Source organism: Peromyscus californicus, unplaced genomic scaffold (genome assembly GCF_007827085.1).
Source record: "Peromyscus californicus insignis strain IS unplaced genomic scaffold, ASM782708v3 Scaffold_6__1_contigs__length_162567912, whole genome shotgun sequence".
NCBI classification, from domain to species: domain Eukaryota; kingdom Metazoa; phylum Chordata; class Mammalia; order Rodentia; family Cricetidae; genus Peromyscus; species Peromyscus californicus.
In genome coordinates this window covers 86,420,632-86,564,245 of record NW_026294584.1, presented here as the reverse complement: position 1 = coordinate 86,564,245, position 143,614 = coordinate 86,420,632, and the positions used below count along the sequence as shown (strand labels likewise).

Genomic DNA, 143,614 nt, shown 5'->3' with positions numbered 1-143,614 from the left:
CTCTGGCTCTCAATTTATTCTTTTGAAGTCATTCTTTTGGTGGCTCGTGATATTTTGGGGTCTACCTAGCCAATGTTTATTTGGTGATTCCCTCTTGATGAATTTATTACTAGTTATTTTGCACCGCCCCCCAGAACGATAGTAGGGTGATACTCCGTGTTTCTTCTTATGGAATGATGCTCCTCCTGTACCGGGGCTTCCTTCCCAGGACACCTGGGTTAGAGCATGCCATTCACTTGACTTTAGATGGTGTTACCAAGCTCTTTTCCACACGGCGGATGCACCATCAGCAATACCTCAGTCACAGGCTCCCCAGGAAGCAGCTTTTGAGACAGGGTCTCTTGTCACTTGTCTCCAGTTCAATATGTAGTTGAGGCTGACCTTGAACTTCTGATCCTCCTGCCTCCACCTCCTAAATGCTGGGATTACAGGCACACAGCACGACACCCGGCTGGTTTTACTCTTTTAACATTTCACCTACCCAGTGACATGTGTATGCAAGTGACAGTTTTCATTTGTCTCCAAAATTTGTTTGAGAAAAAGCATCACTATGTTAACTAGGCTGTCCTGGAACTTGCCGTGTGGCCCAGGCTGACTTCTAATTCATGATCCTCCTGCCTCCAAGTCCTGAGTGCTAGGATGACAGGTGTGTATCTCTATGCCCGGCTAGAAAAGGTATTCGTTTGTTTTGTTTTGATATTTGCTTTTCTAAGACAGCATTTCTCTGTGTAGCCCTGGCTGTCCTGGAACTTGCTCTGTAGACCAGGCTAGCCTCTCAGTGATCCACCTGCCTCTGCCTCCTGGATGCTGGGATTAAAGGCATGTGCCACCACCACTGGGCTTAGAAAAGGTCCAGGTCGCAACTCATGCTTTGAAAATGAGCTCTGCAGGATGGGTGTGGTGGTGCCTCCAGTACTCAGGAGGCAGAAGGCAGAATAATCACCAGTTTGATGCTAACCTGGGCTACACAGTCTCAAAACAAAACAAATAAACTGAAAAGAGATTTGGAGTAGACAGAGGTCACAGCAGGGAAAATGAGGATCTGTGAGTCAGCCTTCCTCCCTTAGACACAGACACGCACGGGGTCTTAATGGAGACTGGATACTAAAAGGAGAGGAGAGTGTTTGGAATTAACATCCAGCAAGACTGACCAGGATGAAATTGAGTTGTTCACTGAGGAGCCAGTGTTCAGGATAATCAGGAATAGTTACAGGAAAACCTTCCCTGGATCCACTCTTCCCTCGCTTGCCTCTCTCAGAGGGCGCACAGACATGCTCACTCTCAAACTCTGTAGCTAAAAGTCAGACAAGCTTATTGCCCCTCCCATGACAACTCGGTTGTGTACTGGGGAAGTTGTCAGGCTCCCTGGCCCAGGAGAGCCTGGCTCTTCCCAAAGCCAGCAAGCCTCTCGTCTCTGTTGCCTCCTAGAGCACAAGGCAGACCACCAGGTATAGGATGGAGAACCCACAAAAGGCTTTCCACGTAGGCCTGCTTGCCTACGGAAACCATCCGACTTCCGCATGTATGAACTTCAGCGGCAGTGTGCCTTTGGGGTGAATGCTGGATGAAGGAGGGGTCAGCTCAGACTCCCCTCTTCTTGTCCAGCCTCGAAGGCAGGTAGAGCTTTGTGATGGCTGAGTTTCCTATTGTGGTCCCCTCTACATGTTCCCTGAGGGTGGCCGAAGCCCGTGGTAAGAATGAGGTGGAGCACAGGGGTCACGGCCTGTCTGGAGCCTGGCTTGGTCTAGCCAGCCCCGCAGCCCGCTTCAGGCTTACAGGATGCTGGAGGTGCTGGGGAGGGGAGTGTTGGGGAAGGTGGGCCTCCACCCCCAACCCACACCAACTCAATTCTTCCCTTCATATTTTTACCCCCACCCAACCACAGAGATCTTCACAAAATCTCCCGTGAGAGGCTGCTGAGACTTCTTGAAGCCAGTTTATGCCTCCTGCCTCAGGCCATCCCGTCCGGGCACTTTTCTGTTTGTTTGTCCAGGGCTGGAACTAAGGGGTAGACAGTGACCTACCCATGCAGGTTATTCTCAAATGCTGGCCTGGAGTCAAAGTCGTCCATGAATGTCAGTCCCTGGGTTGGTGGACGTGTCTGTGCCGAATCTTCATGGCTGGGACACATCTGAGTGATAGCCCTGTTGATAGCTGCGTCTCTGAGCTTGTGTGTGTTCTTCCTATGTCACTAAGCTTGTGTCACTTATGCTGGGTAGACTAGGCATACCTTCGGGAGTGTGGAAAGCACGTGGGCGGGGTGCTGCCGGAGGGGCAGCCACAGGAGGGGCATGCTCTCTCAGTTCAGTAGAATCTGTTGTTGGGGTCATGAAGACCTCTAAACAGCATCTTACTCAGTTTCTTTGCTTAGCTTCCTGCATCAAGGCTTAGGGACACTGGCCATGTGAACAGATGACAGGAAAAGCCAGTGGCTTCTAGAGGCCGTGGCTGGTGAAAAGGACGCTAGGAAGTCTTTTTGCTGAGTGCCTGTGAGCAAGACCACGTGCCCTAGCTAGGTTCGTCTTGCCCATGGTGTACCCCTGAGCCATGCACAGGGAGAGTTGGACATGCGGAAGGTGACCCAAATAAGTATATTTGAGCTAGTATGAAGATTCCCAAGGAGGAGGGCTCAGTCCCCCACAAGGAATAGGCTATCTCAAACCAAAACAGCCAGGCACAGTGGCATGCTCCTTTAAATAGCGCTTGGTAGGAGGAGGAAGGAAGATGGAGGATTCAACAGTTCAATGACATTCAAGACTACATAACAAGTCGTCGGCCAGGACTACGTGAGACCCAGTCTCCGAAAGACAACAAAAACCAAAAACCGAAAACACACAACAACCTCCCCCAAACAACAGCAAAAACACGAAACAACAACAGAAACAGAGGTGTTGTGTGTATATGTCCATTCCCCCAGATTTTGAGACTATGGATTCAGACGTGAGTCCCTGCGCCATGTTATGGGAAGACTCCAGGAAACAGTGACTCATGTCGTCGGTGACGAGCTGAGGAGGTTTCCCAAGAAATGACAGAGGAAATCTCCTTGTCCTTTACCGCCTGGAGAGGCCTGTGAACCCAGGGCTGTTTCTCTCTTTCTCTTTGACTGGGTGGTAGATTCGGATCTGCTTCTCAGCCCGCAAGAGCTGGGGGATCTCTTTCTGAAAACAAGTCGCCCACTTCCTATGGTGCAGATGAGCTGCTGTGGTGGGGAGCACGATGAGTAAGGATGAAAGACGGGGCTGGTGTCGGAGCCCCCTTGCCTCCTGTGGATGGGCCTGGTGGGCAGCACACCTGCAGCTGCTTTTCTCTGAAGGAGACAGAGGAGGACACCAGTGCCGTTTCCAGGCGCTTCTTGCTCTTGTCAATCCAGACCCACCACAGGGCAGAGAGGGAGACACTGCTAACACTGGAGATCCCAGCTCACAGCCAAGGCCATTCGGACTGCAAGGAAGGGGACGCACTACATTAATTTTCATGCTACATTTATGGAAGAGTTGTTTGGATATTCTAATATTTTTTTAACAAGTGCAATAGGCCTTTTCCAAAATTTTGTCTCCATCGTCATAAAATTAATATATGAAAGCACAGATCCATACAAAATCAGCTCAAATACTAATCTTACTCATTTTTGCAATGCTCTATACTTGGAGTTTTATTTTTATTGCTTTATTTTGAGATGAGGTCTCAAAAGTATTATGTAGCTAAAGGTGGCCTTAAACGTCCGATCCACCTTGTCTCTACCTCCTGAGTACTGAGGTTACAGGCACGCACCCCACCGCACTGGGTCTGTAAGGTGGTAGGGATTGGACCCAGAGCTTTGTGCACACCAGATAAGCACTCTACCCTTGAGCTACATACATCCTCAGTCCCCGGATGATGGTTTTATAAAGCAGAAATGGAAAGTCTCCAAAGTTACTGCCAGTAACAGCTTAAAGTAAATTCCTTTTTTAAAATTATTTTTATGGCCGGGCAGTGGTGGTGCATGCCTTTAATCCCAGCACTCAGGAGGCAGAGGCAGGTGGATCTCTGTAAGTTCGAGGCCAGCCTGGTCTACAGAATGAGTTCCAGAACAGCCAGGACTGTTTCACAGAGAAACCCAGTCTCGAAAAATAAAAAATAAATAAAAAATTATGTATATGTATATGGTCTTTTGCCTGCATGAATGTCTGTGAATTCCTTTCACACCTGGCGTTCGTGGAGGCCAGAAGAGGGCATTGGGTCCACCCGGAACTTGTTACAGATGGTTATGCACTGCCATGCAGATGCTGGGAATTGAAACTGGGTCCTCTGGAAGAGCAGTCAGTGCTCTTAATCACTGAGTCATCTCTTGGAGTAAATTCTTACAGACCCTTTCCTATGCATATAAAACATATACTTGGAGGCTCTGTAGATCATTAGACAAAAATCCAGTTTGCAGAACAGTGGGGTGACATTGTCTCTTTCTTTCTTCCTTTCTTCTTTCCTTTCTCTTTCTCTCTCTCTCTTTCTTTCTTTCTTCCTTCCTTCCTTCCTTCTTTTCTTCTCCCGCCCCCTTTTGTTTTTTGAGGTAGGGTTTCTCTGTCCTGGAACTCACTCTGTAGACTGCCGCTGGCCTCGAACTCACAGAGATCTGCCTGCTTCTGCCTCCCGAGTACTGCTGGGATTAAAGGCGTGCACCACCACTTTCTTTTTCTTATGTATTTTATATTATAAATATATAATAAATATACTTTGAGACAAGGTCTCACCATGTAGCCCTAGCTGGCCCTGAACTCACAGAAATCCACCTGTCTCTTGAGTGCTAGGATTAAAGGCGCCTAGATAACACATTTCTTAACAGCAGTATAAGTTCATTTATAAAGCTGAACCATAATTTATCTAACCGGTTCCTCATCACCCCTACCCTTTCGTTTTTCCTTAACATGCTGGGTATTGAACCCAGGGTTTTGAGATCATTTTTTTCTGGACCTTTGAGTGTTTCCAATTCTAGGCTACCAAGCAAGCAAAACCACAAGGAACAATTCAATGAGTTTTTCTTTGTGCACGGCATGTGACCTATTTAAAATGAAGGCCAGGCCCAACATGGCAGCCGAATGTATCTATTAAAGACTTATAGGCAGTAGTTCAGCTCAGTTCCCTCTTCTGTACAATAGTCAGGTGCTGAGTGCAGACCTCATCACAGCCCCCCACCCTTGGCAGCCACGCTTGATCCAGCCCAGCACACAGTCAACCACCTCTTGCCAGCCCAGCCCCACCTGAACTTGTAAACAAGCAAATGTAATTGCAGAGACGGAGGCAGGGAGATGCTCACCTATCACAGCATGGGGTGGCCTGAGCGACCTTGAGGCGTGCTCTTCCTTCCGCTGCGGACAGGGTATGAGCCTTCAGGAAGCAGAAGCTACACGCTGCCTGGGTCTCAGACTTACCATTGACACAGTGTGGCCAGGGCAAGAGACCGCCTTGACCCTTTTCTGTTCTCCCATCAGTCTTGGGAGACTTGGGAGACTTGCAGAAGGCATTTGCTTCACTTGAGGACCTCGTGCACCTACACTGTCTGACTGACTCTCAGCCACCACACCCAGTTCTGCCTCAGTTGCGCCTCGGAGGCGGTGGGGGGTTTGTGTTGCCCTTCCTCTGGAGCCATCTCTGCTTCTGTGACTCTCAGAGACCTCGGAACACAGCCCAGTGTGCCTGGCCCTTCTCTGAAGTGAAGAGCAGGCAGGATGGACCCTGTCACGATGCTTCTGGAAGTTCTGCATGTTCCAGTTGCAACGGCTTTTGCCTCGCACGTCCTAAACTGCCAGAGGCCATGGTGGAGTCAAACGGAGAGTCTTTTAAAATTTGGGGTTCTTCCTCTCCGCCCTGACTCCAGTTCAGTGGTTGCTCCTTGGTCAATCCCTCTTTGGCCACAGAGGCTAAAACATGATTAGCAAGTGAATCGATCATAACTCTGGTTTTAACACCTTTGCTTTGGTACAAGGTTGTCTTGATGCAGAAGTCTCCGGGGCTGAACCTTCCTGAGCAAGTGCTAAATATAGGGAGGGACACATGGGGACATGAGGTGATAGGTTCTTATGGCTCTAATCTGTAAAACCCGTTACCTACCAAAAGTTCCTCTCTGTAATTGTCAGCAGCGTATGAAGTATACCTGTTCTTTTCCCCCTTACCTTATTACAAAAGAAAAAAACAGAAAAAAAAATTTACCTGAATATCTCCAGAAACATAATGGCTACTGATCTGTGAAACCTCGTTACACCACAAGAAAGCTCATTCTTCAAAAAAAAAGTTGGCCAGGATCGTCTGGTCAGATGCCTCAGTGGGTAAAGGTGCAAGCCCCACGACCTGAGTTCTATGCCTGGAATCACAGTGCAAGGAGAGAACCAACCTCTAAAAGTTCTTCTCTGACCTACCTACCTACCTACACACACACACACACACACACACACACACACACACACACACACACACATTTTTAAAATTGCACCTTTATTCCCACACTTGGGTGCCAGAGGCCAGTAGATTTCTGCAAGTTTGAGGCTAGCCTCATCTACATATTGAGTTCTGTGCACGCCATAGCTACATAGTGAGACCCTGTCTCAAAAATAAATAAATAAATAAAGCACTCTCTTTTTTTGCTAACAGACTTCAAAGCCCTCCAATGGCTGGAACAAACACCTGTTCTTTCCTATCAAAAGAACTCGTATCACTGCCGGTGAAAGCACTTTTATGTGTGTGTGTGTGTGTGTGTGTGTGTGTGTGTGTGTGTGTGTGTGTAGTGGCCCCGAAGCCACATGGCCTGGCTTCAGGAGTCCTGGGTACTTCCTAACGTCTTCATCCACAATTCCAGTTATGTGACCAAATGAGGGCCTTAGATGTAAGATGAACCCCCCCACCCTTGGGCTGGGGACTGAACCCAGGACCTTGTGCGTTTAGACTAGTCTTCTACACTCCCAAGCCTTGTTACTTCTTTTTGACTAAAGTCGACACCTTTGCTGTAGAGGGGCTGTCCTTGTATGTCACAGGAACCACTTGTATCTTTAACACGGGACTTTATTGTTAGAGCCACGACATCTTCATAAAAACGCCAGAGAGCGAGAGAAGAAATATCCAAGCCGTGAGAGAGAAGAAGTGAAACTTAAGAGTTTCCTGCTATGAGATGAAGTAGAAGTGTGTCTCCTGACCCCCGGGAAGCCCTGAGAGACCAAGATGGCTGCCGAGAGCCCAGCAGCTGTTTGCAGGAAGCCTCGTTCACAAGCTGGCTTCTCCCTATGAAGATGGGCCGTCTTCTCTGGGAAGACCCAGGGTGGGTCCCCAGCTCTCTCCCACGAGAAGCAAAGAGCCCAAAATGCTGCCCTACCAAGCAACTTACAAAGATGGTGGCTGAAAGGCCACCATCCAAGTCCAAGAAGGGTACAAGAACCACAGGGGTGTCCCGGTGGGAGTTCTTGGTTCCTCGGCACACTCTGTGAGTGACTCTGCTGGGGCCGTCTCTGTGAGACTCCAGGTGAACCACCAAGCGGTTCCAATGCATGCGGTCCATAGACAGAGCTTGCGGTAGTTCAAGGCGGGAGGCTTCCGCAAGGCAGTGGAGTCTCCACCGTTGAATGAACCCTTCCCTTATTTGTCCAGATCTTGCTTTTGACTGAGCACTGTCACGATCCTTTGGTGGCAGGATATCAGTGTTGTGGGCACCGATCATTTGTGAAACCTGGGAAGCAACAGCAGATGGTAAGACTCCTTTTCAGGCTCATGACACTGCATTTCTGTGCAAATGGCAGATGCAGGAGGGAGCAGGTGTGCCTGGGGCTGAGAGCTTTATGTTAGGATGGGTTTTTTAGGGCTCATCTCTGTCATTAAAAGGATTAAAAGGTTAAAAAAAAATGCCAGGCGGTGGTGGCGCACGCCTTTAATCTCAGCACTCCCGGAGGCAGAGCCAGGTGGATCTCTGTGAGTTCGAGGCCAGCCTGGTCTACAGAGTGAGATCCAGGACAGGCACCAAAGTGACACAGAGAAACCCTGTCTCAAAAAAACAAACAAACAAAAACAAAAAAAAAAGGCAAAACAAAACAACAACAAAGAAAACCAAACTACAACAAAATAACACACACAAATATAGCTCAAAACCACTCTAGCTTTGGGGCCAGTAGGATAGCTCAGTGGTTAAGGTGCTTGCTTCCAAGTCTGATGATCTGAGTTCAATATCCAGTACCAGTCGTTCTGACCTGCCAGAGCGCACATGTACAAACATAATAAAGAAACGTTTTTAAAAAATGTTAAAACCCCCTGGCTTTGAATGATGTTGCTTCTTGAAGCCCTTTCTAAGATGAGCTGATTTACAAGTGCGCACAGGAAGCCAGAGGCGACGGGCCGTTGGTGTGAGGATGCGCTATGGCAATAGAAGGTTGGGAATACCTGCCTCAAATTGCAACTTGAGTTTGCTAATAGGTGATCTGTGAGGCCCAGGGGCTGTTGTGTCCATACCTGGACCATAACAGCAAAACTAGACGGGGTTTTTTTTTTTTTTTTTTTTGGTTTTTCGAGACAGGGTTTCTCTGTGTAGCTTTGCGCCTCTCCTGGAACTCACTTGGTAGCCCAGGCTGGCCTCGAACTCACAGAGATCCACCTGGCTCTGCCTCCCGAGTGCTGGGATTAAAGGCGTGCGCCACCACTGCCCGGCTAGACGGGGTTTTTAAAGGCTTGGAAGTCACAACACAACTTTACAGGATCAGGAGTTTACGATGAGCTCAAGGCCAGCTTTTGAGATCCTGTCTCAACACACACACACACACACACACACACACACACACACACACACACACACCCTCAAGTAAATAATCTGCAAACATTTTTGTTCACTTTCTTTTTGGTGTTTTGAAACAGGGTCTCTTTACATATTCTTGGATCTCCATATGTGGACCAGGCTGGTCTCAGACTCACAGAGGTCTGCCTGCCTCTGCCTCTGTCCCCCAAGTGTCAAGATTAAAGGTATGCACTGCCAAGCCTGGCTAAATTACTTTTTTTTCTTTTTTGAGACAAACTGGCTGCGATCTTGGACTCCTGATCCTTTTGCTTCACTCAAGTGCCGGCATTACAGGTGTTGGCAACCTTCCCAATCAGCACATCTTATAAGCAAATGTAAAAACAAATCACAGATGTGAGCAGAGCTGCCCCAAGCAAGGAGGGGGGCTCAGGACCCCCCAAACACACATACACACACTCACACACACACACACACACACACACACACACACACACACACACACACACACACATGCTGTGCACGCTCTCTGCCTCACTGGTCCACAGAACTCCTTGTTGTCAAATCTCAGCATCCCATCACCAGCTTCTTCAAAAATGGCATTGTCAGGTGACTGGGGAGCGGGTGAAAATGAAAAGATATGTTGGGACAAACATAGGGAGCGCCAGGATTAGGCTGGCTCTCTACAAAGGCCAAAAGGGGAGACTTTTGGCCCAGAACTCTCTGGAGTCCTAGAAGCTCTCAAGTTATGATTCTCGTCTGTTAGGCGAAGGTGGTTTCTAATTCCAGCCCAGAACTTGCAGAACCATCTCACCATCAGAACTTGTTCACCATCTAAACTATAATTACAAATGGCCTATAAAATATATCAGGCAGGGCCGGAGAGATTGTTCAGTGGGTAAAGATGCTTACTGCCAATTCAGATGTACGCCTGTCTCTCCCTTGAGCACAAGGCTCTATTGCCCTCTTCCATTTGGAGACATGGTCCTTTCTTTCTTCAAACCTGTGTGTGTGTGTGTGTGTGTGTGTGTGTGTGTGTGTGTGTGTGTGTGTGTATGTGTGTTTAGATGTTCTGAGGATCAAACTGATATGTACGGCTGGCAGATGTGAAACAGCTTCTGTGCTGGAGGAAAACATCAAATCCAAGGGATGTGGGCTGGGGCTCAATTGGTAGAGCATTTCCCTGTGTGTGCCAATCCCTGAGTTTGATCTTCAGCATGGTGGTATGTGTACCGTCCCAGTGCTCAGGAGGTGGAGGTAGGAAGATCAGGAGTTAAAGGTCAGCCTTAGCAAATAGCAAGTTCAGGACCAGCATGGAATAGGGGAGACCCTGTCTCAAAACAACAACAAATCAAATCCAAGAACACTGTCTGAGCCTGAGGACGGGATCCTAGACCTGACGTTGGGGAGCAACCACAGCCTCTGTCTTGTACAAGTCTCCGGCTCCTGCTAAAGGTTGACAGGTAAAAATATATGACTTTTTTTTCATGTATTTTTAAATTTATGTAGCTGGTTAATTATTTCTGAGATAGGATTTGTAGCCCCAGGCTGGTCTGGTACTATACAGCTGGGAATGACTTTGACCTTCTTCCTGGTTTTTTTTTTTTTTTTCTTTTCAAGACAGGGTTTTTCTGCGTAACTCTGGCTGTCCTGGAACTCACTCTGTAGACCAGGCTGGCCTCAAACTCACAGAAATCAGCCTTCCTCTGCCTCCCGAGTGCTGGGATAAAGGCGTGCTCTACCACACCCGGTGACTTTGAACTTGTAATCCACCTCCTAGTGCTGGGAGTAAAGCACTATGCTTGGTTCACATGGTGCCGGGGACTGAACCCAGGGCTTTGAGCATGCTAGGCAAGCACTCTGCCAAGTCATCCACACCCTCAGGACGCCGCCGCCCCCCCCCCCCCCCGCCCCCATTCCTGGCTTTTTTGGAGAACAGCACTTACTGTTTCATGAAGCGAATTTGGGCTTTCCTGCGCAGGCCTGGAAGAGCAGAGAAAGGCAAGTCAGTGCTGGTTTGGCTGGTCACTGGCATCAAGCCTCGGAGCCCGAGAGGAAGATGGCAGGGTTAACCAACACCCACGGCTTCATCTGGGGTGCTAGGGTGGGCCCCAAATTCTTCATATTTCACACTTCGGTTGCTGTTTGCTTATATAGGTTTAAAATATTTAAAATCATTCATTCATTCATTCATTCATTCCACATTTTTAACAGCCTTCACGCATGCTACTAGATCCTACTACCACTATATCCATCTTACGTGTGTGGAAACGGAGGCACGGAGCATATGAAATTGTCAAATAACTTGCCTAAAAGCCATATAGCTAGTGCCAGAGTTTTAATGAAGTTCATCTACTCCAGTTCTCCCTTAAATAAGCTTTCTTGGGGACTGGAGGGCGGGCAGCACAGTGGTGAGACACAAGGCCTTAGGTTCAAATCTCAATAATCACACAATAAATGTCATTGCCTTTTGCAGCCGGCCAGGCGCCAGAGCTCAGAGGCATCCGAAGCAGCTCGTGCTTGCTCCCACCGGGATGCAGGACGGAAAGAGAAGTGTGTTGTGTTTGCTTCCACAGAATGCTTTTGTTTTTGAGACAGGATCTTAGGTGGCCCAGGCTGGCCTCAAATCTCAAATTCACTATGTAGCCAAGGCTGGCCTTGAACTCCTAATCCTTCTGCCTTTACATCCCAAGTACTGGGATTACAGGCATGTGAACCAGGCTCAGCCTGACCACTGGGGTTCTTAGAATGGGGTACACACAGACTTGTGTGTGAAGATAGCAGTATACCAAAGTACTCAGGCCCTCAGCTGCAGTTCTCTGGGGATGGGGCCCACGACCTGTCAGAAATTCACAGGGATCTGTGACCTTGGAAAAGTTAAGAGCCTCTGATCAGGCTGGTGTCCCTGACACTTCCCTCTTCCCGTCATAGATGCCCAGGGAGGAGAAGTGATGTGTTCACAGTGGCAGAGGTGAACAAACAGAGGGACCATGGGTAGTCTGGCCTCTCCTCTGCTTTCCTGTCCATTTTATGAGGCCAGTGCCTGCAGGGCCTGGGGGACAGAGGAGCTGAGTGCAGCAGCCACTGAGCAGAAGTGTGGGGACACACACTTCTAGGAACACCATTCAAAGGCCACAGGTGAGCTCTTTTGGGCACTGGGCTTTCATTTCTACTGCCCACAGGTCGTCGTCGTGTGCCCCCCCCCCCCCCCCCCCCCCCCGTCTACCCAGCACATGAGCCATGAGGACATCACAGATGAAGCCCTGGTAGGTAGGCAGTGGTCTATGCTTGGGTGCAGCACTTGAACCCCACTGATGCCAACATCGGTGGGCTCAAACCTAGGGTTTATCTGACTACAGACACAGCCTGAGTCTCACATTGGCCCCCTGGGTCTGTGGGGTGGTGTGTCTCTGTGGTACAGAGCATCACCATGCCCTGGGTTCAAGTCCCTGCACCCCCCCCCAAAGTCCCTCAGAGACAGAAAGGGCCACTTGCAGAGACATAAGGTTTGTTGGGGCAAATTGACCGTCTACTCTGCTGCCCTAGTGAAGAAAGTATGGCTAGCTGCACTTTAGGTAGCAAAATGGGGGCCCCCACAATGTCCTGTAAGCATCAACTCACAGTGAAAATGGATGGCCACACTCAGGGATACCAGCAGAACCAGGATGGAGGCCACCAGCAGGCTGAGGGTGATGAGACCACACGTCAGGCCTGAAAAAGACACATGTGACACATGACATGTATTCAGCACTGATTCAGACACAGGCAGGGAGCAGCCCCTCCTCCCAGGCTGTCACACTGGTCGGCTTCTTGTTGTTGGTTTTTGACACAGCATCTCACTATGCAGCCCTCAGTTTGTAGCCCTGGCTGGCCTGGAACTCACGGAGCTCTGTCTGACTCCCCTTCCAGGAGCCAGCACCACTGGGTGTATTTTTAGCATACTTCCTTCTGGTTGATTTTAAAATTCACTTTAAATATCACAGGTAATTTCATCCGGAAAATGTCAAGTTACATCTACATTTTTAAAGTGTTAATAAAACTCGGGAGTTGTTTATGTTTAAAGGAAATAGATACATCTCATGCCTAGTAATAAAATGTTACTATTCGTTTAAAAAAAACCTATTTGAATTTCACAAAAAAATAGATGGCTATATTTTCACTGTAGTTTACACCTGGTTAGAATGCTCACAGACCAAAACTGATAATTTTGTAATCCTCCCCTCTGCATTTAAATACACAGTTTTCACAGGTACGTGCAATTTTCATTGTTTGTTCATATACGTGTATGCGAATGTGAATACAGGCTGTGTGTCCATGTGTGGGTGTGGAGACCAGAGGAGGATGGCAGGTGTCCGGCTCTATCATTTTCTACCTCTTTCCCCTGAGACAGTCTCTTACTAAGCCTGGCACTAGACTGGGCACTAGACAGGGGTTCAGCAAGCCCCAGAGGTTCTCCTGTCTCTGCGTCCCCCAGCTTTTTATGTGGGTGCTCATGATCTAAACCCAGAGCCTCATGCTTTCACAGCAAGCACTCTAACCCAAAAGTCCTCTCCCTAGCTGCTGTCTTCGTGTTTTTATTTTCAAGATAAGATTTCCTGTATCCCAGGCTGGTCTCTAATTCACTGTGGCCAAGGATGATCTTGAACTTCTGGTTCTCCTGTCTCCATCTCTCAAGTGCTGGGATTACACTTATGAGCCATTATGGCCGGGCTAGGGATTGAACCCAGGGCTTCGTGCATGCTAGGCAAGCACTCTACCAACTGAGCCACATCCTCGGCCCCTTAGCTTTCTCCCTTTCAGCACAGTGGGTTGTACCGTGTTCATTGTTTCCCCGTGAATGCATCCCTCCCCATCCTTTCCGGCCCATGCTCTGCCCCAGCAGAGTCACAGGTGGTCCTGTGGGCACACCATTGTTTGCGTAGCCACCAGCGGGAATCTTAGCTGTTTCCTGTGCTTTACTCTCATAAACAGCCTCGCAGAGAACATTCTGGCGCGTTTGTGTGTGCAGGTGCCTTCCTGAGGCAGAAGTTGAAAATGGGGACTACTAAACCACAGACTCTGTCCATTTGGGTTGTAGTAGACTGTCAGGTGCCTTCGTTTTCACACCCACCCAGCGGGTGCACCTTCTGGCCCTTGTGGATGGCGCTTTAGCTTTTGACAGTCCAGTGTGTCTTCGTGGGAGAGAGGGAGAATGACTGATTTTACTTCAATCCCCATTCTGTGTGGGTTTCAGCCTATTTGCTTGCATCAGCCACTTGCATGACTGTTCTTCTGTGATTCGGACATCTGTTCACTTGTCTAGCTTTTGCACGCTAGCTAAGCTGCAGGGCTTGTATCCTTAATGTTCTAGATCGTTCTTCAACACTTTCTGGTCTCAGATCAGCCCCATAGTTGATCTCCCTGAAGGGCTGAGGTGCAGAGCCAAGCCCCATGGGTGAAAGGACAAAGTGCAGACTTGGGCTCTTGGTGGAGAAGTCTAGAAAGCCCTCCGCATGAGGGAGGAAGAGAATTTCGGCTAGGTGCGCCAGGGAGAGCGCTAACTGGAAGCTTCAGCTTTTGAGGTCGGAAGGCAAGGAGTTGTTTTTTCATTCCCTCGTTCCCTCTCACTTCGTGGTTTTGAGAAACCAAGGTCTGGGCTGGGGATCTAGCTCAGCTGGCAGAGTTCTGGTGGAGAGACTTGCACAGCTTGATGAATCGGTTATGGCTCACCCGGTTGGTGAGGTTCAAGGGAGGGAAGCTGATGGACAGACAGCACGCGAGTTATATGCCCGATTTCCCAGGGGGGCGGGGCAAAGGAGGCTCCCGCGGAGTGACCACACTAAAGTGGAAGCCAGGGATGCTGCTGCGGTTGGGGAGCATGGTTATTTATTCCAACTGATTGCTGCCTCTCTCTATAAAAGGTCTCTCTCTCTCTCTCTCTCTCTCTCTCTCTCTCTCTCTCTCTCTCTCTCTCTCTCTCTCTCTTTCTCTCTCTCTCCTTTCTTTTTCCCTCCTTCCTTCCCTGCCTCTCACTCTTCTTTCCTCCCTCTCTCCTTTCCCTCTTCCCATTTCTGTGTATATATGTATGCATGTGTGTGTGTGGTTTTTTAAAATTTATTTATAAACAGGATCTCATTCTGTAGATCAGCCTGGCTTAGAATTTACTATGTAGTCCAGGCTAGCCTCTGACTTACACTGATCCTCCTGCCTCATTCTCTTGAGTACTGAGATCACAGGTAAAAAGCCATCATGCCTGACTTATTCATTTTTGAGACAGTATCTCACTACGTTGCTCAGACTATTACTACTACTACTACTACTACTACTACGGAGTTCAACTGATCCCCCTGCCTCAACCTTCTGAAAAACTAGGCCAACAGGGACTGTATTTTGTGGGGTTTGTATTTTTGTTGCTTGACTCTCAATCCTTTTAGTCAAGTTTTCAGGGCATTAGATGTCATAAAAATGAAGTCACTCTATCTTCCCTTTCGTATTCATATTCATAACAGAAAGGCTTTCTGTTCAAAAATTTGGGTTCTCTTTTTTGATTAGTGTTTGAGACAGGGTCTCATATAGCCCAGACTGGTCTCAAACTTGCGCTGTAGCTGAGGCTGGTCTCAAACTCCTGATTGCTGGCCTCACCCTTCCCGGTGCTGGGATTACAGGCAGACGGCACCAAACCTCCACGGTGACCTCAGGAGGCAGCCCCCTCCCTGTCTCCCACCCTGCACGGAGCATCTCCTCTGGGGCCTTTGTGTGTTGCAGTGAAGCAACTCAGTCTGCACCCAGCAGTCCTGGGCTGTGGTTTGCTCTCTGGGCAGCGCAGCGGCAGATGGAACTCTGTCTGCACCCAGCAGCCTGGGCTGTGGTTTGCTCTCCGGGCAGCGCAGCGGCAGATGGAACTCCGTTTGTCACCAGAAACTTTTGGGGGTGGAAGTCAGTATGTTTCCAGAAACACATTTGAGCCTAAGGCTTCAAGGGTGCGCATGCGCCTACTCCAGCCGAGACGCCTGGCGTTCACTCATCACTTGTCGGAACCCTACCCTTTGTGTTAGGTCCTCTGTTAGCCTGGAAAGGAGTGAAGCGCTGGCCCTTGGCCTGGGAGTATTTGTTTGTTGACAGCTTGATTGTGATATGGTTTGCAAACCAGAAACTCCACCTGTTTAAAGTATGTAATTTTGAGCAGGTGTACATGTCTACAATCCCAAAACCTGTGAGCCTAAGGCAGAAGGATTGTGAATTTGAGGTCAGTCTAGATTAAAGTTAGTTCCAGGAAACCTTGGCTATGTAAGATTCTAAAAACTCAATGCTTTTTAGAATCTTCCTAGAGATGTGAAGTTATCACATCGTCTAACTTTGGGACATTTTAAGAGTTCCAGAAAGACAAAACCAAACCAAACCCCTCTGTACTGGTTAAGACTTCTCATTGCTCCGCAGTGCCCACCTGCAGGCTGCCTTTCCTCTACTTCTGTCTCTGCGACCCTCAGAGCCATGGACATTTCATGTCTGTGGAGCCACACAATACAGGGTGTGCGTTGTTGTCAGGACAGGGTTCACTACGTAGCCCTGACTGACCTGGAACTTGCTTTGTAGACCAGGCTGGCCTTGAACTCATAGAGATCCACCTGCCTCTGCCTCTGAGTGCTGGGATTAGAGGCGTGAGCCACCCCACCTGGCTAAAATGTGTGGGTTTTTTGTTTTTGCTTTTTGTTTTTTTTTCCGTTTTTCGAGACAGGGTTTCTCTGTGCAGCTTTGCGCCTTTCCTGGGACTCTCTTGGTAGCCCAGGCTGGCCTCGAACTCACAGAGATCCGCCTGGCTCTGCCTCCCGAGTGCTGGGATTAAAGGCGTGCGCCACCCCCCCCCCCCCCCGGCCACTTTTTGGTTTTTTTTATAACCGACCTTTCACTGTTCATTTTCAAGATTCACCCTAACTTCAGCATGTAACAGTACATTATTTGGGCGAGGGGCATTGAGACAGGGTCTTACATAGCCCAGGCTAGCCTCAAATGTGACAAGTAGTTGAGGATAACTTTAAACTCTTGATCTTTTTGCTTCTACCTCCTGAGTGCTGGGATTACAGATGTGTACCACCACATCTGGGCTCTTTCTTTCTTTCTTTCTTTCTCTCTCTCTCTCTCTCTCTCTCTCTCTCTCTCTCTCTCTCTCTCTCTCTCTCTTTCTTTATCAGGGCTTCTCTACATAGCTCAGGCTGATCTTGAACTTGTTTTTTTGCCTCAGTCTCCTGAGTGTTAGGACTATAGGCATGGACTGCCATACCCAGACAGTACTTAATTCTTTTTTTTTTAATTACATTTATTTATTGATTAGTATATGGTGTGGGTATTTGAGTGCTGTAGCACACATGTGGAAGGTAAAGGATGCCTTCCTTGCGGGAGTCCGTTTTCTCTTTGTACCGTGTGGGTCTCGTGTCCTGAGCACAGTCAGGCTTGGCAGCAAGTGCCGCTACTTCCTGAGCCCAGCACCGCATTTTTACATGCCCTTGCATTGCCTGTATCCTGTTTGGTTAGCCTATGCATTAGGTGAGGAACACCTGGGGGGTGCCCACTTCTCTGGCTATGGTGAGTTGTGCTGCTGTGAGCACCTGTTTGTGGGGTTTGGGGGGCTGTATCTTCCTTAACGTCTTGTTCTGTGATGATTTGTGGGTGTGGCCTCACTGGACTGTGACCTGCTGTCATACCCAGTGTCCCTTCTGTTGGCACCAGCTTGGGGCTAGAGAAATAGACTACAGGTCAAAGACTCAGACAGTGTTTGTACCAGGGAGGAAGGACAAGTAAGGAGTTGCGGTTTTTTCTGTGGGTGCAACGATGGGAAACTCACCCTTCTGGGCCTTTGGGTTGGGGGATGGGCACTGTTTCTTCTTCTTGAGGATGGTCTTCTTGGTGGTCGGGGCAGTGGTAGGAAAGGCCTCAACTACAGAAAGAAGAAAGATCCATATCTCAGGCAGGTAAGCAGCAAGACTCACAGGCGGACTGTGCACCTTTCTTCCAGGCACTGAGTTCTCAGTTCTCAGATGAACGTAGAGCCAGTGGGTGAGGATAGCCTGGTGTACTGGAGAGAGGCTATGGAGCTACCGGACACGAACAGAGCCTTGTGCCATAATTAGCAACTGTGTAGCCTGGGCTAAGTCGTCTGTTCCTCAGCTTCCCATCCGCAGTAAGAAGATGACTTCTGCTAGGAGGTGGTAGCCCACGCCTTTACCCCCAAAACTAGAAAGGCAAAGGCAGGCAGATCTCTCTGAGTTTGAGGCCAGCCTGGTCTACAAAGTGAGTTCCAGGACAGCCAGAGCTACACAGAGAACCCCTGTCATGAAAAACAAAAAGGATGATGACTTCTACTTTGTCGTGAGAATCAAGAGCACGGCATACCCAGCAAAGGATGCAGTAGGCAGGACTATGCTTGGCGGAAGACCTTGGGTTGAGGGCCTTGGTTCAGCCAGGCATGGTGAAACACGCCTTTAATCCTAACACTTAAGAAACAGAAGCAGGTAGATCTCTGTGAGTCCGAGGAGCCTCACCCAGTCTACATGAATACCTGGACAGCCAGGGCTATGTGAAAAGATCCTGTTGCAAAAACAGAACAAAACCAAGAAGACCCCTTGATCCTTTGGCATGACCAATCTCTGAGCCTCCTTGCCAGTCCCCAAGCTGGTGGAAAGGAGATGGCTGTCCCTCCCTACAGGAACATCACCAGTTGGGAGAGGTGGCTAAGCTGCAAGCTGGGACTCCAGACCCTCCTCCCTTTCCTGGATGGTGCCTCCTCTCCTCAGTTTTGATTCAGTGTCTCACGCTGAGGGGTTGGGAGAGAGGTAGGAGAGGACAGTGGGACCGACGCACTGAGCAGGGAGACCAGGAGGTTCTGAGGTGTGGAGTGCTGGACCAGCCACCCTTAGGATTTGCTAGCCAAGAAAACTGATCTCCTGCATTCTACATTCAGCAAAGTAGTAGGAGACGGGCTAGGAAAAACCCAAAAGGCCATTTCCGGTACCATCTCTGACAAAAGATAGCCACATTAGGTCACTGCAAGGCTTTTGATCATTGGAGCCAAGGAGCTGTTGTAAAGTGACAGCCGTTAGCGGTGACAAGGTCCGAGAGTCTAGACCTGCTGGGTGTGAAGTCCTTTAGCGCTCATGACTCCGAAACTAGGTCCGTTTGCCTCAGCTCACACTGAAAAAATCAGGAGTCTCCCAGGTGCTCAGTGGTGAGCCTGGGAGGGAGCTAGCTGTAGCCTCCAGGGCCTTGGCTGGCACAGCAGCCTGGGTCTGAGGGGAGGGGATGGGGACACGAGGAGGTTGCTCTGTTTTCATTTCGTCTCACTCGGCGTCAGGTCTCCTCAATTCCTCCTGGTCCATGGGTTTGACCTCTCTGTCTCTGCCTTTTTTTTAGAGGGACAGACAGGTCCTTGGAACCCATCGTGTGCTTGAGGGCCTGTTTTCCCCAACCCTCTCTATACTACCCACACTTCTCCTCCAAAACATTTGGACCCTCCAGCCCGGCAGGTCGGCTCAGGCTCCGGGTGTCCTTGTCCCTGGGAAGACATTGTGGACCCTGGGTTGCTGGGCAGCACACAGGACTTGGAAAAATGGAAAGCCAGGATAGGTAAAGATGGAAAAATCACCTGCTCTAATTGCTCAGCCACCTTTCTCAGACCCCGAGGCACTGGGAAGGCATGGGGCTCATAGAAACCAAAGTAGTAAAACAAATACAACCCCACCTTACTCTTCCCCCCTCCCCGCCACCATGTTAGACTGGAGACTAGAGAGGCCATGGGGACCTCGCTCTGTTGTTATTGTCCTTGCTGGTTTTCGTTGTAACTCTGGCCTTGTCCCCAACTGTCTCTGTGCCTCCTTAGGCCAAGTGGCCTAACTTCTGGGGGTGGCTGGGGTGCCCTTGTGACTCACAGCCCCCAGGTGAGTGGGAAGCAAACCAGTGAGAAGCCCAGTCCTGGCTTGAGCTGGAGAAAGAACTACAGCCAACCACAGGCCTGAGAGAATCTCCAAGGATTGCTTTCCACCCCAAGGGATGAATCCTTACTGTCCAGGGTGGCTAGTCTGCACAGAGATCCGCTGCACACATAAAATATGTACCAAACGCCATGTATGAAAAATAAATTACCTGTTTTGCTAAATTGGGTTCAATAAAATGCATTGTGAAACTCATTTCACTTCTTTCTTCCTACTTAGGTGCCTCTTAGAAAACGGAAGATCATGTCTATGATTTGCAAGGTGCTTCTGCATATTAATGAAACTGCAGCTTCCGAGAACTAGAGGCGGGCCAGCAGCTGCCTTGTCCAGGTATGGGAACTGAGGCTGGGGGAGGGGAAAGGCGTGTGATGGATTGGTAGCCTGGCTAGGCCGGAGGTCCAGTTTCTTTATCCCCTGAAGCCCCAAGTGTGGATTTGAGCCATAGAACCCTCCCAAGAATGCTGAGGACACCTGCTTCTCTGCCACTTCAGGAATGCTCTGCGTGAGCGTGTGTGTGTGTGTGTGTGTGTGTGTGTGTGTGTGTGTGTGTGTGTGTGTGTGTGTGTACCCAGGCAGTGAGAGTCTGTAGGTACACTCAGGGTTCCTGAGATTGCAGTCAGGGCAGGGATACTGCTGTGTTGAATCACAAGTGCCCACCTTTGACTGACCTATCTGTTTTCACCTCATCGACTTCCCATCCAAAGCGGGAGTAGAATACACTGTCTGCTGGGTGGGTGGCCGCATTAAGGGACACAGCTACATGCAATTCTCAAAGGTCCTTGGCCTGGATAACTTTCAATGTGTATTTCTATTAGTTTTAGAGGTGGCTTGATTAGTCATGGGTGCAGAGTGGGGCTCACTGAGAGCAGGCAGCTCCTGTAGTGTGTGTGTGGTGTGTGTGGTGTGTGGTGTGTGTGTGTGTGTGTGTGTGTGCATGCATGCGCACCACTGCTCCATAGCCTTGAAACCATGCTTACCCACATTCAGCTCCGTCCCTGTCCCAAAGATCAGGTTGGGGCTCCCGATCATCATGCAGAAGTAGGTGCCGTTGTCCTCCAGCTTCACACTCTTGAGCTCGAGTATGTACCGGGTTATATCCGAAAACATGATTATGTCCTCCTTCTTCACCCCTTCACCGTACACAGAGGTTCCTTTGGAAGGGTTCCACGAGGCCAGGAACTCAAAGCGCCTCTCCTTGGTGGGCCCCTGGCGCTGTCTCAGCCAGTGGATGAGTGTGGTCTTAGGGAAAGTTTTAGTTTTCACAGAACACCTTTTGCCGATCGATTGGTTAGAACTGTCAGGGACCTAGGAGTCTGAAGGAGGGCAGAGCTGCTCCAGAGAGCTACAAGGAAGCCAGAAGACGTAAATCAGGCTGTTGCTATACACATGTAATCTCCGGCTCTCTGTGGGTTGCAGCAGGAGGATCAGAACTTCAAGTTTGGTTACATAGTGAGTTCAAGGCTAGCCTGGGCTACATTGAGAACTTGTCTTTAAAGAGAGAGAGAGAGAGAGAGAGAGAGAGAGAGAGAGAGAGAGAGAGGAGAGAGAGAGAGAGAGTAGAGGGAGGGCTTGTGAGATAGCTCAGCAGCTAAAGATGTGTACCACCAAACCTGACCTCCTGAGTTCAACTTCTAGAAACTAGAAGGAGCAGAAACCATCATACACACACACACACACACACACACACACACACACACACACACACACACTCTCCTCTCTCATTCTGCACACAGCGGGGGACCTCAGACTCACAGTGAGTTTGTCCTGGGAGTCAAACTGAGGGGAGAGTCTGTCTGGAGAAGGAGCCAGGGTGTTAACAGCAGTCGGTGTCTTTGAACTCACAAACATTGACTGCAGGGCAGGGTTCCCTGTGCTCGCCTTTACTGAGGCACTGGCCGACAATCTACTCCTGGACAATCTTCCACCTGTGGTCCTTGGCATAAGGTCATCTTAACCAAGCCTCCCCCTGACTCCAGGATGTTTATCCCCCTTCCCCCGATGAGTAAACACCGGCAATAAATTAGCTTGTTGGGAGTCTCACGGAATTCAAATGCAAAGAGCCAATGTGGAAAGCCAAAGCTCCTTGCCCGCCTCACCTGGCTGTGGCTCTGCAGAGACAGGCCTGTGGTAGGGCTAAGCAGCTGAAAGAGACCTGGAGCAAACTGGGAGGGGAATTTGGAGTCTTAGGCCCAGGGCAAGGCTCCTTTGGGCAGTGTGAGATTTCTGGACCCTGTTCAAGGAGCTGAGCCTGTAGGTCGTTGTTACTCCCCAATCCCGCAATGGACCTGTCACGGACTTCTTGCCCCTCAGCGCAGAGCAGTCATTACAGAAGCAAGGTTGAGAGTTCATTTGTCTCAGATGGGGAAGAACGGGCAGGCAGAAGGGGTCGCAGCCGTGGCCACGCACACCGCCTTTGCCCTGTACCAGCTGTGGAACCTCAGAAGTCACCAAGGTCGTGGTCTCCTGTGAAAGAAGGGCAGCTTGGCCTGGCACTATTGTCCTGCTTGCTGCGGAGGGTTGGAAAGAAAGGAAGGCAGGTGTGGTAGTGCACACTTAGAATCCTAACACTTGAGAAGCTGAGGCAGAAGGATTGCTTTGAGTGTGAGGCCAGCCTGAGCCACATTGTGAGTTTCAGGGAGAAAAAGAGAAGTGAAATCATATGTGAACAGTAAAGCGACCGTACAGGTCATCCATCATCTGCGGACAGCGAGGTAGGTACCCGTGTGAAACACTCCCCACAGGTCATCATCTGCGGACAGCGAGGGTACCCGTGTGAAACACTCCCACAGGTCATCATCTGCGGACAGTGAGGTAGGTTACCTGTCTGTGTGAAACCCTCACACAGGTCCATCATCTGCTGGCAGGTCTATGGTCTCAGGGGATGTTCTAGGCACCAAGTGAAGTCTCAGTGAGGGATCAGACAAAGTCTCTTTCATATCCAGGACCAACGAGGGTTCTAACAAATCCAGTTTGACCCAGAAAGCCTTTTTCTTTGGCTCAGAGCAGAGGGCCATGGGCAAGATATAACACAGAGGACAGGGCTAGCTGAGCAGAGACCGGAGGGTGTGTGAGCCTGGGAGAACCAGCTGCTTGAGTTAATGGTGAGATCACTGCCCATAATAGTGGCTCAGGTCTTAAGGCCCCCATCACGGCCTTGCCTAGGACTGATGTGATGAACTAAACCCAGAGTCCACCCTCAGACCACTCTGAGCTTCCACTCGTGGAGAGAACGAATATTTCCCTGGGGCTCAGTGGCCACTACATCTCCCTTCCCCTGAGTATCAGGCTACCACTTCTGGGCCGTGGCAAGCCATTTTTATTGCTTTGGGTCACTGGCCTCTTTGGGGAAGTTAATGTGAAGTGATTATGTCAGGTCTATATTAGCAGTGTATCAGGCGCAGTGCGTGTGTGTTGTCTGATTTGATCCTCACTAAATCCTGTGGGGGGAGAGACTCATTTTACCCGGGAGCAAACAGCTCAAAGGAAAGGTATACTCAGGGTCACGCAGCCTGTGTGGAGTGGGACTCACACTCAAACCGAGGTCACAGGACTTGGGCGAATGAACTCAGAGCCTTGGAATTGAAAACCTGCGACACAAAAATGGGGCCACAACTCCACAGACGGCAGGAGACCCTCCAAAGAGCCCAGGGGACACGTACAGCCAGACTTCAAGTCACACATGGTCTCATTTGATCTGTTTGGTGGCCCCGGATTCCATTTTCAGAGGGACCTGGTATTTCTAGAGTGATCAGCAGTAGCTTTAGTGGCTTGGAATAGCCTTGCCTCCATTCCCCTTGTGATGTAGTCGAGCTAACCTGGTCAGAGGCAGGGGCTGCCATGCCCTGTCTCCCTCAACTCTGTAATCGGTTTTGGGCTTCAGGTGGTGCCAGACCAGTGCAGATTCGAGGAGTCTCCCTCTAAAAAGCACACTTGCTGGGTCTGATCACAATGACAGACTTTAGGCCACCCGTCTGTGCCAGCCCCAACATCCCATCTGCCGTGCCTAGTGCTGCTTCTTGGGGGAGTCGTGCTGCGCAGGACCCTGACCCAGAGGACACTGGAGGGTGAGGGGGTCACAGTGAGCACCCCACCATAGTTGTCCCTGAGCCAGGTACAGCGGTGTTTGTCCAGTTTACTAGAAGCCCTTCCCCAGACGTACTAAGAGTGTGTCTACAGACCCTGGCCTGGGCTGGCCTGGGCCTCTGAGAACTGCATGGGGCACATCCCTGTGTGCGCCCTAAGCAACTCCGTTTCCCCTTCGGTTTCTCTCTCCTCTTTTATTTCTTCTTCCTTTCCTCTCTCCCCTTCCAGTTCAGGCTGTGGGGCCGTGGTGGCTTCTGCCCTAGGCTTCTGGAAAATGAGCTCCTGGGCGGAATCTTGTTCCTCCCACCAGCCTGCCCTGTTCCCTCAGCCTGGCTCCTGTCTGTTCCTCCGGTTGCGGAGTCTGCCCGGTCTACGTTCTCTGCTCTGGTGCAGGCTTGTGCTAGCCCACTCTGGGTCTTACCTGCCAGCTTCACACTGAAGACCAGCCAGAGCCATGGCTGCATCTTGGCGCTCGCTCGTGAGGACACCTGCTCCCTCAGGGCTCCGTCAGCTGAAGGGTGGGTTAGGAGCCAGGGCGGGCGGGTGGGGCACCCTGAGTGTGAGGGAGGTGGGGTGCTGATGAAGTAAGAGGGCGGGGCTGCCAGGGAGGAGCGGAGTCATGGTGTGTGTGGTGTGTGTGTGTGTGTGTGTGTGTGTGTGTGTGTGTGTGTGTGTGTGTACCCTATGGCCTTCGTCTTCATCCTCGACAGCATCAAAGGCTTTAACTTGTCAAAGAGGCCACCAGGACTCTGCTTTCTGGTCAGGAAGTGACAGCTCTCAGTCAGGCCAAGCAGCTGAACCTGTGTAATGCCTCCTGCCCCCGAGAAAGGCTCAAGACAGAACCCCAATACCCTGTGACAACTGGGATAACTGAGTCACAGAGTCCCAGGTCTCACAGCTTTGTGCAGCTGGGCCCTAATGTGGACACTTCTCCATTTCTTTCTGAGCAGGCTGGAGGAGGGGCTCATCTTGGTTTGAGGACAGTCCACTGTGGTTGGCAAGAGACTGAGGCTTTCCATCTGTGTGGCTCAGGAAAGGAGAACAGCTGTGGAGGACCAGCGTTCAGCTGGCCCCTGGAGTGATCGAGACACCCTTCGGGAGGGGAAGGAAAGCTAACCGACACACAGAGAAATGAGGCCGAGAGGCGAGCTGGAGTGCTGCTGAGGGGCCCCCCGACCTTGCCCCAAAAGCGAGGCAACATCAAACCTAGACCTGGGGTGTGTGAGTGTCGGGTGTCTCCCCTCCTGTCCTGCCTTACAGCGCTGTATGCCTCGGGCTTCTTTACTAGTTTTGAGATCAAAGCCCCATCAAGAACCTGTGAAGTGACCGGGTTTGGCCTGTGGAGGTTGGCAGAGGTGAGTTGGAGGAGGGTTGCAGGGGGAAGCTGGATCCTTGGTGATCTGTCTGCTGGGAAGAGGGAGGATGGAGCCAGGCTGGGAGAAGACAGGCGGCAGAGGGTTGCAGGTGTCCGCGAGCACCAGCCAGGCAGGCCCTGCACACGCTCGAGTTTCAGAAGAGGGGACGGGACATCACTGGCGGCTAAAGCTGGCAGTGGGGCAGAGACACTGTCACCTCAGTGTCTAAACGCACTGTTCTTTCCCACTCCCTCGGGTTCCTGGTGACAGGTATGGAAGAACCGAAGCAGGAGTTCAAGAGGAGAGGAAGAGGGAGTGACCATGTCCTGACTTCAGCTCTCTGTCAGCCCGGCTAGTCTCCACCATATTGTCCCGTTGTTACTGTTCCCAGGAGGACCTGCTAAGGCCCGGATGTACACAGCGTAGACAGTCCTAGGACACCCACACACTAGGAGTTCTTCAAATCCAGCTAAAACTCACTGATCACAGAGTGAACCGTGTGAAGGGACACAGAGTGTCACCTGATAAATGAGTGATCCGTTCACTCCCCAGTGGCTCCTTGTTCCAGAATCTGGTGACTGCTCATCTTCAGACTGCTTCTCTGAATTTACTTCTTCCTCATGGACCTGTACAACAGTCGTACTTAGTAAACGGCCTCTGGTTTTTGGAGAAGGGGTTTCAGGCCCAGGGATGATTTTGAACTCTTGATCCTCCAGCATTCACCTCCTTAAATTCTTTCTGATTGTGACCCCCCCTTTTTTTTTTTGTTTTTTTGAGACAGAGTTTCTCTGTGTAGCTTTGTGCCTTTCCTGGATCTCGCTCTGTAGACCAGGCTGGCCTCAAACTCACAAAGATCCGCCTGCCTCTGCCTCCCAGGTGCTGGGATTAAAGGCGTGCGCCACCACCGCCTGGCCGTGACCCCTTTCTGATCCCCAAATTTTTCCATGTCCCCAGGTATAGGTCTATGAAACATACATACAAAGCAACCATTTGCTGATAACTAATCATAAATGAATTTGTTTTATTCTACTTTTTTTAAAAAAAAATTGTATTTTTGTGTGGGAGTGTGAGAATGTGTGTGTTTCCTCAGCGGCTAGAAGAGTGTATCAAATATGCTGGAGCTGGAGTTATAGGACTTTATGAGCCTAACTCTGGTCCTTGGGAAGAGCAGTGAGTACCCTTAACCACTGAACTATCTCTCCAGGTCCCAATAAAATTATTTTAAATAATTTCTTTGCTATGCATATAATGCTACCATTTATTAATGATGGAAGCAAATTTGCACACTACAGAGATGGATGTGCTTGTTGATTTTTCCATGAAGAATTAAATCAGGCCTGAATATTTTGATACTGCAGGACACAGAACATCAGAGTTGAATGACATTTTGATTTTATAATCGTCAGTGCAGAGAAAGCTGCTTTATATTAATACAGCACAGAATGGCAGAAGTATGTTTGGGGACACTTCAGAAACTGTTGGCCTAATACCAAGCCCAAATCCATTTAATGATTTAAAACATTTAATTAAATGTATTTATTTTATTTTATGTGTATGAGTGTTTTGCCTGCATGTGTATCATATACATGCCTGGTACCTGTGGCAGTTAAAAGACAGTGTTGGACCCCCTGGCACTGGAGGAACAGATAGATGGTTGTGGCTGCCACATGGGTGCTGGGGACCAAATCTGGGTCCTCTGTAAGAGCAGCAAGTGCTCTTAACCATGGAGTCATCTCTCCAGCATCATGGTGTTTTTTGTTTGTTTGTTTGTTTGTTTGTTTTACTTTGTTTTGTTTTGTTGTTTTAAATAAAACCCAAGTCAGCAACTCAAACATCAATTTTTTAAAAAAGTCAAACATTCTAGCCGGGTGGTGGTGGTGCACACCTTTAATCCTAACACCTAGGAGGCAGAGGCAGGTAGATCTCTGAGTTCGAGGCCATCCTGGTCACAGAGCAAGTTCCAGGACAGTATGGCTACACAGAGAAACCCTGTCTTGAAAAAAACCAAAAGCACAAACAAAACAAATAAGCATTCTAACACAATACAATATATATATATATATATATATATATATATATATACTGACTCAATATTTAAGTGATGATGATGGGAAAATGCTGAAAGTCCTTGTTTCTGTGATTAAACCATGGTGTTTCTGTAAGAGCAGAGAGCTTACTTAGGACATCCAGTACAAACCCACAATTCACAACATGCAATTGTCTCAAGTCAGACTTCAGATGCTAACGTTTTGTAGCGTGATGGCGTGCGCAGGGCTAAGAGCCCGCTCCGTGTGTTCAGAACCCAGGCTGCAGTGCTGTGGGATGCCGTGGGAGGGAGGGCTGGATTCATCATACATTTGATTTTGAATTAATTTTTGGTCAGTGCACAATCAGAAACCCTTTCTCACAGGCAAATTTTGTGCAACCACTACATTCAATTTCATGATCACTTCCGGGGTTGGGACCCACAACTGAAAAAAAGCTGGAATTGCCCCAGTCCTGGGATGACAGGTGTGTGCCACTATGCCTGTCACAAGCATGTGTTTGCATCCCTGTTTTTTTTTTTTTTTAGTTTTTCGAAACAGGGTTTCTCTGTGTAGCTTTGCGCCTTTCCTGGAACTCACTTGGTAGCCCAGGCTGGACTCGAACTCACAGAGATCCGCCTGGCTCTGCCTCCCGAGTGCTAGGATTAAAGGCGTGTGCCACCACCGTCCGGCCATCCCTGTTTTTAATCCTTTGGGGTATATAATCAGGAGTAAAACAGCTGAGTCCTTCGGTCAATCTGTTTGGGGACTGTCTATCTGTTATCCACAGCGGTGACATCAACCTACAAGACCACCAGTGATGAAAAGAGTTCCAACTTCCCCACACCCCTCTGGGGCCTGTTGCTTGTGGTTTTTGATTTTGCATCTAGCCTAGTGTTTGGAAAAGCTATCTCATGGGGATTTGTGTTTGCGTTCTTACTGACTAAAGATGTTAAGCCTCTTCTCATTGCTAATTGGCCATTTTGAATGTCTTTGTATGTCTGTTTAAAATATTTTTGAGGGTTGGGGAATTTAGCTCAGTGGTAGAGCTCTTGCCTAGCAAGCACAAGGCCCTGGGTTCGGTCCTCAGCTCTGGGGAAAAAAAAAAAATTTTTTTTTGAGAGCCACGTGGTGGTGTCGAAAACCTTTAATCCCAGTACTTGGAAGGCAGAGGCAGGTGGATCTCTGTGAGTTCAAGGCCAATCTGGTCTGCAAAGTGAGTTCCAGGACAGCCAGGACTACACAGAGAAACCCTGTCTTTTTTTTTTTTTTTTTTTTTTTTTTGATTTAGAAAACACATTCTACCTCTTGAACATCTATGCTGTGAACCCGGCTTCCTTGGTCACTCACTACCACTCACAAAGAATTGTCTCAAAGCAGGTCAGCGTGTCATAAAATGCCTCACCTCAGTCAGTATGACCGCCCCTGTGTGCCCAGTGTCTTTCCACTCTTTCATGGATACCCATCTGTGCTCTGTACTGGTTAGTTTTAACTGTTCACTGGACACAGCCTAGAACTACCTCAGAAGAGCTTCAGTTGAGGCATTATCTAGACCAGGTTGGCCTGTGGGCAGTCTGTGGGAGACTGTCTTGACTGTTAAAAATGGAGGAAGGCCCAGACTGCTGTGGGCAGCAGGGCTCTCTAGGCTGGGCCCTGAAGTGTGTCAAAGAAAGCTAACCAGAGACCAAGCAAGCAGAGGTGAATTTCTTCTTTCTGCTCTTGACTATGGGTGTTACGTGACTAGCTGCTTCGAGCGTCTGCCTCGATGTCCCCCCAGTGATGGACATAACCTGGAGCTTTACACTGATGTAAACCCCTTCCCCCCTCAGGTTGCTTTTGAGCAAGGTGTCTGGTCACAGCCACCTAAGTGAAACCAGAACACCAAGGTTGACAAGGAAGCAGCTCTCCCAGGGAGTGATTCAAAGTAACTGTTTCATCGGGGTGTTACTTAAAACCACAGAGAGGGAATTCCTGCACACATTAGTGGGAAACTCTCACTCTTGCGATACATTAACCTCCAAATACTGGTGATTGAACTCAGTAGGAAGCCACTGAGTCATCCGGTGTCGTTCAAATGCGATGTGTCCAGCTGGGGAGTATGTGCTCCACTCGGGCTGCATGGGCCCATGGTCCTTCTGTCTTGTGAATGCCCATCTTCAGTTCACGGCTCCAGGAATCTCTGAGCAAAGTGAAGCCAACAAACGACTTCGTGGAGACCAAGGCCTAAATCCTACGGACCATACCCAAATGCAAGCATGCTAAAAAAAAATGGAGTCCAGCTGGTAACCTAGAGGAAAGGGAAATGGAGTCAGTAAATACATGGCCAGCATCCACCATGCTTGGTACGGCACAGAGGGTCCTGGTAGCTTTGATCCTCTGTTACTTACTGGTCCTCGGGCCTCAATAACCAGGCAAAGCACCCTGGACGTTTCTCACCGTGATTTACATGCTGGTTGAGTATCAAGGCGCTGCAATCAAAGGCATTCATCCTTCCTTCTCCCCCGCCCCCCTTCTCCTTCCTACCACTAGACAGTATTTCACTTTTTTTTTTACTTACATTTGATTTATTTATTGGGAATGGGCATGTGCACAGCATGTGTGTGGAGGTCAGAGGTCAACTTTCAGGAGTTTTCTCATTGTACCATGCGGTTCCTGGGGATTGAACTCATGACCTCAGGCTTGGAGGCAGGTGACTTTATCTGAGCCATCATCTCACCAGACTGTGGTCACATGATGTTGCTCACACTGGCCTTAAACTCACGGTCATTCCTGCCTTAGCCCCATCTTTCTGGGTAGCAGCACATACTTGGCAGTGTCACTTGCTTATGAGAGTGCTCTGGAAGGACACCAAGGATGCTCTGACAGTCACGTTGACAGGATGTGCTATGGGCAGTTAGTAGGGTTAAAGGAAGCCAGGTGCACAGTGTGGACCTTTCCTGTGACTTTGCGGCATACGGCTGGAGCTTCAGTCGTCATTTATAATGGACTGAACTGAGTTTCGTATTAATCTCGGGTACATCTTTCTCCCTTCAGGTTCAGTAAAAGCCACCCTTGTACCTCTGTTCTCCCACATCCTTGCTCTTTGCTAGCGATCATCCTATGCTCTGGTTGACCCACAGTCAGCATCTGCTGAGCACAAGTCAGTGTGAGTATCTGGGGACCTCATTCGATGGTAATTGCCTCGGAGGGATGCCTGTGCGAAATATTCATCGGTGTATCGATCTTGTTGTTGTTTTGAAGTAGGGTCTTGTAACATACCCCTGGATGTTCTCCCACTAGAGAAAATCCTACTCCCAGACCTGGCTGGGTTTGTTTTGGATCTGCATGAGTGGATATGTAGGGCTTCTCATTTGTGAATTATGTTTCAAGACGGTAAACATGTCATCACATAGAGTTGTTAAAAAGCAACGACAACCAAATAAAACATTTTTACTATTGCTATTATTATTGTTGTTGTTGTTGTGTTTTGGAGACAGGGTCTTTCTACATAGCCATGGCTATCCTGGAACTCGCTATGTAGACCAGGCTGTCCTTGAATTCACAGAGATCTGCTTGCCTCTGCCTTCACCTCCCAAATGCCGGGATCAAAGGTGTGTGACACCATGCCCAGGAAAACATTTTAATTCATGGTGGATCAAACCTGTAAGTCTGGTACTTGGAAGCAAGAGGATCAGGAGTTCAAGGCCATCCCTGCTACACCCCAATACACACTGAGTTAGAGGCCAGCCTGGGCTTCCTCATCCCTGTTTCAAAACCAAACAAACGAAACGAAGCAAGAATAAATAGTTCAGTAAAGGGTGCTGGTCTGACGGGGTTGGGTCTGCTCCAGCCTGTGTGACCTGCTGCAGTTGGGTGAGAAGATGAGTGTAGATATTAGCACTGAGGATGTTCAGTGGTTGAGCATGAACTTGTATAAGGTCCTGGGTTCGAGCCCCACAGCAAACCAAACAGTTGTTAAAATACTGCAAGCAGAAACTCTCCAGGTGATGGTACCTCCGCCTGTCAGAGAACACTTTGGACTATGTGAGTGGGGGTGGGGGGGTGGGGAGATTATTGGGTTGGTGTTAATGTTCCGTTTGGAAATCTCACACTTAGGTCTAAACCAAATGAAAGAAAAACAGTCTAGATTGCTTTTTCTAGTCCTTAGGAAAAAGTTGTAAAGGCCACCACCAAGAGGAAATGAAAGAACCGAGTAAATGTCTTCAGGAAAAGGGTTAATGATACACTGATAGCATAAGAGAAATGAAACTCAGGGTGGGGGTGACAGCCTGAGGCAGGAGGAGGAAAGTTCCAGCTGAGCCAGGACCACAGAGAGTTAACGTAGTGAGAGCCTGTGGCTGGAGACATGAGCAGGCCTCAGAGAGTACTCACCATCCCGCAGAGGACCGGGGTTTGGTTCCCAGCGCCCACAAGAGGCTGCTCAGGGCTGCCTGTGACTCCAGCTCCAGGGGACCTGCAGCCCTCTGGCCTCCATGGGCATCTATCTGCACGGCACGTGGTGCTTGCCAGAGGCAGAGGGGGCCGGATCTCTGGGCTCCAGCCCACCCACATGCACAAAACCTCCCCCAATTTAATTTTCTTAGTGTGTTTATTTCAAAACTGTTAGAAACATCTAAAATATTTTAAAATTGGAAACAAAAAAGAATATACAGGAGACCAGACTACTCAAGGGGAGAGTACAGCGGAGAAAGAACTGGGGGCAGGGCAGGGGTGCGGGGACGGGGGCAAGGCAGGGGTGCGGGGACAGGGGGGAGGGCAGGGGTGCGGGGATGGGGGCAGGGCAGGGGTGCGGGGACGGGGGCAGGGCAGGGGTGCGGGGACAGGAGGGAGGGCAGGGGTGCGGGGACAGGAGGGAGGGCAGGGGTGCGGGGACGGGGGGAGGGCAGGGGTGCGGGGACAGGGGGGAGGGCAGGGGTGCGGGGACGGGGGGAGGGTAGGGGTGCGGGGACAGGAGGGAGGGCAGGGGTGCGGGGACAGGGGGGAGGGCAGGGGTGCGGGGACAGGGGGGAGGGCAGGGGTGCGGGACAGGGGGAGGGCAGGGGTGCGGGGACAAGAGGGAGGGCAGGGGTGCGGGGACAGGGGGCAGTGCAGGGGTGCGGGGACAGGGGGAGGGCAGGGGTGCGGGGACAGGAGGGAGGGCAGGGGTGCGGGGACAGGAGGGAGGGCAGGGGTGCGGGGACAGGGGGCAGTGAAGGGGTGCGGGGACAGGGGGCAGTGCAGGGGTGCGGGGACAGGAGGGAGGGCAGGGGTGCGGGGACAGGGGGCAGGGCAGCTCCTAAACGCATCCTAAGGTCGTTTCCTGAACTTGTGCTGGTCTGACGGCTTCTGTGCCTCCAGCAACTCCGAGGCTGCGTTCTGGGATCCGGTGGCCTCTGCTGACGACTTGGGCTCCAGGACATCATCAAGCCCTTCTTAGCTCTCTTCCTCACTCACTTGACCCTTTCTGGGTTGGGTCACTGTCTGAGGTAGCCTGAGATACAACTATCTTTTTTGATGTGAGGTGAGTTGTTTGTTTTGTTTTTGAGACAAGAGTCCACATAGCCCAGATTAGCCCGGCACTCAATGTAACTGAGGGTGACCTTGAACTTCTCACCCTCCCGTCCCCACCTCCTGAACTCTGCAGTTGCCACCACATCGTGTTTGTTCGGTGAGGGGGACTGAAGCCGAAGTTTCCCAAATGCTGGCAAGCACTAGACCAACGGAGCTCCGCGACAGCCATGGCTTTATTTCGTTTTCCCCAACCTTTCTCCAGTAACTAGATTATTGCAGCAACTTCAAGTGAACTCGGCCTCTGCCTCTTCTTGCATGCAAAACCAGATTTATCTTTCTGAAAGGGAGCCTTCACCACGACCTGCAGCAACCTGTCTCACACTCTGTGGATGGGACTCAGACCAGAGTCAGCAAAGCCAGTCTTTGCTCAGGTCTTGACTTCAAGATGAATTTGCCTGTCTGTGTGTGTGGTGGCAATGGCAGAGGGTGGGGTGGTGTTGGATTCTCAAGACAGTGTTTCATGTAGCCCAGGCTGGCCTGGAACTCTATATACAGGAGAGGATGACCTTGAGTTTCTGCTCTTCCTCCCTCTACCTCCCAGCTCTGGGATCATAGGTGATGGATGATGTTCTTCTGTATGCTGTGAATATGTGTTGCTCTGATTGGTTGATAAATAAAATGCTAATTGGCCAGTAGCCAGGCAGGAAGTATAGGCAGGATAAGCAGACAAGGAGAATTCTGGGAAGAGGAAGGCTGAGTCAGGAGTTGCCAGGCAGACACAGAGGAAGCAAGATGTGAAGGCAGACTGAGAAAAGGTATCAAGCCACATAGCTAAACATAGATAAGAATTATGGGTTAATTTAAGTGTAAGAGCTAATCAGTAATAAGCCTGAGCACATGGCCAAGCAGTTATAATTAATATAAGTTTCTGAGTGATTATTTTATAAGCAGCTGTAGGACTGCGGGTGAGAGAGATTTGTCCTGAATGCAGGCCAGGCAGGACACAAGAAAACTTCGAGTTACAAATGGTGCCCAACATGGAGCAAGAGTTTCCACCTAAAACCTGAGAAAGCTTAAAAAAAAAAAAAGATTCTAAAATGGAGCTAAAAACAGCTTCCTAGTTGTGTCTCTCAGGCCAGCCACAGCCTGTGGACTTGAGCTACTCTATGGCAGGTTTGTGGCGTGCGGGCTTTACCTGCAGCATGGCAGATTCCTGCCACCATACACAGAGGCATCTCCAAGCTACACAGTATGCTGCGTGGTGGATATAGCTTTTGCTAGTACAGACAAAAAAAAAAAAAAAAGGTTTCTGGAATACACGCTGTTTTGATACACAGACCCACTGCCTCCCGGAGTCCAGTGGTGAGCATGGTTCCCCCAAAGCTGGCAGTAAGCGTAGTTCTGCCATGTTGGGAAGCTGAGGTGGGTGGAGCCAGCAGCCAAAGCTGCTATTTTAGTCCTAGTAATGCTGCAGTTTAAAGCAATAGATTCGCAATAAAACAGACTCAGATAAAATAAACCTCTAAATGGTTTACAATATGTGTAAAATTATACATAGGCTTGAAAGAGAGAAGAAAAGGAATATAGACAGTTATATAAAGAAATAGAAAGTTTAAAAAAATAAAATCTTTAAAGAGAAAGAAAAGGTAATATAAAAAAATAAGCCACATAAAAGTGAAAATCACACAGAGAGCCTGGATTATATTGTCTTTGGGATTTTTAACTGCAGAGAGACATTTGATTGTAAAAACTGCTGAGTTAAATCACTATGTATATTTTAAAGATATCTTGATTTCAAAATTTATGTATAAGGATACATTGCTTTGGAAAAGAGGTTCTGCTTTTGTTTCCACAGAAGATGAGAACCTGTGGATTGCTTCCAGGCTAATATGGTTTGACCAGCCAAGACCCCCTGAAAGGTCTCCAATGACACCATGGCCCAGATGATCCAACATCCAAAAAAAGCTTCAAGGCAACTGGCTCAGAAAATACAGCATCACAGACTACTCCAGTCAGGACTTGACCATAACTCTTAATTTTCTCAGGATTCCCATAAGACCAGCACCCTCTATCAGCAGGAAGTAGCCTAGAAAACTATACCCACATTCCAAAAAAATGGATTATGGATGTTTGTCTTTTTTAGATTGTTGGTTACAAATTGTTATTGGTCATAGTCAATATCTTTCTAAAAGAAGAAAGGGGGATATGATATGGAAATATAAGATATAGATATGATAGGATAAAAGGGTGGATTGTTGAACCTACTTTTAAAGAGCAACTTATTTAAAATATTTTACATTGTTATAGATTTTAGTTTATTGATACAAATTTGAAGTTAACTTTGTTATACTGTATGTATATTTCTACTCTTGTTTAAGGTATTATGTTTATGTAACTCATTTAAATTGTAATAGATAATTAAGAAATTAATTAATTAAGACAGATTAATAATTAATCTTCTAAGATAGTCAAACTTATAGTCATGTTAAGTTTTCTAGATATACATAGATATAATTTAATTAGGTAGGTAATCTTCAAACACTTAAAAGACCTACAGAATATGGCATTGAAAATGTTTTAAAAAACTTAGATTTTTCTGGACAATGAGACACATCTGCTCCTGGCAGCACCAACTACTTCAAAGAAGATAATGGGCATTGAAGAAACTCATTATGGAGTTTACTTTCTTTGTGGTAAAAGTTAGCCACTGGGCAAAAAAGTGCCCTTGCGATGACTACTTGATAATATGTTGTCTAAACTGGACGTTCAGGGCTCATAGGAAGGTGACTACTGAACTTTGCAAGGTGAGATGGTCCTTCAGGTTCCTGCTTCATTCCTGCTTCACAGAAGAAATTGCCAGACATTCTACAGTACACAGAAAGAAGCAACTGAGAGACTCTAGGCCTATAGGTTGAAGAATGGATACCCCAACATTGCAGAAGAACTGTGGGTAACTGTCCAGGTAGCCAGCTGTCTCTGTCATTCTAGATTTTTGGAAGTTGCTTACAATGCTCTTCCTGTTTACTTAGATAGTATTATGTCCTTCTGGGGTCTTTGATGTAGTTGAAGACCAGATAGTTATAATTATGGTTTTCCTTGTTTATGATAAGGGATAAGGTAGATATGAAACCTTAGACTCACAAATACAGGATAGATAGGATATCTTCTTTAATTTTGCCAAATACAGATAGACTAGATATTATAAGTCTTGCTTGATAACTATTTTGTTATATGAAATTTTACTATGTTGAAGTTAAAACCTTCCTTTTGAATAGCAAGAAAAGGGGAAATGATGGATGATGTCATTCTGTTGCTGTGAATATGTGTTGCTCCAATTAGTTGATAAATAAAATGCTGATTGGCCAGTAGCCAGGCAGGAAGTATAGGCAGGATAAGCAGACAAGGAGAATTCCGGGAAGAGGAAGGCTGAGTCAGGAGTTGCCAGGCAGACACAGAGGAAGCAAGATGTGAAGGCAGACTGAGAAAAGGTATCAAGCCACATAGCTAAACATAGATAAGAATTATGGGGTAATTTAAGTGTAAGAGCTAGTCAATAATAAGCCTGAGCACATGGCCAAGCAGTTATAATTAATATAAGTTTCTGAGTGATTATTGTATAAGCAGCTGTAGGACTGCAGGTGAGAGAGATTTGTCCTGAATGCAGGTCAGGCAGAACACAGGAAAACTTCAAGCTACACATAGGTGTATACTACTCTGGCTAGGCTATATTGTCTTCTTGTTAGTATTTAATTCTTAATTGTTCTGTAAGATTCAAAAGCAGTAAGTAGTACAACACTATCCTCTATAGAGCACCCACAAATCCAGAATAACATCAGCCTTTTTCTTCAAGTTTTATAAATCCCTGCCTAACTTTGATACATTATTTTGGTTATTCTATTACAAAGTGTACCATTGTCCAAGGCATATATTCCAGTTTGTTCCAAAAGCCAGAGGCTGATACAGAATCTCCCATAATTCCTAGGAGTAAAATATTCAAGCAGAAAGGCTGCTCTTATCTCTAGCCACATGCTCACTATAGCCTTTACCCCTCTGTGTGTCTCAGTTGGCAACCTCATCAAATGTACATAAGATTCCTTTACATCATTTTAGCTTCTTCTTCTTTTTTTTGGTTTTTTTTTTTTTTTTTTTTTTTGGTTTTTCGAGACAGGGTTTCTCTGTGTAGCTTTGTGCCTTTCCTGGATCTTGCTCTCTAGCCCAGGCTGGCCTTGAACTCACAGAGATCTGCCTGCCTCTGCCTCCCAAGTGCTGGGATTAAAGGCGTGCGCCACCACCGCCCGGCCTGATTACATTTATTTATGTGTGTGTCTTCAGGTCAAAGCACAGCTTGTGTGAGTCAGTTCTCTCATTTCAATAGGGGGTCTGAGGGATCCAATTCATCTTACTAGCCTCAGTCTCATGTTAACTTGTGAAATGAACACGATCACTACCCCAGAAAAAAGGACCCCCAATAGGTAAATACCAAAAAGCAGGGTTTTTAAAATGACTTGAGTCTGGGTATGGTGGCACATGTCTGTGACTCAAGCGCTTAGAAAACCAAGGCAGGAGAATCTTCTGTTTAAGGCCAGCCGGGACTACATATTGAGAGCCTGCCTCAATAATTTTAAGGTTTTTTTTTAAATTTTCTTTCTTTATTTTTATTTTATGTGCATTGCTGTTTTCCCCTGTATGTTTGTCTGTGTGAGGGTGTCAAATCCTAGAGTGACAGACAGTTGTTAGCTGCCATGTGGGTGCTGGGAATTGAACCCGGGTCCTCTGGAAGAGCAGCCAGTGTTCTTAACTGCTGAACCATCTCCAGCCCCTAATTTTAAGTTTTATACTAGGAAACCTAAGTCCTTTTATTAGCTCACACCATGACCCTATGTAGAGTAAGCCTTTTATTAAAAAGAAATTATTCAGCTAGACACTATAACTTTTGCCTGTAATCCCAACATTCAGGAGGCAGAGGCAGGGATTTCCATAAGTTTGAAGCCAGCCTGAGCCACGCAGTGGGACCCTGTTGAAGGAGGAGAAGAGAGAGAAATCCAGCAAGGATCAGTAGGTAAAGGTGCTATTAAGCTGGATGGTCTCAGTTTGATTCCTAGAACCCACAAACTGGAAGTTGTCTTCTGACCCTGACACGTGCCACACAGGAACTCACGCAAATATACAGATAAATGGAATAAAAATAAGTAAGAAAGAGAAAGAAAATGTTCAAATAAAATCCTGTGTGGGGTGTGTGTGTGTGTGTGTGTGTGTGTGTGTGTGTGTGTGTGTGTGTGATATGTGTCTCCAGGCTCGCAGAGGTCACCAGCCTTCACAGTAGGTGGTAAGGGTCTTCACCTGTTGAACTAGCTCACCCACCCCTTTCAGTCAGGCTGGAGCATTCTAACTGTCCTGGCCTGGGCTGGGAGCATAGCTAAATAGTAGAGCTTATACAAGAATACACACACACACACACACACACACACACACACACACACACACACACACACACACACACAGAGTCAATCATGATGGCTGGCTGGAAGGATGATTACTTATAGACCAGAGTTTTCTACTACACTTGAGCTTAGCCAGAAGAGATGTACCTAAAGTTTGAGAACCACTTGTGCAACATGGTAATATCCTTGTCTCAAAAGAAAATATGAAAAAAATATCCTACATGCAATGAATGAACACATGAACACCATGCTCACTCCCTCTTCCTCGTTCAGTCCAGGGCCCAGCCCATGAAATGGCACTGCCCACATTCAGGGTGGGTCTTTCTATCTCACCCCAATTAAGACAATCCCTCATGCCCAAGGCCAACCTATCTAAACAATCCCTCATGCCCAAGGTCAACCTATCTAGACAATCCCTCATGCCCAAGGTCAACCTATCTAGACAATCCCTCATGCCCAAGGTCAACCTATCTAGACAATCCCTCATGCCCAAGGCCAACCTATCTAGACAATCCCTCGTGCCCAAGGTCAACCTATCTAGACAATCCCTTGTAGACACTCACTTTCCTGGTGATTCTACATTGTGTAACTTGAGCACAGGTTTGCTGACCTCCTGTATCCAGGGGGGGAGATATTATTTTATTTATGTTTACTGTTTAGGTCCAGGTTCTCTGACTTCAACTTTTAGAAGGTTAAATACCTAGGCTGGTCAATACAACTCATACCTGTAATCCCAGAATTTGGGAGATGGAGACAGGAGGACCAAGGGTTCAAGGCTAGCCTCGGATACATAGTGAATTTGATGCCAGCCTGGGATACATGACACTCTTGTCTCCAAAACCCAAGCAATAAAACCAAAACTAAATAACTATGTTACAAGTTATCTTTGGAAGAGATGCAAAGATTTTGATGGAGTAGAAATGTTGACCTCAAAGCTATGGTGTGGCTCATAGTACAGCAGCAGCTATTTTTTCACGTATGTGGATGTTTGCCTGAACGTATGCATGGGTGTGCAGTGTCCTCTGAGGTCAGAAGCAGGCATTAGATCCCTTGGAACTGGAGTTGCAAAGGGTTGTGAGTTACCGTGTGGGTTCTGGGAAACAGCCAGAGTCCTCTGAAACCTCAGGCAGTGTTCTCAGCGGCTGAGCCATCTCTCCAACTGCGTTCAGCAACCACCTTTGTGTCTAAATCAGCACACACATTCCCGCACGAATACTTCTCACAGTAGCTCTGGCATCCAGTCTGATCTCTCATCTCTGCACACATGCAGGGACAGAAGGAAGGAGATGTGGCAGTGTGTGCTGCAGGTGAAGATAATGTCCTTGATGTTTCCTAAAGGATCAGGTTGTGCTCAGAGCCTCAGCTGGTGGGAGATGTGTCTATCTCTATTACATCATCTCTGTTTATCTCCCTATCTGTACCAATGTCACCTCCATCCCTAGCTACATCATCTCTATCTATAGCAAGACATCTATAGTAATAATACATATGTATGTGCGTATGAGGTTCTGTTATTTTACATAGCTCAAAATACTCTCTGAGAGGCTGGTCTAAAATCAACTCATGTTCTGGAAGACTTTGTACTGCAGCTCTATGTCTTCAGCTCTGCTTCACAGGCAGTCTTAGCTCTTTGCTCTAACCTAGTGAGCAGAGAGGAGGCTAGCCACCAACCACCATCCACCCCCTTGTTCGAGCAGCTGTGCCGTGCCCTGCGCCTGTGTGCAAGACGGAAATCTGCACCTGCTCCAGACACTGGCTCATTGTGTAAGGCTCTGTTTTCTACTCTGTGGCAGCACATGTGGTTACAGCATATGTGTCCTTGACTGCCCTGTAACTGTTCCAGGCCCCAGACATTCCAGGCAGTGGCAGGTATTCAGGAGCTAGGCAGACGGAACTTCTGTCTGCAGGAAGTACACAGTCTTCGTGGGATAGACAAATAATAAAGAGACACTATGAAAAATTGGGCAATTTGGACCAAATTACAGTAATTTAAATAACGTTTGGTAGGGACTAAGGAGATGTCTCAGTCTTTAAAGCACTTGCCTCTCAAGTGTGAGGAGGACCAGAGTGCAGATCCCCAGATATGTGTAATGCCCAGTGGGTGTGGCTGCCCACCTCTATTGCCGGATGAGACATGGAGACATGGGATCCCCAGAGCAAGCTGCCTAACAAGACTAGCCATATCAGTGAGCTCTGGGTTTGATTGAGAGACCCTGACTCCATGAATAATGTGCACAAGTAATTCAAGGTGATTCCTGACATCAGTCTCAGGCTTCCACGTGCACATGCCCCCGCCTATGCCCAAACACACGTGTGTGCCAGCAGACGTGAATACATGCACAGACATACACATACAGATACACACACATGTACATACACCACATACACAAAAATAGGAAAAGGAAAATAATAAATTAAGATTCTTATTTCTTTTCAGATAATCTCATGCATCCTAGGCTGGCCTCGAACTCACCACACAGCTGAGGATGACTTTGACCTCCGGATCCTCCTATCTGTTCCTGCCAAGTGCTAGGATTACAGATGTGCATCACTATGCCAGGCATTAGTTTAAAGGTCTTAGTTGGTTTATTTTCTATTCTAGAATGGAGCAAAACTTCAGTTCATAAAACAGAATTAGAGTTCCTAAGGACTGAGCTGATGAGGCCAATTTTCTAGACAGAGAAGAACCAAAGCCATCAAGAAACTGAACCAAGTCGGGCCCAGGCCATTCCAAGGCACTTGCCTTCTAAGGTGGGGATAGAATAACGGAAAACTGACTGACTAACATTTGATCATTTCAGGGGCTTTTGTTTGGTAGGTTGGTTGGTTTTTTTTCTTTTTCTTTTTTTTTTTTTTGGAGGGGGTTGGGTTCTGTTTTTTGTTTTTGTTTTTTGTTTTTGTAATGATTAAAGAATGCAAGAGATAAGGTAGTGGAACCATCATTACCATGAACTGAAGTTAGCTCTGGGGGAATCTGGAAGTCACCTCTCGTTTCTTTGGCTTCTTGAAAGGTCAAATAAATGGCTTAGGATTGGTTTGATGATGTGGAACTTTAGCATGGTGACTTTCCTTTGATGGTGTGTATGTGTGTATGTGTGTGTTCCTCTGCATGTATGTTGTGGGATGTTCTGTACGGCAAATGTGTTGCTCTGATTGGTCAATAAATAAATCACTGATTGGCCAGTGGCTAGGCAGGAAGTATAGGCGGGACAAGGAGGAGAATAAAGCTGGGAAGTGGAAGGCTGAGTCAGAGAGACACTGCTAGCTGCCATGATGACAAGCAGCATGTGAAGATGCTGGTAAGCCACAAGCCACGTGGCAAGGTATAGATTAATGGAAATGGATTAATTTAAGCTGGAAGAACAGTTAGCAAGAAGCCTGCCACGGCCATACAGTTTGTAATCAATATAAGTCTCTGTGTTTACTTGGTTGGGTTTGAGCGGCTGTGGGACTGGCGGGTGACAGAGATTTGTCCTGACTGTGGGCCAGGCAGGAAAACTCTAGCTACACATGTATGCATGTGTGCAGGTACACATAGGAGTCAGAGGTCATAACTGGGTGTGTTCCTCAACCAATTTCCACCTTACCTTTTGAGACAGGGTCTCTCACTGAACCTGGAGTTTTCAGATTTGTCTAGACTGGCTGGTCAGTAAGCCCCAAGGATTCTCCTGCCCCCACTTCCTCAGCTTTTCAGGCGCGAGTCCACACTCAGTTTTCTATGTGGGGGCTGGAACTGAACTCAGGTCCTCAGGCTTGTGTGGCAAGCTCTTCCTGACTGAGCCATCTCCCCACACGCCCTCTTTTAGACTTTTAGTCTGATGGAGAGCACACAGTACAAAAGCATAGTCTAGAACGATGACCTCCTATGATTTTTATTTAACAAATTAATGAGCTGATGAGGAAACAGACTCATTGTATTCAAGGCCACAGTGTTTGTGCACGTGCATTCATGATTGTGTTCATCACTGTGATTACACATGAAGATATGTGTGGTTGCATACACACTTTAGCATGTCTCACTATTGCTGTGGGATGGTCTGTATGTCAAGTGTGTTGCTGATTGGTCAGTAAATAAATCACTGATTGGCCAGTGGCTAGGCAGGAAGTATAGGCAGGACAAGGAGGAGAATAAAGCTGCGAAGTGGAAGGCTGAGTCAGAGACACTGCCAGCTGCCACGATGACAAACAGCATGTGAAGATGCCGGTAAGCCACGAGCCACGTGGCAAGGTATAGATGTATAGAAATGGATTAATTTAAGCTGTAAGAACAGTTAGTAAGAAGCCTACCACGGCCATACAGTTTGTAAGCAATATAAGTCTCTGTGTTTACTTGGTCGGGTCTGAGCGGCCATGGGACTGGCAGGTGAGAGAGATTTGTCCTGACTGTGGGCCAGGCAGGAAAACTCTAGCTACATACTATTTAATGTTCTGCATATTGATACCTGATCAATACTCATGACTCAGCATTCTGTTAGATAAGTTGAAAGCAGGTCATTGGTTTATGCTCAAGCAAATCATGCTGAAGTTCTAAACCAAGTTACCCTAGGAGAGAAAAGAGGCTAATTCCCAACCCAGGCAGCTGCAGTTGTCATGATAAAGAAGCCTCCTGCACGGTAGCCTTTTGGTTTTGGCTTTCCTCAGCCCCTTTCTGCTGTTTATCTGTGTTTCAGTCTTTCGTCTGAGCCTTCTCACTCCTGCCTGGAGGATACCCCAAAAGGGCATCTGTAGTTAGCCTCTCTGTTTGGCAACTTCATACCATTTTATACAGATATTTAGGCTTGCTTGTCTGTGAATCTGGGAACCCCATCTGAATTAGAACCAGGCAAAAAAAAATCTGCTAGAAATTCCTCAGCAGGTCCTGTAGCCTAAGCCACCTATGAGGTAGAAAAGCCGGAGTGGGACCTAGGACACATGTCTCCCCAAAGCACCCAGGCATGTGTCCACTCAAGGCACCCAGGCATGTGTCTACCCAAAGCATGCAGGCATTCATGTGTCTACCCAAGGCATGCAGCATGTGTCTCCCCAAAGAATGCAAGCATGTTTCTCCCCAGAGAAGGCAGGCATGTGTCTCCCCAGAGAATGCAGGCATGTGTCTCCCCAAAACATATAGGCATGTGTCTCCTTAGAGAATGCAGGCATGTGTCCCCCCAAAGAATGCAGGCAAGTGTATCGCCAGAGAATGCAGGCATGTATCCCCCCAGAGAAAGCAGGCATATATCTCCCCAAAACATGCAGGCATGTGTCTCCCCAAAACATGCAGGCAAGGTCTACCTGAAGCACACAGGCATGTGTCTACTCAAAGCATGCAGCCATGTGTCTATCCAAGGTATGAAGGCATGGGCAGCCACAGGAACCAGCCCCCACTTCGTCCTAGATCCTGTTTCTCCACCCCTGCTTACTTTCTGCCTCTCCACCTTGGCTACAATTCTGGATAAAGACAAAATTTTTAGTCCTGGTTCTTTTGATCCCTAGGAGGATAAGGATGAGCTCATCTCTAGAAGTTTCCTTTTCAGCCACCTTGAGGCCCCACTGCCACAGTCTCGTGTGGTCTCAGCCCTCAGTCTGGGGAAGCCAGCAAACTCTACCCTCTGTTCTCAGTTCCTGCTGTGGACACTACTCCGCATGTCCCTCCAGACCCAGGTGTGGTGCTTAGGGATGCTCTGCAGGATATCCTGATAGTGATGTGGAAACCCTCTGGATAAGTTGGGCAGCTCAGATCATATGAGACACAGCTAAAAACAGCTACCCTCACACCAAGTGCTTCTTGATTAGACAAGGCTAGCCTGGACCTTTCTGGAAAGCTCCTAAGCACCTCAACCTTCATATCCAGCTGTGGATGTAATCACTCCAACAGTTTCCAGATTTCCCGCTCAATTACTTTCTAATCTGTATACTCCAAGCTCTGGCATTTTAGCTTGTGTTTGATACAGGAAGAGGAAAGGCCTGGTATGTTAGGTGGTGTTTATGGGCCTCTGGCCATTCACTGTCATTTTGACTTTCACAGAGCTGCGTTCTAAGAGGACATTTGACTCTTGTCTTACTTTTGTTGTTGGAACCAACATCTGGGAAGCGGAATATTCATTCTTGTTGTTTTGCATTTGTCTAGTTTGGAGGTCAAAGGATAACTTGCAGGAGTTAGTTCTCTCCTTCCACTTTGTGACCCCGGGGATCGAGTTCAACTAGTCAGGTTTGTCGGCAAGCACCTTTACCTGCCAAGCCATCTCACTGGTCCAGGAGGAATCGTTTATGGTTTGAGAAGTCTCGGTCCATTGCGGTGGAGTGGAACAGCTCACATCGTGGAAGGCCAGAAGCATAGTGGGGCAGTTGATAGGAGGGACCAGAGCGGGATGGAGCCCACAAGGGTGCATTCTCAGCCGCCTTAATCCACCGATGGATGGAACCATCTGTTAGGTCAGAGTCCTCATGAGACAAGCCTCTCCAGGAACTGTTGACGGACACTCCGAGCTGTGCTTTACTGAAGAAGCACCTCTCACTCCAGTCAAGCTGTCAAAGAAGATTAACCATGATAACTCTTGGAAAAGAAAAAAAAACTTAAATAATAAAGACATAAGCAAATTCATCTCAGAAAGAAATGGAGTGTTTTCTGGGTGGTGGTGGCACACATCTTTATTTCCAGCACTTGGGAGGCAAAGGCAGGTGGATCTCTGTGAGATGGAGGCCAGTCTGGTCTACAGAGTGAGTTCCAGGGCAGTCAAAGCTACACAGGGAAACCTTGTCTCAAAAAACAACAAATAAAACCAAAAACAAATTAAGAAGTGTAACGCTTACCATAGTAGAAAGTAACTGTTAATTCGGATATAAGGGAGATCTAAGCTTAAATCAGAGGCGCTGCAGAAAGTTCTAGAGTGGATGAAGGCCGTAGCAGCATCAAAGAGACTTTCCCTTTGGAGCAGAGGAGGGTACTGCCGGCCGGTGAGCAACCTTCTCCTTCGCCATTTAGAGTGGCTGACCCTGCACCTCGCCGAAGGGACGTTTGTGAGGAGCAGTGGGTTCTGCCTCAAAAGATGTCACTTAAGAGTCATGACCTGAGTCAGGCGGTGGTGGCACACGCCTTTAATCCCAGCACTCGGGAGGCAGAGGCAGGCGAATCTCTGTGAGTTCAAGGCCAGCCTGGGCTACAGAGTGAGTTTCAGGACAGGCTCCAAAGCTACACAGAAAAACCCTGTCTCAAAAAAAAGTCATGACCTGTTTCTCCCAGACACCCAGGCTTCATACACGGGGGTGTGATTGACAGTCTTGCCATCATGCTGGGGTGTCCACAGGGACACAATGTGGAAGTGTTTCTTCATGCCAGGTGGAGTTGGCACACATCTCTAATCCCAGGACTCAGGATTTAAAAGTATTCAATTTTTTCTCATGTTCCCCTTTTTCATTTTACCTACACACAGAAATATCCCAAACCTTTGGGTATTTTCAGTTCTTAACCAGAGTCATTTGGAAAATTGTCAAGTTTTTCTTTAAGGAATTTAGAAAAGATATCGGGCGGTGGTGGCACACGTGAATTGAAGGATTGAGTCTGGAACTTCGGGTGTGAGCTGGACTCCATGGAGGATGCATGTTCTATATTATGATGGACTGCGTTGATTGTCTTATTGTGGAAGCAGAGAGGGATACCGGCATTTAGTAGATGGGTCCAGGGGTGACAGATATTACCTGTTCCTTCCAATAGATGTCCAGAATCAAGTTCCAACTTATAAGTCTCCCTCCATATTTCTTCTTTCTTCCCTCCTTTTTAATATTTGTGTTTATTTCATTCACTGTCATATCTCAGTGGCTACACCTATGACTAGAATTCAATAGCTTAAAATTTGTGTGTGTAAGGATCTCCCTGGGAAAGGGGAAATAGAATAGATTTCTCTGGTGGACTGGAAGTGGGTGGGGTTGGGAACAGGAGGGATCAGATGTGTGTGTGTTGGGGGCAGGGAGAAAATACTGGGAGAAACACCTGGAATTGGGGGCATTTCGGGGGCGAGGCAGAAATCTAGTGCAAAGAAAACTCCATGGAATCTGAAAGAGTAACTTTAGCAAAGATTCCTAGTAATGGGGGACACGGAGTCTGAACTGGTCATCTTTTGTAACCAGGCAAGGCCTCAAGTGGCGGGATTAGGACCAACCCAGCCACCAAACCTTCAGCCTGGGACCAGAGTCTAGCAGAATCCTCTTCAGAGACCAGAGAGACTTCATCCAGCAATTGATGAGAGCAGATGCAAAGTCCCCTAGCCAAATATTAGGCAGAGCTCGGGGAATCCTGCGGAGGAGGGGGAGGAAGGACCAGAGGAATAAGATGGATCAGAGACACCAGGAGAACATGGTTCACAGAATCAATTGACCAGGACTCATGGGGGCTTGCAGATATCAGGGAGCCTGTAGGGGTCCGACCTAGGTCCTCTGCACATGTGTCATAGCTGAGCAGCTTGGTGTTCTTATGCGACTCTCACAGTGGGAGCAGCGGCTGTCTCTGACGCTTGCCTGTCTGTGGGACTCACACTGTGCTGCCTCTTACAGCCTTGATGAGATGGTACGTGTCTGGTCTATTGTAGCTTGTCATGACTGTTTGGTTGACATCCCTGGGAGGCCTGCTCTTTTCTGAGAGGAGGCCGAGGAAGGGTGGACCTGGGGGAGAAGGGAGGTAGAGGGAGGGAAACTGCAGTCAGGATGTAATAAATGAGAGACTAAAACATTTCACTTTACATTAAAAATTTGTGTGTCATGTGTAGTAGCCCAAATCACAACTGTATGGCTCAAGAGATTTTCAGCAAATAACTGCAAGGCCACTATTCAGATAAAACAACAACAAAAAAACCCGTGTTTATACAACGTGTGGGAGGGCATGTGTGTGTCACAGGAGTATGTGGAGGTCAGAGGACCATCTCAGGCATCCATCTTCACCTTGAGAGAGGGTCTCTCTGGTTCACTGCTGCATGTGCCAGCCTAGCTAGCCTTTCTTAAAATTCTGTCTCTGCCTCCTGCCTCATAGGAGTTCTGGGGTCACAGGCACATGCTTCTGCACCGACTTTATGTGGGATCTGGGGACTTGAAATCAGGTCCTCACTCTGGGGTCACAGGTACATGTTACTGCACCAACTTTATGTGGGATCTGGGGACTTGAACTCAGGGCCTCACTCTTGCACAGTGAGAGTTTTGCCTGCCAAGTCACCTTGCCAGCACTTACTGTCTAAATTAACAGGTGCAATCCTTACTCTCCTATTTGGTTTATGACTTCTTAACTGGTAGAAATGGTTTGTGTAGTAGGACTTTATCAGTGAGGGCCAAATCAAAGCCACAGCAGTAATTTAAGCAGAGAAAATTAAATAAAAAAAAAAACTAACTAATAAAAAATGGGTAATTACCCAATGAGTACAAGAGGACTCTAAGGCCTTCTGTAAAGGGCCACGTCGTATTTTGGGCTTTGTGGGCAAGAGTCATGGCCAAGGATATCACAGACTACAACACAAACATCCACAACATTTTATTGATGAAATCCAAGATAAAATGAATGCATGTTTCTAAAAACTGTATTATGCTTATCTATTGTGTTGAGGGTACAGGGTGTAGGTGCATGTCACATGTGGAGGTCAGAGAACAACTTGGGGGACCTGGTTCTCATCCACCCACCAATGCGGGACCCAGGGATTGACCTCAGGTCCTCAGGCTTGGCACCAAATGCTTTCACCCACTGAGCCATCCGCCAGGCCCACAAGCACATGCTTTGAAATACATTTCAATGACGACATCTCCACTTTGTATCGTTGAGATTCAAATACAAGAACCATTGCCAGCTCAAGAGTCACAAGCAGGTGGCTGGCTGTGACCTGCAGGGTGGCGGTTGGCTGGCCTGGGGCTCCACGGGTGGGGCTGAGGGGGTACAACGGGTGGGGGAGGCTGAGGGTCCTCTCCACAACCGCTGAGATTTATTAGACTCTGCAGCTAGAACTGAGCCAGAGTCCACCAACAAAGACATTTGCCGAGGCCCACAGGCTACAGGTAGGACACGCCCCAACACCTCCCCATCTTTGTTACCAAGAAAAGGGCAAGCCAGGGAAAGGGGAAGAAAGCCCCTGGTCCTGCCTCTACTATACAATGACCTTCTAGTGCCATCTGCTGGAGGAGACTAAAAGGCCAAGTAGTGAAACCAGACTAGTGTGGAAGTCCTGTTTTAACAGGTAATAATTGGATAACTCCGGTAGGGACGCTAACAGTGATAAAGGTGGTTTTCCCACTCTGCTTCTTGCCTTTACAAATATCTCCTGGAAAAGGCTCATATGAAACAACATTCTGAATAAAAATAAAATAATAAAAACAGCACATTGCAGGAGCTGGCTCTCTCCTTTTACAGTGTGGGTCCCAGGGTTCAAACTCAGGTAAGCCAGGCTTAGTGGCAAGCCCCTTTACCCTCTCACTCGCCCCGTGAAGGTTAGTCGACTCCTCACTGTCCTCTACCCACCCAGTACTTGTGTCCTGAGCCCATCCTACCAGATACTCTGTGTCTTTCTGTGTGTGTGTGTGTGTGTGTGTGTGTGTGTCTAATGCTTACTGTCAAGATTCTAATTTTTGTAGATTTTAGAGCAAAATCTTCTGCTTCACACAAATTCAAAATGTTTTGGCAAGTACATCTATTACCTTTTCTTGTTTAATAGCATCTGGCGAATGTATCTTGAACAAAAAAAACCAGTTCTCTCTTGGCTGGGCCTGGCTGTGAATGCCTTCAATCCCAGATATTCTTGCCATGACTGCTTCACACAGCACATGCAGATCTCTGCTCACCATATACCTTGGTGAATGCTAGGTAACCCTGCAGCCAATTTGACTCCGCCTATGGGTGGCAGGGCACTTCCCTTGGTGGCCTGTCAGAAGAAGGCTTGTGATTGGGGATGAGATGTAGCTCAGCGAGAGAACTCTTGCCTAGCATGCCCAAGACTGCGGGGTGGGGGTAGGGGGTGGAGGGGTGGGGGGTGTGTGTATGCGACTTGACTGGTGTAGATCACAACCCTCTCGTCTTCTTTTGCTCTCTATCACTAGCAGAGGGGCTGAGTGGTGACGAGAAGAGGGAGTGGATGACAGGAGTAGCTTCTAAATGGTGGCAATGGCGAAGGTGGCAGCAGGTATTGCCCCCGTGGTTTCCATGGTAGCAACAATGGTAAGAAAATGGCTGAATTTTCCAGAGTGTCCAGGGGCAGAAACAATAGGGAGTAGAGGTACTGGAGACAACAACGAGCCACAGAACGGAAAGTGAGCCCTGGTCAGGGAGATGTCAGCCATCTGAACGCTCCACACCAGTAGAGTAAATGGACCATGGCAGAAGACTGACATCTAATTGCTTTGAGGTATTTGATCCACCCTTACCAATAGAACCAAGTTGTTGACTTTTGGGACCCCAAATGCCCAAACATCAGTCGCAACTGCCCAAGATGGCTTCATCCCACAAATCCCTCTCCTCTGGCTCCTTCTTCTCTCTGTGGGACTGGCGCCTGCTTCTGGTGGGGTCTCTTCCATCGTGGCGGGTCCTCTTTCTGGGCTTGGACTTCTCAGTTCCCGCTGGCTCTGGGGAGGCCTTCCTTCTGCTGGGGCCTCTGTCTTCTTTGTGGGAAGCCCTCTCTCTGTGGTGTTTCCTCTTGGGCGTCCTTTGCTCCACACTGGTGGCTCCTTCCCACTCTTGGTGACGGGGCCTTTCCTTTCCATCTTGACTGACTGGCTGGTTTTTCTGATGATGTTTTAGAGATTCCAGTCTTCGTCTGCAGTGAGGTACCAGGTTTTCCACTGTCGGCCTTTCATAGGAAGTAGAGGATCTGGGGTGTTTTCTGGATGAGAGAGGTGGCCCCAGCATCGGAGCTCCCGGGCTGACACAGTCTCTTTCTTGGTGAAAAGATTCCTCTGCCGTATTTCTGAAATAGATCCTTGGATGTAATCCTCTGGCTCTCTGCTTTCTAATGAAATCTTCAAGCTCATGTTGAAAAGAGTCATTGGTCTGACGCTTTTCCATTGCACTGACCATGAATGGATTTCTCTAGAAAAAAATGGGAGAAGACCTTCTGTTAATGAATCATATTGCTGAAGATATTTTCTCTGTCCTAAGAGAGTGTTATGCTATATATTGTACAGTAAATAGTAAGTAGTCACTGATGTTGGACATGAGTACTTCTGACATACTGGGGATGGGAAAGTATAATGGGGGAGGAAAATGATTGCTCATTTGTCTTGTTTTAAAAAATTTGACTATGTGTATGTGAGTATGGGTTTGTACACAGTGCCCACAAGGCCAATGGTGTCAGATGCTCCTGGGGCTGACAGGTGGTTGTGAGCTACCTTATGTATGTTGGGAACCAAACTCTCCTCAAGCAGTACATCCTCTTAACTGCTGAGCCATTTCTTAAGCCTGCTTTTTTTCGTTTTTGACATGGTGACTTGGTCCTACTAAGTAGCCTTAGCTGGCCTAGAACTCACTCTGTAGAACAAGCTGGCTTCAAACTTGTGTTCCTATGTCTCTGCCTCCGGAGAGCTGGGATTATAAGTATCTTTCAAAGCTGGTGGGAAATGAGTCTTAAATCACTGCAAATGTTCGGATCTATATGTAATCCATAGCGAGTATTGTAATGTAATACATAGTGTGTGTGTGTGTGTGTGTGTGTGTGTCCACTTGACTGTGCATTCATTTGTGTGAACTGCATATGTATGTGCAGGCTAGAAGCTAAGCTCAGTATTATTATTATTATTATTATTATTATTATTATTATTATTATTATTATTTGGTTTTTTGTTTTTTTTTTTTTGGTTTTTCGAGACAGGGTTTCTCTGTGTAGCTTTGTGCCTCTCCTGGAACTCACTTGGTAGCCCAGACTGGCCTCGAACTCACAGAGATCCGCCTGGCTCTGCCTCCCGAGTGCTGGGATTAAAGGCGTGCACCACCACCGCCCGGCCTATTTTTTGGTTTTTTGAGACAGGGTTTCTTTGTGCAGTTTTGTGCCTTTCCTGGAACTTGCTTTGTAGACCAGGCTGGCCTCGCACTCACAGAGATCCGCCTGCCTCTGCCTCCTGAGTGCTGGGATTAAAGACGTGCACCACCACCGCCCGGCTGCTCAGTATTATTCTTCAGAAGCCTGGTTTTTTGAGACAGGGTCTCTCGTTGGGACCCAGGGCCTGCCCATTAGGGTAGGATGACTGGCGAGTGACACCCTGGGATCTCCTGTCTCCTCTTCAGCACTGGGGTTACACATTCGCCACAATGTCTCCCGAGGGTGCCTGAGATCAAACTTGGTCCTCTGCATGTTTGCCCTGCAAGTATTCTTTGGACTGAGCCACCACCGTGCTCAAGGGTAGCATACACTAATGGGTAGAAGATTTATCAGTGGTTGAGACAGGTTTAAAAATCAGATAATTTGGGCTGGAGAGATGGTTCAGCAGTTGAAATCACTGGCTGCTTTTACAGAGGATTGTTGGGAACCCAGCACCCACATGGTAGCTCACACCATCTGTAACTCTAGTTCCAGGAAACTTCTAGTTCCTGTGACCCTTCCTGGCCTCTGTAGGCGCTGCATGCAGACGGTACAGAGACAGGCACTCCAGCACACACATATACACAAAATAAAAATAATTCTTTTAAAAAATCAGGTAATTTTAGACCTTTTCTCTACCATAAATACTATTCCATGTATAAGACTAAGACATTTAAAGAAGAAAACAAAAAGAGAAAACCATGTAATTAAAGGAAGCTGAAATTAAGCTGGGCATGTGGTTGCAGACCGTTAGTCCCAGCACTTGAGAGGCAGAGGCAAGTGATCTTCATAAATTTGAGGCCAACCTGGTCTACACAGCAAATTCCAGACCAGCCAATGCTACATAATGAGATCCTGTTTTAAAACAAACAAACAAACAAACAAAAGTGCTAGCATGAGGACAGCTACATTCAATGGGCCACTGGGGGCCTGCTCTGAAAACCTGACTTCATTTCACTGTATGGCTTTCCTTCCGTTTAGCTAAGGTAACTGTTAGTTCTAACAAAAAGCCTGCTGTTGTGACGGTACCTATCACACAATCCAGTCCCTGCTATTCTACCCTCTGGGCTAATTGTTGCTCTATTATAAATAGAATTATAAATGCAACTAAGTGTGAAGTCAGATTTGTCATGCTGGCTTCTTTCTTCATATATATATATATATATATATATATATATATATATATATATATATAGTCACGTGCTACATACCATTTTAGTCAAGGACAGAATCACATACAATGGTGGTCCCGTAAGACGGTGAGCTGGCTCAGCAGGCCAAGGCACTTGTGGACCGGTCTGATGACAGCAGTTCAGTACCTGGGACCTACCAACTGTCCCCTGACCGTCACATGCCTTGTGGCATCTGTGCAAGCACACACACACAAGTGTCTTAGCTGGAGCACAAGCACTCTGGTCACATAGCATTTCTCGATATATCGTCCTCATTGATAAGCAATGCACACCTATGCTGAGAACCGTTTCCTATTTCTACTTCATAATGGATGTATATAACTAAGGGAGCTGCCTGGCATGCTGGAACAGCTTTGGAATGTGGTTTTATTTTTAACCAAATCTCTACGTTTAGGTTATTTGTGGTTTTTAGGTCTCACTAATGCAGTGTTCTGGATACACAGTGTGCCATGGATATAGCCAGGCTCTGGGGCCACGGCCCCCATACTTGGGAAGGCCCGACAGCCTAATTCTAAAGCAGATAAAGCTGAAGTTCCCACCAGGGACTTAAGTCTTTCTCCCTTCCCACTGCTTTTCCCTGCCCTCCCTCCCTTCTCTGTGAGAAAGGGTCTCATGTAGACCAGGCTGGCCTGGAACACTCTGTACTCAAACCCTAGCCTCTGCCTCTCAAGTCCTAAAGGTATGTGCCACCACCCGGTCCGGTTTATGTGGTGCTGGAGGGCAAACCAGGGTTTCCTGCTCACTACCAACTGAGCTACATCCCCAGCCTTGGGTTTTCTTTTTCCTGTGGAGAGATTTAAATTGAGTTCAGGTTCTGTTGAGGTGAAATGATTTTCACCCGTCTCAAGTTGTTTCTTCAATATGGAAAGACGAAGAGCAAACTTCTGGCAGAAAAATCCTTTGTCAGTAATGGAAAGGTAGTTAACACCCTGGTCTATAGTAAGAAAAGTGCCAGGGAGAAAAGACTGTCCACCCACAGGGAGGTGCTCCGAAAGCCCGGGTGTGGCTGGGTTTCACTTCCTGATCCTAGCTCAGCCTCTTGGAACAGGCCACACTCCTTCAAGATGTGACTTGTGCTCTTGTGTCACATACTCATGTGTCAACCTGCTTGACAGTCTTGTTTGTAGTACCTCAGCTCCTGACGTGGGAGGGCCCCGTGGTGAGTCAAGCAGGCATTTTATGGTGTGTTTCTGCATGGAGTTCCTCCGAGCCAGGGACGAGGCTTGGCCCTGAGCACACACCAGAGCTTCCAGTTTTGTATGATGATATGGACAATAAATAATCTTTGACCCCACCCCAAAATGCCAAACAAGGGCTGGGGGTGCAGCTCAGTAGGATGTAGGAGGGTCATATTGAATCTCCAGAACTGTTGTAGCAATTTAGCAGAGTCACTGTATCCGGAGTAGATACTACAAGGAACAACCGTTTTTCTAGAAGTGCTTTGACTTTGAAGAATCCTTGTGGAAAATGGTGATTGTTTTGCTGAAGGGGCTTTGCAGCCATTCCATGACTTTGGTCACAAGCCACCTGAGGCACACCTGAGGCTCTTGTATTGTTGTGTACTGCAAACGACACATAATAAAGGACTAGAGCCATGGGGGCGTGGGAGGCTCTCCTTTAGTGAGACCTGTAAATTAGATTACGGACCTTGATATGAGGAAATACTTTGTGTAACTCTCAATAAATATGCCTTTGTATGGCTATTTGGGGTTCAGTCCATCAGACGAGGCTGGACCTTCCTGCTGCCACACGGGCCTTACGATTTCATCTTGGAGTCCCTTCTTTCTTCAACCGACCCAGGCTATACTGTGCTCCTGGACACGGCACTCCCTCCCCAGGTGAAGCAATCCCGATAACAGGAAAGGCCCCAGGCTGCTTTACTGGGAAGAGGAGAGGAGATAAGGGACAGCAGACACTGGATAGAGTGACTGTGCCCACTTCTTTCCCTACTAATGACCTTCTTTAAAAACGGCTTAGACATTGGCAGAAAATAAAGACACCTCAGCTTCACCAAGTCTGGCCTGTCTACCTACTCAGCATCCAGTAGTTTACCTGCTGCCCTCCATTTTGTAAATCTGTAATTCAACCCCCGCCCCCAATTTGTTTTATTGCATCCATTCGTATTTTGTGTGGGTATGTATATACAGGGGAGGCATACATACGCTATGGCACATGAGTGATCAGAGGGACTGTGGGGAGTTGGTTCTTTCCTTCTACCGCGTAGGACCAAACTCAGGTCACCAGCCTCGGCAGTGAGAGCCTTTACTCTCTGAGCCACCGGCACACCCCTTTAAAATCGGGCTTGGGCAGGGCAGTGGTGGCGCACACCTTTAATCCCAGCACTTGGGAGGCAGAGGCAGGCGGATCTCTGTGAGTTCGAGGCCAGCCTGGTCTACAGAGGGAGTTCAGAACAGGCTCCAAAGCTACACAGAGAAACCCTGTCTCAAGAAAATAAAAGAAAAAAGAAAATTGGGCTTGGACTGGATCACTTTACCTCCACTGGGCTTACGGGATTCCAGGCTCATGTAACCACACCCTTAGTGGTCCTTCTACTTTGACCCATCTAGAAGCCAATTTTCCAAGAAGAAAACAGAAAAGATTTGAGATTCATCTGATCATGTCATCACCAGCCAAAACCCCCGTGTTTCTCTTTGGTTTAAGTGATACTTAAAGTCGAGGGGCCATCCACTTTGAGTCTCTACTTATCCACAGTATTTATCATTTTCACCCTATTTATGATCCAGGCTTCTTCTTACTGACCATAAAACATGAACTGGGGTTGTCAGGAATTCCTATCCCAAGTGCTTGCCTAGTCAACATGAGCTGGGCTGCCTTCCTTCTGCTTCCTAGTCTTGTACTATATCAGAGGGAATACTGCTAAATGTCAATAGAAAGAAAAAATGTCAAGGAAGAAAGCCCAAGAAATACTTAGTTGAGAAAACGCCGAGGAGGGCTAAGAAGAAAACGCAGTGTTGAGACCAAATGTTTCCCTCTGCTCAGAGTTTTCCCCGAGGCGGGAAACCCAGGCTGTGCTCACCACAAGGGAATCTCATTAGTCAGGTGCTCCCTCTCCACCAACGCCCACCTGTCCTCAGGCAGTGAGAGCTGTCTGAGGCTCTTTGCTGCTTCCCTACCTTGAGGCAGCACCATCAAGGTTTGATCTTTCCAAAGCTGGCTTTGAACTCACTGGTGACCTTTCCTGCCTCTACCCCAAAGCACTGGGATCATAGGCATGCACCACCACACCCGGTTTTACGTAGGGCTAGGGCTCTGTGCACGCCAGACAAACGCACTATCTATCAACTGTGCTACACCCCTAGCCCCAACGCCATTTCCAGTCTCCAAAATCCCGGTCAAACTGCCATATCACTGGTGGGCTGGGGACACTCCCTCTTTTCTTGGGCTCCCCGCTCCAGCTCATTGAGTCTGTTTCCAAACCCACGCTCAGAACACTCTTTCTAGTTTCCTCTTTTTTGCTCACAGGTTTCCCTCCTTCAGAGAGAAGCTCAGTTGTCTACTGGTTGCCCACAGCCCTGGGGTCTCTGCGTCCTCAAGACAATTTTCCTCTTGTTCTGGTCTTCCAAACACACTGCTTCTGGGCACACACAGGCACACTGGTCTCTGAGCCTTTGTGCTCTGAGTCTCTAAGCAAGCACACCAAAGATTAATCATCACCCAGGGCTGGGCTGGAAAGCTACCTCAGCTCTGACGACCTCCACAACACCCCTCTGCGATCCCCTGCGTTATCACGCCTTAGGCTTCCCACGTGCAATGGGAATGTCACACGTGATGGCACATGCCTGTAACCCAGCACCAGGGAGGCTGAAGCAGGATTTTGAGTTTAAGTCTAGCCTGGCCAGTGAGTCCTTGGCTATAATCACAAACAGCTGATTCCAGCTCTTCCTTTCTACCCGGCTCCCTGCTGCTGACAGCATTTCTGTCACCTAGACAACACAGAGCAGCAAGAACTAACACTTTTTCATGTCAGGTATGTTCTAACTTCCCACCCGTGCCTGCAGGGTCCTCATGAGCAGAGAGTCTCTGTTTACCCCTGTTTCCTCACCATATCAATCGTGCCTGCCATCAACTAGGTGCTTCACAAAGAAACCAGTGAAGAAAGGTCCTGACCTCTCCCTACGTGTCAAGGTCCACTAGGAACCCCAGATCCGAGGAGCCCACCCTTCCAGTGCCAGCGTCCCTTGCTGTACCTGGGCCATGGTTCTTACTAGTGCTCCAAAACGCCGCCAAACATCAGCGTGAATGAGAAACGCGCGTTTGGGTCAGCTCTGATCTGGAACCATCACCTTGATAGTTTACTGAGAAAAACGGCCACACACAGATGGATTCCTGGCCTTTGCAAGCTTAAGAGCCTTAGGGGTCATTGACGCCGAAGACCTGTGGGTACCACAAAGCACCAATGTCTACCTGGCTAGAATCTTCAGTAAGGGCCTCACAGGAGTGGCGAATTACAGTGAGCTCCGAAGAATCCCAGGTTCCCAGCTCCTCTGCTAATGCTCTTCTGGGCTGGATGCCTGGGAGCCGGAAGGAGGAGGCCACGCCCCTTCCTTTGTCTGGTGCTTCGGCCTTCTCAACCTGTAGTTCTAGCTCACCGAGGAAATAAACTCAATCTTTTTTTTTTTAAAATATAAAAACAGGTTATAATTCCAAAGTCCAGGGTTATTTGAAACTGGAAAATATTTTCTCTGTAGAAAATAGTAGAAATAACATTTCCCAATAAGCCCTTTTAAGCCAAATGATAGCTGAATTACACATATAAATATTGATTAGATTCTGGGATACAGAAGAAACCTATCTTCATCTGTTCAGAGAGCTGCTTTACTTAAGTTGTGTGAGATTCCTATTTATCCTCCCCTGCACTGTTTGGTTACAGCAGACATTTTTCTATAGGCTAATCTATAATCTAAAAAGATTTTAGCCTCCCCTCCTAAAAGTACAGCCAGCATATTCTTTCATCACCTTGATATGGTACAAATTCTATTCCTGATAGTGAAATGAATAAACACAATCTTACACCTGAAAGAGATTGAGGAACACCCTCAGGTCACTGCCTGAGAACAAAAAAAAAAAAAAAAAAACCAAAAAAACCAGAATGTAACCAGATCAACACTAGTCAATCCGGTCTGGAGTTTATCTTGAAAAAGTAAATAAAATATCCAATTTTTAGCATACCTCACCCCCACCCCCACCAAGTACCTCCCCTCCCCCCTCATCTTTCTCCTTTTTGAGACAGTCTCATAGCCTTAGTTGGCTTCAAATTCTTTTTGCTGTTGTTGTTGTTGTTTTGTTTTTTTTGTTTTGTTTTTTGAGACAGGGTTTCTCTGTGAAAGTGTCCTGGCACTCACAGAGATCTGCCTGCCTCTGCCGCCCGCCTCCCCGACCCACCCAGTGCTGGTATTAAAGGTGTATACCACCACCGCCCTGCTGACTTCAAATTCTTTACAGAGGATGACCCTGAACTCCTGAACCTTTCTAGCTCCACTTCTTGGGTGTTGGGATCACTGGCCTGAGTCAACAATTGGATTTATGTGGCACTGGGGATTGAACCCAGAGCTTCTAGCATGCCAGCTAGGTAAGCGCTCTTACCAACTGAGCTACAATCCATCATGCTGTACTTTAAAAAATATTGCCAAATTTGGCAACCAATCTTACAGGGTTAATTTTTTCCTGTTCATCTTTTGAATTATAATTACTAACAATTATAAAATCCAGTGGCTTTCATGGTGACATTGTCATGTATACATCATAATCTGATTCAGTCCTGTCTGTAGATGTCATACTGGGGGTGGCTGTGCTGAACACTCTGACCTCAGAACAAGGCTATGTTCAGGGCAGTCATCACTGTCTTCAGGCAGGATCATTACCTAGTCAAAAGAGTTAATCTTAAACCCTAGTTACAAGATGCAGATGCCAGTGGAGGATGGGTGGGTGGTCATGCTCAGCATTTCTGACACAGGGCAAGACTGTCACTGCCTCGGGGCCAGACTACTTACTGCTAGCCACAGGAAATCCCAACTGCAACTATTCCAGAACACCTTGACACTGAAACTTGAACTTCCAGCTCAGAGTTCCCTTCCCAGCCCAACAAAAGCAGCTCTCTTGGCCTCTTGTACCACAGTGTAGCTAATGAACTCTACTTGGTCTTCCACAAATTCACTTGTAGTCCGTGTCTCTGGTCTCTGCATGGCAGTATCCCCCTCAGAACTCCACACTTTTGCTCTCTACCCATTCCTTTCCTTACTTGCTGTAATAGTCCTTGGATTTTCAGGTTTTCCTTCTTTTGTTTTCTTAAAAAAAAAAAAAAATTGGCCAGGCAGTGGTGTCGCACACCTTTGATCCCAGTACTTGGGAGGCAGAGACAGGTGGATCTCTGTGAGTTTGAGGCCAGCCTGGGCTACTGAGTGAGTTCAAGGACAGCCAGGGCTACACAGAGAAGCCCTGTCTTGAAAACAACAACAAAAACAAACAAACAAACAAACAAACAAACAAACAAAAACCGAATTCAAGTATTAAACACAAGTTCCACAAAGAAGATATAAGGGTGATTGCTTTTCTAGTTCTAACTCCGCTGTGGTGGTGGTTGTTCTCATTTTGGGTGGTGGATGATTGTATAAAAACATATTTGAGCCGGGCGGTGGTGGCACACGCCTTTAATCCCAGCACTCGGGAGGCAGAGCCAGGCGGATCTCTGTGAGTTCGAGGCCAGCCTGGGCTACCAAGTGAGTCCCAGGAAAGGCGCAAAACTACACAGAGAAACCCTGTCTCGAAAAACCAAAAAAAAAAAAACATATTTGATAGTGAAGTGTAAAATCTAATGTGAAGCTCCACGGCTTCTCTTCAAAATGTCTGCTCCAGTTGTATAGAAGTTCACTGAGTTGTATAGTCTCTGTGTCTGGTTAAGTTTGGTGTGTGATTTTTTTTCAACTATTTTTTATAATAAAGTTTCAGAAATTAAAAATAAAATTGAAAGTGTATTCTATTTGCTTATTTGTGTGTGAATGTGAGTGCACACGTACCATTGTATGCTTGTGGAAGTCAGGGAACTTGAGGGGAAGTCAGGAAACTGGCGGGGGTCACGTTTCTCCTTCCACCATGTGGGTGCTTGGGATTGAACTCAGGTTTTCAGGCTTGGTGGTCAGGGCTTTCATCAACTAAGCCACTTCCCCAGCACCTGGTTTCTGAAACAGGTCTTATTCAGAAGCCTGGAATGGTCTAGAACTCATTATGACGCACAGCTGATCTTGGTATTGCAGCAATCCTCCTGCCTCAAACCTCTTAAATGTAGAGTTTAGAAAAACATAATCGCCGGGGCAGTGGTGGCGCACACCTTTAATCCCAGCACTCGGGAGGCAGAGACAGGCGGATCTTTGTGAGTTCGAGGCCAGCCTGGTATACAGAGTGAGATCCAGGAAAGGCACAAAGCTACACAGAGAAACCCTGTCTCGAGAAAAAGAAAAAAAAAGAAAAACATAATCAAGTACATTCCCTCCATCTCTCCCCACCCGTAGCCATCCTGAACGAAGTTAGATGGAATCTCACTGTCACTTGGATTTGCATTTCCCTGATGGCTAAAGATATCGAATATTTTTTATTACATATTATTGTCTGTTTGGATTCCTTTTGAAAAGTGCTTCTCAAATCATTTGCCTATTGGTTAAATCACTCATTGTTTTGTTGTTAAAAACAATTTTATTTGAGAACAGTCTTACTCTGTAGTCCAGGATGGCCCTTAGATACAGAAACTTCCTGCCTTAGCCTTATAAGCACTGGGGTTATAGGCATGTGCCACCATGCCTGACTTAGAATTCTTTTAATATTCTGGTCATTTCATTAAGCATCTATGGGATAAACAGCTGGCAAAGATTTTCTTAGTCTGAAGGTTTTGTCTTCTTTGTGCTGATTCTTTAAATTTTGATGATATGTTTCTCTTTGCCTATTCTAGCTTTTATCTCCTAAACTAATGGAGTCCTAGTCGGAAATCATTTCCCCTGCTGAGATCTTGGAGTGTTTTCCCTATGCTTTCCTTTAACACTTTCAAAGTGTCTGGTTTTATATTAAGGCCTTTGATCTGACTTTTTCTACAGAGTGCACAATAAGGATCTAGCTTCTGCTTTTTTATACAGATATGCAGTTTTAACTAGCACCCTGTGTTAAGGAGGCTGTGTTCTTCAGTGTGTTTTTGGCAGCTTTGTAAGAATCAGGGGGCTGTAGATGTACAGGTGTAGTTCTGGCCCCTCTAGGCTGTTTTATTGGACTCTGCTTCCATCTCGGTGACAGTAGCATGCTATTTCTATTACTATGACTCTGTATGAAATGAGGTATTGTGATGTCTCAGACTGCACTTTTTGTTTTGTTTTTCTGAAAACAAAGTCTGTCTACATAGCCCTGGTTGTCCTAGAATTCACTATGTAGACCAGGCTGGCCTTGAACTCATAAAGATCTGCCTGTCTCTTCCTCCCAAGTGCTGAGGTTAAAGGCATGTGCTACCAAGCCCAGTAGCATTGTATTTTTGTCTCAGAGTCCTTTGGCCATTGGGGTCTTCTGTGCCTGCATGTAATTTTTAGGATTGTCTTTTCTAGTTCTGTGAAGAATACCATTGAAACTTTGGTAGGGATTGCACTCAATCTGTAGATCTTTCAGCAGTATGACCATTTTACAAAATTAATTCTCCCGATTTATAAACACACAAGGCCTTCCTGTAGTGGGTGGATAGCCATTCCAGCTTTGACCTGGAAATACCACCCCCTTTGAGGCTTAGGTAACTACAAGGCCTTAGGTAACTTAGGCCTACAAGGTGGAGCTGAGAGAGGACCCTGAAGACCCGGGATCCGGATTGGGGAGCTCGCTTGGTTCCTGGACCCTGGACGCTGGAGGTAGACCGAGCAGAATTCTCCAGAGAACACCACCGGACTGTGCTACACCTTTCCCAGACCCTGTTACCTATCCCTTCACTTGTGAGTTACCCCACAAAATAAACCTCCCTTTTAACTACGTGGAGTTGCTTTAATATTTAAACCAATACCTTCCCATTATCTAGTTTCTTTCTTTCTCTTTTTCTTCCTTCCTTCCTTCCTTCCTTCCTTCCTTCCTTCCTTCCTTCCTTCCTTCCTTCCTTCCTTCCTTCTTTCCTTCCTTCCTCTCTCTCTCTTTTTTTTGAGACAGAGTTTCTCTGTGTTGTTTTTGTGCCTGTCCTGGATCTCTCTGTAGACCGGGCTGGCCTCGAACTCACAGAGATCTGCCTGGCTCTGCCTCCTGAGTGCTGGGATTAAAGGCGTGCGCCACCACTGCTTCTTTGGCTTTCTTTCTTTTTTTTTTTTTTTTTTTGCGGCGGGGGGGGGGGGGGGGGGGGGGGGGGGGCAGGGTTTCTCTATGAAACAGTCCTGGCTATCCTAGAACTCACTCTGTACGCCAGGCTGGCCTCGAACTCACAGAGATCCGCCTGCCTCTGCCTCCTGAGTGCTGGGATTAAAGGCGTGCGCTACTACTGCCTGGCATTGTCTAGTTTCTTAATTTAAAAAAGTCTACATTTAGTTCTGTGTATGTGTCTGTGCACGTGAGTGCATGTCTGAGGAGGCCAGAGGCATCTGGACCCCCTTGTGCTGCACTTAGGGGAGATTGTGAGTTGCCCTGTATAGGAGCTGGGACCTGAACACCGGTCCTCTTCAAGAGCAGTGTGGACACACTTTAACTGCTGAGTCAACTTCTCAGCCCCTTTCAATTTCTTTCTTCAGTGTTTTATCATTGTATTAAAATGCATCTTTACATCTGTGTGTGTGTGCATGTGAGTGCTCTAGAGAGCATGGGAGGTCAGAAGACAACTTGTGGAGTCTGTTCTCTTCTACCTATGGGCTCAGAGGATCGAACTCGGGTTGTCAGGCAGAGAGGCAAGTGCCCTTACCTTCCAGGCCATATCACCAGCCCTCTTTTACAGTTTTTATTGTAAAAGTCTTCACTTTTTTGAAATGTATTCCTATTTTTAAAGGACATGTTGAATAGGATTATTTTCCTGACTTCTTTCTTACATTACTGATGTATAAAAAACAGGGCTTAGCCAGGTGTGCGCCGATTCCCAGCACTTGGGAAGCAGGGGCAGGTGGATTTCTGTGAGTTCGAGGCCAGCCTGGTCTACAGTGTGAGTTCCAAGACAGCCAGGGCAGTTACACAGAGAAACCCTGTCTCAAAAAACCAAACCAAACCAAACCAAACCAACCAACCAAACAAACAAAAAAGGACTTATTTTTAAGTACTGTTTCTCTTTTTGATATGACATTTTTTTTTTAGATGTATTTATTTATTTATTATGTGTACAGTGTTCTGCCTGCATGTGTGCCTGCAAGCCCGAAGAGGGCACCAGATCTCATTGTAGATGGTTGTGAGCCACCATGTGGTTGCTATGCATTCTAGGTTAGAGTTGAACTCACAATCCTCCTGCCTCAGCCTCCCAAGTACTAAGATAATAAGCATACACCACCACACCTAACAACTATTTGCTCATTTTTTTGAGATGTCTCATGTAGCCCAGGCTGGCCTGGAACTCACTATGTACCCAAGGCTGGCATTGGCCTCCTGACCCTCCTGTCTTCATTCCTCAGGTGACAGAATTGCATACCTACCTAACCCCTTGGTCTTCATGTTTCACCCACTCAGACTCACCTAGAACCATTCTCCAGGAAGCAGACAGAGAAACTTCAGAGTCCTGATCCTCTGCTTCCACCTCCCAAGTTCTGGGGTTAGCACCATCATGCCCAGACAATCATGAACTCTTTTTTTATTACTGTTTATATACTGCATTATGCTTAAATTTGTGTATATTGAGCCATCCTTGCACTTCTAAAACAAAACCAACTTGATCATGGTGGATTTTTTAAATATGCTTTTGAACTTAATTTGCAATCATTTTAATTATTTTTTGCATTTATGTTCATCAGCAATACTGATCTATAGCTTTTTTCCTTTTCCTTTTTTTTTTTTTTTTTTTTTTTTTTGTCCAGACAGGATTTCTCTACATAGTCTTGAGTATCCCAGAACTCATGGCATAGACCAAACTGGCCTTGAGATCATAGGGATCTACCTGACTCTGCTTACTGTGTGCTGGGATCAAAGGCAAACACCACCATACCCAGTCTATAGCCTTCTTTTTGTGTGTATCATTTATGTGTTTTGATAGGTATAATACTGCACAGACATAATTTGTCTCCTAACAAAGAAAGTTTGGGACCAGATGGATTCAGTTAAATTTTACCAGGCCTTTGAAGAATCACTATCAATGCTTCTCCAACTATTCTATGAAAGACAGGGAAGGAACTCCCCCCAGATTAATTCTACAAAACCTATACTAAACTTACCAAAACCCGAGAAAGACACATGATCAGCGGGACATGGTGAAGCATGCCTGTAATTTTAGAACTTGGGAAGTGGAGGCAGAAGATTAGGTGTTCAAAGTCTTCCTTAGTGATGTAGGCAACCTCAACTACCGGAGACCCTTTAATCTGTTTTTTTTTAAAAATCCTGTATCATCTATATCTATCTATCTCATCTATATCTATCTATCTATCTATCTATCTATCTATCTATCTATCTATCTATCTATCTATCATCACGTGTAGGGACAGAAAGAATATGAGCAACCTGTGAAGATTCTGATAGGTATAGGTGTCCACACCATTTACTACGACATTCTGTCGATGCTAAGGATATGTCTGGTGTGGACCTTCAGGTTATGCTTGTTTGGGGCTGGGTCATCAGCTGTAGGCTTTTGTCTTATGAATGTTTTGCCTGTGAACTACATGTATTCCTGGTACCTGCAGAGGTCAGAAGAGGGTGTTGAATCCCCTGGGGACTAGAGTTATAGACTGCTGTGAGTCCCCATGTGGGTACTGGAAATTGAACCCAGGTTTTCTTCAAGAACCAAGTGCTCTTAACTGCTGAGCCACACCTTTAATCCCAGCACTTAGGAAGCAGAGGCAGGCGGATCTCTGTGAGTTTGAGGCCAGTCTGGGTTAGAGTGAGTTCCAGGAAAGGCTCCAAAGCTACAGAGAGAACCTGTCTCAAAAAAAAAGAGGAGGAAGAGGAGAAAGAAGAATTAGAAAAGAAGAAGAAGAAGAAGAAGAAGAAGAAGAAGAAGAAGAAGAAGAAGAAGAAGAAGAAGAAGAAGAAGAAGGAGAAGGAGAAGGAGAAGGAGAAGGAGAAGGAGAAGGAGAAGGAGAAGGAGAAGGAAGAAGAAGAAGAAGAAGAAGAGAAGAAGAAGAAGAAGAAGAAGAAGAAGAAGAAGAAGAAGAAGAAGAAGAAGAAGAAGAAGAAGAAGAAGAAGAAGAAGAAGAAGGCTATATTTGCTTCTGGAAGCTGTAAGTCTGTATACTTGGAGGCAGTGTGAAAGCAGGCGCTATCTCACTGCCCAGAACAAGGTTTGTTAGCATGTGTATCAGTCAACAGGGTACATACTCACTCTGGTGGCCTGCAGTCTGTGTATCTAGATGTGGCATTACACAAACTGGTGGTGTATCCCTGGAATGTCTCAGAGGAAGTAATCAAACCATCTTATTTGATGGAGGGAGTTCATGGGAGCCAAGCCTGTTGTGGGATAATCCATTTGTACACTATGAAGATGTGTCTCTGCCAAGGCACCTTCTGATTGGTTTAATAAGGAGCTGAGTGACCAGTAGCTAAGCAGGAGAGGATAGGTGGGACTTCTGGAAAGAGATAGGAACCCTGGGAAAAGAGGCAGAATTTGCCAGCAGGACACAGGGAAATCAGACGTATAGTATGGAGGAGAGGTAAAGAGCCGTGTGGCATAATGTAGATGAACATAAACGGGTTGTTGTAAGAGCTAGTTGGGAACAAGCCTAAGCTAAGGCCAAGATCTCATAATTAATAAGTCTTTGTGTCATTATTTGGGAGCTGGCAGTCCAAAATAGTCTATACAAGTCCTTTGGCAACCTGGTCTTAGTCTTTCAGACCTAGCCCCTGTGTGAAACCATGTGACTAGTCTTGATTCTTGTCAGGACCACTGATGACCATGTCCCTTGCTCACTTCCTCCCCACAACCCAAATTCCCCATTGGACTTGTGAGAGACATTCCTCCTTATTTGTATTTGTCCCTCGGGGGCCTTCTCCCACCTTGTCACTGAAGCAATGTATCTACAGGGACCTTGAATTGTGATTATTCACTATTTTCTGGTCCTCTGAGCAGCCAGTCCGGGATGAAGCACTTATGATGAGCACTTCTCAAGACAGTGCATAGCACTCTGAGGTTTTGCTGGGCGATGTAATGGACTTCTCCAAAGATGGCTTGTCTGGAGGACAGTTTCAGGCTAATCCTCCTGGATTTAAAAATTTCTAAGGGCCAGTTTTTTCCTGCGGTTAGGACTGTAGTTTGATGTTACTGTGAGTGGCTGGCACTCTCTGGCTTACCTTACACTTGTGGTCTTTGGTCCTTCTTTCTTCCTGGCTTGGGGAGCAGGGACAACTAAATTGCAAATTGCTTTGTATATCTTTGCATTTCTCTGTGGTATTTAGGCTTCTTCTCTTTTGATTTCCATACCTCTTTCTGTCCTCTTCATTGCTCTGATTCTTCTCACTTGCAGAGTTTGAAGAATACTACTATTCCCCATCTTGTACTTCGGATTAGCTTTTTGTTTTGTTTTTTTAACGTGATACTTAAGACATCTTCCTAACTTTTGACCAGGGTTTCTCCACCTCTTCTATTTTGGTTCCAAGTTTCTTTGTAGTGGAGACTGTCCTTTGCACGGTCGATGTGTGACAGCAGTGTCAATGAAGGCTCAGCTTCAATCAGTTTTACATACTTTGTGTTTCAATATTGAATGGGGTTGGAGAACAGGACATTTTAGGACAAAAGCCTTCTGTCCTAATTTTTTAAAAAAAATTGTGCTAGCCAGAGTGGCTTCCTCAATATGATCAATACTACATATTTATAGTCTTCTCTTGCTCAATACCTATGATTTTAATTAAAATGTTTTAAAGGAACTGCATGACTTATTTAGTGTCATTTAATGTTCAATTGTATGATGCTAACTGTTGACCTTGAGTCATTTTGAAGAAATTACAGAACCTTGTTGTCTTGGTATTTGTACAGCATTGCCAAGGATAGAATAACATATTCTTTTTCATAAATTCCTCTCATTATTTTCAATTATTTGGAAAAATTATGGTGAGCCACAGATTTTTATCATAAAATGAGTAAGCCTGATACAGTAGGTAACGGATTTTCCCAACTTTTTAGTGTGTTCTACCTCCAAAATCTTTCCTCTTTATTATAGTGTGGTTATTGCTTTTCCCCTTCCAAAGGAAAATCACTAGAACAGAGCCACTGACACAAAACAACATCCAGAAGTTAAAATACTTTATTATTATAAACATTTTCAGAATATAAACTGATTTTGTGTGAAGACTCTGAAACTTTTAAAACTATATGTAAGATAAGATTATTATAATGTATTTCACTTTCCAACCCAGAAAATACTGCAAGTTAGATCTACAAAAGGATATCTAAATTGTTTCATAGAGAAAGCCAGTGAGCATAAAAATATGTGACTCAAAACTAAAACAAACCCAACCAAGAAACAGATTCCACAAAGTCTGTTAATCCTCCAATTTTAAATAAATGATCTCCCAAGGTAAAATAATTCCACTACCACAGCAATTTGGTGAATCAAAGCAGAGCCACTCTTTTCTTAAAGGGAAATTCTATCATATGTAAGAAAAATTAATAAAGCTTTTAGAAAATAGGAAAGTAATCTCCATGTTGGAAAGCAAGCATACTAAATTCTTCATGTTCACTTTGTTAGAAGTTGAAACTTCTGTCCACATAGGAAAGTGACATGAACATGAATGCCTAGAACCAAGCTCCTCAGATGTTATTTCAGTTGAGCCTCAGGAGACCTGACTTAGGAGCTTCAAAATCCAAGGATAGACTGGTCCCAAAGCATCTCCTCCTCTGTCCTTTCTTCGCCTTGTTCCTTTTTCTCCTTTCTACGCTTACGGTCCTCTTTCTTAGAGGATACATCTCGGCCTTTTCTCTCTTTTCGGTTCTTAAGCTTTTCTGTACCGTCCTGTACAGTTTCTGTTTCTGCCTTTGTTTTCTTTCTTTGGATGCTCCTGTGTTTGTTTAAATCCATTTCCTCTGAACTCCTTTTCCTCTCGTGTTTGGGCCGCTCTTCCTCCTTTTCTCTGCTCTCCTCTAGATGTCTTTTCCTCTTCTGGTGCATTTGTCTATGACTGGCTTGAGGGTCAATGGTGCTGTGTCCTGAGCTGAGGTGCTTGTGAACTACAGATTCTACACTATATGAGCCACAGTTGTATTCTTGCTGACTAAGGTCGAAGGGGGCTGGTTTTTCTGAGAAGCCGTCTCTGGTAAATTGACAGTAGCTCAGAGAGTCTAATCTCAGCTTTCCATGAGCTGGTAACCACTGGGGCAAGCGGTCTTCTGTCTGTGAACTACTGCATGATCTTGGGTAGGTATGGTTGGTTCCAGATGGGAGTCTTTGATCAAACATGGGATACCTGGGCCTGGAATCAAACTCTTCTCTGTACCCACAGCTTTCAAAATAGTCCCCTCTCATCCTTCTGAAACACGTCTTTGGCTCTAAGCCTCTGGCTTTCTGTACTTTAATATAATCTTCAAGTTCATCTTGAAAAGAGTCATATGACTTGTTTGAATGCTTCATTAGGTTGACAAAAAGGGATTCTCTATAGAAAAGATGGGAGGAAAAAAAAACCTTACTAGATTATTTTGTTCTGAAAGCTTCATTGTTCTTAGAAAGGTTAAAACAACAAAAGGAAGACCAAATTAAAATCTACTTCAGCAAGTGCTAAATATTTTGGTACTATATATCAAAGAGTAGTATCAAAATGGTCAAATATCTCACAAACCATTCACAGATAACTTCACTATTCTTCTACATTGAGAGAAAAAGTATAAAAAGGGAGTCGACACATGGGATATTTTCATACAGCTGAAAATGTAAGGCAACAGGGATGTGTGAATCATAGGTCTGTGGCAGTGGCCTGATCTCAATGTTAGATAATTTCCAAAGCTGTGATGACTCAGTTTCCTGTATTGTTTTCTAAGACAAGTAACAGAACCACAATAAAGTAATTTAATCTTTAAAATCCTGTTAACTCAAATAAATGTATATACTTACCTGACTACAGTACTCTAAGGCTTACTAATAAAAGAATGTGATGTTTGTAAAGTGATTTGGGAATGCTGAAGACGATAAAATCAGTTACAAGATGAGAACTACTCTTAGGGATAGGGTGTGAGGGAGGATGAAGGAACAGAATAGAGTTCTGTGGCATCTGTATAGCACTTGGATTCCCCTCTATTACTTCTGACTGGTATAAAGGCATTCTAGAATGCCTTTTGGTTTGTTCTCTCCAAGAACAGTAAGTATGAGGTGGAAACAGAGGAGGAAAGTGGAGATGGACACAACAGGGACAGAACTCATGTAGAAACATTTCAGAAAAAACACACATTACAGAATTTTTATTTGATTTTTTTTCTTGCTAGGAGGAACAGCAACTATTCCTGATTCTTTTTCTTTCCCCCACATCAAAATACATTTCTGGGGATTTATTTTCTCTATAAAATTAGGAGGCAGCAGCAAAACCCTATGCACAATTGAATATTTCTTCCCTTTAAAAAGTACAGTCCAACAAAGCACTCCAGAGTCACAAATGAGCAGTGATTATTCTGAAAACAGGAAAATGGTCTAACTGAAACCTATTTTGGTGAATTAGAAAAATTAGGTGCCATTTGAATTTGAAAAACATAAAAGCTCTAACTAGGATAGCAACAATAAAGGCACACTATGTTGACACTTCAGAAGAGCATGTATACAAACGGTCAATAAACACAGGAAAAGATGTTGCAGATCATTAGATATAAAATAAGTGTGAATTCAAACCACAGTGAAGGACTGCTTCACATTCACTGGAATGACTGAAAGACTGACAGGGCTGGTGGGGAACAACTGCAACCCTGACCTCTCAGGCAGGAATGGTAAAGGAGACAATCACTCGGAAAACAGTTCAGCAGCTACTTAAGGAAGTTACATACACACCTATGTAATGACCTAGTCGAGCACTCAGAGGCATTTACCCCAAAGAGAAGGATATGTCTATACAAGACTTAAACATGAGTGTTCATAGTGGTTTTATTTTTAATAGCCCCAGAAAGGGAAAAAGCAAAAACCACCTAAATGTAAACCAATAGGTAAAGCAACTGATAGTCTAACTACCTAATGGAAAAAACATCAGTGATAAAAAGTAGAAACGGTCCCAGCATCCACCCACTGACAACTGGACAAAGCAGATGAACCTTGGAGAGATACTATTCCAAGTAAAACCTTGTGAGTGAAACCTTACCGTTATCAGGCTGAGAACTTGATGGTGAAATGTGATCATATTCAACCATTAACTGCTTCAGTATTTCAGCACGAATGCTCCACAAAGTGAAGACTACAACAATCAGGGAACTAAATCTTGGAGTAGAGAATACATCTACTTTTTCTAATATTCAACACTCATTCACCTGAAACCAAGCACAATAGATTAACGTTCATACCCAGGCAACCAACACAGATCATCAACAAAATACATCTTTATTGTTTTGCTGTCAGTCTGAAACTTTTTTTTAAACATTTTGTGTGTGTGTGTGTGTGTGTGTGTGTGTGTGTGTGTGTGTGTGCGCGCGCGCGCACAGAGGTGTATACACGTATAGAGGTCACAAGACAACTTGCATAAACCAGTTCTCCTTCCACCATGTTGGTTCTAGGAATCAAACTCAGGCTACCAGGCTCCAGAGGCAAGATTCTTTCTTTACCCACTGAACCATCTTGCCAACTACTAAAAACTTAGCTTTTGTTTTTTTGTTTCATTTTTGAGACAGGGCCTCTCTATATAGCCCTGTTTGTCCTGGAACTTACTATGTAGACCAAGCTGGCCTCAAACTCATAAAGATCCATCTGTCTCTGCCTCCCAGGTGCTGGGATTAAAGGTGTGTATCATCTTGCCCAGTGAGCATTTTTTTTTTAAGCCCTGAAAAAAACATTTTGATTAAGAAGGTATTGTATCTAGTATCATCCTTCTTGTCCTCCATTCTCGTTTCTCCAGACTTCCTTAGTCCTGCAGGAGCTCCTCTTTCTAGTAACCTTAATCCCCTAGGGACCTCTTAGTGCTGACCCAGTGTCTACCTAATTCTTCTCTACCACCTACCCATTTCAGCTATTCCTTCCAGTGCATCTCCATTCCTTCATGACACTCACTGACTTACAGACTCATTCTCTACTAGGGAGCCCTAGTGGCCACACTAGGCTGGATTCTCAGATCAGAGCACTGCTTTGAGCATTCCTCTCATCAGAGAAGCTTCTTCTTGCAGGAGATGAGAATCAGCACAGAGAAGTACAACTGGACAATGTGTGGAAAGTGACACTCTGGAGAACTCAGTCCTAAACAGGATGTCTTCATTAAACTCCCATCTTTAAGGTTCAGGGATCAACGTGGAAGAGAAGCCAGAAAGACTGTAAGAGTCAGGGGTGAAGGAAGACTCCAGGGTAACTCCTTCTAGACAACAGCAGGACTGATGCACATAGGAATGCAGACTGTGGTAGCATGCACAGGATCTGCACAGGTTCAAGCCAGATGGGATCTCAGCCCTGAAAAGGGAAAGTGGACATAAAGTTCCACCCCTAACCAAGAAGCTAAATGTAACTGACACCTGCTTGGAAGGGGAAAATTAGTCTTCCCAATGGAGTGTGACTAGGTGTACCAACCACACTCCAGAGCATGTCCCATGCCCAGGAGTACTTGGCCAACACACAAAAAAAAAATCCATGTTTTTGTTTTGGCATTTTTTTTGTTCACACTTTTTTGTTTTGTTCTCATTCTCTCTCTCTCTCTCTCTCTCTCTCTCTCTCTCTCTCTCTCTCTCTCTCTCTCTCTCACACGCACGCACACAGAGAAAGAGCACATTAAGTTGGGTGGGTAGGAAGGTAGGGAAGATTTGGGAGAGGTTGGGGGAGGCGAAGAAGATGGTCAAACATAGTGTACTAAAATGTTTAAATGCGTTATCATAATGGTGAGATGCTTCAGTGGGTAATGGTGCTTGCCACCAAGCCTAAGGAACTGAGTTTGATAACTCATGATAGGAGAGAACTGACTCTGGTTGAGTTCAATTCTAACCTCCACATATTCACACCATGGCAATGCATGCCCCCCCACATTATGATGTTTGCTCAGTGGGTATATGTTTGTCACATAACTACAAAGACCCAAGAGTTCAAATCCCAAGAATGCATGTAAAGGCAGGTACACTAGCATGTGCCTATAGTCTATTAATCCAAAAATTTATTACTATATTCAGAGTTTTAACCTGGTCAGAATGCTATCGAGCATTAAGAAAACAATAATAAATGCTATCAAGGACTTTGGGGGAGGTATGCATTGCTGGTAGGAATATAAGCTTGACCAGACACTATGGAAATGTGTATGAAGCTCTTAAAACAAAAAACACACACACAAAAAACTAGGAACTACTGTATAACCCAGCTTTCCCACTTCTGGGTATCAACCTCTATGATTCAAGTCAACATATTTACTATAGCACTGTCTACAATAGCCAGGTTACAGAGTCAAGTTATCTATCAACAGATAGACGGATAAAGAAAATGTGGTATATACTGCACAACAGAATTTTATGCAGCCATAAAAAAAGAATGAAATGTTGTTTGCTAAAAAATGGATGCAAACTAGAGATCATCATATCAAGTGAAATAAGCCAGGCTCCTGGGCAGATATGGTTTCTCTTATTTGTTGATCCCAGATTGGACATATAAAGGCACACACAAAAAATATTTTTTTTAAAACATGTATTTTCTGGCCATTATTAGGCAAAATACAGTCATGTGAATAACTTCAGGTTAAAAAAGCTCAAGTGCTGTAAGCCCTCTTGTTGCTGGAATGCTGGAATGATGCCATAGTTAAGACTTTAGTCATCACAGAACATGAAGAAGTAGGCCAATGACTCAGAGCAAAAACAAAGATGCTCAGGTCTTCTCTAATCACATGATGAAGATGTCCTAACAGTCTTGTATTGTCTACGTCCAAACTCTTGTGAGAGAGGATCTAAGAGAAAATGTCTCTGAATGAGCTTAAAACTGTCCACATAGTAATAACTAAAATGATGGTACAGGGAAAAACCAAGAAATTAACATTTATGAGTAAGATCGTAAGTTATTTTTCTTGAATCTATATTTATCTAAGTTGGGTATTACTTTACAATCTTATAAAAGCTAATTTAAAAATTTCAATACTAGGGCTGGAGAGATGGCTCAGTGGTCAAGAGCACTGACTACTCTTACAGAGACCCTGAGTTCAATTCCCAGCAACCACATGGTGGCTCACAACCACCTGTAATGAGATCTGGTGCCCTCTTCTGGCCTTCAAGGACACATGCAGACAGAACTGTATACCTAATAAATAAAAATAAATCTTTAAAAAAAAGAAAAAAAATTTCAGTACTGCACAAAGAATCAATAAAAGTTAAAAAAATTTTCAACTCAACTCAAATGTCAAAAATAACACTTTGATTACCTGATACTTTTCTAGAGAATTAGAATAAACGTAGCTGGATGCCTGCTTTTACTTAATTGGCAAACAAGGCATTTTGCAGGTTTAAGAAACAGAGTCAAAGTGACTTGCCCAACAATTAATGGCAAAACTGAGACCTGACTCCAAGACCCCTAAACCCAAGGCTAAGAAATAACTATAATCCTAATCTTTAAATTAAAAAAAAAAAAACTTTAATCTCAACCACATATGAACTATGTTGTAGTTTCAGACAAGATAACCAATGGATAAAACCAGATGAGGTGGTTAGCAAGCTGGCTCAACCTAAGGCCAAGCCCAGTCACCTATGTCTGATCCTGGGAACAAGAAGAAAGGTGAAAACTGACTCCAAGTTGTCCCCCCAGCTCCCCTCAGTGCTGTGGCAGGTATATACCTACATGCAAAATAAATATGTAGGTGTATGTGGGAACCACTTAGATGAGGTCTTTAAAAACAGCACAACTGACTTTTATGTTTCATTAAAATAAATGTACCTAGTACTTTTGCATCTAAAATACCAAGCTAGAGAGATGAAGTTTATCCAGGTTAAGAGACCAGAGTAGGAAAAGACTATTATACACAGATAGTAGTGCTTAATGGCTATCCCCTGCCCCCCGCCAGGACACCATTATACATACAAGATACAGAATGGAAGCCACACCATCTAAGGGAAAACACTGGACAGGGACTCAGACTTCATGTACAGCAGTGGTTCTCAAACTTCATAATGCTTCGAACCTTTATACAGTTCCTCATTGTTGTGGTGAAGCCCAACCATAAAATTATTTTCGTTGCTACTTCTTAACTGTAATTTAGCTACTGTTGTGAATCATAATGTAAATTTATCTGTGTTTTCTAATGGTCCTAGGTGACCTCTGTGAAAAAAAAAAGGGGGGGGTCTTGACCCACAGGTTGAGACCCACTGATGTACAGGCATATTCCCATCTGTGACTAGCTGAGAGTCATAACTCATCTGGGTCAGTATCTTCATCTATGACCTAGTGGCAAGCCCACTAAACAGTTCACAGCTCTCTTTCCATGATTTGAAGCCTCTACTTAAAAGGCTATCAAAGGTAGTATCACCTTTACTGTAGTGGAAGCCACTGAGGTGGCTACAGCGAAGAGGTGTGAGGGGGTGAGCTTTAGAGTTAGAAGGACCCGAGTTTGAGTTTAAACTCTAATTATCCAAATATGTCAGCACATTACTTTTCTGAGTCAGTGTCTTTAATCCATCAAAAGGACAATAACATCTACCACATAGGGTTCTTAAAAGAATTAAGTAAAATGGCATGGATGAGGTTTATCTGCTACTTTTTTTGTTGTTGTTTGAGACAGGGTTTCTCTGGCTGTCCTGGCTGTCTTGGAACTCACTTTGTAGACCAGGTTGGCCTTGAGATCTGCCTGCCTCTGCCTCTTAAGTGCAGGGATTAAAGGCGTGCAGCACCACGCATGGCTTGTCTTATCTACTTTTAAAAGCTTTCAAAAGATACAGTCTCTTTATTTTCAACCTATCTCATAATGAAAAATCTTTGATCATTCAAACAGCAACACCACTCCACAGATGTCTTTTATAAAAACCTGTTTGAATTCATTCCTGGTATCTACAGAGGAAATAGGCTGTTGTGTTTTCAATCTTCAGTTGACAATATCATTTCATATACTATCTCAAATTTTAATTTCCCAACTGTTTACAAGGTTATAGTAATAGCTTTTTGTTCATGAGAATGCCAATTTTAACATGAAAATGTTATGCAAGCCTAATATTTAATATGGTAATTTTCTTTCAAACTTAAAAAATAAATTACACTTGTTTATTGTGTGTGTTGGGTGTACATGCCAGAGCAGGTGTGTGGAAATCAGGGTATATAATTAGCTGGCGTCAGTTCTTTCTCCTTCTACCAGGTGGCTTCCAGGGATTGAATTCAGGCCCTCAGACTTGGAGGTGCACATCTTTATCCACTGAGCCATCTCTTAGGCCTCCTTGCCTCAGCCTCATGAGTACTCGTAATTATAGATGTGTACTATCCCACCTGGATGTAACATTTTCCTGGGGTTCAGAAAACATCACTCTAAATGAGAAGGTACCTGGAAACCAATGATTAGGCTCTATGGAAGTGGGCTGGGGCACAATACTGAAATATGGACTAAGATACTGAACCTGGGTACTTTTTGGTAGCAAACAATCTCAAGAAATGAAGTAAATTTATTAGTCACTGATTCTAACTTCAGTGAGCCCTCTGTATATCCCTGTGCTCCAAATTCTTGGATTTAATCAACTACTGATTAAAAAAGAACATGTTCATAGAGAGTGAGAGAACTTATTTTCCCTGTCATCACTCCCTAAACAATATAGTTTAACAACTATTTACCTAACATTTACACTGTACTGGGTCACCGGATATTTCAAGTAATCTAGAGATGACTCAAGTGTATAGGAGAATGTATAAAGGCTATATACAACTATACTAATTAAGACTTGAACATCTGTATATTTTGTTACAAGAGGTAGGGAGTCTGGAATCCATTTCCTGCAGATAATTAAATACGACTGTATACCATTAATGTTCTACAAAACCACAGGGAGGAATCACAAACCTTCTTCACCTGTGGCAGGCAACCTTCTCCTACAGTTAGTAAAAATGTGACCATATAAATCTCATCAAAAATGCAAGGCCATACAAATTCCTCAGGCTAGTCATGTTGTATACTAACTTTTAGGACTTGGGCTAACTTTTCCTTCTTCATAGTAAATCTTGCCTCACTACATTTATATGGTCTACAGTTCAATCTCAAGTACCTAACTATTGAAATTTATTTTACACATGCTTACCAGTTTATGAGCAGGACTTTGCTACAGTTTGACAAAGCCCATATTGGAAACTATCCCCAGTACAAGTTAGGTGAAGTCTAATGGGAAGTATTTAGGTCATGGGGTCATCAACTTAAGATTGGATTAATGCCAGTTATAAGCACTTGAAGCTGCAAGTTTAATTTTTCTCCACACGCAGACTCTTGCCTTCCTTCATTAAGATGGCTTTCACCAGAGGCTGGCATCTTAAAATAGAAATCACCAGACTCTAGAACTGAGAAATCTTTTTAAATAAAATAGTGTGGTATTTGGTTATATCAACATGAAACAACTAAAGACAAATGCCAATTATTTAACACCCAAACTGTATTTTATATGCTGGTATTCATTTCTGTTGTTTGAGATGTAGTCTCATCATTTAGCTATTGATAATGTGGAACTATTTAGGACAGGCTAGCCTCAAACTTCAGAACTTCCTGTCTTTGCCTCTTGAGTGCTAGGATTATGGGTATATGCTAAAATGCTGCCTTTTATGTAGTTACTTAAATTGGAAAAGTGGTGTTAATGAAGAAATGTCCATGGTATAGTAAAAGAAAAATGTATATACTTCCAATTTTAGTATCAACAACCCAATGTATACAAGCAAAAAAAAAAAAAAATTTAAGTGAATTATTGTAGCTGTGTCATGATTCATTTACTTCCTTCCCCAGGGACGGGGGGGTGGGGGTGGGGGGGGGTGGGGGGGTGTGATGGTAGAAGGTAGGTAGCACCTAGATCTGAGCAAAGCCCTGAACAGTAATTGCTCGGAGAAAACTCATCTTTAAAATTCCCTTTTAAGATATCCTTGGCCAGCTGGGCAGTGGTGGTGCATGCCTTTAATCCCAGCACTCAGGAGGCAGAGCCAGGTGGATCTCCATGAGTTCGAGGCCAGCCTGAAACCGTCTTGAAACCCGCCCCCCCCCCCCCAAAAGATAACCTTGGCCAAGGATTACTAAAAGTAAACATGGCCCATCTCTAGGAGACATAGAACCCTGAAGAATGCCATAAAATCTATATAACTCCCTAGGGCACATGGATATATTCACAACCTGTGTGAAATGGCCCAGTGAATCTCACTTAGAAACTATCCATTATTTTGAGCCAGAGATAAAAGTTTGAAACAGCCGGGCGGTGGTGGCGCACGCCTTTAATCCCAGCACTCGGGAGGCAGAGCCAGGCGGATCTCTGTGAGTTCGAGGCCAGCCTGGGCTACCAAGTGAGTCCCAGAAAAGGCGCAAAGCTACACAGAGAAACCCTGTCTCGAAAAACCAAAAAAAAAAAAAAAAAGTTTGAAATATCTTTCACTTCCCAGACACCATTTTATTTCATTTGGGTTTCTTTCTTTTTTTTTTTTTAATGCCAAATGCTGTTTATTGAAGGAGGGAAGAGGTCTTAAATACAGGCTTACAGCACAATGGGAGAACCCTGGAGGGCGGAAGTTCGTTACCGATGTTTAACAATCTTACATCTAAGTCATTTGGGTTTCTAAATGAACTTATCTTTGAAATAATTACTCATTCTTGATACTGTCTAATACTGCTGACTCATGGAAGCTGATTTGATTCCATCTTTGTTTTTGAAATGTATACATCCTTTATTGTCAATTTGCTTTTGCAACCTTGGAAGGAGCTTCCCCACCCCCCAATCTTCACTAAACCTTGACAGATTTTAATTAATTAATTAAGCTTTGTTGGGGTGGAACTGAGCCATGACATAGGTGCTAGGAACTGAATCCAAGTCCTCTATGAGTAGCCAGTACTCTTAACCTCTGAGCCACTACAACAAACTCTTTTGCCTTTAAAAAGTTGTATCTAGCTGGGCAGTGGTGGCACACACCTTTAATCCCAGCACTTGGGAGGTAGAGGCAGGCCTAACTCTGTGAGCTCTAAAGAGCGAGACCCAAGACAGGCACCAAAACTACACAGAAAAACCCTGTCTTGAGAAAAAAAACAAAAACAAGTTGTATCTAGTGCCTAGCTAAGTGTGAATGTAAATTGGTGAAGGCACTTGCCACTAAGCCTGATGATCTGAATTCTATCCACATCACGGAAACAGAGATTTGGTTCAATCTTGTTTTTATTGAAAATAACTAGATATAAAGCAAGGAAATCAAACTGCAACCCATAGATCCAGGGAGGCTACCTAGCAGGGGGGACCCTAGGATGGCAGTGGCTTATAATAAGTTTTGGTTTTGCCCAGTTACTGGGCAAGCTTTAGTGAAACATTTCATTATTAGGATAAAGAAGCTGTACTGTATCAAGCTGATGAAAGAAAATGCTGGCCATACTTTTAGGAGGGGATTTAGATTATGGATTAGCCTATAGAAAAATGTCTGCCATAAATCAAACAGTGAAGGGGAAGATGAATAGGAATCTCTTACACAACTTAAGTAAAACATAGCTCTCTGAACAGGTGAAGATAAGTATCTTCTGTATCCCAGAATCTAATCAATATTTATAATTCAGCTATCATTTGGCTTAAAAGGGCTCATTGGGAAATGTTATCATTTTTACTGTTTTCTACAGAGAAAATATTTTACTGTTTAAAATAACCCTGGACTTTGGAATTATAACCTTTTTTAAGTTCAAGCTATCTATGTATTATTTCTCCTGCAGTTGTACAAGGCCGGGCGGTGGTGGCCAACACCTTTAATCCCAGCACTCGGGAGGCAGAGCCAGGTGGATCTCTGTGAGTTCGAGGCCAGCCTGGGCTACCAAGCGAGTCCCAGGAAAGGCGCAAAGCTACACAGAGAAACCCTGTCTCGAAAAACGAAAAGAAAAAAAAAAAAAAAAAAAAGGACAAATAAAAAAATTTTTTTGAGGGGGTACTTGTTAGGGAAGCTCCAGTGGGGTTCCAAGGGGGAATAAGAGGATGGATTTGATCAAAACATGTTGCATATATGTATGAAGTTCTAAAGGAATAAATAAAAATTCTATTAAAAACAAAAAAAAAACCCTCAAAAAACCAAAAAAACTGGAAAAGCATACCTTGAATGGGGTTTGTTACATGTATCTGTAATAGTTTTAACTTTTGCAAAAATGAAAAACTCTGTACTTATGCTGGTTATCTTTAAACTAAGCCTGACTTCGGCACCAGTATGTAGGTTTAAAAGGCTTGCTTTAAAATGTGTGCTCAAAGAACTGTTAAGTCAGAAACATTTTAGAAAGAACTTGAATTTTGAATTGTTTAAAAATATGTAGTTTAGCTACATTTGACTGTAAGGTCAGTAAGGTAAAAAGGTTTCCACAACTTCCCTTGATTCCAAATTAGTGCACACAAACTGACTGTAATGATACTGACTCTTCTTGGGACAGGATCTCACTGTGTTCAAGTCAGCCACAAACTCCTGGACTCATGTGATCCTGTTAATCAGCTTCCTGCTTAAAAAAGGTTTTACTGGTCCTATTTTGAAAGTGAGAATGGAACTGTAATGACTGAAGCAGAATAATTCTTTTGTAACTTCTGAAGGGGTGTCCTAACATGGCCTTAAACACAGACCCGCACATACACATTAAGTTCCAAACATCACCTTACCCTTTTTTTTTTTTTTTTTTTTGGTCTACCAGCATAACTGGAAATTAGTTTAATAACTATTCAAATAATTTCTTTTTCTAAGACAGGGTTTCACAGTGCAGCCCAGGCCAGCCTCCTGAGCCTCCTGCCTCAGTCTTTGAACTGTGTTACATGCCCAGTCCAACTTTTTTAGGGGGTGGGAGTAGGTGGGAGGCAGTCTATGTAGATCAAACTGGCCTAAAACTCAAGAGATCTGTTTGCCTCTGCCTCCTTGGTGTTGGCACCACACCTGGCTCTAGCCTGCCTTTTATAACTATCAAAAATAAAATATATTGAGTTCTAAACCGGAACGGTGGTGTACTCCTATAATCCCAACACTTGCAAGACGAGATGATTGGCAAGGAGTTCCAAAGGACTGTAACAGTGACTAGGTAATTTTTTAAACTGTTGTATCTTTGATCTTAACTCAGAGTACAAACTTCCATGTTCTATGATTACTGTCCCAGCACACAGCCACACCATGGAAGGAATACAACCAACAGACTGCTAAAATCAGCCCCAAACTGTAAATCTAATCTACACAGGCCTTCAGAGTTTGGTTAGTGTAGGGTTCCTCAACCTTGACAATACTGTTCTAGGTAGAATAATTCTGTTGTGTATGTGGGGGTTGTGTAGTGTATTTTAGAGCGTGGCATCTCTGTCCTATACCAAATAGATTACCTATAGCATTTGCTGACCATATTCTTCTGTCCAGTGGCAACAAGCAACAATGTCTCTGGACCTTGCCAAATGGAGGATGGGGAGCTTGGGACAGACATATCGTTGGTTGAGAACCACTGGGCTAGTCCAATTACCTCACTCAGTGGATGACATAACCCCAAACCAAAAAGTACAGGACTTTCTCAGGGTCATACACTTGTAGAGAAACTAGCAATAAAATCTATTCTTGGTGAAGACTCCTATCTCACTAGTCTCATTTTTACCACCTTTAAGTAGTACAGAGGTTATTGCTAAATGAATTATCACTTAGTCTTTCACACATATTAGAATCATTGAAAGGAAAGCAGATGTGGAAACTGGCAGAAAAGCTGGTCTTGTTTTCCCATGAAGAGCTGATTCTAAATCATCCTGTGATCTGACCTTAGAACTAAAAAGAACACTTGGAATAAAGTGTTGACACCTATAAGCTGTCCAGACATACTTGGTGATAGGCAGGAAGTTTTAAAGGCAAAAAAGAAAAAAAAATCACATTAAAAACAAAAACAACAAAAAAACCAAAACCTGTCAGGATATTCTAGGCTGACTGAATATATTTATTGTAATAAATTTCCAGTAACATCTGTACTGAATGGAAATGTTCATAAAAAAGTTTTAAGGATAATACTATTTTACTTCCGTGCCACTTCTCCAAAATGAACTGTGTAAAAAAAGAAAACACAGATATGAAAAAAGTTACTTTCAGTGTTATGTTTACAGATATTCTAGAAAAATGGAATCTAAATTATCCTGCAATATTCTGGCCTCTATTATCTTTCATGCTGAAGACAAGGAACAATATAAGGCAACACAGCAAGTACTAAAGATGTTTTTCTGTTTCTGGGTGTTTTACTGAAATCTTCTGCAGTGGGGATCAGGTGCCACGATATAAAATTATTTCCAAAACTGCTCTAAAGAGCTATTTCACAGGGCCAGGCTGTCTGCAGGTGTGCAGTACCCGCAAGAACCCCTTTTTCTACTGGGACAGTCACCAGCTTTTTGTATTTTGGTAAATGTGTTGGTGAGGCTAGGCCATCAAAACTCTCCAAACCTCCATCCATATAAAGTGACTTACGCACAATTTAACCCGGTCCCTAGCAGCCTACAAGTCCCCAGCTCCACATTTAGGAGAAACTCTGGCTGTCAAGTTGACTGTTTATTTCAGCCCTCACCTGATGACGGGTCTCTGGACTCTTGTGTGTTTGTGATGCTCAGGGCCTCAGGCATGCTAGACAGGAGTTCTACCCATAGTAGAGACCACTCTTTAAGTTATTTACTTTAAAATGCTTACAATCCTACACCCCCACCCCCTTTCTTCCCCCCTGAGGTAGTAGTGTCTCACTATGTAGTTCTGGCTGGCCAGGAACTCTCTTTAGACCAGGGCGGCCTTTGCCTCTCCAGTGCCGGGGATTAAAGGCCCGCAGCACCACACCCAACCAGGGCTCTTTCCTGTCATTTTAAGCTTATTTCCCACAACTCGGCAGTGTCTTTCATCGACTATAAAACCATTTCTTGGAAATGTATCCGGAGCGCAGAGGCGCCTTCCCGGCCTCCGGGGGAGGACGGGCGCCTAACTTCCCTAACTCCCAGATGGCAGGAGAGCGCAGTGAGCGACCCTTCTTTGCCACTTTCCACCTCTCCCGTCTCCTTCAGCTCGGGCCTTCTCTCCATACACGTTCTCCCTTTTGAAAAGGCCCGAGTCACCCGGGCGCCGCTGAGAACACGGCTCAGCTTGGCCACGGGCCGGGGGGGGGGGGGGGGGGCCGGAGGGGTCTGGGATCAAATCCTGCCTCACCGCTCTCACGTCCGTCAGGGCCCACTACCACTCGAGCCGCTAACGTCAAGGTACGTTTGTGCTTTTTTTTTTTTTTTTAACTTGTCTTCCAGGGTCTCCAAATCGGGGGGTGGGGGGGGCGCCCCTCCACCTCACCTCTCCTCTCCCCCGAGCAAACGTTCAGCCCGGGCGCTCGCACGCTCCCTCCCTGCCAGCACTCGCTCAGGGGGGGGCCTGCCGGGAAGCCTCCTCTCCACACTCCACTCCCCCCACACCGAGGCTGCCCTCTCCGGGGGGGGGGGGTCGCTTCCGAGACGGGGCTTCCTCACGGGCGGACCCCCACTTCCCCCGGCCGGGCCGGCCTCTTCTCCCGGCCACCCCTCGGCTTCCTCGCCAGGCGGGGGCGTCCCTTGGGCCGTGGCGCCGCGGGGTGCTGAGGGGAGAGAGAGGCGCTCCGAGGGCCGCGCCCCGGTCGTCGGCCGTCCCTGGGCCGCGGGGGGAGTGGAGGGCTGGAGCTCGGGCCGCCCCCGCCGCCGGGCGGGAACTCACCTTCTCTGAGGCAGGGGCGGGCGTCTACAACTACTGTCCCCCTCCCCGCCAACAACGCCGGCCGGGGGTCAGAGGCTGCGGTGGAGGTGGCGGAGAGGCAGGGACGCCGCCGCTGCCGCTGCCGCCGCCGCCGCCGCCTCCGCCGCCGAGCAGGCGGGGTGGGGGGAGGAGGCGGAGACCTAACTTCCTGAGGGGAAGTCGCCGCCACCACCCGCGGCTGACTGGACGGCGCCGGCGCCATGGCGGCGGGGCGCGCCGGCGCGCGTGCGCAGCAGGGGGGGGGGGGCCCGGCCCGCCGGCCGCTCCCTGGCCCCGCCCTCCATGTTTGCTCCGCCCCCTTCCCGCCATTTCGGACTCCAACCGGCTCTGGTTCCCGAGGGTAGTAGCTGGGGGGCCTGCCTTCTGGTCACAGCTCCCCCGCCGAGCCAGAGCGAGTCTGGAAGTGTAGGGATCCACCGGCTAAGTGTCTAAAAAAAAAAAAAAAAACCCTGCACACCTGCTTCTTCTCTTTCTTGTTGTTGTGCTCTTAATAGTAAAGTAAGTGAGGCACAGTGCCTGCTCATGATACTTTGCCGGTATAGTTCACAAATTCCCTCTTTCCCTTTCGGGTTATGCGTGTAGGAGCATGGTACTCCTCAGCGCACACACGGTATGATTATATCCAGCCTCCCCGCCCCTGGATCACTACATTCCTAAAATCCATGCTCCTATCATGTAAATACAACATCTCACACAAACACTGCTAAAGTATGTTTAGTTTTCTTTACGTTTTAACTGTTTTGTGTGGAATGGGGTGAGGGTAGGGCACCCCAGAGGTCGAACTCAGGTCCTGGGGCTTGGGAGCAATCTCCTTTGCACAAAGAACCATGTGTGGGATAGGGTCTCACATTGGCCCATGCTGGTCCCAAACTAGTGACTAAAGGGTTAATCACCTAACAGCCTCAGGTGGACTGAGAAGCTCAGCGTTGACTCAGGAAGCTTCTGATAAGGCAGCTTCTGATAAGGCGATTCCCGTGTACCACTTCCTGACTTCAGGGGAACTGACCTGCGGATGGAACCTTCCATCCCCCAAACTCGCAACTTCCTGTGCTACAAGACCCCAAGGCCCCTCCACCACTTGCTCCACATGCATAGTCTCACTTCCCTGAGAGACTACAAGCCCTTCTGATTACAGATCAGTTCTGTTTCTGGAGATGCCGGTCTTCCCTTCATTTCCAAATCCCTTTCTAACAGTAACAACCCTCTACTCTCAGCCTCTCAAGTGCTGGAATTACAAGGGTGAGCCGGAAAGCTTCACTGGGGTTTTTTTTTTTTTTTTTAAGACTGAAGACTGCGTTTCACTCACAGGCTGGCCTGGAAAACAGGGTCCTTCTCAGACTCCCAAGGGCTGGGATTAAAGCACCTTTACCCTCTGAGCCATCTGGAAGGCCCCGATTCCTGTTAACACTACACTGTTGCCTAACTCAACATGCTGCATTTGCTTCCTTCTCCAGAAATTGCCACTCCTCTACTTCCTAATGAACTCTGGAAGAAGTGTCACCTAGCCTGCACACAGGCAAGCAATCTGTTACTGAATCCATGATACCTTCCAAAGACAGGGACGGGAGACTTTTGATTGTGCTGTAATTAGAATATAACAGACTATTTATGTGAGTGCTTGATGTACATATGAACTTTTCTCTCTTCCCTCCACCCTTGAAAATATTTATTTTTAAAATACTCTTTATTATATAAAACAAATAAACAGAAACATGATGGTCTTAAAGATTTGTTTTTAATCATTTGTGTGTGTGTGTGTGTGGGTGGGTGGGGGGTATGTGGACGTGTGTGGGTATCCAAAGAGGTCAGAGGCATCAGATCCCCTGGAGTCACCACCGGTTTTAAGTGGTCTGATGTGGATGTTGGGGACCTAACAGGCACATTGCAAAAGCAGCACCGACCTCTTAACCTCTGAGCCGTCTTTCCAGCCCCTCACTTTCATTTGCAATGCTATTCTCCCTTTATAACTAGCACCCCTTTATTAAGTCTCTGAACTTTCCTTCTGTGTCTCTCACGTTGCTTATGGAATGAATGAATGAATGAATGAATGAGCGAGCCTGTGAGTACTCAGAGTCAACGGGCGCTTCCTGGCCGATTTACTACTGTCAGGCATTCTGGGCATTCTATTATCAGACTCAGCAGGGGCAGGCAAAGGTTTTCTGTAAAAGGTCAGCAGTAAGCACTTTTGGCTCGGCTGGTCATATGTTTTCCATGGGATACAGTCTGCCACTGTGCTATGAACACAACTATAGGAGATAGGTAAACAAGTGAGTACGTTTCCTTTCTGATACAGTTATGTTTACAGTAACTGAAATTTGAATTTTACCTAGTTTTTTTTTTTTGCCAGAAAATTCATTTGATTTCCGCCCCCCCCATCCCACCCATTAAAGACAGTAAAACTATTTTAGTTCACAGCTGTAAAGGGCCCTAGAAATCATCTGTTTTAAACGAACTTTGGCACCAAGTAGAACGGAAGTTGAAGGATTGTCCTTTTCCCTCTAGTGAAAACGCTTGCAGCTCCCTGGATTTGCCACTAGATGGTAATCTTTGCGAGCGCCTAGCTCAGCCAGCGGTTCTTTGGCAGAGGGGACAGACACATGGTACGTTTTCCAAGGTGTGGTAGCATCCCTGTATTTGTACAGGTACACTGAAAACTTATCACAAACCATATTGGTAATTTTTCCCCTTTGCTTCTGTCTTTCATACCTGTTCATACATATTTCCTAAATTGTGACATACACAATCCGCGTCCTGAGGCATCTGAGGTGACCAGTTTAAAGGTTTGGGACAACAATGTCTATACATAGGGGTCAGTTAAAGCTTTAGGTGCTACAAGAGGCATCTGGAAACAGAGCCTACGCAAAATTCAGGTTAGCGAGACGAACTCCTTCGTACCTTCAGAGGCTGTTTTTCCCAGGAGTGCTGGCGGTTCTGGCAACTTGGGAGGTTAATGCCAGAAATCACAAGGTTAAAGCCAGCTTGAGCTAGATACATCCTGAGACACTTTCAAAACAGCAGCAGTAGCAACAGCGGCTATCTGAAGTCATGCCTAGGTTTTGTGACGATCTACCCCTCTCCCAAACAGCCCCTAGTAGTCTTCACACTATCTTTGTCTACTTTTGAGGATATAGTCCAAGCTGGCACCTCCCCACCACCTGCCCGGGAGTAGTGCCAGTGCCCACTATCTCACTGATGCCGGCCAGAGATATTATATGTCCTTGGAAGCAAAGGACAACCTTAGACAATGGGGAACCTCTGCTCATCTCCAAAACACAGAGGGATATTTCAGGTAGGTGAAAACATTATTTAGGGTCACCCGAGTCTAGAATTCTGCTCTTTGATATTTATTTTTACTAATATAATATTACATTTGTGTATCTGTATGAAGATATGTGCACATAAGTCCAGGAGCTCTCTGAAGCCAGAGGTTTAGGATCTCCCGGGAACTGGAGTTAGAGTTGGCTGGGAGTCTCTGAACATAGGGGCTGGGAACCTAATCAGGGTCCTCTGCAGGAGTGGTATAGCACTCTCCACCTCTGAGCCAGCTCTCTAGCCTCCAGAACTCTGCATGTTCTAAACATGCAGGGAAGGTTTCAAAACACTTTAATACATACTGGATTTTTTTAAATGGATGCGTCTTCTTGTTGACTAAAGGAACATATTTCTTTTGGCTAGCACCTTTTAGCGATGCTAACTGTATCATAAAGTCATGTTATAGACATGAATTCCCCAAGCAAGATCTGTGTACCCAGAAGCAACCTGCATTTTTAGCTTTCACTAACGTAGTGAATACATTTGGAAGTGCAAAGATCTGGCCACTTTCTGTCTTCTAATGTAATTCTTCCCAAACATATGAAAATGAGCCTATTTACATACGTTCATCTGTAACACACATATATTAACTTATTGTAAGTTAATTTTCATTGTCTTCTCTATTGGGGTAAACGAATAGTTTGTTTTTAATGTGAGCTAGTAAATGACATTCTTCCTGAGTTTCATTTCAGACTTGTTTGTTTTGGTTTGGTTTGGTTTGGTTTTTCCAGATAGGGTTTGTCTGTGTAACAGTCATGGCTGTCCTGGAACTGGCTCTGTAGACCAGGCTGCCCTCAAACTCACTGAAATCCACCTGCCTCTGCCTCCCAAGTGCTGGGATTAAAGGCGTGTGCCACCACTGCCCAGCTGTTTGTTTCAGTTTGAGATAGGGTCTCACTGTGTAATCCTGGCTGGCCTGGAGTTCTCTATGAGAAATGGTTAATTATATTTACTGTAATAAGAGACAAATGTAATATTTTATGTTAGATTCCTATTGATGGGGTAACAAACTATTATAAACTTAGTGACTTAGAACAATGTAAGTTTATAACCATCTACAGTTCTGGTGAGCAGAGGCAAAAATGGGGTCCCTTTGATAGTAGGACTGAGTTCCTTCTGGAAGCTCTGGAGTGGGGATCTCTTTCTTTGCCTATTCCAATTTCCACACGTCTCCTGTGTGTCTTGGTTCATACCCACCCACTGCATCTCTGAAATCATCAGGCACTTTGCAGTGACCCTGGCCCTCTTTTCTCCATGATCATCTCCTCTGCTCCTGCTTTCTTCTGATGAGGATCACTGTGATTACATTGGTCCCACCAGGATAATATCCCTGAAAGATCCTAATTTAGTCACATTTGAAAAGGTCCTCCTGGCATGTGTCACAGTCCATTTGCTGATCCCCTACCTGAATATCACAGATCTGTTTATAAAGAACATGCTTTTCGACTCATGATTCAGAAGGCTGGGGAAGTCCATGATCGGGTGGCTGAATGTGGAGAAGTCCTCTTGTTGGTAGGACTTTCTGCAGAGGTCCAAGGTGGAGCAGGACATTGCAGTGTGGGACAGAGCATTCCCACTCACATCTTTCCTCTGACAAAACCACAGTATTGTCAGATTAAGGTCCTCTCTGTGGCCTCTTTTAATTTTTATTACTTTCCACAGAACTTTCAAATACCACAACTGGATTATGTTTACGTCCTCTCTATACCTCATGAGTCTATTTCAACATGAATTTTGGTGGACTCTGTAGATAGCATTTGTAAGGTGGCATGTATCGTTCTGGGGATTTGAACTTGGACATCTTCTAAGGGGCTTCTGCCTTCCACCACATCACTCTACTGTGATAAGATGAATAGCCATAGACAAAGCTAAAGCTCAGAGTTTTTGTCTTTCATCTCTGTCTCAGGTAAGGTAGATGTCTTCCTCGACTGTGGGGCGTTTACCCACCACCCCCACAGTTCCCCCAGAGTTTTCTTGAGTGCGAGCAGCAGGAAATGTTAAATAGAAGGATTTATTGCGGAGAATCTTGCGGAGATAAACAGATAGAAAATAAAGGATAGCCTCGAGAGGGCCTGGAACCTTGTCCAATGGGCCCTGACTGTCTCTGTCTGCCCTAGGGTTTTTATAGAGACACCAAGGGGTGGAGCAAAAGACCTCCTCCCCCAGCACAGCCAAGTGCAGACCATCTCAAATACCTGCACTTAGGCCCGTGGTCCTAATCATCCTCTATGCGGACCTGCTGGGTAAAGCCACGAGGAACCTGAGACCGGGCTCCCACACTCGACCATGGCTTAGACTGAACATGTCCCAGTACAGCATCTGGAGTAGGTTTGAGGCCTTGCCAGACTGAGTGCTGTCCTCAGAGCAGTTGTTGAAAAGACTGTGAGTTACAGAGCAATGTTGATACAGGACACTTATTGGAAGCTAGCTGGGTTGAAAAAACTCCTTCATAGTTTCGTTTTCACCCTCTTGGCATCAGTGATATTTAGTTTTTTGGTTTTTATTGTCTTTCTTATACTTCCTTCTCCTCTTATTCTTTGAGAGAGGGTCATCCTATTTAGCCCGTGACCTCAAACTCACAATCCACCTGCCCTAGCCTCTACAGCGGCTGGTGTAGTGGTTTGAATGAGAAGGCTCCCATAGGCTCATGTTGGAATGCTTGGTTCCTAGTGGGTGAACTGTTTGGGAAGAATTAGGAGATGTGGCCTTGTTGGAGGAGGTATGTCATTGGGAGTTAGCTTTTGAGGTCAGCCACACTAGGCCCAGTCTCTCTCCCTCTGCCTCCATCTTGCAGATAAGATACAAACTCTCAGCTACTGCTCTAGCACCACGCCTGCCTGCCTGCCTGCCTGCCTGCTACAATGTTTCCTGCCATATGGTCATGGACTAACTGTTTGGAACTGGAAGCAAGCCCCAAATGAAATGCTTTCTTTTTTAAGTTGCCTTGATCATGGTGTCTCTTCACAGCAACAGAACAGCAACTGAGACAGCTGGGATTGCAGGTGGATATCACCACACCCAACCCTGATGCTTTCCTTTTTAGGCACTAGTTTAAAATGCTTCGAGTTGTTTTGCTTTTTGGGATATATCTGAAATCACTGAGATTCTCTAGCTCCTGTGTTCTAAGAATCAGGACATGCTGGATGACAAGAGGGTTGGATGTGTTTCCAAGGCTCAAAGGAGTTTTGAAACGTGCAACTTGGCTGAAGATACATTGGAACTTATTGGCTGAACATACATGGGAACTTCTGGGTCATCCTGATAACTGGGGGAGGAAATGACAGAATAAAAATAAAGCAAAGTGGCCACCACTGGACAAGTGCTTTAAAATGCCAAGAGCTATGCTATCCTTGCGCATATCACCCCATGTGATGATCACCACAACCCAGTGAGGCAGAGATTTCCACCCTTGTTCCACAGGTTCCATTTTCAGGTGGTAGTAGCAGGCTCAGCGCACATGAACTACTGCATTTGCAAAGATCTAGGGCAGAGGGTCCTCTGTAAACCAGTGTGCCATGGTTTGTTTGTATTGCTATACAGAATGTGAGAGACCGTACAATTTATAATGAGCAGACATTTGTTGACTCACGATTCTGGAGGCTGATGAGAAACCTTCTTGCTGCATCACAGAAGGGCAGAAGATCCCCTGTGGGCAGAAGATGTGGTGGGAGAGGCCAAACTCATCCTTTTTTGCAGGAATCCATTCCCTTGATAATGGGATTGATTGATTTATGAGAGCAGAGCTCTAATGAACTAATCATCCTTGAAGATGCTGCCTCTCCAGAGTGCAGCACTGATTAATGTTTTTTCTGGAACTCAGGACAAGTCTCACTCGGTACCTGTGGCTCCTCCCAGTGCTCCTCCCCTTCCCCCTCCCAGGGCTGGGCTTCTGCTTCCCTTCCCCCAGCCTGGTTCCTACCCCTGTCTCTTGACTTCTTGGCCTCTTGGCCTGGGCCACCTCTCAGTCCGGAGCTCCTCTCTTGCTCTCCCTCCCCTTGTCTCTTCTCACGGTCTGGTTCAGTGTGCCGGCCATGCTCAGCCTGGACTCTTCCCTCGGCCTGCTTTCTCCCTTATGTCTACAATAACAATCTTCTCCATACTTCAGGAGTAGTCATGTCCTCCTCATTTTATTTCTTTTTTTAAAATGCAGTTATATTTTCCGACACTTGAACTTTGAGGGTCAGACTCAAACCGTAGCAATCGAGAATCTAAACACATCCAGGAACTAAAAATACTACACAGAAGCTAAACCACAGCGCAGAATCTGTAAGAGCCTTTCTCCTCAACCTCAGCAAGATCTGCCTGCTGGCCAAGGAGTGGTGGTAAATTCACAGGGAGTTTTAGAATTATCCCTATAATGTCTTCCCTCCTGGGTGGGAGGAAGGGCAGAACACGTTGATGTTTTCCTGACAGCAGACTTCTGCTTGAGGGGCGTTGGATGGAAAGACAGGGACGGGTGCTGTTAGTTTCAAAGCCTGCCGTCTCTGTATCCAGCTCTGCACCATCAGTGATGTTCTAAGAACGGGGACACCCCTGACCTCCAATGCTATGTGCTGCTATGAGAGACCCAGGAGACATTGGAGAGAAGGATGCCCCTTGAATCGTAAGAGTGCTGGTATGTATATGCATATGCCAAAGGCCCAGTTTTGTTTCTGCTATTTATTTCTTGCCATCGGGGGAGACTGGGAGGGGATGGGGCAAGGGGCCCATCTCACTTGAGAAAGTCTGGGTCTGACAGCTGAAGGGTCCCAGAGCAGCCAATGTACCTTGCCTCTTCTCTCTGTCCATTCCAGTTGTCTGCTTTTGATTGACAGAGGCATCTGGGAGCTAAAAATATCCTACTGACCAAGTGCTCCTGATTTCAACTCAAGCTGAACATGACTGCAGTCCAGAACATAGCACATGCAGGGATTATCTTCGAACAGGTTTTCAAAATCCATCAGGCTCCGCGTCAGGACCACACGAGCCTGTGGTCGTTTCCTGTCTTGGCGTCTTTTCTGGGAGGTGAATGAGACCTCTGTCAGGTCGCTGTTCGTTTGCCTTTTCCCTCCAGGAGCAGTGGTGGAGGGGGAGGTGAGGACCTAGCTGCCCGGAGGAGTGGGGAGGGGAGGTGGCCTGTCCATTTATAGACCTGCTCTCTGGGACAACGGAGGTGCTAAATAGCACCAAGGACAAGAGGCTTGGCTCAGTGCGAGCCACCCACTGCACGGGCTGACGGAGTCGGAGATGACAAGAGGCAGCATGGAGAATGTGGAGGTCTTCACTTCGGAGGGCAAAGGCAGAGGTCTGAAGGCCACGAAGGAATTCTGGGCTGCGGACGTGGTCTTTGCCGAGCGGGCTTATTCTGCAGTGGTTTTCGACAGGTATGGCACGCGGGGAGTGGCCTTCTCCACCGCTGGCTTGACTGGTGCCAAGCTCTCAGGTTCAGGCTCCCAAAGTCATCAGGGGAAGGAATCCAGTTCATGGGGTCCTAGATTTGTGATGAAAATTTTATTACATTTATTTAGGGGTGTGTGTGCAGAACACACACCTGCCACAGTGTGGAACACACACCTGCCACAGCGTGGAACACACACCTGCCGCAGTGCGTGTGGGAAGGCCAGAGGATCATTTTCAGTGTCAGTTCTCTCCTTCTACCATGTAGGCTCCAGGGATTGAACTCAGGCAGTCAGGCTTGTTGGCAAGCACCTTCAGCTGAGCCATCTTGCTGGCCCTTCAAATTGCACTTCTTTTTTTTTTTTTTTTTTGGTTTTCCGAGACAGGGTTTCAACGTGTAGCTTTGCGCCTTTCCTGGAACTCACTCTGTAGCCCAGAATGGCTTCGAACTCACAGAGATCCGCCTGGCTCTGCCTCCCAGTGCTGGGATTAAAGGCGTGGGTCACCACCGCCCGGCCCAAATTGCACTTCGGATCACTCTGCTGGTATTTCTTTTCTGCAGGGAGTCGTGTCTCTGACTCTTTGTGGCCCCTATCAGAGTGGCAGAGCTGAGCAGGGGCCTCTAGGCACTTTATCCTAATCACAGAGAACATGTCCGAGAGGCTGTGAGGGTGGGGGGTGGGGTGGATGGGTGTGGTGCAGCAGGAAACATTTTCTTACCAAAAAACAAACAAACAAACAAACAAACAAACCCCAACTTACTTTTAATTTCTTTGGAAATACAAACGAGGCTAAATAAACCTGTATAAACCCATTATAAGTCTGTATAAACCCGTTAGAATATAAAACATTTGTTGGAACTTTAAGAAATTAGCTCTAATTATTAGCAACACAAGAATCCATTTACTTCCAAATATTAGAGTCTTGCCCAGTGTACCTCAGGGGTAACTTGTGCTTTACTTTAAATCAACTTTTCCAGAACATTCTTATGTTATTTCATACATTGATTTGCACCGAACAAGCTGGTTAGCCACAGTTTGTTCGTTTAGTTTTTTGCTGTTGTTGTTGTTTTTGTTTTGCTTTCATGAAAGTCTATCAGCTTAGAGCTTGCTTTTTCCTTTAAACAAAGTTTCTGAGTCTATCCTTGCGAGGACAGTAAGTCTATAGATATTCATTTGTTTTATTACTTTAAAAATTGCGTGTGTGCTCCTGCACGTAGGCATGCACGTGCCATTATGTACATGTGGAGGTTAGAGAACAATTCCTGGAGTCAGTTCTCTCCCTCTGCTCCATGGGTTCCAGGGCTTGAACTCAGGTCCTCGGCTTTGGCAGTGGGACCTGTACCTGCTGAGCCATCTCGCTGGTCCTGATACATCTTATAAATCCCCAGATATCTAGTTATTTTAACTATGTGTAGAGCTTTCCATATTGATCCATGAACTACATGGGATATCCTGTAGTAATACTTCTGTAAATATTCAACCCTATAAATATATGTACAACATTTACTCATCTATTTTCCAATCAAGACACATTTGATGAGTTCCTATTTCTCATAAAATCAAATATTCCTGCAATTAAAATGTGTTCCAATATTCACAGGTACACGGTGTGATGATTCTTCTCTAGGCCATCGGTGTTCACAGGTACACAGTGTGATTCTTCTTTAGGGCATCAATGCTCACAGGTACACAGTGTGATTCTTCTTTAGAGCATCAATGCTCACAGGTACACGGTGTGATGATTCTTCTCTAGGCCATCGGTGCCCACAGGCACACAGTGTGATTCTTCTCTAGGCCATCGGTGCCCACAGGCACACAGTGTGATTCTTCTCTAGGCCATCTGTGTCCACAGTTACACAGTGTGATTCTTCTCTAGGGCATGTAACTAGAAGGGGCTTGCTGTTTTCAGCTTTAAAAGGGTCTGTCAAAGCTATATTCCCATTTCCCTACCACCCTGTCTACACGGAACTATCTAAATTTTAAAATAGCACTTAAGCCTTATTTAAAAACAAGCGAACAACCCTCCTACAAAACGACTACATTAGAATGGCGGTATTTTCTGAGCCACAGTTGGAGTGACCTGTCTGGTGTTTGTGTGGCTTGAATGAAGACGCCCTCTGATGAGCTGGGCGGGTGAGTGCTTCAGAGATAGCTGGTTAGCATTTACATTCTCTTCCCGCCCCCCTCCCCAAAAAAAAACACACACAAGGCCTTCCAAGACCTTCAGGAAAAAAGGCTGTGAACCAGGGAATGTGGCTCATTGCCATCCAAGGAGTAATCGGGAGCCCAAGTGACATGAATAGCATTTCAGAGAAGTGTGTGTGTGTGTGTGTGTGTGTGTGTGTGTGTGTGTGTGTGTGCGCGTGCGTGCGTGCGTGCGTGCCTGCGCACACGTGTGAACTAGATTCAGAGTTAAAATATAAAACCACAGCAACACACAGATGCCACATGCTGCTCTTGGTTTGGTCACCACCATTGTGAACCTCAAAGTCCCCAGAGCCAGTATAGCCAGATTCTGTCTCAAGACTCTGGAGTTGAGTGGTGCGTTCCAGTAATTTTTTTTTCTTTTTTTCTGAGATGGGGTCTCACTATGTAGTCCTGGCTGGCCTGGAACTCACAGAGCTCCATCGACTCTGCCTCTCCCTACGGAACTCTGGATTAAAGGTGTGCACCACCACACCTGGCTCTCTGTAAAGAGTTTTTATTAAATTGTCGGGCACCTCCTTCTGGCTCGCTTCATTCGTTTTACTATGAAGTGGAACTTTTACTAGAGCACTTATTTTTTTCCATTTAATAATTGAAATGTCTTCTGTGTTTACCTTTGAGTCTGTGTGCATGTCATGTGTGAGTGTGAGCATGCCATGCCATGGCTGGTGTGTGGCAGTCAGTAGACAACCTCAGGTGTTGATCCTCACATTCCACCTTGTTTGAGGCAGAGTTTTTTCTTTTTTCTCTCTTTTTCCTCTTTCTTTCTTTCTTTCTTTCTTTCTTTCTTTCTTTCTTTCTTTCTTCCTTCCTTCCTTCCTTCCTTCCTTCCTTCCTTCCTTCCTTCCTTCCTTTCTTTCTTTCTTTTTTGACACAAGGCTTCTCTGTGTAGCCCTGGCTATCCCGGAACTTGATGTGTAGACCAGGCTGGCCTTGAACTCAAAGTGCTGGGATTAAAGTCGCACCACACTGGGCAAGGCAGGGCAGGGTCTTTTGTTTCCTCTGTAAATGGCAGGGAGAGTGGCCTAGGAGCTTTTGGGGATTCTCCTGTCTCTATCTCCTAGGAGAGCTGGGATTACAGATGTGTGCTATGGCATCTAACTTCATGTGGGACATGGGATTCGAACTCAGGTCCTCGTGCTCTGTGAGCAAGCACTTTGCTTGCAGTGCCATCTCCCCAGCCCTTGTTTTGTTCCTTTTTACAATGATACCTAAGCTTTAAGCTTCTTTCTTGGGTTGGGGATTTAGCTCAGTGGTAGAGTGCTTGCCTACCACGCACAAGGCCCTGGGTTCGATCCTTAGCTCCCCCCCAAAAAAAATTGTTTAGTTTTTATTTTTTGTGATATGGATATGCATGTTGGAGTGTGCATGCATTTGTGTAAGGTGGAGGCCATAGGTTGCTGTTGGGTGTCTTCTTCAATTACTCTCTGAGCTATTTATTTGTTTATTTTTTATGTGTACTGGTGTTTTGCTGCATGTCTGTCTGTGTGAGGATGGCAGGTCCTGGAGTTACAGACAATTGTGGGTGCTGGGAACTGAACCCAGGTCCTCTGGAAAAGCAGTCAGTGCTCTTAACTGCTGAGCCGTCTCTCCAGCCCCTCTGTACACTCTTTTTGACAGGATTTCTCACTGAACACACAGCTCACCCACTCAGCTGGACTGATTTCTCGGAGACCCTAGTGATCCTCCTGTCTCTGCCGCCCCAGTGCTGGGATTACAGTTTCTATGGTGCTTGGTGTCTGGACTAAGGGCCTCATTCTGCTGCATAAGCACTTTGCCCCTTGTTTCTTTATTTTAATTTAGTTCCTGTTGCCATCGTCATTCTTAATTTTTCGTGCTCAGTAAATTAAGTCAATTCTGTGTCAAGCATGATGAGAAGATGAAAGGTTTTATTCTTAACAATGACTTGGGCTTTGGCAAGGAGAGGAGATGCACATCTCTTTCTCTGGTTGTCTGTCACCACTATCACCATCATGACTATCATCATCGTTACCACCATCACTACCTACACCACCATTACCACCATCGCAATCACTATCACCACCATCACCATCACTACCACCACCATGGCTATCATCATCATTGCCACCTTCACCACCATCACCACCATCACAATCACTATCACCACCATCTCCATCACTACTACCACCATCACCATCATCATAATCACTATCACTACCATGGCTATCATCATCATTGCCACCTTCACCACCATCCCATCATCACAATCACTATCACCACCATCACCATCATCACAATCACTATCACCACCATCACCATTATCACAATCACTATCACCACCATCACCATCATCACAATCACTATCACCACCATCACCATCATCACAATCACTATCACCACCATCACCATCATCACAATCACTATCACCACCATCATCACAATCACTATCACCACCATCACCATCATCACAATCACTATCACCACCATCACCATCATCACAATCACTATCACCACCATCATCACAATCACTATCACCACCGTCACCATCATCACAATCACTATCAACCCCGTCACCATCATCACAATCACTATCACCACCGTCACCATCATCACAATCACTATCACCACCGTCACCATCATCACAATCACTATCACCACCGTCACCATCATCACAGTCACTATCACCACCATGGCTATCATCATCATTGCCACCTTCACCACCATCACCATCATCACAATCACTATCACCACCATCACCATTATCACAATCACTATCACCACCATCACCATCATCACAATCACTATCACCACCATCACCATCATCACAATCACTATCACCACCATCACCATCATCACAATCACTATCACCACCATCATCACAATCACTATCACCACCATCACCATCATCACAATCACTATCACCACCATCACCATCATCACAATCACTATCACCACCATCATCACAATCACTATCACCACCGTCACCATCATCACAATCACTATCACCACCGTCACCATCATCACAATCACTATCACCACCGTCACCATCATCACAATCACTATCACCACCGTCACCATCATCACAATCACTATCACCACCGTCACCATCATCACAGTCACTATCACCACCATGGCTATCATCATCATTGCCACCTTCACCACCATCACCATCATCACAATCACTATCACCACCATCACCATTATCACAATCACTATCACCACCGTCACCATCATCACAATCACTATCACCACCATCACCATCACAATCACTATCATCGCTATAGACATCATCATCCCCCTGACAGGGAAGAGCTCATCACTGAACCGTTCTCCTGGCTGAGTTTCTCACACTAGACTAGATTTTATAATTTGCTTTGTTTATTTAAGAGCTCCTGTGGCTCAGGCTTGCCTCATCAAACTCACCCTATGCTGAGGCTGGCCTCGAGTTCTTGGTGCTCTGGACTCTACTTCTCAGGTGCTGGGGTTATGGACTATGCCACCATACTCGGCTTATAATTTGCTTTTAAAATTGTTACTTCTTTTCACTCTGCTTCTTACAAATTTTAACTTAAAAAATATTTAACCTCACTAAAAGATGTCAGGCTCTGAAGTATTTTCTAAGTATTAAAAGATTCTTTTAAACCCTTGACACTGAATTTTCATTGCTTTTAAGCGGAAGGGTCCTGGAAGTTCTGTCTAGAGACGAAGAGGGCGATCGATTCTCCAGGCCCTTCCCTATCTGCTGAGGGAGACTTGGTGAGGATGCTGTGCACAGAATCAGGCCACAGAAGGGAACGGACTCACATGACCCAGAAGAGCTTACAGTCTGAAACTCTGTGGGTTGCAGTGGGCTAATGTGCAGCAAGAGAGGGGTGCTAAGCTAATAAAATGGAGCTCATGCTGATTAGTATTTTAATTTAATATCAAATATAAGAAAGGCACAGCGATGATGACTATGGGCAATGCTAAGAACCCAAAATTTCAATTCTCCCTCCTTTTCTGAGATAAGGTTTTATTATGTAACCCATGTTGTCCTCCTGCCTCAGCTTCCTAAGTGCTCTACACCTAGTTCAATTGTTTGTGTGTGTGTGTGTGTGTGTGTGTGTGTGTGTGTGTGTGTGTGATGTGCACATAAGTGCCGTTGCCCAGGAGGTCAGATGAAGGCTTCAGACTTCCAGGAGTGGAGTTATAGATGATTGTGAGCCACCTGACATGGATGCTGGGAACCAAACTCTGGTCTTCTGCAAGAACAGTAAGTGCCCTTAATTGCTGAGCCATCTCCTCAGTCCTCTCAACTTTCCCCGCCAATAATAATAATAATAATAATAATAATAATAATAATAATAATAATAATAAATAATGTTCCAGGTGTCTTGAATTTAGAGTTAATTTGGCCTCTGGTTCTCCATGGATCCTAAGCCAGGGAAACATCTACAAGTGGAAGGTCAAGGTTTGTGTGGATGTGCATAAGTCATTTTCATTTCCAAGGGGAAAGTCAATAGCTTTCAAATGGTCTTCAATTAAATTTTTCATTCATTTTACACATCAATCAAAGATCCTCCTCTTTCCCTTCTCCCACCTCTTTTAAATTCTTTTTCTTTTTTTTTCCTGTGCTACAGGGTGAACCCAGTGTCTGCACATAGTAGGCAAATGTTATACCACTGACCTATATCCCAACCCCGCCCTCACCCCCTTTCTTGTTTTTACCAGACAGAGTTTCTCTATATAGCCCTGGCTGTCCTGGAACTTGCTCTGTATATAGATCAAGTTGGCCTCAAACTCACAGAGAGCTTCATGCCTCTGCCTTCTGAGTGCTGAGATTAAAGGCGTATGCCACCACCACTCAGCATCCCTTCCAAATTACTCTGGTTAAGAATTGAAAGTACCTAGTGGGGGTTGTGCATATTTCTATGTGTAGGTAAAATGAAAAGGAGGAACATGAGAAAAGTTGAATACTTTCAAAGAAATTGCTGTCAGTCAGGCTGTTTTTGAAAATCAAACCAGTTATGAGCTTTCTTAGGCCCAGTGGGGACAACTGGGCTTTTACCGGCATGTTCTTTGTAAGCCTGTGGGAGAGACAGGATCAGCCCTGCCATACACAGTACACATGTGGCTTCTAATCCAGTAACAGCTGGTGAGTGGGTGGGTGGGGGCAATCAATGTTATAAATGGAAATAATTTAATAACAGGATTAGAGAAATTCTTGAACAATTAGTTCAGTAAATAGTTCAGGTAAGTGTTTACTAAATCATTAGGTTTCTCTCTTCAGTGTTTAAACTTGTTGAGAACAACTGTGATAGATTTAGAATTATGCCTTTTATTTGGCCATGCTTGGGTGTAGAGACGAGATATGTTGACATACCACACAAACTGTTGTGAGTTATATTGCTAAACTTTACTAAATAATAGAAGTTTGTGAATAATTGACATTTTATTTTATTACCAGCTTTTGGAGACAAGTCTTCTAGGGCTTAGGCTGGCTTTGAACTCTGTGTTCAAGAAGGCAGCTTTGAGCCACTGGTCTTCCTGCTCTACCTCCAAATGCTGGGCTTACAGGTGTGTGCCACCATGTTCGACCCTATTCTTTAATATTTTGAGACAGGGTTTTACTGTGCAGCGCAGACTGTCCAGGAACTCTAGATCCTGCTGCATTTGCCTCCCTAGTGTTTGGGGTCACAGACTAGCAATGACTGCCTTTAAAACCTAGAAAAAAATGACAAATTCCTGGCAGAATGCGGTCACTTTTCCTCATTCCCTCCTGTGGGTGTGACATGAACTTAGAATGAGGGGTGTCAGCTGGAGAGCAGAATGTGTCCAGGTGTGACTATGGGTGTGAGCATCATCTTACCCTGTGAGAGCTGTTGTGGAGCAAACCCTGAGAGCTGTGGTATAATTTTCTTATTTGTGTGTGTCTATGTGTCTCTATCTGTGTGAATGTGGGTGCATCCATGTCGTGATAATACATGTGGGAGTCAGCTATCCTGATCTGATTCCAAAGTGAACTCCTCTGCCCAGCTGTTTCCTAGTGTTTGTCAAGAGGACAGCCTTCAGGCACATCTGGTTTGGGGGCTGCTTCTCTGGAAAGCACCCTTCCAGAGTCAGCTACCTCTTCAGATGCTGTAGACGGAGGGGCCTGGGGACCACTGCCTTTGGCATGTGTTAGAAGAGAAGACTTTGGGTTCATCTACATGCTGGCACATTTGGAAAGGATAGTTTTGAAGAGCAGCCATTTGTGGGCACATTTTGGGAGAGAGGCCTTCAGTTTTGCCATATGTTGGTGTATGGATAGAGAATAATAATTAGTATTATTCTCTAATACTGCTTTCTAGTTCTCAGAATTAATTTTTTAAAAATATTTATTTTATCTTTATGTGTGTGTGTGGATACCCACAGAGGCCAAAAAAAGGGTGTTAGATACCTGACCTTGTGGTTACAGGTGGTTGTGAGTCATCCAGTGATATGAGTGCTGAGAACTGAACTTGGGTCTTCTAAAAGAGCCAGTAAGTGCTCTTAACTACTGAGCCATCCCTCCAGACCCATTTAAAACGTTCTTGGTGTATTCCAGAGCAGTGTTCACAGACATGACTTTTAAAGGAGAGACTAAGAGCAGATGCCGCCGCCCCCTCCTGCCCCAGCAGACAGACAGGACCTTCTCTGTGGCTGCTGGCGCTTTCTCCATCATTTCTCTTTCTCTTTGTGACGGACGCTCTCCCTTTGGTTGGAATTTCATTGTTTCTTTTGGCTTCTTTGATTTTATTTTCTTCTGTTCTCCCAGGAGCTGTTGTGAGGCTTGTTTCTCTTGCTTTAGCTCTTCTTTCCCTGAGCTGTTCTACTGCACGGAGTCCTGACTTCCAGGGACTGCTGAAGCATGCTCTTCCAGATGAGGGGTGGTGTGTGGTGGAGTGTCAGTTGAACTTGGTCTTTTTACATCATCTTGCTGTAGAGCCTTCCTGGTAATCGCTCTGACTTCCACAAGCGGCCTTTGCCCCTGTACTGCTGTAAGGATGCTGTGTGGAGAACCCTAAAATTGGGGAGATGCTCCCTCTGGCTCCTGGCATCTCTCTTCTGTTCTAGACAGCATCTCTTTTCTGCTGCTGCCACTGACATCATCTTTTGTAGCTGGAGAGTTTTCTCTCCGGGTCCCGCCAAACCCCAGCCGTCCGACAGCCCACTTATAAAATAAACACACAGACGCTTTTATTATTTAAACTGTTTGGCCTAATGGCTCAGGCTTCTAGCTATCTAGTTCTTACATCTTAAATTAATCCATTTCTATAAATCTATACCTTGCCACGTGGCTCGTGGCTTACCGGCGTCTTCACATGCTGCTTGTCATGGTGGTGGCTGGCAGTGTCTCCCTCACTCAACCTTCTACTTCCCAGAATTCTCCTCTCTCCTTGTCCCGCCTACTTTCTGCCTGGCCACTGGCCAATCAGTGTTGTTTTATTTATTGACCAATCAGAGTAATTTGACATACAGACCATCCCACAGCAATCTTTAGTGGCTGTGTGGGAACTCCTAGGAAGCACTGTTAGTGAGTTTTTCTGGGTTGCTACTTATCTGCTTAGTGTCACTCTTCTGGCTTGTGGAAGTTGGTGTTTTAATAAAAGTGATGCTAAAAATAAATAGTCAGGGATGTGGGGGTGGGTGGGTGGGATGACTCAGTGGAATAAATGCTTGTTGCATGTGCATGAGGACCTTAGTTTGAATCCCAGCACACATGTGAAAGGATGGGGCAGTCCTTTGGCTCTTGCAGGGAGTGGAGACAGGAGCAGCCCCAGTGCTGGCTGAGCATCCAGTCTACACGAAACAGTGAGTTCCAGGTGCAGTGAGAAATGTCTCAAAAAGTACGATGGAGAACAACAGAGGAGGACAATGGATGTTAAACTCTGTCTTTCCATGCAACATACATGCATACCACACACACACACACACACACACACCCCCCACAATGCTGGCCATGGTAACACCCGCCTATAATTCCAATATTTGGGATATTAAGGCAAGAGGACCACACATTTGAGACCAACTTGGGCTTCATAGAGAACAACAAACAAACAAACAAACAAACAAGATAAGACTAACAAAGCCAGACAAACAGACTGTCCTTGTGCTTCAACAAGGACTCTGTACTGCCTAATTTGTGCCTAGGTTTATAACTGGCAGTACAGACCTGGGCCCAGAAATGCCTCAAAGATTGACAAGGACCAGATCAAGACTGCATCAGGCAGCTGCATGTGCTCACCTACTCTGATGGTTCCTTTCTGCAAATGCCTGCTGTGACTGACTCCCCTTTGCCTAAAGGATAAGGATGCAGTCCTGAGGGTGGCTGACCCCAGCCTCTGCAGTTTGGTCATCTCTCAACATCATTCCCCAGAACGGGGCATCCTATGGGCTCCCCTTCCAACAGGTGCCTGCATGCCACCTGTTCCCAAGCCTTTGACTTCCATCAATACCTCTTCTCAGAAGACCTTGACCTCTCTGGGTACAAACCCAGCCCACCTTAGACAGTTAGAACAATGCCTCTTTACCATCTTGTGGATTGAGTTTCTGGATGCCTTGTCTTCCCGCCACCTTGGTGGAAATAAAGTCTCCCTTCCTTGATTCTTATTGCAATTCACCTCCATCTTCATACATGTTTATGTACCAGCTCATCCTGGGGTCTACTAGGAAGCAACGTCTACGTGTTGTTTATCTTTAAATACCCCCTGTGACGATTTGAATGAGATGTCCCCCATATTATCGGACATTTAAATACTTGGTCCCAGCTGGGGGTGCTGTTTGAGGATGCTTAGGAAGCCTGGCCTTGCCGGAGAAAGTATGTCACTAGAGGAAGATTTTGAGAGCTTGAAGACTTGCTCCATTTGGAGTTGACGTGTGGTTCTAAATGTGAGCTCTCGGCTGCTGCTCCGGTCACCATGCCTGCCTGCTGCCATGCTTCCCACTGTGGGGGATGAGCTCTTGTTCTTCTGGAATGGGCTTTCTGTATGCTAGACAAATATCTACCAATTGAGCTACATCTCCAGCACCCAGGCTGGGTTTTTAAGCAGTTTGGAGACACAGAAGCATTGGCTTAGCCCTGTTGGCTCCAGGGTATTTTTGCAGGGGTGTTCATCCACCACGCAGACACCTTGTCTCTGCATTTATCTGTTATGGCTCGTTATTCCCATACAAGGAGTGGCACACAGCTGCCACTCTACTGCTCTTGACTCTGACAGATGACAGACCCCAGGACAGGGCTGCAGAGTGAGGAGTGACTGGAGACATTCCTCCAGGGCAGAGAGTACTCCAGGCCTCTAGCAAAGCGGTGCCTGCCCCTTATTCTGGGAGCCGTGGCCGGGAGCAGGGATTATCCCTGTGAAGACAGCGATCACTAGCACTCTAAAGAGCATATTAGAAAGAGAGTAGCAGGGCTGGGGAGGTGGCTCAGCAGTTAAGAGCTCTAGCTGCTCTTCCGTAGGTTCTGGGTTCAATTCCTGACACCTGCATGGTGGCTCACAGCAGTCTGTACAACTCTAGTTCCAGGGGGTCTGACACCCTTTTCTGACCCCTGTGAGCACCATACACACCTGCTACACAGACACACATGCAGGCAAAACATCCATACATATAAATATACAAAAAGTTAGGAAGAAGGACTGGAAGCATCACTTTGAAAACTGTGGAGTTTGGTGAAAATGAGAATTACTACCTCCTGTAAGCAGAAGTTAGGGATGGATGATGATCCTCGCTGAAGGACACACACACACACACACACACACACACACACACACACACACACACACGAATCACGTATATAGTATGTTGTAGCAAATGTAACCTTAACTTTTTATCATCATACACAAATCCATACTAGTCCAAAATATTTTGGAGACTTGTTGTTGCTTCTCTAGTCTAAAAAGAGATACAGTGATAAAGGAATAGCTCAGTAGGACTGAGAAGTTTTATAATTGTTGCTTTATGCCACGTGATCATCTTAAGATGGTGAACTCACAAGGCATGTACTCTTTAACCGTAGTAAAGATGGCTGCCAGTCATGTTGCTGCTTATATCTTGATGATGGAGGAGACCCAGATGGTTGCTGTTTAAGACATGTTTTCCTAAGTAGATCTATTTCTTAAATAAGAGTTGAATCCAAGTTACATACACAATATATTCTAAACCAGAGTTGAGTTTTTGTTACAGGTTTTACAGATTCTTTTAACCACACCCAGAGAATTTACAAATCTCAAGATAAAGACTGTTTACACAATAGTCTTAAGAGATCTCTGGAGAGCAAAGGACGGAGATTCAAGATTCAAGAGTGGAAAGTTGTAGTGCCTTAAAGATAAGAGCCTTTGGGTTCATTTGCTTGTGCGGTGGCAGAAGCTGTTACAATCTGCAAGAATGTGGACCCTGAATGTGCCATCTCTGGCCATCGAGCTATGTTAGGGCCAAGTCATTTTCAGTGAGACAGGGAAGCGAGGCTTTGAGAAAATCTCTGACCCCCTCCCACCCCCATTCTCCCCTACTCACCAACACCTGAGGCGGGTGGGAGAGCTGGCCCTGAGGTCAGAAGGGCAGGACAGCTGCCTCTACCCCCCACAAGCTGCAACACTCTGGAGAGCAGGCTTTGCACCCCTAGGCAACACAGTAAAGCCAACCCTGTTGGCGGAGGTGTGGGTGAGGCAGCCTCAAAGTTGTGAGCATGAGAGAACTGTCCCCATTACTCATCTGTCATGTGGCAGCATGGGCGGGAGAGACATGTGCCTCCTCCCCATCAAAGCCTGAGGCAGGTGGGAGAGTGGCCCTGAGGTCTAGGAGCAGGAGAGCTGGCCCTGCCCCTCATGTGCTGTGGCAGGCACTCGGGAGAGTGGTCCCCATGCCACACCTGGGCAACACAGTAGAGCTGGCCTTGAAGATGTAGATGCAGGAGATCTGACCCTGAGGACATGAAAGCCAGAGAACTGTCCCTGACCCTTGCTCACTGATGCAAAGAGTGAACTCGCTAAGGCAATGCAGAAGACCTCACCCTAGTGGTGAGGACAAGGGAGAGCCCAGAACCAGGGCTATGGATTGGCCCACCCCAAATTCCACCCCGTCTGTGGTCTGCTGGGTCCAAAGCTGCAGGATTTCCACAACACAGGACAACAGCAGGATATCCAAGGAGGGTCCCAGTGAGGGCCCGGCATCGATAGTGTAGCAGAAACCAGAGGCTTTGAACCAGACCAGTGACTCTTTGATATGAACACTTGCAAATAAAGATGTAAGGACTAAAGGGTTTATTGTGTGACTCACTATGACACACTACAGCCCCCCCCCCTTTTTTTCTTTTTTCTCTTAAATTTTATCTAGGGGTAGAGGTGCTGCAAGGGCAGAGGGCAGATACACAGGGACGGGAAACGAATCGAGATGCATGATGTGAAAGACACAAAGAATAAATAAAATAATAAGATAAAAGAATAAATAAAAAGTTAAAAAAGGTACTTTAAACATTAAAAAGAAAAAAAGAGGAAAATTTCTGCATTCAAGAAAGGAATTGAGCGGCCGGGCGGTGGTGGCGCACGCCTTTAATCCCAGCACTCGGGAGGCAGAGGCAGGCGGATCTCTGTGAGTTCGAGGCCAGCCTGGTCTACAGAGCGAGATCCAGGAAAGGCGCAAAGCTACACAGAGAAACCCTGTCTCGAAAAACCAAAAAAAAAAAAAAAAAAAAAAAAAGAAAGGAATTGAGTCCAAGGAGAAAAGGAGGAATGGTCACAAGCTCTGCCATAGAAGAATTAAGCAGCTAAGAGACAGAGTAGCCATAAGGCACAAGGAGGGACAAGCTGGAACTCCACCCATGGGAGCAGATCCTCTGGAGCTGGTGTTACGGGTGGTAATGAGCACCGGCATGAATGCCGGGACCTAGCTTGGCTCCTATGCAAGAGCAGTATTTGCTCTTCTGAGCCATCTGTCCGGCCCCAGCACTTCTCCTTGACTTCATTCTCCCCCTCTCTCCGCTTGCAGCCTCGTTAACTTTGTGTGCCACACCTGCTTCAAGAGGCAGGAGAAACTCCACCGCTGCGGGCAGTGCAAGTTCGCCCATTACTGCGACCGCACGTGCCAGAAGGATGCTTGGCTGAACCACAAGAACGAGTGTTCCGCCATCAAGAGATACGGGAAGGTGCCCAATGAGAACATCAGGTCAGAGCTGGTTCCCATGGCAGGGCGTGGGACTTCCAAATGTCAGGCTGGGACGACGGAGGTGACAGCATTCCCAGCCCTCAGGATGCCAGGCTGAGTGTGTATGTCTCAGGTCCTTTATTCCACTGTCTCCTTTAGGTCTCTGAGGGACACTGGGTGTCTATAGCAGTGATACCAAATTGTAGCTCCTAGAGAGGCCCACAGGCCCCCGCATAGCTCCTCAATATTTAATTAAAAAAAACTGATCTTCCAAACTTAGAAATTTAGACAATTACATGTTCTGAAAAATCAGGGTTTCTGATTTCTGGAGAACAAGAATAAAAATGAAGCTCTGATGAGACGCATTTCAGCTTAACAGCATGAGTCTCTTTTAAGATGTGATTTTCTAATGCACTGAGCTCACCATACAGTGGTCCTTCCTGCAGCCCAGGCACCTGAGGTGATGATGCAGACCTCCACATGGAGCCATTGCTAGGAACCTCAGGACCTAGCATGAGAGTTCCGGCTGAGAGCTCCCGTGTGCTGGTAGCTCTTCTGGAAGGTGTTGGTGCTGGGATATGGGTGGATGTATAGAAGCCAGAATGACCTAGGAGCAAAGGGGGTGAGGGTACTGATAATTAAAAGCATTGCAGGGCATACAGGGTATGACAATCAAGAATGGAGTCATCTCCTGGGAACTTTTAGGAATCTACAGGATGAAATTCCGTCAGCCTTGCCAGCCTCCTTGTTCTATCTACTGGAGTCATATTCTTCAAGACCCTGAATGACTTCATCTCCTGACTTCTTTCCTCTGCACAGCTCCCACGGATCACATCTGTTACTGACTTGACATCTATCCCCCATTGTTCTCTCTTCTTGGGACCATATCCCCGGGATTTAGAAGCTACTGACCTTCCCCAAACCCTGTCCTGAACATTATTCTCCCTTATGCTGCCCTGGGCTCTGCATAGAAACCTTTTGATTCCCAGGTACCCGGAGAACCTAAAGGGCACATTTCTAAGACTAATTCTGACCCAACAGAAAGAAATAGGGCCCGCACTGTGCCAGGCAAGAGGAGAAATCTCTCCCTGCTGGAGCATGTCTGCCTGGACCACCAACCCCCAGTCAGCAGGTGACAGTGTGATGCTAAGGGTCTAACAGTCAACAAAGAAGCCCTTGGGAGTAAGGTACACCCCTCTGTGTTAGACTCAAAGGTCATTAGAGTCCCCTCCTGTCCTATTTTGCCTTGCCTCCCTCAGGATTTAGGCCCAAGACCCAGGATGCTGCATGTCTCTGTGTCTGATATCCCACGTGACTTGGCTCCTGCCAGTCCAGTTACTGCTCAGAAGTATTTCCTGGTTCACACAGCCCTGGTGACCGTAGCTTCCTCTCCCCATCACCCTGTCATATCACTCTTGAACTTTCTGCATAGCACTGAGCATGACTTGGAAATGCTCTTGTTTAGTGAAATCTCACACAGAGCAAGACACATCTTGATAGAAAGAAGTCCATCCCGGACACTGTGCCTGGCACGCAGTAGGCACTGGTGCCTGCTGAATGAGTGAGTGAATGAATGAATGAATGAATGAATGACGAGTGTGTCTCAGTCTCTCGAATGCTGTCCTCCCCTCTCTTCCCAGGTTGGCAGCCCGCATCATGTGGCGGGTGGAGAGAGAGGGCACTGGGCTCACAGAGGGCTGCCTGGTGTCAGTGGATGACTTGCAGAACCACGTGGAGCACTTTGGGGAAGAAGAGCAGAAGGAACTTCGGGTGGATGTGGACACATTCTTGCAGTACTGGCCACCACAGAGCCAGCAGTTCAGCATGCAGTACATCTCACACATCTTTGGCGTGGTATGGCCTTGAGTCCCCTCCAGCTCCCCTGCTCTGTCCTCTGTGTCTGTCTCCCGCCTTCCCTTCTTCCCCTTTGGGAACATAGTTTCTCAGATGGAAGGGACCCCCAGATGCCCTGGACAGTGGCTTCTGTTTCCATGACAATGGCCGCTATCCCAGGCAGCCAGAGACATGAAGTCTGCCCTCTTGCTTCTCAGGTATAGTAGGAATACCTACTGCCTCTTCTGGTTCTGAACCCAGAGGCAGACTCCTAAATATCACATTAAAATAAACCTAGAATCTTCCAGTATGATTTCTTATAATAGAGGGGCCACAGTGACACTGGGTGGTATCCAACTAAGAAGTTTCCAGAAGCAATCCGGCCAGGTTGAGGAGAGAAGGCCAAAAGTCTGGAAGAGAAAGAAACTTAAAATGATGCCATTTTATGCCACCATATTTTTTCTTTCTTCATTTTTCTATCTATCTATCTATCTATCTATCTATCTATCTATCTATCTATCTATCTATCTATCTATCTATCTATCTATCTATCTATGTGTCTTGCCATTTAGCCCAGGTTGACATTCGAATTCCCAAACCTCTTGTATTCACCTCCTGAGTGCTGGGGTACAGGTGTGTGCCCCCTCTCTTAGCTCAGAGTATTTGCTCTTATTTGCTTTGGACACACACACACACACACACACACACACACACACACACACACACACACGCACACCACAGAGCATGGAGAGGTAAACCAAATGATGGATATTGAAAAGGACTCCTGAGACTAGAGATGAATTGAGGAGCCAACCTTCCTACCTGTGGCCTTATTCGGCCAGAACTCCTGGAAGTGTCAAAGTGGTAGTGCTTTGGTAAACGTGGGACTCCCCTCGTGGCACTCATCTCGTGGATCATTTGAAGTCATAGAAAATAGGAAAGGGTTTACAGACTCTGGTTTACATCTTCAGGATGAGAATGGGCTCTCTCTAAAAAATTTGATCAATTTTATTATTTAGCCATTTCATACATACATATAATATATTCTGATTATTCCCGCCCCACCCCTATTATTTCCCTCCTATCTGGGTTACCATCCCTTCCCCCATTCTTACCAGTCCCTTTACCAGATTCACAACTTTTGGCTCGGGTTTTGGGACTCCTTTATTTCAAGCAGAGGGCCCTCTATTTTTCCAACTCTTTCAACATGTAGGGTGATATTCTGTGTTGGATATGTGTCTGTTGACCGACTCTTCTCCTGTCCTCTGGCTAGATCAACTGCAACGGTTTCACTCTCAGTGACCAGCGAGGCCTCCAGGCAGTGGGCGTGGGCATCTTCCCCAACCTGGGCCTGGTGAACCACGACTGCTGGCCCAACTGCACTGTCATATTCAACAATGGCAAGTGAGTGCCCCTTTGTCCCTTTGTGCAGTGGGGATGGATCGGACACAGTTTTCCACTTGACTTCAACCCAAGTCAGACTTCCGGACTTGACCTACCATAGATATCCAATGTTCAGCGACTCAGGGTCTTGGTTCAGACTAACTGTGAGGAGAGGAAGGCCCTGGGGTGAATGTCGAAGGCTTCTACCTGGTCAGTTCTTTGAAGCTGCCTGGATGTGCTGGATCCTATGCTAGCTAAGGTCTCACAATAAATTAGAAAGCACATTCACATAGTTTACTCAAACAGAATTTAAGGAAAGGACAATTTACCGGTGGGTGGGCGGGATTTAGGAAGGATCAGGGACAAGGGGCTCCTTGCTGAGCACACAAAACTGTTCCTAGACTTAGCAGATCGACGGAGAAAGCTCTTGCTGCAGCCGGTGAACGTCTGAGCCATGATACGTTTCCTTTGGCTGAAGTGTGCGGTACAACTGTGCCTGCACAGAAGCTAGTCACTGCTGGGCTTACGGGATAACAGCTCCAACTGTGTTCTCCTCCCCTCGGCTAACCTCACCCAGAAGCCAAAGAGCAAGGAACCTGGGTGATGCAGTCCAGCCCTTTGCCCCCAGGAAGGCACAGATCAAAGACACGTGGGCAAACACTTGGGTCTTGGGAGTGGGGCACAAGAGGAAAGGGATCAATAAACAACCTGTGGCCTGATTGTACATGGCTCAGGCTGGGGAGATCTGGAGGGTGGAGCCTGAACAGCGTGCATTGCCTTTACTCGTTACGAAGGTGTCATAACCATGCAAGTTAACTCTGAGCCATCAGTCAGTAGCTTTCCCCCCAAAACTTCCTCAAAGCCAGGGACAGTGACTTCTGGGTCTCAGCTGAGAATCAGGTTAAAGTGGCCACATAGCCAGGACTGTGGTTTCTTATTTCCTTCCTGTTTCCGACCTCAGCATCTAAAGCTGTTGAGAACGATGACAAAGATCGGGAAAGCTTATTTTGGACTCTGAGAACAGTATTTTCTAGCAGGTTGTGTTTCTCTGTCTAAGCCTCCAGCACAGTTGACCTAGACCTCATGGAGTCTTTCTGAGAGGGTGTGTTGCTCAGGTTTAGCCTGGTTAGCAGAGTGAATCGTACTTGGTCATGCACAACTTTGAACGGCTCTTCTCTAAGTGCCCGTTACCCAGGGCCCCTCTTGTCACTGTGTAATGATCCGGGAGCCTAGGACCCCTACTGCAGGGCATCTCTGGTGTCTGCTGTAGCTTCTTTGCATCTACTAATCGTGAGTGGCCATGTGTTCCCTGGGTTTGTTGGTTTTTGTGCAAGAGAGGAGATCATTACAGTCATTGCCTGTCTGCCTACCACACTGGAAATAACCCTGGACGTGGTATTAGTGGGCTGGTTTTAACCACAACAATATGCCAGCTCTACATATGCAATTCAGAGCTCTCCCCAAGAGAGTCATCCAGAGAGGCCATGCTCATCCTTCATGCTTGTCAGTGGGACAGTAATAACATCCCTATATTTTTTAGCAGTCTGCTCTCAAATGTGTCGTCTCGTGACAGCCACATTACGGGATTCTGAGTGGAACACTGAGGCCATGGGAAAGGAAGTCAGTTGTTCAGTAGTGGATCCCTCTGTCACTGCATTTTGTAATGCCTTCCACCGTACCAGTGTGCTTTCCACCGTACCAGGTGGCACCCTGGCAGGGGAGGGAGGAAGTTGGTTGTGACCATCAATGCTCTGATTGCATCAGCCCAGAATGCTGTGCGCTCGTCTGGCTGTGGCGGAGCAGCGGACGGTATTGATTTCCTGTGGGTGTCTGTTTTGTCTTTCAGTCATGAGGCAGTGAAATCCATGTTTCACACGCAGATGAGGTGGGTCAGTCCTCTCACACACCCTGTTTCTCTGACCCATCTCCCTCACGTGCCTGGCTTCCCGGGACCAGCCCCTCCTGACTCCTTGGCTGCTGTCATGATGTCTGTGCTCAGCACTGCAGTGTCTTGGCTTCACCGAATGGCCATTTTTCTCGCATGTGAACTCACTGCTTCCTCTTCACGCACCTACCACTTGCCTTGTCTTGGTTTTGTTTTGTTTCCTTTCTCCCGCCACCCCCCACCCCGCCTTTCATTCCTGACTTCTTCATTTTTACCTCAAAGTTTGAACCTTTCTAGTTTCTAGTTCGTCATTTCAGCCCCAAACTCCACTGTCTCCCTTGAACTCTGCTGACCATGAAACAAGAATGCTTAATACTAACCCACCAAAGAACTGTGTGATTGTCTGTCGACCCAGCTTTTCATCCAAGCCAATAACACCCAGAGCTGTGATATTTTGGTAAATATGTATTTGCAGTATACTTTTTACTGATCAAAACTATGAACATGTGGCTTAGGTAACATTTTACTTTGAACCATTTTTTTTCTTTAAAAGAAACAAGAGATAGTTTATTCTGGAACCATTTTGAGTGTTCACAGCCCAGGAATATAGATTTAGGTTACCCCAAATTCCATGTTCCAATATGGTAGAAGTTTCATGAAGTTTTTGTTTTTATTTTCTTATATAGTTTCACAGAATAAAGAAAGTCACAGACCAAGGCAAGTTTAAAATACATTAGTGGGTACAGGAGAGAGGCAAGTATGGTAAGATGAGGGAAGCTTTTCTATAGTCCCAAGATGCTATCTGATAACATTCTTAGCTTTGGGGCTCATAGAAGATAAGAGTCTGCTTAGTTTATTTATTAACTTAAATAAATTCTAAAAGGTTTCTGTCTATGAGTCATAGGACTGATGTTAGTTCTGACACAGAGGTGGGCAAGGAATGCTGTTCTGGAGGGCTAGAACTAGCCAAGATAAGGTAATTAACCTCTGGACCTGCCACATTCCAACCGCTCCACAACCCTGGAACTCTACCCAGCCAGCCAGACTGCAGGCTCAGCTTCTTTACAGGAGTCTTCATTCACGGTTCCCTTTCTGGACAAGCACCACATTTTGGACATATGGGAGCACATATTATTTATTAAATATTATAAGGTCCCTCATAGCTGGGAAGGCTCATTCCTAGCATCTGATCTAGATGAGGCTGGGTAGTGGGCAGGAGAGCAGGCGTCAGGAGAGAGGAACACCTGGGAAAGGGTATTAAGAAAGAACATCCTGGATCATGTCAAAACCATTACCCAGCGTGGTCTGGATCTGAATTTTTTTTTACACTCTTTGTGTCTGACGTAACACTTGCATGTAACATAGACTGACACTATCTAAAATTAAATAATCAAGAACACAGTTTGGCCTAATGGGGTGAAGGTAACTCGAAACAAACATTTCTAAAATAACCAAAATTTCATATTTTAATGAGTTTGACTATGTATTTCCCCCTGTATTTACAGTTATTTGTACTCTATGAACTATCTTATTTATATTTAAATGGTTTGAAATCGGACTTTAGAAGGAGTCATTGTAGAATTGTCTCCCTTTTTATTAGTAAAAAGTAAATATTGTTTAATTATTTTTTAATCCTGGCTAATTGTACTATAAGACATTTTAGATACAAATTAAATCAATAAACATCAGTCCTGAAGGTGTAAACTATCATGGATGCTGTTGTTATTAGAGATTGATGCCGTTTGTCTAACTTGGATAAGAATAATCAACCCAAATCTTTGGATAGCTCTAGCTAGAGTAAATGGAGTAAAAGTTTAATTTAAAAACTAGATGTTTTGTTGTGTCCAATTATACTCAACAATGAGAATATGTATATTTATGTATTTACAATATATATGCATTTATAAAAAAACAATGAAAAGCTTGAATCTTTCAAACATTAATTTTGAATAAGGTGGGGCTTAGTGTAAGCAAATAGTCACAGCAAAAAGCATGATCAAATGAAAGAGCACGGTATTTTAACTTCCTTAGACCAAGGTTAGTATTATTTTATCATTTAGAAATATAACAGCTAGAATAATGGATGTCATAAACAATTTTTAACAACTAATTTCAAAAATACGTAACAAACATAAAAAGTGAGAGGAATGCTTACTTAGTACCTTGGAGTACTCGCTGGTCAGTGGCATTGGAGATGACTATCACACAACGTTTTGAAGTCCACACTGATGTGCTCAGATGATGTGGGGACGCTTCTTGTCTCCTGGATACAGTCCTTGATTTTCATCAGAATGAAGTCTTTGATGTGGTGTCTTTTTTTCTTTCTGATAGAATCATCTGGGTTCTTGTCTTTGTTTTTTGGAAGACTCTGTAATTAATTTTGATTTTTAATTATTAGAATTAAATTTAAAAAACTTAATTTATTCTCTCATATATTACAAAAGTTAATTTTTTACAACATTATGCATTATTTATTTATCTACTAGATCAAGTTTGATGGACCTGGATCCACATGTCATTCCTCAGTGACAGGGTTCTGATGGGGAGGACCAGATGACGAGAAGTAAGGATAGAAAAGCTGGGATCAGATGATCTTGCACAAGCTGTGTCTTATACCAAGCAAGTTTATTAAGAAGTACAGAATCTTGCCGGGCAGTGGTGGCGCACGCCTTTAATCCCAGCACTCGGGAGGCAGAGCCAGGCGATCTCTGTGAGTTCGAGGCCAGCCTGGGCTACCAAGTGAGTTCCAGGAAAGGCGCAAAACTACACAGAGAAACCCTGTCTCGAAAAACAAAACAAAACAAAAACAAACAAACAAAAAAAAAAGGAAGTACAGAATCTTATAAATAATTTTCAGGAGAAAAATAGCACAGAGTCGGCAGAAAGCCACCATCCAATGGGACAAAGTCAGCAGGAAGCTGATCAATCAGTATTGTACAAAGGGAACACAGGATATCTCCAGGGCATCACAGACCCAGCACACAGTGGCCTTTGGACTGATAACTCCAGTCTCTTCAGGGAGAAAAGCCAAGTTCCCAGGAATAGAAACATTAACTCCTTTGAGGCTCTGGCCCCAGCCGCACACTGTACCTTGATAAGCCTGCCCTTGGGCAAGGACACAGACTAGATTTCTCCTGTCCTTTCATCAGGGCCTCTGAGAAAGTCTTGGACTGCCTGGCTCTCAACATTTTATAAACAGATTTAAACATTTGTCCACCAAGACAAGTTTCATAATCACTATTTGAGTTTGAAATATTCTAAATAGGCAGAACTCCTGAAACAGATTATATATATATATATATATATATATATATATATATATATATATATATATATATATATACACACACACACACACACACACACACACACACACACACACACGTGTGTGTGTGTGTGTGTGTGTGTGTATGTATATATATATATATACTTAAAGCAATGACTGGCTATTCAAAAGCAAAGGCTTCTGACAAGTGGGAAAACATATTAAATCACAGGTTTTACATGTCCATGTAGTAAAAGGATACTAAGAACAAATCAGTCCTTGAAAGAACATCATAGAAAATCAAGCATTAATTTTACCTCAGAGTATTGAATTAATCTTAAAACTTTTTTAAGCTTTTACATTGATTTTGACTAAGTCACAACTATATTTTTTAAAACAACCTTCTAAAACATATTTTAATCTTAATATTATTATTATTACAAGATTTAGGAAACAATTCTAGTGAGATAATTTTAAATGAAAGCTCAGGAGGCTATATCTAAATCTATATCTAAATCACAGAAAACATACAATATCTTAGATCTCTAAAAGTTATAAAAACAGGTAAAGTAAATTGACTATTTTCTCAACCAAGTTTAAATGAATTACTTGTTAAAGATTCTAGTTATTATAACACATAGCTTGAATTTTTTTGTTAGAAAAGCATTTATTTTTTATTAGTGTTTATGAGGTATCAAAAGTATGATAAGGCATCCAGAGCAGGATAATATAACTTTGGCATCTGTAACTTTATTATTATTTTTTAAACTAAAAAAACAGAGATGAATAATTTTTAAAAATATGTTGTTATGTTGTACTACACTAAGGTGACCTGTAATCACTAGGAGGTCTGGGTAAACACTAAGTTGACCTATAATCTCTAGGAGGTCTGGGTAAACCTTAAGGTAGTTTTTTAAATTAAAATAGTTTTTTAAGGGTTCTTTTCCTTATAGAGATCTGGCTAAAATAAGGATCTTGAAAAACCTGTTTGTTTATGCAATTGTTTTGAAAGAGGCAGTGATGGCAAAATAAAATTCTTAAAATGTTTGTGTTCATATATATATATGTAAATATTCATATATATACCATATCTAAAAGAATAAACCTATGTTATCCTCTTAATCTTTAGAATAAAGAATTTAGTATTTCAAGGGAAGGTAGTTGTCTACTTGGAAAAAAATGTGTTCTGCAGTAGGAACAATCACCTCTCTAAGTTAATCTATATATTCAAGCAGTACAGACCATGTATAGAACTAGAATTGGGATAAGGATCGAGGAAATCATATCTTGGCCAGATTATGCATGGTTTGATTTGTTTGATTATGTAGTCTTGTCTTTAAGAAGCAGATCTAAATCATTTATTTATTATTTTTATATGTATGGATGTTTTGCCTGCATGTATGTCTAGGCACCATGTGCATGCAGTGCCCACAGAGTCCAGAAGAGGGCACCAGATTCTGGGACTGACCAGTCATGTGGGTGATGAGAGTTGAACCCAGGTCCTCTAGAAAAGCAGCCACTGCTCTTAACTGCTGATTCATCTGTCCTGCCCAGATTTAAATTTTTTTTAAATTTAAAAACTCATGTTAATTGTCCCAAAGAAAGTTTTAGGGCCATTTACCATCTCCGTTTGTTTTACCTATGTGGTCCCATTTGATTAAGTACACTTTCTGTCTTTTATCATTATTCTGTTTCTTAAAATTGTAGTTCGACTATGAGCCAAAATGAAGTTCAGCCAAGTTAACAACTTTAGTTTACATGAGCATTTGTTTATAAGCCAATTTGGCAATAAATACATTATGTAAAAATAAAGAAACCACAGCCATTTGTAGACAGATAGTCTATATAAGTAATCATACATATGACATATTTTAATAAACCAAGATTTTGAACATTACTATTTGTCAGGATTATATTTTTTATAACCCTCATTATGAAAAGAAAACTTAACATAGAGATCTTTAGTAGACATATAGCTAATAATTCATATATAGTCCAATTATAATAAAAAACTTACATTTAACAGTTCTTTAAGAATATTTTGAAGAAATCATATGAATTTTATGTTACCCATTATAAAAATGGGATAAAAATGTATATCTATTTTAGGTATCTATATTTAGAATCTGTTTTGGGAGGAAAACCTTATCAAAATCTATGTTTATACCAATAAAGGTTTATGAAACATTCAATATTCCTAAAAATATCATTTTAATAGGTTATAAGATATTTAGAGTGCTCACATTTACAAAATAGTATATACTTATCAGGCCTTAATATATGATCACAATATTCCAATTTAATCTGCACTTGCACTTTAATCGGGCAAACTAAAAAACAATTTTAGCATATAGCAATAATGAATTTTAAAAGAGAAGTGTCCACAGTTTGTTAAAAACATTTTTTGACACAACAACACATGAAGACAACAAAAAATATACACAATTACATGACAGTAAGTGCTCCCAGTTTAGAAAAAGGAGAAGTTTCTCTACTTCTTCACAATGTGCTAAAGACTTAGTCATGTAGTCTTGAGTCATGTAGACTCAGAGTCATGTAGTCTTAAGGGTCTCTTTCCCTCTCTTTAAATAGCTGAGGGGATCGTGTTTTTGTTTTGTTTGTTTTTATTGTGCCCTGACTTGGAAGTCATAGCTTGTGCCAAAGCCAGGTCTGGCCACGTTTCCACAAGAAGCCAATTAAAAGAGACAAATTAAAAGTGGAAAGCAGAAAAAAAAGAGTTATTTAATTCAGGTCACACTGGGAAGTTGGGGAAGGAGAACAAAGGGATCCCGCAAATGCCTCAAGTCCATCTGTAAGGTCCTGAAGACCTTAAAAAATTTAACCAGAGAGACAGGGACATGCACATGCAGGCACACGGTCCTGGCCAAGGTGCAGTTCTGCCCTGCATGGATCCATCATCATCTGGTCTTTAGTCTCATCCTGTAGGTCGTTAGAACTGCGTGAAATTTCTTTCAGGGAGACAAGTTCCCTTTCTGGCCCTTTCCTCTCCCCAGAGAAACTCCCATATCCTTCGGGTCCTCTCTTTTAATAGTCTGATAGCCAGATTGAGAGGTATGAGTGCTTCTATAACGTCTTTATATCTGCCAGCCCTGCTATGAGGGGGATCAGGTTTTATGAAGATGTTCCCCAGAAAATCCGTGTATTACTACATCTGACCCAGTGGCAGAGCAGGAATGGGTGTAGGAACATTTAGTGGGCTTCTTGTTAGAAAAATAGACACAAAGGACACAGAACCCATGTTTAACAGGATGCACCAGTCAAAGAACAGACAGGGGAACTCACCGAGATTCTGGAAGAGGGCTCTCAGCATAAATTCCAAGGGATGATGCTGAGGGGATCGGACGTAGCTTCATTGGTTATCTTTAACTGCCCCAGGAGGCTCCTTAAGCTGGAGGGACCTCCACTCAGGGCAGACTGAGGTTTTTGTCTTTAAGGAAGGTTATGACTAGTTTGTATAATAAGAGCGCTTAACTGTGAACATGAGAATTAGAAGGAAAAAGCTGCTCAAGGAAAAGTATAAGACCGGCAGGGGACGAAGCAAGGCCAGAGGGAGAGGAGAGGAGGCACCGCCTCTAGAAGTCACCCTGTGTTTTGATATAAAATCTAAAACAATCACTTTTAATTTTAGCATCTAATTTAACACACATGTAGAGTTTTTTTGAAGACCTCTTTATTATGAATTACCAGTGTTACCAGTTTCTGACAGGTATTTTATGTTTCAATTAAAGCAGAGTGCCTGTTGGTAATTTTTTTTTTTTAAACTTCACTGCTTAGGACTTGGTTAAACATGCAAAACAAACCATTTGGGAGGTAGTAAAGTGTGGTCGCTTGAATGAGAATGCCCCCACAGGCCATATACTTGAATGTTTGGTTCCCAGTTTGCAGGCGTGGCCTTGTTTAGGAGGTATGGCCTATCCAAAGACAAAAGGCACTTGTTCCCTCTCCCCAAAAGTGTGGTGATGTCAGGGTAGGCTTTGAGGTTTACAAAGCCCATGCCAGGCCCAGTTTTCTCTCCCTTTGCCTGCAATTTGTGGACCAGATGTGAGTTCTCAGCTACTGCTCTGGCACCGTGCCTGCCTGCCACCATGCTCAGTCATGATGGTCATGGACTAACCCTCTGAAACTCTGAGCAAGCCCTCAACTAACTGTCTACTTTATAAGTTGCCTTAGTCATGGTGCCTCTTCACAGCAACAGACTAGTAACTAAGACACAAATGTTTATCTTTAGATCTCCCCATTTTCCAAATAGTTGCATGTTAGTGACGATCTCATATAAAGCTAGAGTGCCTGACAGAGAACATTTCCTCCTTTTTGGAAACCTTGTTCCCCATAGTTATATCTATGTTTTTCTTTTCTCCTAAAAAATTGCCTGTCCGTGCTAACCAGGGAATATGTGGTTTGGGTCAGTCTTACATGCTGCTTTTGAAATTGACCTTCTCAGCATTTACCCTGAGACCCTGTCCCACTGGGTTTCAGGATACCACACGTTTATAGAAATGTGAGGGGCCTCAAGACACTGGGTGACCAATCCTTCATTATGTGTCTTCTTGGGTGAGCCAATACAGTTCCTTCAACCCAGGAATGGGACCTGTTTGTCTGGTTTCCCCATAGGTCATTGTGCACTATGGAGTATTGCCCCTGACATCACCACACTTTTTTTGGGGAGGGAACAAGTGCCTCTTGTTTTTGGCATCTTTATTGGTGAGTGCTCATAAAATTCCTAAGCTAAAGTCCTGGTAGGGTCACAGGAAAAACAGCAGAAAAACACAGAACTATGAATTTGAGGAGTGTCAGGAGACGAGGGCTGAATAATAATAAATCAAAAAAATTCAAAGACAGTGAAAACCAAGACAAACAAAACAAAGGCCAAAATGTCTTCAAAATTCCAAAAGGGAACAAAATACTGAAAACAAGTTAAACAGTCGGAATCCAAAATGCCTTCAGAGGTCCAAAGGCAAGCAAGCCAATAAACTAAACCAAATGTCTAGACTTTCAAAGCAAGCAAACGAACTGATGCTTCAACCAAATACTTAGAAAGCAGACCACAAACTGCATCTTTCAAAGTAGGATCCTTGTTAACCAGCTCAAAAGAAACAAAATGGACTATTGAGCAAGCTAAGGGAAGTCTAGAACCCACCCCCTCCACCACCCAAGAACTCACCAACCGTTTACCTGAGGGAGTTGTTAATGCCAACGATTTGAGGGTAAAGACCTCTGACCCAAACCACCATGGCCAAATTAATTACAAAAAACATTTAGTTAAAGCAAGCTTTTATATTTGTGTACACAGGCTGCCTCCTCCTAAGATGGGGTTTGAGAGGTCAGTATTGGATGTGAGGAAGACAAAGCTTTTATAACTCAGGGGTAGGGAGTTTCCAAGGCGGGTGGAATACACAGGGTTACAGGAGCAGAATGTAAGCACAGTAAGTTGTTTTTAACAACCTTTTGAAACAAAGACATCATTGCAAGGTGACTGTAACAAGGTAATAAGGTAGCCATAACAATAGTTAGTCATAGTAACCTTTTGAAATAAAGGTGGGCTTTCAAGATGATCATTACAACTTTTTGAAAAAAAGGACATGGTTGCTGTTTCCTGGAACAGGTAGTACAGAACCATTTGTAGTTAGGGTTACAGGTGGGGCGCAGGTCAATCCTTGAGAAACAGAGGTTTAATCATAAACAGGAATGAACCTAGTTTGTCTTTACTCTAAGATAGCCTTTAAGCCTAAGATGGAGGCAGACTGATTCATCAGAAGTACCAGCAGATGGTCTGGACTCAATGGGTCCATGCCTGTACCTGGCTTCTGTTCAGGTGATTGATTCCTCTGGTGAAAAGTGGATAATTTTCAGAATCTCATGTTGTGGCGCCATAATTATTGATTTAAAAACACACAGCTCTCCTCTTAAAAGGGATAAGAAATAGTTTATTCTGGAGCCATTTTGAGTGACCATGGCCTGGAAACACAAATTTAGGTTATTCCAAATTCCACGTCCCCTGAACTTTTTTTTTTTAAATGATGACCACATAGGTTTTTGTTTGTTTGTTTGTTTTTGTTTTTTGCTTGGCCTGTGCTTAAAAACCCTTTAAGTGGTCTCTGGATTTAAACAAAATGTTGTATTCCAAAGTTTGGGTTTGGCGTGAGACGCTGGAGTGGTGGGTTTATTTGTGTCTGTGTGTACTGCTTGTGACTTTGGACAGCTCTGACCATGTCCGGGGCTGGGATTCCAAACCTGTTAGTGTGAAGGTCAAAAGCACGCAATTGAACACTTGGGCAGTAGGGCAGGAGAATCAGGAGTTCCAAGTCATCCTAGGGTACAAAATGGACTTGAGGCAGCCTGAGCTATATAAGACCTTGTTTCAAAACACAAAAAAGTAACAAAATAAACAACAGCAAGAAAGCAACTCTCCGGAGCTCCCTAGTTCTAAGCCTCCTTGGCGCTTGGCTACGTTCTTAATGTCTGCAAGAAATACTTGGATGAGTAGCTTGCTTGCAGTTTGGTTAGCTCCACTATAGAACTGTAGAGTCCTGGAGATGGATGTGTGTGTGTGTAGGGGGGGGGGGGGGGGATCAGACCTGCCTCAGGAAGCTGATGGAGGAAGGAGCTGGGCTAAGCCTTCAATGCTTCGCTCCTGCAGTGATTACTTTAACTACCGTTCATCTCTCAACCCATGATTCTGAATATAGACAGTTCCTAACGAAAGGTGGTTTGACTTAACAGTTTTTGTGCTTTATGGTGACAACAAATATGTAAGGCTATAACTGTGACATTTGTCCCCTTTAGTGTATCGATGAACAACTATGGGAGACATTCATCCCTTCATTATAAAACAGGCTTTGTGCTAGCTGATTTTGCCTGACTATGGCCTATTGAATGTGCTCTGAGCACATTCAAGGCAGCAAAGCTAAGTACATGAGACGTATTAAATATGCGCTTACAGTATTTTCAGTTTGTCGTGGACTTACTGGGGCACGCCCTGCTCTGTACTGAGAAGCATCTCTAGTGTAAAATGGGACGGGGATTTATGATCCCCTCCTTCCCCTTCCCCTTCCCTCACCTCTACTCTCTCTTTCTTCATTCCAGTTCTAGGGATCGAACCTAAGGCCTCAGCTGTTAGACAAGCAGTCTACCCCTGAGCTACATCCTCAGCTCCATCTCTATTTTTTATTGAGACCACCCATCACTAATCTGCCCAGGTGTGCCTCTGTTGTCCAGGCAGGCCTTGAACTTACTGCCTAGTCTTTGGAGTAGCTGAGATTATAGGCATATTGTCATAATTAAGTGGTATAAAGTTAATTCATTTTTGGAAACTTTCTTTTTCCTCCCTTCCCTCTCTTCCTGTGCTGTAGTTAGAAGTTTCTCTGGTCCTGCCCGGCCCTACGGTTGGGATGGATCTCTCCCACCTGTGTCCCACAGTCACTTGGCCCCAAGTAAAAACACACAGAGGCTTATATTAATTGTCAACTGTATGGCCTATGGTCAGGCTTCTTGCTAGCTGGCTATTATAACTTAACTCAACCCATTTCTATTAATCTATATGTTGTCATGTGGTCGTGGCTTTACAGCTCTGTTGCATGCTGCTCCTTGGGCGGCAGGCTGGTGTCTCTCTTTCTCTCTCCCCTCTCCTTTCTTCTCTCTGTATAACTGCTTGGATTTCCTTCCTGCCTCTAAGCTGCCTTGCCATAGGCCAATGCAACTTTATTTAATCAACCAATGGGAACAACATATATTCACAGTGTACAGAAAGACATCCCCCAGCACTGTGCCTGCTCCCCACTCCTTTCTTCCTTCCTTCCTTCCTTCCTTCCTTCCTTCCTTCCTTCCTTCCTTCCTTCCTTCCTTCCTTCCTTCCTTCCTTCCTTCCTTCCTTCCTTCCTTCCTTCCTTCCTTCCTTCCTTCCTTCTTTCTTTCTTTCTTTCTTTCTTTCTTTCTTTCTTTCTTTCTTTCTTTCTTTCTTTCTTTCTTTCTTGATATAGGGTCTTGCTGCATAACCCAGGATGGCCCTGAGCTTTCCATGTAGTCCAGGATGACCTCAAACTCATAATCTTCAAGAGTGCTGGGATTACAGCATGCACCACCACACTCATACACTCTTGATTTTTCCACCCCACACTATTTAAATAACTTGAGATACTTAGGTCTTGCATGGGAATCAGAGTTTCTGAAAGTACCAACCAATTTGCTACTGAACCACACTGGATCATGACATACCACTATGTCATGCCCAAAACATAGAATATGGAGACTGGGGATATAACTCAGTAGAAGAATGCTTCCAATTTGCCTTCCTATTGCATTAAGGCACTAGCCATCCACTGTCCTCACTGGCCCATGAGTGGCCCACATAGAACATCTTAGAACATTAGTGGAGCCCTAAAAACAAGGCCCTTCTCCATGTATCACAGACCCCGGAGGCAGCTGAAAACTATCTGCCGTCAGTCTGAAGTGCACAATGGGTACCTGAATGCTAATCTTGGCTGTCTCCCTAGCGCTCTGGGATCTTGAGGGAAATGACTTATTTCTCTAATGTCCGCAGCCTTCTTTGTGAAATGAGGGTCCTCTACAGCTTGGAAATAGCAGGATTTTCTGCAGAGTCGTGAGCAGGGTCACACACTCTTCCTCCCTGATTTGTCCTTTATCACTTTAGTTACAGCTCTTAGTGAAAATTGGCAAGTGTCCCTGGAATGCCAGAGCTCCAGCTGCCTGGCACCACTAGGGATTAACATTTAAACCAGGCTCTATCCAGACAGCCAATGGTCTGCAAAGGCAGCAGACCACATATTCAGATGCCATCTCTGCCTGGAGGTTATAACGTGGGTGGGAGGAACACAGGCAGTCAGTCACTCTGGAGCTCAGTCTTGCCCTCAAGTCAGTGGTCAGCCACTCCTCTGATGATGTCTGAGCCTCTCTGGTTATCATTCCTTGCACTCATTCTGTGGACGTTTGGACCAAGGCACTTCATGAAATACTGGGTCTAGTTAGGGTGCCAGTATTGACCTTGTACTGCTCAGTGGGCATCTGGGCTGTGTGTATCAGTACTGGCTACCTCAGAACTGTGTTATCAGTAACATGCACATGCAGATTCCTTTCTGCGATATGGAGTTTAACTGGATCTTCTAAGACAGAATATGAATGATGCCCTTACCCTTTCTCCCTGCCCCTTTCAAGGGGGACAACAGAGTAACAGGAGGGTGGCATTCAGGCTTTCTAAGGCTCCATTCAGTTGTTTTTATACACATTCATTCTCTCTCTTTCCCTGTCTTTAGTGCTGGGAGCCAGCTCAAGGCTTCAGGCATGCTTGGTACACACTCTTCTACTGAGCTGCACTCCCATGCAGCCCCGGACATTAGTACATGCCTTCCACTTATGGGAAATAAGGCTTTGGAATCTTTTTTTTTTTTTTGGTTTTTCGAGACAGGGTTTCTCTGTGTAGCTTTGCGCCTTTCCTGGAACTCACTTGGTAGTCCAGGCTGGCCTCGAACTCACAGAGATCCGCCTGGCTCTGCCTCCCGAGTGCTGGGATTAAAGGCGTGCGCCACCACCGCCCGGCGGCTTTGGAATCTTAAGTAGTCACCCCAGCTATCTGGGCCCACACATCCCTGCCACTCAGTAGTTGCTTCTTCATTTATCTTCTCAGAAGACATGGAAGGGGGGGGCCTCTGAATCTCTCTGGGGTGCTGGGATCTTGCTTTTCACATGGTGCCTGACAGTCTTCCTGGGAGGTGCTGACCAAGACTCTCTGCCCGGCAGTGGGACTCCGGGCTTCTGGGGTACAGGAACACAGTTGAGAACTGAGCTTACAGGCCTTGCCACCACTTCCTCCTCCTCTTCCTCCTTCTCTTCTCTCAGTCTGACTTTGTGGTGGTGGAAAGCACGTGGCTGAGAGGCACTGTGCTGGCTTAGCTGAACGGGTGTCGGTTGTTCAGGGGCCTTTTCACTTCAGCACCTTCTGTATTATTATACAGAAAGGTGAGTAGTTTTCTTACTAACTGGACGGCCATGTTCAGGCTGAGAGAAAATAATAGATAAATAAAATTAAAATACTGTTGTTATTTGAGGCCATCCTGGTCTACAGAGTGAATTCCAGGACAGCCAGGGTGGTTACACAGAGAAACCCTGTCTCAAAAAAAAAAAAAAAAAAAAAAGGAGAGAAAGAAAGAAAGGAAGGAAAAAAGAAAGAAAGAAGAGATACTGTGGCCAACAACTAGTTAGTACCACCTTCCAACAAGCACAAAAGTGAATCAGGCTAATGGCCCCTGCCTTTTTATATTCAAATTCCTTTGGTGGTCTTCAGTGAGCATAAATTCCCCACATAATGTAGGCTGAACTGTTGAATGGAAGCATAATGTACAAGGGGCTCTTGGTTTAGCACAGAACGGGCCAAGATGGCGGCAGCTCAGCATGTATGTTACAGAGGATGTGATCTTCAAACTAAGGAAGTGATTTTTGGATCTCGCCTTGTTTTCTCTTTGTTATTATTCCCATCCTGTTATAGACCAGTAACCGAGTGTATGAAACTGTAGGCGTTGAAGCTGTGAAGGACTTTAAGACCAAGCCCCGTCCTTTATAGGACTTCTATTTGAACTAATTCCAGAAAAGTTAACTGAACGGAGCCGATGTGACATCAAATGAGCACGATAACTCTGCTTTAGGTTGTGAGCTTTCTGGAAGGATGGGCATTTTCTCAGAGCCTTCAAGGAAACTGTTGTCTTTGAGGCTGGGTTCCTGGAACCCCTGGAGAATGCTGATCAGCATGGGTTCTGTTGACTTCCTTTCGTCCTGCTCCAGAATTGAACTCCGGGCCCTGGGCAAGATCTCAGAAGGTGAGGAGCTGACCGTGTCCTACATCGACTTCCTCCACCTCAGCGAGGAGCGCAGGCAGCAGCTGAGGAAGCAGTACTACTTTGACTGCTCCTGTGATCACTGTCAGAAGGGGCTGAAGGATGACCTCTTCCAGGCAGTGAAGGAAGACCCCAAGGTACACACAACTCTGCTTCAGGGGCCGAGGCTGCCTTCCCAGGAGCTGGGCAAGGGTGGGGCTTATATCCTTGAGGAGAAGGCATGGGATGGAGCACAGAGCAGGGCGGGCAGGTCCCAGCTGATGCATGGTGGGGGGAGTTTGAAGAAGCCAGTCTTCTCTGGGAAAGGAGACCAATGGCCTGACTGTACTGTTATTATGAACACTGGACAAGATGGCCTGTATAAAAGGGCTGGCACCCAGGCACCCAGCAGGGTTCAACTCCCCACCCTACCCTTGTGCAGGTTAAATAATGTGGAGAACTTCAGAGATCAAAGTTCAGTAGGCACAAAGATTTGAATATGGTTTTCCTATTCTGTAGAGATGGGTACTATGGAGATGGGGCGCGCTTGCCAAGGGGGATGCCAGGAGCTCAGCTGAGCTGAGAGAGAGCTGAGATGCCAGATGCCAGGGTGTCCAGTTAAAGCCACATGCCAAAAATGAAACTGAAATATTTAGACACTTACAAACAGTATAAACAAGAAGCAGAAACCAGAGAGGGTGCCAGTCCGTGCTCATCCAGTTCCTCCCTTGGAGCACACAGGGGTGGAGGGTGAGTCAGCACAGGCGTGGGGGGACTGTTCTCACTGTTGAGAGAACTCTGTCAGAAGGCGCAGGCAGTTTCTAGATCTGTGATTAGAGCAACGAGGGGGAAGCTCCGGGAACAAAATGCTTGGCCACCAAGTCAGAGTGGGAAAAAGCATCTGCAAGGCTTCCTCTTCTCCCAGTAAGGAGGTCTCAATAGAAGTACGCAAGAAGTTGATGGGATGCTTCTGTATAACTGGTACTCGGATGGCATCTGTGGGATACACATACATGAACTTCTAAACTTCCCTCTGAGTGCTGTGTGTAGGAGGAATGTGCTCCCGGTCAGAGCAGAGGTGCTGGCGAATTCTAGGGTGCTCGCCACATGACCTGTCTCATGGCTCCATTACCTAGTGGGGTATGTGCTCATTAATGTTTATAAAACACCCCCACCCACCTCCTACCCACCCCCGAGCATCTCTCCCTTTCATCCCTGGGTTGCTCTACCCAATTTTCTGGCCAATAACTTACTTGTAGTCTTACTATATCATATAAACATTTTCACCAAGAAGTTCCACTTCCAAGTATCTACTCAGAAGAGATACCTACACATTTGCTATAAGATACATGGTAAAAATAGACTGTGGTGGTGCTTTTAGGAACCATAAAACACTGGGGGGGGGACCCCTCAAATCAATACACATATGAAATATATGAACAGAAGAAATGCCCTAAACCATTCAAATGCATGAAGCGGTGTCTAGATGCAGGTCTGCAGTGAGATCTGTTCCTCAGGGGAAATGAGTTAAGGGGCCCAAGGATGTCATGTACATACGTTAGATTGCTAGAGTTGCTATGTCCGATGCCCCAAACTGAGTAGTGTAAACCTCAGTGTAACCTGTCCTGAGAGCCAGAGGCCCACAATTCAGCGGTTGACAGGCTATGCGGGAAGGGTCTATTCTAGATGTTTCTCCTGCGCTCCTAGGAAGCTCTCTCCTGGTGTCTCTTTACAGCTTCCCTTTCGCTGTCAGTCTTCTTTTTATAAGGTCACCAGTTGTGTTGGGTTAGGGATCCACCCCACTTCATTCCACATGACCTCATCTTAAAGGAATTGTATCCACAAGGATGCTACTCCCAAGTAAGGCTGCATTCTGGGGTCTTGGGGCTTAGGACTTCAATGCAGGAATTTTGAGAGGATGATGGCATTCAATTCATAACATGTTTACCATGCTATGAAAATTAAAAGGAACAGGCATGCACATGTTGGCATGCAAGCAAAGTCAGTACCCATGAAGAAAGAAATAGAAGGAAGCTGTGACCTTATAGTGAAGATCAATGAAACATGAGGTAGAGAAATTGAGTCAGTCCTCCCATGCAGGAGATAGAGTAGCTGGGGCCAAGGATTATGGGTTTTTTTGTTTGTGTTTTGTTTTTGTTTTTTTACAGAAACAATCTCCTTTTCACAGAATCAAAGGTGTTGTATTCTGGGACTTACATACTGTTAGTATTTGTGCACAATGCTTTGGACAATACAGAGACTAAGGGACCACACCCACCTTCATCCTGCCCTTTTAGCACCAGAGGACATCATGTGCTAGCCGTGAGCCCCAGACACTGGCCCTGAGCATGTGTTTCCTAACTCAACCATTCTGCCACTCAGTTGTGTGTTTTTATAAGTAGACAATATCCTCTTTTCCTCCTTTCAAAATTATACAACACAGAGTAGTTTAGGTCTTCATATATATTTTTGGTGGGTTTCCACAGTTCAGAAGGTGATGGGTGGTCTCAGGTCCTACCCTGTCACAATAGATAGGTGCCTAGCAGTGATAACATGCTGATGTCTCTCAGGTTGACATGTCTCTGATAAAAGATTGATGATTTCTGCTTGAACTTAACTAGATTCAAAGCAAAATCTTTCTAATATTTCTTAAACACCATATTGGATTTTCTATTTAAAAAAAAATTTAAATTGAAGCCAGGTGGTGGTGGCACATACCTTTAATCCCAGCACTTGGGAGGCAGAAGCAGGCAGATCTCTGTGTTCGAGGCTAGACTGGTCTACAGAGCGAGTTCCAGGACAGCCAGTGCTACACAGAGAAACCCTATCTGGAAAAAGCCAAAAAAAAAAAATTAAATTGCATTTATTGGCTGGGTGTGATAGGACATGCCTTAAGCAGGTGGGTCTCTGTGAGTTTGAAGCCAGCTTGGTCTACATAGTGAGTTCCAGGACAGACAGAACTACATAATAGAGAGACCCTGTCTCAAAAACAACCCCCCCCAAACAAACAAAAACTACATTTATTTATGTGTGTATGTATGAATGTATGTATGTATGTATGTATGTATGTATGTGTGTGTATGTAAGTGTGTGTGTGTGTGTGTGTGTGTGTGTGTGTGTGTGTGTATGCATGTATGTGTGTGTGTGCATGTGGAGATCAGAGGACAATGTGCAGGAGTCGGCTCTCCTTTTCTACCATGTGGGTCCCTGGGATTAAATTCAGGTCACCAGGTTTGGTGGCCAGTGTCTTTACCCATTGAGTCATCTTGCTGGTCTTAAATTGGGTTCTTCATTAAAATAAACAAATGAACTCAAAATAAAAGTAACTCAACCTGGGCGTGGAGAGACGGCTCAGCAGTTAAGAGCACTGGCTGCTCTTCCAGAAGACCCGAGTTCAATTTCCAGCAACCACACGGTGGTTCATAACTGTCTGTAATGGAATCCAATGCCATCTTTGGTGTGCAGATATATATGTAGATGAAACTCTCATATACATAAAATACATATCTATCTTTTAAAAAATTAACTCAACCTAAATATTTGGACAGGAAAGATTAAGTACACCTTTACAGTTTTTTAATGAATTAATTTGAGGTAAATTCTTGCTGTGTGGCTTGAGCTGTCTTGAACTCATTATTTAGCTCAGACTGGCTTCTAATTCATCATCCTCCATCTCAGCCTTCCCAGTGTTGGGCTGCAGGTGTGTGACACGCTCGGCTATCGTATCTTTTTTAAAAAGTCATTACAATGTAGTAAGAATGTAAAAACAAATAAAACAACAACAACAACAACAACAACAGCAGAGAAAGAGTGGGGAAATCTGTTTTCTAGTTCCAGTTATAGTCCCGAATGTCTGAGCCGGGGCAGATCTCTTCCTTTGGGACCTCTGTTTCCTTGTCTGTAAAATGGAAAGCTGGGAGAATTTAGCAGTGTTCTTCTCAGCTTGAACTATATACTGTGTCGTCACAATTGTCTTGTTCTGTTTTCTATGAGACAGTGTCTCATGAAACCCAGGCTGGCCTGCACTTGCTGTGTAGCCAAGGAGGACCTTGAACTCCTGGTTCTCCTACCTCAGCCTCCCAAGGGCTGTAACTGCAGGACTGAGCCACCATGCCAAGCTTGGCTGCTTCCTTTCTCTTCCTTTTAACACTTTACAGCAGCCCTGTAAGTGGTCCCGTGGTCAGCACACCAGCATGACTGTTAGTCAGTACCAGAAGTTATACTACCCCCTTCCTGTGTGCACAAAAACCCTTAGGAAACGCAAACCGAAAGTTTTAAATGAGAAAATAAAAACAAAATATAAAACACCGTCCTCAGTTGCACCTCTGGACTGTCTGTTTAGGCCGATCAGGTTTTTCTTTTTCTCTATCCTGCAAGGCTACTTTTCCAAGATCAAGAACAAGCATCCCTCATAACTCTGTCCTCTTCTTCTCTGCCTCCTGCTGCAGCTGCTTCTCCCCTTCTCTTCTAACCTCGCCCCTTATCCAGCCCCTCCCACTTCCCTGGCTCCTCCTCCTGTAGATGTAACAGTTTTATTAAATAAGAAACACAGAGCCAAATGAAGAATTAAAAGCCCAAGAGGTCAGAGCAGTAGCTAAGAGCTAATACTAAAAACAGTTTCTTACCCTTCACTGCCACTGCTGACCTACTCCTCAGAAAGAGACCTACTTCCTGTGTATCTGTCTTTTTATTGACTTTCTGTTCTGCCTCGTCACTGCCTGTCTATACAGACCTCTTGGGCTTTTAACTCTGCATTTGGCTCTGTGTTTCTTATTTAATAAAACTGCTACAGCTACATCTGGCGCCTAAACATTCATGGTACAAATTCATGTAAAAAACTGCTTGCCTGTGGCCTTGTGGGCCCCAGCTCAGACCCAAACTACCCTAAGCAGGGTGGTGGTGGCACACGCCTTTAATCCTATCATTTGGGAGGCAGAGATCCATCCGGATCTCTGTGAGTTTAAAGCCACACTGGAAACAGCCAGGCATAGTGACTCATGCCTTTAATCCCAGGAAGCCTTTAATCCCAGGAAGTGAGCCTTTAATCCCAGAAAGTGATAGCAGGAAGCAGAAAGGTATATAAGGCATGAGGACCAGGAACTAGAGCTGGTTAAGCTTTTAGGATTTTGAGCAGCAGCTCAGCTGAGATCTATTTGGATGAGGACTCAGAGGTTTCCAGTCTGAGGAAACAGGATCAGCTGAGGAATTGGTGAGGTGAGGTGGCTGTGGCTTGTTCTGCTTCTCTGATCTTCCAGCATTCACCCCAATACCTGGCTCCGGGTTTGTTTTATTAACAAGACCTTCTAACAATTCATGCTACATCCTCCTGCTGCTTCTTCTAGCTCCTGGGGCTTCTCTTCTAACTCTCCCTTTTCTCTTCTTGCTTCTCCATCTCCTTCTTTGGACTTTGAGACATTTGGCACTCCCTCCCACATCAAAACAAACAAACAAACAAACAAAAAACCAAAAAACAAAAAACTAATTGTATCCTCATGGGAACTGTTTTTGTAACTGTGGTACTTCCTTATCTCATATACCAAAACCAAGTTTGAAAGGCTTTAGCCAGATCACTAGACTGCTTAGTCTGTCTAATGTGGGAAGACAGACGAGTCCGGCTTTCAGAGAGCTGACAAAAATCTCTCATGTTAAGCCGGGCGGTGGTGGCGCACGCCTTTAATCCCAGCACTCGGGAGGCAGAGGCAGGCGGATCTCTGTGAGTTCGAGGCCAGCCTGGGCTACCAAGTGAGTTCCAGGAGAGGCTCAAAGCTACACAGGGAAACCCTGTCTCGAAAAACCAAAAAAAAAAAAAAAAATCTCTCATGTTATCCTTTTGATTAAGGAATGACTAATGGCTGCATGCTAAGACAATTGGAGGGTCTGCATGACCATAATCAGAAGAGCCCTCTTAGTAAGCTCCAGTGGCCACTGGAATGTGATTTTTGGATCAGGCCCTCAGCTTTACTCCTGCCCTGGCTAGTAATTATTTAGTAATTTTATTTTATTGGTTTCTTGAGAAGGGGTCCCCTGTAGCCCAGACTGCCCTTAGACTCCAGATGCTGCTGCCCCTCACCTCCTAGGTGCAGGGGCTATAGACTCACACTATTGTGGCTTGCTCCACTTCTGTGTGTTTAAATCAGTGACTCAGATGAAGACAGAAATACAAGGCCTAGCTGTAGACTAGGTGGTTGACTTGAAGCAAAGAATTTTAGACAACAGGATCCCAGTCCAAAATTCCAGAGGAAACACACACAGAGTCACTGTCAAGTGTGCAAAAGCCCAGCAGTGAGGCAGACTTCCGAGGACTGGGTGGTGGCAAGGTTCTGAGCCTTCTTCACCAAAGTGTGAAGAGGGAGCTGGAGATGGCTCAGTGGGTAAGAGTGCTTGCTGCTCTTCCAGAGGACCCGAGCTTCATTCCTAGCACCCATGTTGGGCAGCTCACAACTCCCTGGAATCCAATGCCCTCTTCTGACCTCTGGAGGCATATGCACACACTTGGCATACACTCACATAGACATATATACACACACTTAAATGAAAAGAAAAAAACAGGCCTAGCTCAGGTTTCATAAGCCTATTTAACAATCCATATTGAAAATGCACTCGTGTGTGTGTGTGTGTGTGTGTGTGTGTGTGTGTGGTGTGTGTAGTTTAACTAGAGTTACCCAATTTTGAGTGATAATGCTCCCCCCCCCAAAAAAAAACCTGTAGACTGTCTAACAAAAACTCCAGTGCCACATATATGAAACCTCCCTTTGAGATGTTAGTCAGGAATGTCCAACAGACTCCAAAAACAGTGCAGGCCACTGCCGTTGCCCTGGTTGTCTCCCAGCACTTGAAGGTAAGACCCTCTTACAGAAGTCAGTACAGACTTCAGACACAGGACTTGGAGAGATTGAGCTGGACCAGCGCTTGTCATATTGGAAGATGCTATGTGGTCTTCCAAAGGAGAAAAACAATCGGTAGTTCTGCTCACACGGGAAGCCTACAAACAACAACGACTGGCCAGCAAGATATCCTCGGTGACGCAATAGTGCCAACTTTGTCTCGGTGGTAAACAACAGATGTCTAATTGGACTTAAAGCCGGATCACTCGGAAAGAATTCATGTCTGACACTGTAAATGTAGCCAACCACTCATGGCCAGAGAGATCATGGACCCCAGAGGAGAACCTACTACTTTCCTAAACCAGTATAATTTCTAACTGTACTCTAAATATTGATCCTTATATTCAAATGAGTGTAGTTCTCATTCCTCATCAAAGAAACTTCTTTTTGTGCCGAGAGAGTCTATGACAGTCAACTGGTCAAAATGCAGAGCATACGTGACTGTGGGGTGACCAATCCCAACTGATATACCTGCAATGCCGTCCCTACACCCAAGGCTCAGGGCAAATTGCAGAAAGGGGAGCAGAAAGATTGTAAGAGCCAGAGAACCAGGATGCCTGCTGTGAGATAGTGTCTTCTAGATATGACAGGAAAGCTGCACCCATTAAATCTCAACCATGTGGTTGCCTAAGCAAGACCTGCATAAAGACAAAGGTCAATATACCAGCGTGGACAGGGAAACTCGTATAAGGCCTTGTCCCTAGATGAAGAGCTACAGGCAGTCAATGGCTGCTGGGAGAGGGAGAATCAGTTTTCCCCAGGGATGAGCTTCCTGGTAAGTTATTAAAGCCAAGTGGTCATCCCCAAACACTTGTGAGCAACACCGAGAGGGAGTGAGGAAGGATGGGAGGGATCGAAGTAGGGAGAAGGTGGGAGTGACGCGAATACAGTGCGCATGTGTGAAATCCTCCAAAACCAACAAGCTTAATTAAGAAGTCGAGAAGAAGAAGCACGAAACAGCAGTTGGAAAAGCCGCAGGGGTCTTTACCTACTTGGAGAAATGAGACAATCATAATGTGCGAGGCTCTGATCCTACATTACAGTGAACGTCAAAGATGGCAGACACTGGAGGATAGTTTGCTTTTGTTTCTTTTTTGGTAGTAGTGGGATTGAGTCTCGGGTTTTATGCATGCAAGGCAAGTGCTCTACCGTGAAACTACATTCCCAGCCTTCAGGAACTCCCAGATAAGATGGGCTGCCCCGTGAGGTGATCTCAAACTGGATACTCCTCTCTTTCCTAGCCCTCCCCAGAAGTGGTGAAGGAGACGGTACAACTCTCAAAGGATACACTGGAAAAAATAGACAAGGCTCGCTCTGAGGGTTTGTATCATGAGGTGAGAGCACTTTTAACAGAGGCTAGTGATGGGGAAGAGGGTGGAAAGTCGGAGAGGTATGTGAACAGAAAGGGGAGACTGCTGAACAGGTTGCGTTTCCTGGAAGGCCGTTTCTCTCATACCCTTCAATTGTAGTACCCATTAAAAGTGTATTCTCAGTGACTGCTCAACCCAATGAAATCTGTTCAAGGAGAGCAAACGTTGCTGGATCCATGTATTAGGAGCTGGAGGAGGGCCTGTGACAGCTCAGGTACCATCAGAAATGGAAGAGTGACAATGGCCTTGGAGGACACCGAGAGTGGCCTGCTAAGCATTCAACTTTGGCTCCTGAAGCCCCCTAGATTCTCGTGTCTCTATACTGTAATCGAGTGTGTAAACACCTCGTGCCTCTCCTTCAACCAGGACAGTGTCTCTAAAATCTCTGCTCGAGGGATCTAGGCATCAAGGCTTCATAGCTTCCATAGGCTTTCAATGTACAGTCAAGTGGTCTGTGGTGATAATGCTGCGTTAGTTTTTGGAGACAAGGTCTTGGTATGTAATGCAGACTGGCCTTGAATTCTCTATCTGCCTGCGTATGGGGATCACAGGCATACACCACCATACCTGAGAAGTTGCTTTGAATTCATCTCAACAGCTTGTTGGAAGTCAATTCTTGTGTCTCGCCCTCTAAGCTGGGATCTGTAACGAATATCTAAATTATTCCAGTATAATAAAAACTCGGGAGTCAGAAATTAAGGCAGAGACTTAACAAATCCAAGGACAGCTGACCCTCACTCCACTTTTTTCCCAAAGCACCTCTCCCAGAAATCCTCCCTTCTCTCTTTCTGTCCTTTCTAGCAGACCTCCTCAGGCCTCCAAAATCTCTATGGCTAATCCCGGTCAGCCAATCACTGACTTGGTCCTTTGATCAAGGTGGCTTTATTGGGACAATGGAATAGCTGTATGAACAATTCTCCCGCAACAGGAACCTACTCATTCTGAAATAGAACAGAGGCACCATGAATCAGTGGCTCCCTGCCCCCCAAGCTCATTATGCAGCTTGGATGAGCCACGGGTGACTGTTACTAGGGTGTGCTAATTTGGTGGTTAATTTCACTTCGTGTCTCTTTCATTTCATTCCTTTTCTCCTTCTCCTTTACTGATTCATCCATTGCACATGTATGAACCCTTACTAGGGTGACCAATGCAAGACACTCTCTTTATCTCCTCCCTGAGTTCTGTCAGGCGAGAGGAAGCCATGAAAATGAAGTGTTATGCATGGTAAGGAATCTGTGGCAAAGGCATGTGTCAGGAACCACATGGGTGGGGCTCCATGGGCCCCATTCCTTTGGCTTCTCTTCTCTTCAGTTCTACCTCCCAACAACAACACAGGCTGATGACTAACCCTTGAACACATAGGCCTTAGGGGTGGGCACGTACCCAAACCATATCAATGTATTTACATTGTGTATATCTATACATATGCATGCATACGTGTACATATATACACACAAGTTTAGTGTATGTGTAGACAGGCACACATATATGCGTGTGTAGTTTCCATACCCCTCTGCTGCATAGTGACTTCGAGTAGGCAAACTTCCTCACTTTGTTGTATCGTCTTTTTGGCCCAACCCTACCGTTTCCCACACCAGTGTCTTAGCCAGGAAGGTCATTTTGTTAGTTCAAACCACAAACCTTGTTTTTTCCCTTCTTTCTCCAGCTTTCAAAAGTGAGTCTAGTGCTATCTTGCCGTCCACCTGTCAGTTAAACACATACTCTGGTATAGTGGTGATGAAGCTGTGTCTCCCTCCAGGTTGTGAAGCTGTGCCGGGAGTGCCTGGAGAAGCAGGAACCAGTGTTTGCCGACACCAACCTCTATGTGCTTCGGCTGCTGAGCATCGCGTCAGAGGTCCTCTCCTATCTCCAGGCCTTTGAGGAGGCCTCGCACTACGCCAGAAGGATGGTGGACGGCTACACGTAGGTGATGGTCCTCGGTCTCAGGTGGTCTCCTGGAAACCCTCTGTTCCAGGGATGCCAAAGAGATGGCACACATTTGATTGCCCCTCCTACACCTCAGTGGCCATGGTCACAGTCGTACTTCTCCTTACAAATTAAGCTTTTCTTGTGGTGTCCCAGCAGTAATGATTGAACAGTCAGAGGTGATACTCAGATGAGGCCTGGTTGTCATCTCTGATGTGTTTGTTTGTTTTTACTTCCTTATTTGTCATTTGAGCGGCATCTTCTGCTTTGGATTTTCCTAAATGAAGCTTGATTTTAAATGCTTGGAGAGTTTTTTATCCTCTCTCTAATAACCTATGACCACACCTATAACACTTTGGCCTTGGGGGTGGGTACTTACCCAAACTGTAGCAATATATTTGCATTGTGTAGATCTTTACAGATATACACATGTGTGTACATATAGATACATAAGTATGTGTGCATATGTATACATATACATGCACATATTTTTCACAGCTCTGCTATAAAGAGAGAGAGGCCATTCTTGTTTATAAATGATAACATGCTGCTTTCTCATTTCCCCTCCACCAATGTTCTCTCTTGCCTTCTACGTTCACATGAGCTTAGGAATTTGTGTTTCTGATCAGATGAGTAAGTTGTCATAAGAAGACTTTTCTTTAGGACGCTGCTCATTAAAAAATGCAAGTAAATGGACCAGCATGCTAGGAAGGAGACCTGCCAGGAGAAGAAAAATACAGTGCAGCCCCAGGAAGGACACTGAAGTTAGACTTCCCGCCTTGAGCTTCTTTTCATGTTCCCCAGAAAACTGGGGGTGCTCCAGATGGTACCTGGCTCCCTGTGCTCAGGCTCCGAGTACAGTTGTGGCCCTCTTTGTCCATGAAGCCTTGGCTTGGTGGTCCAGGTCAGAGTCCCAACTCTCCTGGCCTCACTGTGTAGAACACTGGTCAGCTCTGTGGATTTCAGAACCCCACAACAAGCCGCTGGTGCCCCACAGCACGAGTGGGAAGACAGGCGGACTTGATCAGTGTGAGTACTGGCTTTGGCGTCATTTCCATTTGCTGTGACAGAATACCCTGACAAGTCAGCTTGGAAGAGGAAGGGTTTATTTGAGCTCACAGTCCACCATTGCAGGGACACTGAGGTCACATCGCACCCATGCTCAAGAGCAGAGAGCAATGGACGAATGCCTGCAAGCTTGCTCTTACAAAGTTTAAGGTCTCCTGTTCAGGGAATGGTGCTAACCACAGGTCCTCACAATGGTTGCTCACAAACATACCCATCGCCAACCTAACCTAGAAGATTCCTCATTGAGACTCTTTTCCCAAGTGATGCTAGATTACGTCAAGTTGACAACGACATCGGGCAGAGTACTTTAGGAGTTGTTCTGTGCTGTACAGATGTAAAGAAGGTTGGGACGATGAGTCCTGTTTACTTCCTGTGCCTCTGCAGGAAACTCTACCACCATAACAATGCCCAGCTGGGCATGGCTGTGATGCGGGCAGGGCTGACCAACTGGCATGCTGGTAACATCGAAGTGGGGCACGGGATGATCTGCAAAGCCTACGCAATTCTCCTGGTGACACACGGACCCTCCCACCCTATCACCAAGGACTTAGAGGTAAACAGCATCCCGGGGGTGGGCAGTCACTGTCTTATTTGAAGGTCTCTTGAGATGGGAGTCCTGGCTCATCTGGACTTTGCTTTATGGAAGTCTGTAGCCTGCTAGCCAGACCAGAAAGGAACTTGGAATGCTTTAGCCTTACACGTCTTCCTCATGTTACATATGAGGAAACAGAGGCCCAAGGGAGGGGAGCACTCATCTGCTGTTATCCAGTGGTTTGACGGTAAGGTCAGAGATGGCTGATTTTGTATCTACTATATTAAGCTTGTCAAAGGCAGTCTCTGTCAATCTTACCTACTGTGGTGTCCTGAGCCTCTGAACAGCTAGCTAGCTCTTCTGAATACTCTGAGTAGATATGTGGGAGAACAAAGACTTTGTTGTGTGTTATTCGCTATAATCTTCCCAACATGCTGTGGTTAAGTCCATTCACTGAGGTCCTACAAGCACAAAGGTCAGGATCCAGGGCTCAGATCCAGGTCCTCAGTCAACAGTGAGAAGAAGCATTCTCTGGGGAAAACAACTTTGCAGCTACCATCTCACGGGTCCATCTCCCTCTCCCTATGATGCTAGGCATGCTGCTACACCATCAGTCTACAATGGTGCCCCCCCCCCCTTACACACACACTTGTTTCTGGAGGGATAGAGTTAAATCTTACTGACCAGGGGTCATTTATCCAAAGATATGTTAGGACCGTGCCATGGGGATGTGTCACTCAATGCTGTTATCTGTGTCCCACAGGCCATGAGGGTGCAGACAGAGATGGAGCTGCGTATGTTCCGCCAGAATGAATTCATGTACCACAAGATGCGGGAGGCTGCCCTGAACAACCAGCCCATGCAGGTCATGGCTGAGCCCAGCAATGAACCAGCCCCGGCTCTGTTCCATAAGAAGCAATGAAGACCTCATTGGAGAGTTGGGGGCAGTGTGGTTGGGGAGCTGGGGAGATCATTACCCTGGGTCCCCCACTGTCATTTTGGTTCAGTTCAACTTGGCTTAGCTCTCTCTCACCCCAGACCAACTCTTTCTGTATGTGTCAGGTGCTAGGCTCCATCATCTATTTAATAAAGAAGCCCAACTATAATTGGGCTAGAAGGACAAATGTCGACAAAAAAGGCACAGCATAATAGTAAATGTAATGAGTACGTTTACTATTTATATTTAATAGCAAGCGAACTCTATGGAGAGGGGTCCAGAGGAGGTGAGTGTGTGTGTATGCCTCTGTGTGTGTGTGTGTGTGTGTGTGTGTGTGTGGTGTGTGTGGTGACACCTGGGCTAAGGGTGGCAGGTACCTCGAATCTCAGATGACTGCTTGTCTATCTGTGCAGTGTCTCTGGGGCAGCTGGTCTCACCTATGGCTGGGAATATTTAGGGTTTGGCAGACTGGGATGGAGATGATGTCCTGTATCCTCAGGCTGGTGTGGAGTTATTAACAAAGGACTGGGGCTGTGTTTGGCCCTTTGAGATCCACTCAGAGACAGGAAACCCATTAGGGACGGTATCTAGAAAGAGGCAGGGGCCTTGTTCAGACTACCTGTGGTCTCAATTCCTAGTCTGAGCTTGAAGCATACTTTTAGAAATAACTCTAGAACACATAGAGAAGGAATTTTTCCCTGTCTGGTCCTACTCACCAAGCCTGTAGCCCCTTGTGGTGTGTGTGTGTGTGTGTGTGTGTGTGTGTGTGTGTGTGTGTGTGTGTGTCTCCTTGAAGAAAAGCTGAGGTTTTTCTGCCGTTGACTAGTGGGAGTGAGAAGGCTTTTCAGGGTGAAGCTGAGGGTGTGCATGTCTGCTGGTGAGCCCAGCAGAAGTGGATTGTAAGGGTTTCGAGCCCGGGTAGTCTGCACCAGCTTAGGCTTCATCGTTGGCCCCAGGGAGGCTCTGCTCTCTGCAGTGAGTGACAGTTAACTTCCTGCACTTAGTTTCTTTATCCTGTCCATGCTCTGGGGGCTTCTGCCCTTCCTAACAGAAGGCCATTCACCTAGGCTAGGATCTCTTCAGAAGCGTGCCCACTTTGTTCTCACTTGCCGAGAGGCCCATTTCCATCTGAGACATGAAGGCCCAAGGACGACCTTTTAGTTTCTGGGACCCCAACTTTCTCACCAACATGGTGGGGGATCATGAAGTGAATTCGTTTAGTTGAGGGTGTCACCAAAACTGCTGCACAACCTTGGGCTACCGTTGACGCCAGAGCTCTGACATCGTGAAGTCACAGGATACCCACTAAAACACAAATTTATTTATTTCTGCCTAAAAGGTTAGTTCCTCTGTCCCCACCCTTTCTTTTTTTTTTTTTCTTCAAGACAGGGTTTCTCTGTGTAGCTTTGCGCCTTTCCTGGATCTCACTCTGTAGCCCAGGCTGGCCTCAAACTCACAGAGATCCGCCTGCCTCTGCCTCCCGAGTGCTGGGATTAAAGGCGTGCGCCACCACCACCGCCCGTCCCGTCCCCACCCTTTCATCTGAGAATGATCCCCTGCTTCTTCCCCTTGAGCTACGCCCAGCAGCTGAGGCCTCTGAAATGGCACCTCCTGAAGAAGGTTAGTACCGAACCCTTCGTTCTTCTTTGAAGATTCGTTCTCTAGAAGCTTCTCTGAAAGGTTGACAGTTACCTCAAGCTCTACCCCTCAGGCTTAGGGACAGCATCGACCTCCTTGGGATTCCTACAGGGGCGTTCACATCATCGCTCCTCGTCCCCCGTGCGGACCCTGCCCCAAGTCCCCTTCCGTTCTCCGTCACTGTTGTGTATCACCCATTTTCATTGTTTCTTCTCATCGCCCTAGTATCTGTTTTCTTCAGAGTTAGTCACAGTGTTTGTGCTCTTCCGTCGCTCTGCGATCCTTAGACCAGGGTTCGCCCTCCCTCACTAGCTATCCCTGCCCCTGCTCTGGATCCCTTGCCTTCCTGGGCCCTCCAGAGCATCTTCTCTGTCCTGAGCCCTTGCCATTCTCCCACCACGGGGCGTCTTTTCTTTTTCTTTCTTTTCTCCCCCCACCATTTATTTTTTTGAGACAAGATCTTTCTACTTAGCCCTGGCTGTGCTGGAACTCACTATGTAGGCCAGGCTGTCCTCAAACCCACCGATATCTGCCTGCCTCTGTCTCTTGAGTACTGCGATTACTGCGCCAGCACGCCCAGCACCACCCGGCTTTTTTAATGACGCCATTAAAGATGCTGAGGACCCTTGGATCACCCTCTTCATGGCTGGGGTTTCTCTGCAGTTTTTTTCCTGTTTCTTCTCTCTTTCCATTTCTTCTCAAACCCACTGCGCACTGGTTCTACCATTGCCCCTCTCTTAAAATGTCTCTTTTCTAGTTCTTTACATTATCCAGCCTCTCTGTTAGCAGCACACCCCAAACTTGGTTTCTCTGACCCCATTCCTTTGCGATGAGCCTCTGATGTGGTTTCTCTCACCTTCCCTGGTCTTGTTTCTCACCTGCCCCTGATAGGCCCCTGAGTTGATTTTGTCCTTAGGTGACACTTTATGTAATGACCTCATTGAGGTTTCTGGTTCTCAGGTCTGTTATCTGATCTTACAAATTGAGTTCCAGCCCCTCACATCCTCTTGGGTGCTTTGCAGGCACCTCAAAGCCCGCATGCTCCAAATGAGACTCCCCTAACACCTCTCTTAACACCTCGTCATTCTCAGAACACCACCCAGGAATACCACCTCCTCCATCATGTTGTGGGTTCCTGAAGGCAGGGCCACATCCCTTTGTTCATCTTTCCGTCTCTTAGCACAGGTCCTGGAACATGATGGTGCTCACTAAGTGTATATTGAGTGAATAAATGAATGAAATATTCATCTCAAAGTTAAAGAGTCACACAACTGGGTATTTCGAGTATTTCTGTTATAGCAGTCAGCAAAGCCCATTAAGTCCCCTGTGTTTGTGGGACATGGCTTCTTTCCTTCTGACGGCTTTTCCAGAGGAGCATGGTCTCATGGACTTTCCAGGGATGATGGATAGGACTTCATCTGTGATGTCCAATTTAGTAGTCACAGCTTGTGACTGTTGAACACTGGAACAATGTTAAGGACATGAAAATTTAATTTTATTTAATTTCAATTATTTTTTTCAAGACAGGGTTTCTCTGTGTAACAGTCCTGGCTGTCCTGGAACTCACTTTGTAGACCTGGCTGTTCTTGAACTCACAGAGATCCACATGCCTCTGCTTCCCAAGTGCTGGGATTAAAGGCATGTACCACCATAGCCAGGTCAATTAATTTATGTTTAACTAGGGAAGGTGGCCAGTGACTATTGCATTAAACTGTAATTTTAGAGAAATGCCTTAGTGTTTCTCTAAAACACCAAGAGCACGGATGCTGATAAAAACCACTTCAGTTTGTCTTCTTCACAGCTATCTTGATACCAGAATGGTTACTTCAACCCTGCCTCAGTTTCTCCATTTCTCCCTCTGCCTAGGTTGGCAGTGAAGACTGGATTTTTTTTTTTTTTTTTTTGGTTTTTCGAGACAGAGTTTCTCTGTGTAGCTTTGCGCCTTTCCTGGATCTCGCTGTAGACCAGGCTGGCCTCGAACTCACAGAGATCCACCTACCTCTGCCTCCCGAGTGCTGGGATTAAAGGCGTGCGCCACCACCACCCGGCAAGACTGGATTTTTAAACTATAAATCCCTTAGGATAGTACCAAGCCCACTGGCAGTGTTTAAAGAGAATGCCATAGTGTTATACTGGTTGGAACCACATTTCTGCCCATGTTTCCGTTTTCCCAATTAGAAAGGTAAGGAGTGGATCGTGGTGTGCTGACATTGGCTTTGTCAGCTATGGGAGCGACTGTGCACGTGTCTACAGCACCATGCTTACTGATAGCCCACTGACAGATAACTTGAAGTTGGCCATGGCAGGAATGTTAGTCCATGCCCAGTGTCTGAAGCTTAGAACACCTATGTTAACCTATGAAAGGGGAGTGACAGAATGGATCCTCAGAATGTTAAAGGAGTCTCTGTTTAAACTGGAGTAGAGACTGTACTCTCAAACCTCTATCCCCTCAGAGCCACACTGAACAAGTCTCAGAGTTCTGTGTGCCACCCTCGCCATGAAGCCATCTGCCTGTATCGGTGAACCCAGGCACTAACCAGACATAGTCATTGCCTGGTGACTCTCTTAGGGTCTGCCTCTCTAAGGATCTGAGGTGGAAAACTGTGGTGGGCTCTTCACCATGGCCAGATGATTTTCCTACAGAGTATTTCATGTCATTTCACTTACAGCGAATACACCCCTCAGTAAGTACCTGCTGTCCCCAGGGTCAAGTCCAAACTCTTTTCCGGAGTGAAAAGATTCACTGTAGAGACTCAATTCTGTCTGCCTCCTCTCATGATGCCCCTTTCCATCATATTCGTTTGCAAAATAGATACCTTCAGATGCTCTCGGACCTCCTGCCTGTGATTCCTTTTTGATGTGGAATGCTAGAAAGTTGTGGATGCTCAGCATGTATATAAAAAATGATCCAGGACCAGCGAGATGGCTCAGTGTGTAAATGTGCTTGCCATTAAGCTGGACAACCTGAGTTTAACTCCCAGATCCCACAGAATGGGAACGGACTTCTGCAAGCTATCCTTATCTCCACAAGTACCCCATGGCACCTGCACACCCCATTCCCCAAGTAAATAAATAAAATGTAAAAATAAATAGATGAAAAAATACTCAGAAGCTCGGGTATAGACCACGTTAGAATCTCCCCTCCTTTACCCTATCAAATCACTTTCTTTACCCTAATGCAGCCAATTAAAAATAGAAATAAAGGAGAGAAACAAAAACAGAAAGAAGAAGGAGGCAGCTATTTGCTGGACATACTTAACATGCATTAGCCATGAAAATATTCTCACAGGAATGAGCGCCCCCTGTTGGTGAAATGTCCCGAAGGCTAGGCAAAGGCAGGCATTAGTGTGTGTGTACACATCTGTGTGTGAGTGTGTTGGGGATGGGGGGGGCAACGTGAAAATGGCAGATCCCATTGACAGCTGTTTGTTCAGGCACTAAGTTCTCCGGGCGCCTGTACAAAATCTGAATTCAGCATCTCCCAGGGCAAAAATATACAGCCCCTCCCCAACCCAGAGCTAGTCTCAATGCAAGACCCTATTAGGAGTCATTTTGGGGGAACACAGTCTGGTCCCTAGAGACTTAGCTGAAAAAACCTTCGAAATACTTTTTCTAGCTTCAGAGCCAAAGGACTCAGTTGTCAGCTGCGGACAACGCAAGCCTCTTCCCCCTGCACGGCACTCAGGTTAGTTTCTTGGTCAGAACAGTGTCATCACACTGTTCTAGGTCTTCTCTGATGCTGTGGCAAACACCACAATTCAGGGAGAAAAGGGTGTATTGCAGCTTGCAACCTCCCAAGTAACTGTCCACCGTTGAAGGAAGTCAGGACAGGAACTCAAGGCTGGAACCTGGAAGCAGGAACTGAAGCGGAGGTCATGGAGGAGCGTTGCTCACTGGATTGCTCTCTCTGGCTTGTGCCCAGCCAGCTTTCTTATACGACTCAGCCCCACCTGCCTACAGATGGTGCTACCCACTGTGGGCTGTGCAATCCACATCCATCATCAGCCAAGACAATTCCCCACAGACATGGCCAATCCGATGGAGACAGTTCTTCAGTTAAGGTTTCTTCTTCATATGTCACATAAAGTTTGTGTCAAGTTGATAACAAAACCAGTACACACCCTATTGGTCATTCCTGAGGAATCTGAGAATAACATTTGCTTTGCAAATCATTTCAGAGCTCCTTACAAAAGTCACGAGAGAAGGATCTGTACTATGGATTTTACAGGAGCTGTAACTGTGAGCCCCCCCCCCTCGCAGGCAGCAATATACCACACTTAATCTAAACCCTCTTTTCTTTCTTTTTAAAGATTTGTTTTATTTTAAACTTCCCTGTCTCTGTCTCTGTCTCTGTCTCTGTCTCTCTCCCTCTCCCTCTCCCTCTCCCTCTCCCTCTCCCTCTCCCTCTCCCTCTCCCTCTCTCTCTCTCTCTCTCTCTCTCTCTCTCTCTCTCTCTCTCTCTCTCTCTCTCTGTGTATAGACACAAGCACAGGTTCCTACAGAGGCCAGAGGAGGGCATCTTATTCCCTGGAACTAGAGTTAGAGGCGATTGTGAGCCTCCCTATATGGGTACTGGGACCAACTTAGGTCTTCTGCAAGAACAATAGGAGCCCTTAAACCACTGACCCATCTCTCCAGC

General features: G+C 45.7%; 4 protein-coding genes and 1 non-coding gene across 7 annotated transcripts; 1 reads left to right on the top strand and 4 right to left on the bottom strand.

Annotated features, from left to right (window-relative positions):
• Positions 1-10,679: 10,679 nt before the first annotated feature.
• Cd8b (CD8 subunit beta) lies at positions 10,680-24,245 on the bottom strand. Its single transcript, XM_052722123.1, is given in 6 exon segments — positions 10,680-10,720; positions 12,359-12,448; positions 17,556-17,648; positions 20,676-20,967; positions 20,970-21,040; positions 24,203-24,245. Coding segments are annotated over 6 exon segments (630 nt in total).
• Trnaa-agc (transfer RNA alanine (anticodon AGC)) lies at positions 13,440-13,516 on the bottom strand. The gene has a single exon. It is a non-coding gene; the product is annotated as a tRNA-Ala (tRNA).
• A 24,835-nt stretch (positions 24,246-49,080) lies between the features above and the next one.
• Positions 49,081-50,092, bottom strand: LOC128100150 (zinc finger matrin-type protein 1-like). The gene has a single exon (XM_052722296.1). The coding sequence runs from the start codon at positions 50,090-50,092 to the stop codon at positions 49,502-49,504; it is 591 nt and encodes a 196-aa protein (XP_052578256.1). The 3' UTR covers positions 49,081-49,501.
• A 16,547-nt stretch (positions 50,093-66,639) lies between these two features.
• LOC128098894 (lysine-rich coiled-coil protein 1-like) lies at positions 66,640-82,627 on the bottom strand. 2 transcript variants are annotated; one of them, XM_052720406.1, is made up of 3 exons: positions 82,378-82,627; positions 69,698-69,863; positions 66,640-68,015 (listed from the first exon to the last, which is right to left on the bottom strand). In XM_052720406.1, the coding sequence occupies exons 2-3, from the start codon at positions 69,744-69,746 to the stop codon at positions 67,225-67,227; spliced, it is 840 nt and encodes a 279-aa protein (XP_052576366.1). In that variant the 5' UTR covers positions 69,747-69,863; positions 82,378-82,627; the 3' UTR covers positions 66,640-67,224. The 2 variants fall into 2 exon arrangements, with proteins under 2 accessions (XP_052576366.1, XP_052576367.1); XM_052720407.1 differs by lacking the exon at positions 69,698-69,863 and having other exon boundaries at positions 66,640-68,017; positions 82,378-82,625.
• Positions 81,815-138,655, top strand: Smyd1 (SET and MYND domain containing 1). 2 transcript variants are annotated; one of them, XM_052720403.1, is made up of 13 exons: positions 81,815-81,899; positions 89,879-90,050; positions 90,223-90,343; positions 90,543-91,091; positions 105,258-105,434; positions 107,054-107,267; positions 108,520-108,650; positions 110,476-110,514; positions 124,589-124,778; positions 132,746-132,838; positions 134,634-134,797; positions 136,253-136,421; positions 137,164-138,655. In XM_052720403.1, exons 4-13 carry the CDS (start codon positions 90,955-90,957, stop codon positions 137,320-137,322), a joined length of 1,473 nt encoding a protein of 490 aa, XP_052576363.1. In that variant the 5' UTR covers positions 81,815-81,899; positions 89,879-90,050; positions 90,223-90,343; positions 90,543-90,954; the 3' UTR covers positions 137,323-138,655. The 2 variants fall into 2 exon arrangements, with proteins under 2 accessions (XP_052576363.1, XP_052576365.1); XM_052720405.1 differs by lacking the exon at positions 110,476-110,514.
• Positions 138,656-143,614: the final 4,959 nt, after the last annotated feature.

Coding starts and splice junctions, on each gene's coding strand:
- LOC128100150 (XM_052722296.1), bottom strand. CDS start 50,092: ATGGAAAAGCGTCAGACCAATGACTCTTTTCAACATGAGCTTGAAGAT.
- LOC128098894 (XM_052720406.1), bottom strand. CDS start 69,746: ATGGTTGAATATGATCACATTTCACCATCAAGTTCTCAGCCTGATAAC. Junction 68,016..69,697: donor AAGTTCTCAGCCTGATAACG/GTAAGGTTTCAC, acceptor TTTTCTATAGAG/AATCCCTTTTTGTCAACCTA.
- Smyd1 (XM_052720403.1), top strand. CDS start 90,955: ATGACAAGAGGCAGCATGGAGAATGTGGAGGTCTTCACTTCGGAGGGC. Junction 132,839..134,633: donor CTGAGGGTTTGTATCATGAG/GTGAGAGCACTT, acceptor GTCTCCCTCCAG/GTTGTGAAGCTGTGCCGGGA. Junction 136,422..137,163: donor CTATCACCAAGGACTTAGAG/GTAAACAGCATC, acceptor TGTGTCCCACAG/GCCATGAGGGTGCAGACAGA.